The sequence below is a fragment of the Parasteatoda tepidariorum genome, chromosome 9 (genome assembly GCF_982258835.1).
Source record: "Parasteatoda tepidariorum strain Cologne lab strain chromosome 9, Ptep-v5.0, whole genome shotgun sequence".
In the NCBI taxonomy this organism is placed as follows: Eukaryota; Metazoa; Arthropoda; class Arachnida; order Araneae; family Theridiidae; genus Parasteatoda; species Parasteatoda tepidariorum.
Window position 1 is genome coordinate 90,981,120 of NC_141763.1, and position 107,230 is coordinate 91,088,349.

General features: G+C 33.4%; 1 protein-coding gene across 1 annotated transcript; it reads left to right on the forward strand.

Annotated features, from left to right (window-relative positions):
• The first annotated feature begins 15,598 nt into the window (after window positions 1-15,598).
• On the forward strand, window positions 15,599-104,983 carry LOC107436988 (uncharacterized). The gene is made up of 34 exons (XM_087152336.1): window positions 15,599-15,815; window positions 17,041-17,191; window positions 20,070-20,158; window positions 21,591-21,901; window positions 24,084-24,134; window positions 27,614-27,782; window positions 29,511-29,736; window positions 31,056-31,315; window positions 34,163-34,325; window positions 37,032-37,197; window positions 38,600-38,793; window positions 40,480-40,749; window positions 44,669-44,814; window positions 46,666-46,828; window positions 48,071-48,222; window positions 49,761-49,883; window positions 51,420-51,542; window positions 53,755-53,863; window positions 59,134-59,213; window positions 63,741-63,871; window positions 66,107-66,233; window positions 68,811-69,207; window positions 70,932-71,176; window positions 72,083-72,307; window positions 75,934-76,035; window positions 76,113-76,228; window positions 83,471-83,636; window positions 85,346-85,624; window positions 89,289-89,415; window positions 92,549-92,820; window positions 95,182-95,302; window positions 97,011-97,255; window positions 100,264-100,435; window positions 101,476-104,983. The coding sequence occupies exons 3-34, from the start codon at window positions 20,090-20,092 to the stop codon at window positions 102,951-102,953; spliced, it is 6,978 nt and encodes a 2,325-aa protein (XP_087008462.1). The 5' UTR covers window positions 15,599-15,815; window positions 17,041-17,191; window positions 20,070-20,089; the 3' UTR covers window positions 102,954-104,983.
• Window positions 104,984-107,230: the final 2,247 nt, after the last annotated feature.

Genomic DNA, 107,230 nt, shown 5'->3' on the forward strand with positions numbered 1-107,230 from the left:
AAATATTATTGGAAGTAAATACGGTTCGCGAAAGATAAAAAACTAGAAAAACTTTTTCAACTGTTGAGTTGTAACTTCTTCGTGATTGTTAATGAATCGCTTCAAAGGTATTTCTAATTTTATTTAATAGCCCTATCGTCGGTATTCTACAAATCAATAGTCATCAGATGAGCCTCACACTAAAAAAGCTTCTGTACAGTTCAATGTTCCGTCCTATAGTCGCATACACCTCCACTGTTTTGTCTGCGATGCCATTAATTCATCGGGAAAAAACTTAACATTTGGCAAAACAAAATGCTGCATAAAATCACCACTGATGGCAGAAGGTTTTTCAGAGATCCCAAAATCCCCACTCTTACAGAATATAATTTACAAACCGTGAAATCATAGATAAAGCTATCAAAAGTGGGCGTTACCTGACGTCTATACTTAACCATTTGCTGATTATCTCAATTGCTCCTCAATTTGCGTACTCCATTGCCATAGCCTTCACATTAAAAATTTCAGATAAAGGCAGCAGCGCAGACAAAGGTTAAAAATGAGACTGAGCAATAATGGAGAAATGTTCGGCAATAAATCTTTAATTTGTCCTAAAACTTATTGAATATTTGTTCCAAAATTTTCTTTTCACTTTTTGGTGCTCTGAACCCAATCCTTGTATCAACTATAAAGTAGAGATATATATCTTAAGATGTTGCATTTTTATGTTGTTTTCAAACAAAATAGAATAAATTATTTATCAGTGGTTACCAACTGTCTGCCCGCGAACTAAAATATATTAGTTTTAATTTTTTGCGGACAATTTTCGTAAAAATTTATATTTATATTTCTGTGAAATTTGACATACCAACGGTGCAAGAAAAAATATTTCTCAGGTTTTGCATCCAAGAAAATATTTATTCAAACACAAAATTAATCATCTGCGTTGCTTAAAAATCTACTTCTTATTTTAATTTGTAATTCAACATGATAAAAATTTGACACTACGAGTATTATTTAATGTTCCTTCAAACATTAAAGAGTCCTATGTAAAATTTTGACTGGTGTTTCAATTGCGGCCCCCGGCCTCATGTATGTTGGAATTTAAACCCCTGTTATGTAAAGCAGGGAATGAGTATACAAATACAAAGTAGTAAAATAGTGAGTTTAAGAAAGGCAAGGTAATAAGAAGATCTCATTGTTTTCTCATAACTTTTACCAACTAAGAACTGGCAAAAGTCTTATTCAAATTAGAAGAGTAATCTAATAAACGAAGAGTAATCTAATAAACAGGCATAATTTAAAATTTTATTCAAAAATTTAATTCTTAAAATAAACTGGTAGATTTAAAAAAATGATTTTAAAAATTTAAAAGGTTATAATGATCAAATTGAAGATGCAAGATAGAAAACATGCTTTTTAAATGATAGTTTATGTAATTTTAATTTGGAACTAAATTATTTTTGGCTAATATTATTGATGTGAAAATTATTTTAAGAAATAAATCAATAATATTTAACCACATATTGCTATGAGGCTAAAAGTACTTTAACGATAAAATTGGTTGTAAGTTCTGGAGAATGGAAACGCTTATATTCTAACTTAAAATAAACAATTTTGCAAGGTTTATCTTAGAATTGCGCACAGAGGCCTTTATCCCATTTATCTTGAATTTAAAGTGAAAACGATGGGGTTAGCAGGGCTGAGCATGAATTCGAACACCAGGGCCTAGATGGTTAGTGAGCAGGTGGGGCAAGGTGTGAGGTAACGCCCATTTCAGCGGCTTTATTTTTGATTTTATATTTTTAGGGACCCTGGCCATGTCTTTATTTGGGGACCCATATGAGTAGTTTTAGATGGGAGGATTTAATTTGAATATTTTTAAAAATTATTTTATTTTAAGAAAGAAAGGCAAACTCCTTATTAGAAAAGCTTTAACATATTATTTGTGTAGAAAGTTTAAGGTAGCAATATTTTTCACGTTTTTTGAAAGGCAAAGTCTTCTGATAAACCTACTTGCACCACTGGCGCAAGTAGGTTTATCTGAGACTCCAATAAACACAGAGAGACCCCCAAAGCCCCACTCCAACAGAATATAATTTACAAACCATGAAATCCAAGATAAAGACATCAAAGTGGGCGTTACCTTACATCTCTGCCTCACCCATTCTCTGATCATCAGTTAGCGTACCCCATTTCATATCATAGACATCAAAAATTTCAGATGGGCGGGATAAAGACAGCATCGCGTCTCCAGGTTTAAAATAAGACTGAGCAATAATGGAGAAATGTTCGGCAATAAATCTTTGTCTTAAAACCTTATTAAACATCTGTTCCGAAATTTTATTTTTTGTTGTACTATGTCCAATCGTTGTCACCATGGCTGAAAATCCCTTATATACCAAGACGGACAGGTACCAAAGACATTTCCTTCAAGCTTTTTTTTTTTCGAGAAAAATAAAATATCTGTTACAATCAAGATTTCTTTTATAATTTCAGCATGTATATAAAACTGCTTCTTTTTCAATATAAAGAGTGCCGCCCTTCAAGACAGTTTAAAAGGTCATTCAAACAGACCAACAACTCCAGATCCAACATCCGACCAACGGAAAAAGCTAGAAGCTCCAGCTGCGAGACTCCTTTTACTCCTCACAGAACTTGAAAAATTTATTCAAAATGAAGAAGTCTTCAATTTATTGATCGAACTCATAAAATCTAGAGCTCCTGAAACTGCATCTGCAAACTCAACATAGACTTTTTACCAAGGGCCAATAAGATGCCAGTATCCATGAAGCCACACCCCCTCAATATATTTTTGTAAGATCACAGCTCGCTGTGATTTTTTATTTTTTCTTCTATTTTCAGATCCACCAGTGACTGAATAAACATTTTCGAACCACCTAATTTTCGATGAATCGGTTAAAGCCGCTGTGTACCGAGATTGTTGCCATTTCTACCATTCCGCTATTTCTACCATTCCAATGTTGTTGTTGTTGACATATGCCTGTTTAGGCAGAGGGGGTGCAATTTTTTCTGTTTTCCTGTGGCGCCATCTATGGCCAAGAGTTCGACTTCTGCCACACCGCACGTCGCACCCGTTTATAGGGCGGGCCCATTCATACATCCATTCATTCATCCACAGTTCGTAATTTTGTCCTGAATCAGAGAACGATAGATCTCCAATCCAGTACCCCCAGAGGTTTTGATTTGTTTTGGGAACATGGAGGACTTCTGCGACTCGACAGATTTAACGTGCATCAGTCACTTTACTACACGGGGAGTCTTCCGTCGGCGCTGTTCGAACCTGTGAACTCTCAAACGTGGGCCCAGCGCAGAGAGATGAAATGATGAGTAATTGAAGTGATTAACCCGGTTTTTTTCTTGCTTTCAATTATTTTTGACGGTATTATTTTTCGGTGGTGTAGAAGGTTTGTACCATCGAGACTGGTCCCGAGTATTGCTTGTTTGCTTTCATTTATTTCTTTTCTTAATTCCTCATTTTCGGTTTGCAACTTATTTACACTCTGTTGGAGTGCTTCCAATTTCGTTTGTTTCAAAAATAGCATTAAACAACAATTAAAATAATTTCTTCTTTTCAGATCCTGCTTATGTATTTATCGGTCATGAAGTTCCTGTTGACCTTGCATCCCAAGAAGAACTTGATATTTCAGAGAAAATAGTTCTTTTACCTTACAGTGAGGTGAGATCTAAAAGTAGGCTTAGAGGACTCGAGTTTCAAATGGTGAAGCCAGGAAAGTTCGAGTTTTACGTGAGTTTACTTAGAAACTTAATAACTTTTTTTTTACTCGAAGGGAACAAAATGCTTAACTAATAAATAAATAACCCCGAGAAACTAAAGCGGTAAAATATTACCTCATTAAAAGCTTCGTTCGCTAAAAAAAATACACAAATAGGAAATAAACAGTCAGAATGTTTTCATTGTTATGCTGTTAATTTACGTCGCACTAGAGCTGCACAATGGGCTATTGGCGACGGTCTGGGAAGCATCCGAAGACATGCCATCACAATTTTGATCCTCTGCGGAGGGGATGGCACCCCCGCTTCGGTAGCCCGACGACCTGCGCGCGAAGTCGAGCACTTTACGGTAGCACAGTTTAACGAGGACCAATACCGCACACCCTCGGTCCCTACGCAGACTGATCCAAGTGGTTACCCACCCGCACACTGACCGTAGCCAGTGATGCTTGACTTCGGTGATCTGCTGGGAACCGTGTCTTAACGATCAGTCCACTGCGGGACCAGAATGTTTTCAGAGCTTCAAGAAATAGACAGCCATTTTCAAGAGTTGCCAGACGTGAATGAAAAGAAACAAAAGGGATTTCAAATAAAACGAAAAGTTGAAAGATTGAATTGAGAAGCAAAACAAGAAAAACAACAGTGGTTAAGAAAGAAAAAAGATCAAAAATAGACGAAAAATAAAAACTCACAGTGACCAAGCGTAGTAAATCAGAGTAAAATGCATTTACACACGCAATGGACGGGTGAGGAACTATGACATTAGTTCCTCACCACAATCGACATAATTCAAAAATAAGTACATAATTTCTGAGCTCAAATTTATTGTATTTCATAAAACTAGTGGGCTGCGCCACCTGCTCGCTAACGCTCGTCAACCCCCGAAAATTGCTTCGCAATCTTATATGGTTTGCTTCGCAAACCAAGCTCGCTTCGCTCGCTACTAACTTAGGTTCTTTGCAAATGCACAAAATTCTAAGAATTCAAAACAATCATTCAAATCCATATAAAAACTTTTTTTAAAAAAATTACATCTTTTTTAGTAAATACTAAGTCATTAAATAAATTTGAATACAAATAAATGACATGTAATTCGTTAAACCTATTAGAAATGTGCTATAGTGTAATTCGTGATATAAATCAAAAATCGTCAAATAAATTCGTAATATATAAATTCGTGAAAAAAAGCGTTTTCGACAAAATACTAAAATAGAGATCTATCGAAAAAGACTACTCGCTTCTGCCTAGCTTAATAGTATGAGATTGCCGCAGCTGATGCTCTCTGGTTATTTCAGTTTCCGCTTTTAAAAGCGTTATATGTTGAGCTACCTCATCTAGATTTGGCATGTGACATTTTTAGCGGCAATAATTGGTCGATTCGCCATGTAAGAGAAATAGTAAAGTAAACAAAACAAAGCAAACGTTACCACCGGCCGAAAAGAAATACAGCCAAAATTTAGGAGCCACGTAAGAGAATTATATTAGATATTGATGATATTAAGTAGTTCTGGGGAGTTGTAAGTAAAAATTTTTTTTAGTTATTTAGAGATGTATTGTTAACAATGGTGACATGGTTGCTAGATTTAAATAGAACTCGCTTTTTTGGCAGTCCCGATTTGGCCTCTTTTTACTTGTTTATTGCTGGCACTGTTGCAGGCTATGAACCATCATACTCTAGTGTTAGCATATCGTTAGAGCAGCGAGATAAAGTTCTAATCAAATAATAATTTAGGTTTAAATTTTGAAGTTGATTTATTGTTGACAAGGTAAGAAGTGTTTTATAACGATTCGTTTATTTCAAACGACAATTCTTTTTTTAGACCCAAATAATAAAAAATCTGGTAACAATAACAAGCATACAAGAAATACTTAAGACTCAATGATCATGTTGTCAGCCTAAGAACAACAAAATACACCGGAAAGAATAACCCGGAAGTATAGTCAGTAAAAATCTTGCAGTGCGCCCTAGTGCAGAAAACACCAACCATATTGAGATCATAAATTTGTTTTAAACAATATATTAGCTAAATTCTTTCACCGTCTAGCTGCTGCCGCGCAGCTTTGATGATGAAGGGTACTTACGTATTAACGCAACCAGGCCAAAATTCGCGAAAATCGCCAAATTTGGCGACCCTACTTACGGCAACCCTACGTGTTATACGTGGTTTTAGAAGGGTTTAATTGCTATTTTATATTTTAAAACAAAATAATATAAAAAACTGTAATTGTTATGAGAAATAATGCACTATGTGATGTCGAAATAATATGTAATCAAAAAGGTTATTAAAATATATGCTTATAATTTTGTTTATAAAATACTTTGTTTTATAAAAAAAAAATTGATTTCAATTTTTCTATTTTTTTCTTCTAATTGCCAAATTTGGCGATTTATACGAATTTTGGCCTGGTAGCGTTAATAAGTAAGTACCTGATGAAGTACTTTTGTTTCATTGTTAACTGTTTTCAAGAGATGTCAACGTTATGCATTGAATTTTGGCAATAAATAAAATCTTTCCGATAGCCATCATATCGTACAAAGTATTAGTTTAGGACCGATGCTGAAGATATGCTAGGGATAGTAATTGTAGCATAGGTTTTCATGCTTAATTTAAATCCCATGTGAAGAAATTGCAAATGATGGAGAATAATGCCATAGTGCCAGATTTGAATGTAAAATTTTCTGATTTTATTTTATTTTACAACCTTTGTGGAACAACCTACCCACTTTTTTGGGTTTACGACTACTGATGTTCAACTCCGTAGTCTTGTAATTTTGAACCCGATTCAGAAGACAAGGGAACTCCTGGATCAAGTATGGGGAGAAATTTGCCTACATGGAGGACTTTTTGATGGGTCGTCATTTCAGTTACATGGAGAGGAAAACCACGAAACCCTACCACGGTTAGCCAGATGGCAAAGGACTCTAACCCATGATTCGCCTACCACTGAGGATAGTTTACGTTGGCAGTGTGGTCTGTGCGATCCTTGTGTGGAATTCATATCAATCAGCCATCGCTGGGATTCGAACCCGGTTCACCTCATTGGAAGGCGAACACTTTTTCTCCTGAGCCATGACGACTCTAAATTTGCTGATTGCAGAATACATATGTAGATCTTAAGACGCAATGTCAACAAAAGACTTCCTCTGAGCCACCACGGCTCAGAGGATAAAGCGTTCACCTTCCAATGATGTGAACCGGGTTCGAATCCCAGCAATGGTAGGTCGATACGAATTCCGCACCTAGTTTGCATCCACCACAGTGCTGACGCCAAAATATCCTCAGTGGAAGAATGATCATGGGTTAAATTCCCCTTGCCGCCAGCCTTACTATGGGAGGTTTTCGTGCAAATTTTCCCCCAGTACTCGATCTAGGAGTTCCCTTGTCTTCCGGATTGGGTTTACAATTACAAGGTTACAGAACATTGAACATTGGTAGCCGTAAACCCAAAATTGAGTCTGCTGTTCAACGATGATTATAAAAGACTTCTCCTGTATTTTAATTCTACTGTGTCAGCGAGGATGTGCAAAACCTGCTATCTTTTACTAACTCTAGCTTTTACTATTTTTTGTCTGTTCGGAACGCTATGTGGAACCTCTTATAATTCCGAAATCATTTGTGCTAGTGTTCTGAAATTTGGACATCGATTACAATCAATAAAGCGTGAGCATTTTCAGTTCCTGATACGGAAAATTGCAATTTTATTTTGCCCGCTCTAGAGAGATGTTTGAAAATTATTTCTTCGTTTGAAATTAGCCATTGTTATTGTTGCTACCTAGCTCAATGATTTCAATCTATTTTGTTTAAACTGGGAAAATATAAAACGATTAAATTTAAATGCCAAAAGAATGAAATATTCTTTTTATAGATCTTGCAACCTATTAAAGAAAAGACTGGTTGCAGCCACGGCTGCAATCCTTGGACAGTTTACCAGTGCCCTGAAGATGAAGTCATTTGTTCCAGGACTGTTCAATGCATCAAGCAGAATCCTTTAACGGATTGCAAATCTGATTTCCATCAAGAGTTGAAAAAGCGATACAAAATACGATACTCCAAAAAAATCGAATCGAAAGATCCCGGTTTTAACTTCGATTCGTCTGATTTCAAAAAAGAATTAGATTTATATCCTGGAGAAATAATTGGATTCAAAACTCTCGATGATACTTCAATTGGTTATCGGAAATCAACAGATGAGGATATAAGTAGTGGTTTGCAAGACGTACTTTTAGATGGAAACAAGGAATTGGGAGTCCTGCATTATTTGAGAATGATAACTGTAGAGCCGGCGAATGTATCTTTGAAATTCTCATTTAATACGGTGAGTATTGTATTAATTTCTATAAATGCTATCAATTGGTTTTTATGTTAAATAAATTTGCATATTGCCAAAAAATAATAAATACTCATACCCTCTAACATTGAGGTTATTTAACAGTAGAAAAACTGAAACTTAGTATATACCTATATTGTCCAAAAGCAGTCAAAATGACTGGATTTTGAACAAATAACTCACGTGTAAAAAAATTTGTTAAAGTTAATTTTTTATAAATTTTTATATCATTTACAGCTTTATAACAAGTTATTAGTAAATATTAACGATAAAAAAAATTATATGTTGCACAAAAAGTCACAAAATTCTAAGAAATCGTGTTTTTCCAATTGAAATTAAAAAGCAGCCAGAAAGCAGTAACACTAGAAAACCTTGGGTTAAAATTCTTTTTCCAGGGTCAGATAAAGCAAATTAAAAAAAGAAATGAAGTATTGAATATATTGTGGTGGAAAAAAATTCTTCTAACGTATTAAAATATCAAGCTCTTCTTCTGAAATAGGATTTTTTTTTCGGAAATTATGTTGTAGTTGCGAGGTTAGTATAAACACTACTCCAGACTTTGGAGTAGTGTTTAAACGGAGTTTAATACTTTGAAGTAGTAGGGCTACATAGGAAGACTGACTGATTTGAAAACTAAAAATCTAGTGATAGTGGAATGACAGAGTTTAATGTGAAAGGTGTAAAATTTTCATGTTGAAATTTCGGGACTTTGTTGCAAAAGATGCCGACAAAAGGCGCAGTACAATGTTCTTGAAAAAAATGCAAATGCCGTAGGACTCTAATCTAATCTGTGATAATTCAGTACCACAAGCACACAATGTTCAATATATTATATAATTTTAAGCTCTTAATCTGGTACAACAGCCTCATTTCACATTTTAATGCTAGAACTGATAAGTTCTATCCGCTGAGTCATCGCGGCTCATGGGATTCAGTGTTTGTTGCAATAAGCCTAAAAAGCATTTGCGAAACTAAAAATACTGGAGACTTATCTACCTAGTGTGGCACTTTGCAAAATGGCTGCTGCCGATTGGAATGTATCTGATTATTAACGTCAGATTCCTCAACCTGTTTATGAAGTTATTTTAATACTGAATTAAATATACTGACTGATAAATTTTTTTCAGACTGGTAATCATTCATTTACCGTAGCATTATCAGATGCGAAGGGAGTTTATTCAGAGTCAAAAGCTGTATTAGTCCAAATACCAATCTCAAACATTTTGGTGAATCTTGCTAATGTCGACAACACTGTTGGTGATAATGTTCAGATTCACGTTACTGGCTCGGGTAGTGACTTCAAATTGATTTTGGCATATTCTGATGAAGAAACGGAAGAAGATTTTGAAGGTATGCCATTACAATGGTTTACATTGCTATTCGATTCTAAAAACGAATGTTAATAAATATTCCACGCAGTACTCAATACTGTGTGCGTGGTTTTCAGGTAATATTTAATTTAATTTTGCCGGAAATGCCAAGAGCCAATAAGGCACTCCAGGGATCTTTTACATGCCGCATAATCATACGACACGACCGCTGAGGATTTTCTGCATCCCGAAAATCCGGTGTCTGGGCAGGGGCTCGAACACGCAGACTTGGGCTCAGAAGGCCGACGACAAACCAACTGCGCCACCTAGCCACATTTGTGCCAAATAAGGTGTAAATAAACACGCTGAATAGCTTTTGATCTGATGATCGGATTTTCGTGTACTAAGACTCAATCCTCTTGATGGTTTAAAGTCCAAACATTAAATATGCTAATTTAATGCTAATTAAATTACGATATAAGAAACGAAAACGCACTTTCTCTGATTTAACATACCGTTTTTTCAATGGATTATGGGGAGTAACCAATAAATGGTCTCCATAGTTTACGCAAGAGAGCTTGCGAAAGTTTGATAATGTTGATTTTACTTGTTGCGTATTTCGTCATCTCAAGAAAGTCGAATATTTAAAATTTAGTTTCTGAAGTACTACTCTATCAATTTCGTTCAAATTTTGTATTTTGTCATTTAAAATTAATAACTTTGAAATCACAAAAAAATTTATATCTTGCAATTCAATTTTCTTTTAATATTATTAAATAAAGTAATAAAAAATAACACATAATTATAAAAAAAATATTCTTTAAACGATATTATCTTCAGATAAACTAATTTCATAATAATTGTGTGCAAAATGTTTCCGATTTGCTTTATTGTGATATAGTGAAATATGTAAAAAATGAAATTTATATTAAGCTGCCCGAATTTTGGAGCTCTCTCCAGACAATATTTTCCAGATTGCGGCTAACCATATAATTTGAGGATCCAGAATAGGAATCCATCGCAAAAAAAAAACATGTTTATTTAAAGACAGTAGGTTTTTGAGTTTGATATCATAACTTAAAATATCATCGGCTCTAATTTGCTGGCATATTTAAGGTTAGAACCTTAATTCATTTAGATTCAGTCCCACTCTGATGAAGAAACGGAAGAAGATTTTGAAGGTATGCCATTACAATGGTTTGTTTATAATACAGTTCGATTCGAATTCTTATAATTCCGTTTTTAAGTACATTGCTATTCGATTCTAAAAACGAATGTTAATAAATATTCCACGCAGTACTCAATACTGTGTGCGTGGTTTTCAGGTAACTAGGCAAAAGCTACAAAACTCTAATAGTGCTATGACCTTTTGAAAGTCACTCTTAAAATACCAAAAACAATAACTTAGAATAATAACTAAAAACAATAACTTACTGCCGTGCAATTGAAAAAAAAGTGACTTGACTTTTCTCCTTTTATTGCTAATGCTATGAACGCTAAAATAGAATTTCACACAAACAAATAAAATTTATTTTTGAACATTTTTCTTTTTTAGTATGTATCTTACCATATAAAGATGCTAAATGCATAAAGATTTTAATTTTTAACTTTTTGTCACTTGCGTTTATTTTTTAATTGCACCGCAGTAAGCAATCTTTGTTTGTGACAATACAAGCATTGCTGAGCCTAACAAACTGTGAACTATTTGTTGTGCAATTGAGAGAAATCAAAATTTAATATCAATAATTAAAGAGTTGTTGCAATATTTTTTAAACCAATGTTGCGATATACTATAAATTACTTTTACATTGGGCAATATTTTCATTACCAAACTGAAAAAAATATTTTTTTCCCTCTATATTAAATAATTAAATAATCGTAGGCACAGCCACTATTTTGAGTGTTCAACTCTTTGTTACATACTGTTCTGCTCCGACAGATACAACACGTATAAGACTTAAGGCCTGGTTTCTTAGGACAGGACGCCGTCAGCTGGAAATCAGCGCTAACCTCTGATTGGTCCATTTGTGAGTTTGATAGTATACGTCATCGAACGCTCATCTTGAACGACAATTGCCGTCCAACTCAACTGCAGTTGGATTACAGCGTGACGTTAACCACAGAAGCAATGGCGGACAACATCCAACAGCACATTGAAATCAGCCAAGATTTTGATTTTGACATTAAACATAGGTTCTTCATTAAACATAGCACTCTTCATTTAGCTCAGCTATTTTTTCTTGGACAAAGTCATTATTTGTTCTCTAAAACACTGGTCGACAATAACAAAATCAATACAAATTCAAAATAAATATTTGTTTACGTTATTAACGCATGCGCAATGAGAGATAATGTCTGCGTTGGACCGACTGCTCACGCTGAGCTAACAAAAAAGTATTTTTTTGGCGTCAGTTCTACGTCAACTTTCCGCTGACGCCCAGATAAGGCGCTAGTTCTAAAGGTCTGGTTTCTTAGGACAAGCGCCTTATCTGGGCGTCAGCGGGACGTCAACGTCACGCTGACGCCAACAAAATACTGGTTTGTTAGCTCAAGGCCTGGTTTCTTAGAACTAACGCCTTATCTGGGCGTCAGCGGAAAGTTGACGTAGATCTGACGCCAAAAAAATACTTTTTTGTTAGCTCAGCGTGAGCAGTCGGTCCAACGCAGACATTATCTCTCATTGCGCATGCGTTAATAACGTAAACAAATATTTATTTTGAATTTGTATTGATTTTGTTATTGTCGACCAGTGTTTTAGAGAACAAATAATGACTTTGTCCAAGAAAAAATAGCTGAGCTAAATGAAGAGTGCTATGTTTAATGAAGAACCTATGTTTAATGTCAAAATCAAAATCTTGGCTGATTTCAATGTGCAACAGGATGTTGTCCGCCATTGCTTCTGTGGGTAACGTCACGTTGTAATCAAACTTCAGTTGAGTTGGACGGTAATTGTAGTTCAAGATGAGCGTTCGATGACGTATACTATCAAACTCACAAATGGACCAATCAGAGGTTAGCGCTGATTTCCAGCTGACGGCGTCCTGTCCTAAGAAACCAGGCCTTAAGAAACCAGGCCTTGAGCTAACAAACCAGTACTTTGTTGGCGTCAGCGGGACGTTGACGTCCCGCTGACGCCCAGATAAGGCGCTTGTTCTAAGAAACCAGACCTTTAGAAACTTGAAATTACGAGGGTTACAGGGAATACGATGGAATAAAAAAATTTAACATTCGATTTTTAGTTCGAGAATTATTAATTGTTAAATTTGTTGCAAAAAAATACCATCCTACCAGAATTCGAATTTGATTTTCCAGATGAAATACCAGATGAAGGCATATTCAGAACTATAGCATGTAAATCACCAGGTAAACATGTGCTCACTGCTGTAGTGTCAAACGAATGGAATGCGGAAAACGCCTCCCATGAGTTTAGTTGTTTTCATCCCGTGAAAAGAGATTGGTCTTTTTCTTCTGATTCACCGAGAACACACCCACCAGGTAAGTTTATGACAAAAGGGAAGGTTTCAATTGAAGAGTTAATTGGATGAATGCAATCATAGGAAATGCTTTTAAAACAGTTACAAGTATCACTTAATTTCAAGCAGCTGTAGCTGAGAAACTCGTTATTACGCAATAGTGATCACTATTAAACTTGACCAATTATCCCTGGAAACAGTCTAATTGAAATGCCTTAATTAATAATACAATCTATTTTTTTACCACGTTTATATAAACTTGCCTTCGTGTATGTCTGTCCGGGTGGAATTTTGCAATTGATTTTAAACTAACTTCCCGACTAGCCACAAACTTCAAATTTGGCTCATAGTTCAGAATTGAATGACAATGCATGAAAATGAAGAGAAAAAAGACATACAAAGTAAAATAAAATTAAAATTTAAAAAAAAAATCATTTTCGAGATTGTCTTTTGTTGTCGATTCCATTATTCCAAATTAGTATTACATGTCAGGTGAAAATACTTTTATTGTCGGAGTATTGTTATTGGCTGAAAAATCACGTGGTAGGATCCAGTTTTTCCTCATTCATTTCCAGATCGTTTTGGTTGTCATCAGCATAAAACTAATGAAAGTCGTAAAGGTATTGTTTTTCTATAAAGATTTTCGTATCCCTATTTTAAAATGAAAGTTCTATTATTTTAGTAGTGGTCTTGTAGTAGTCTTAACTACTCTTGACTAAGAAAAATAGTCTAAATAAAAATAAATATTTTTAAAAACCACGTTTTTTGTAGTAAAGAATAATAATTAAAAAGTAATAATTTTTAAAAAATATAAAATAAAAATTTAAAAAATTATAATTTAAAATAAAAAAATTCAAAATAAAAAACAATATTTTTAAAAACCACGTTTTTGTAGTGGAGAATAATAATTAAAAAAAAAAATTGAAAAACGAAAAACGTGGGGCGAGTGAAATACATAACAGAACATATACACATATATATACACATTTTCTATACACATTTACACATGCACAGCTACATACATATGCATATACACAAGCATATTCCACATCTACATTCAGATACAATTACAATTACAGATATACATACACATATTCTCAAGAGCACACATACACACACTAATATAACATTACTGTTATGTATTTCATACGCCCAACGTTTTTCGTTTATCAAATTTTTTTTTAATTTTTTTTCTCCACTACAAAAACGTGGTTTTTAAAAATATTGTTTTTTATTTTGAATTTTCAGATTTAGTGTTTTTTTTCTTAAATTTTGTATTTGTTTGTCTTGTTCTTTTTGTTTTTTGTTGCCTATTTGCTATTTCTTCTTCTTTTTTCTAATTGTGTTTTCTTCCAGCCTTAACCATTAACCGATAAATGCTCCATTAAGGACAAAGGAGCGAGGTTAAATGTTGGTGTGTGAAACTCGTTAAGTACAATCCCCTCTTTTCTAACTTTAAGCAAAAGTAATTTTTATAAAACCATGTATTTTTCTTTCTTATAAAAACTCAAAACATAAATTATTGTTTAGTCTAGAATAATAATCATTTTCAGTTTCTGTAAAAAACGGAACATAAATTCTATAACAGCAGTTATTTTTAGTTCCTGTAAAGATCCAGAACAAAATATGTCATTGTTAAGTCTGTCTCAAAAGTTATTTTTATTTCCTGTAAAGCACAAAACAATGTACAAGTTACCATTAAGTGTGTAACAGAAGTTATTTACCCTCAATTATAAAAACTCGGAAGAGAGCATAAGTTATTGTTATGTATATCACATAGCAAAAATTGTCTACATAAAGCACACAAATATTTACACTAGTACAAATATTTACCCTAGTTCAAATACTTAAACTAGTTCAAGATTTGTGCCTTATGAGGTGCAAATAAACACGCTGAATAACGTTTGATCTGATGATCGGATTTTCATGTACTAAGACCCAATCCTCTTAATGGTTTGAAGTCCAAACATTAAATATGCTAATTGAATTACGATATCAGAAACGAAAACGCAATTCTCTGATTTAACATACCCTTTTTCCAATGGATTATGGGGAGTAACCAGTAAATGATCTCTATATTTTACGCAAGAGAGCTGGCGAAAGTTTGAAAATGTTGATTTTACTTGTTGCGTATTTCGCCATGTCAAGAAGGTTTCTGAGCTTGATCTCCTAACTTAAAATATTGTCGGCTCTAATTTGCTGGAATATTTAATTCATTTATATTCAATCCCACTACGGGGAAATATAATCATCAGATAAAGAGTTATTCAGGGTGTTCACTTTTTTTATTTTGCACACTGTATAATATTTTCCCTTACTGAAAAATTTACCTTATAATACAAAAGGTGTAAAACTAAGTAGTTGTTGTTGTTGTTTTTTAACGGTATTTTTTTTTTGGCCGGGATAGCCTGATTGGTAGGGCACTGGGCACATATCCAACAGTTCGTGGGTTCGATCTCAGCCGACTCTCCGAGTAGTAAAATGGTGACTGATGCACGTTAAATCTGTCGAGTCGCAAAGTCATCCATGTTCCTATAACAAACCAATACCTCTGCGGGTACTGATCCGGTTGTTTCCTTGTCTTCTGAATTGGTTACAAATTACAAGACTACGGTGTTGAACATTAGTAGTCGTAAACCCAAAATTGGGTCAGTTGTTCGAAGACGCATATAAATGTATTGTGTGTTTGAATGAAGAAGTTTTGATTTTTCCCCTCCAAATGCTAATGATATACTTTATTTTCAAAGGTAAAATTTCCTTCAATTTGAAGTTTGATGGCAAGAACTTGCCTTCCTCAGCAAAATACGTCGTAAATTATGGAGATGAAAGCGATGAAGAATCTGATGCGATAAGAGATGGATCTGATAAATGGACTAAAACTCTCTCACACACATATTCATCTGATGGAAATTATTCTGTGTCTCTAAATATCTCCAATCCCGTTAGTTGTGAAGTTTTTGAACTGACAGTAAGTATTATTCTTGACAGTCTGGATATTACTGGAGCCAGTGAACTTTAAATTTTTCCGTCTGTGTCATTCCATTAAATTCACATTCATCTTGGCTTGTCCACGCGTCATTCGGAACAACAATAACATTGCATACATCTTAATGATAGTGTCAGTTTACTACTTTCCTGATCTACTGCTAAACATTTTAATAAATTTCAACTTTTCTAATCCACCTTTATATCAATATAGTAGGGGAGAGTGGGGTCAATTGTAACAGGGTACGATTGTAACAGAGCAAAAATTTCGAGTGTCGGGTTCTAGATTTGGTTCCTAGGTGGCGCACAAGGTGTATTTAATAAATCTACATGTACACCCCTGATGGCAACCATTTTTATGTACTTTTGAAAGAGTTACGTCACAAAAGATATTTTCACGCCACGCAAGTACTTTTTTTGGTATTAGAATATTATATTGTAACTAAGTAATTTCGTTTAAACAAATAAAAATTAGTAATGTAATAAAAATTAATATGTAAGTGGACACCTTAATTAGCATTTCAATAAAAAAAGATTAGTTTTGCTAATTAACTAGCATTGTTTTTAACAAATGAAGGTGAAATGGCGTCTTGGGGACAATTGTAACAATAAGTAAAGGGACGATTGTAACAGCTGAAAATAAATAATCTTATGTTTAAAAACCTTTACCATTAGTGGTTTAAAAACCTCTATAAGAACCACCAATAGTTTCCTATATCATTTATATTATGTTGCATATGCATTATTTTATTTGTCACCTTTCACAGCATAAATTAAAATTTTTAACCCCTTAAAGTTATAAGTTTAACCCTTTAGGTCTCTGCTCATTATTATTTTTACTCCTAAAATATCACTACTATTTTGATCAATAAAAAAATATATCACAACTATGATAATATGTATAATTAACTATGTTTTAGTTGAATTTATGAACTGTTACAATTGACCCCGAAAGTGGGGACAATTGTAACAAGTGCACGACTGTCAAAAATTGTTAATAACTAATATAATAACATTTAAAATCAGGTATTTATTTTTTTCTAGTAGAGGATAGTCTACTTTACTCGTCTGTCAATTAATACTAATAATATATTGGATTTTTTGTTAGTTAAAAATCGTTAAGTAAAAAATGTTACAATTGACCCCACTCTCCCCTATTTAACTCACAATACGAACAATATTTATCACATGTTCCGATTTTCTTTCAGGTATCCATTTTTAAGAAATTGGGAAACTTGTCAGTAACAACATATTTCGTAAAAGATGGTACATATCCCGAGGACAGGATTCAATTGAAAGGCAAAAACAAGTCAGATGCGCCTAAACACTCCACACTGTACTTTGAATGCGATATTTCCGGTAAGTATTTCTGCTTTGAGTGGAATTAAAAGTTTTTAATTTTTACAGATTAATCAAATATATTGCCTTGAATATGCTAAATTATAAAAAAGAGGTAACCGCAACAACCAATTCTCTGACGAGATTATTGCACAAATATGTAAATAAAAAATGCTTTTATCGAAAACGCGATAAGACTCTTGTTTACTAAATGAATAAATGGAGATAGTCAAAACCTAACAAACACTTTTTTGAAATAGCATTTGCATATTATCAAGCTGAAATAATGATCTGGCCACTTAATGAAAGTGTGTCGTGGTGTCGTCATGGTGTAGTCAGGGACCCTCAGTTTCTGTCACATCATGGAAACATATTTCTAAAATGTTTGTGAACGTTTTGTACAATGCTAAACTCTCAACTCTTTAACAATATTTTGGGGAATGCTCATTTTTCTTTCACCTTAACTTTATTCAAAAAAGAGTAATCTGTGTTTTAAGCCATTGAAACTTCACGCAACCTGAGTTATAGCTAAAATCCGAGTAACTGATAAGAATCTGTGTATGAGGTTAATTGGATGCAGTGTTTGGGGATAATGTAAACCAGTGCATAAAGGTAATGTGAAGCAGTGCAGGCGACTAATATGAGTCAGCGTATGGGGCTAATATGAATCAGCATGCGGGGATAATACGAACTAGTGTATGGAAATAATGTGAAATCAGTGCATGAAGATAATGTAAATCAGTGTAATGGGATAAGGCTAATATGAAACACTATATGGGTTGATGGAAAACAGCGTTTTCGGTTTATATGAAACATTATAGCAGGGCTTGATCTAGGCATAAAACTATTAGGGCCCCCCCCCTAATCGTTACTTTAAATAAAATTTTCATGTTGTGAAGTGTTTTTAAATTATTATAACATGAATTACTATATTATTAAATTTGAGCTTATACAGGGTGTCCCAAAAGGTCGTTTACAAACTTAACATGCTGGTCTGTCATATCATGGTGAACAAGATTTACATAGGAACTTGTGTCCGAAAATTAAAACTGAGACCGCTAGAGGGCGATAAGTGCAGGTTTGGATGAGGAGAAAAAAAATGATATCGATAGCGGTGTTAATATGATTTTTATTATAAAACATCATTACATCACAGCAAATGCTCAAAAATCCTTCCATTCGCCACAATACACGTTTAACAGCGTCGGCGCATGGATTCACGAACCCGTTCAAATTGGCCAGGAGTGTCATGGACACTTGCTGCCGCTTCCGCGATCCTGGTGATAAGATCTATGTCCGATGTTACAGGTGTCTCGTACACTATGGACTTCATGTGTCCCCATATGTAGAAATCCAGGGGAGTCAGGTCGGGGAATCACGGTGGCCATTGGACTGGTCCGCCTCTACCGATCCAGCGATTAGGATAAATCCTATCGAGGTATTCTCGAACAGCGTAGCTAAAGTGGGCAGGCGCTTCATCATGCTGAAACCAGATGTTTCGGCGTGTAGCGGCTGGAACGTCACCCATCAGATCCGGCAAAACTCTTTCTAAAAAAATGCGATAGGTATTTCTTTCGAGGAGTTCAGGTAGAAGGTAAGGGCCAATCAACATGTCACCGATAATACCAGCCCAAACGTTTACGCTGAAACGTTGTTCATGTGCGCGTGTACATCTTGGGATTTCATGCGCCCATACGTGCATGTTGTGCAGGTTCACGACACCATCCCGTGTAAAGCAGGATTCATCAGAAAACAAAATCCATGATGGAAAATCTGGCTGTGCAACCCGCTGTTGCAAATACCAGCGTGAGAATGCAATGCGTTTGGGATAATCGTCAGCGCACAATGCGTGTACTTTTTGGAAGTGATAAGGGTGTTGCATGTCATCGTGCAGTATGCGTATTATGGTGGAACGAGCTACACCCAAGACATGTTCGCCTTCTCGGCGACTTCTTTGCGGGTTGATGGCATACTCCTGTAGCACGGTTTCCTCTACGACAGATGTGCGTGTAGCACGTTCTCGACCGATGTGTCTACGTGCTACGAAGGCACCTGATTCACATAATCTGCGGTGCAATCGTTCAAACAAAACATGACATGGCTGACGTCTGTTTGGAAAGCGTTCAAGGTACGTCCGTGCCGCGGCTCGTCCATTTCCATCAGTTGCGCCGTATACGTAATGCATGTCGGTCATTTCTGCGTTACTAAACTCATTCATCCTTCTCCTTCAACGTCCACGCATGAAATGATTGTTTATCCCACTCTCCCGTTTTCGTGCAATTATCGCCCTCTAGCAGTCGCAGTTTTAATTTTCGGACACAAGTTCCTATGTAAATCTTGTTCATCATGATATGACAGACCAGCATGTTAAGTTTGTAAACGACCTTTTGGGACACCCTGTATTTATTTCAATTTTTGATAACTCGTAATTCTAATAAGCAATTCTTAAGGAAAAAAAACACAAAAAGAAATTATTTGTAACATTTATGGGTTCTTGAAAATGAGGCTGCCTTAGGCCTGGGCCTTGTGATAAATCGGACTGTGATTATATAGGGTTAATGTGAAATAAGTATATGTGACACATAATGGATGGGGATAATAGAAAGCAATATATTGGTATAAGGAGTTGTTGTTAAACAGTATATGTAGGGGAAGACTCTCCCCAACTTAATATACCGGACCAACACACTGTGACAAGTAAAAGCATAGCCTATAATTATATTTTGTAACTCTGAGGTCACGTCTAGTATTAGCCCGATTTTATCTAAAGTTTTTATCATCTTTCATCCTCAGCTTAAAGAAGATCTCTCTGATTTGTTTTTATTGAACTGCTTGACACATGACTTTGCATCATTTGAAACTGGATTTTATATTACTTTTTTGGTTTATTTTATATTAGGTCATGTGACTAGTTTTGAAATGAGATCAGAAGATGGAAGCTTTGAACTAAGCTCAAAAGAAAATGTTTTGTCTCACGATTTTCCTGAGGTAGGTCCTCGTAAATTTCATTTTCTAGACTAATTATTGGATATCCATCATGAAAAAAACTGACAGAAAACCTTACCCGAAAATAAGAAAAACCTGGTAGTAAAACTATATTTCATTTGTAGCTCATTTTCGGGAGGATTAAAATATCCGTCACTATCATAACTTATTAATCAATATAAAATACTAGTGGGCTGCGCCCCCTGCTCGCTAACGCTCGCCAACCCCCGAAAATTGCTACGCAATGTTATATGGTTTGCTCCGCAAACCAAGCTCGCTTCGCTCGCTACTAACTTAGGTACATTGCAAATGCACAAAATTCTAAGAATTCAAAACAATCATTCAAATCCATATAACAACTTTTTTTTCTAAAAAAAATTACATCTTATTAGTAAGTATTGAGTCCTTAAAATAAATTTGAATTCAAATAAATGACAGGTAATTCGTTAAATCTATTAGAAATGTGCTATAGTATAAAATCTTAAGATAAAATTTCTAAAACTGGTATCTCTTTAAAAAGATTAAAATTTCGGCTATAATAAAAGTCCATTAAAAATTTAAATAAGTGAATTGCAATGGAAAAACCTGCATAAACAAATAAATTCTAGTAAAACAAATAAATTCGTGATATAAATCAAAAATTGTCAAATAAATTCGTAATACATAAATTCGTGGAAAAAAAACGCTTTCGACAAAAAACCAAAATAGAGATCTATCGACAAAGACTTCTGCCTAGCTTATGCTCTCCCTGGTTATTTCAGTTTCCGTTTTTAAAAGCGCTATATGTTGAGCCATCTTAGCTAGATTTGGCATGTGACATTTTTAGCGGTAATCATTGGTCTATTTTCTAGCGTTGCCATTCGGGGAGTTGTAATGAGGCTTTTTTTTATCGCCGTGTAAGAGAAATATATATATAGATATACAGAATTATTTTATAACAGGAAAAAAACTAGATTCCAGTTAAGCAAGTAAATAAAAGCAAATGCAAGTAGGAAAAGTGTTGATTGTAGCCTCACTTGTCTTATTTCTTCTAGTTTTAAGAAAAATTATGTCTATTGTCTGGAGGAATTATCGTGATAGTCAGACAGTAATAATCACACAGCTAGCGTATACAGACACTACTAGCGCTTATAGATCTGAGGACAGATGGTAATATTGTCCAGCTTTCACGAGAACTCTTTCCTACTGAAAGTTTTAGGCTGTCTGCTGCTAGAGAAACAATAGTAAAAGCATTTGTAATGAGGAAGAATTCACGAAATGGCATGACTCAAGCAAATTAAACCAGAGGAAAAAGGCTCCATTACCATATTAACCGCTTGCACGTGTGTCTAGAGTCTGGAGGAATTCTCGTGATAGTCAGACAGAAATAATCACACAGCTTTGCGCTATGTTCTACAACTGTATGAAATATGTTTTTATTCTTGTTTTTCTACAGGTAGGAGAATGGAATGTATCTTTTGTGGCGAAGGATTCTGATGTAAATGAACAAAGTAATCAGATTTCAAAGCAGTTGCGGATACTGTCAGAGGTTTCTAACTACGTCTACAACGCAAGTGCAACCGAAGGGGAAATCGACGAATCCATTGAATTTACTATCTCTCTCTCAGAATTCGATGATTACTCATGTGTTGTATTTGATGCTGCTGATAATTCCCGATTACGGGCATTTGGAAATGAAGAAGTATGCACACTACACTATGATAAAGAGGACTTTAAATTCATTGAAAAACCAACCGATTTTGCCAGGTAAGATACAAATGAAATATAGTTATGTTTATGCGATACGAAAATGACAATTTGTGTGTCGCCGTGAAAAAAAGCTTATGTAATATTGATTAAGGAAAAAAATAGTATGTTAAAATCTTTTGAAAGCGAACATTATAACAAAATAGGATATTTTAAATAATTTAAAAATGCTATGAGCTTAACATACACCATCAAAAGGGATGAAAGACGAAATTTTTTAAAAATTTTAATTACAAATAATCTAGACAATGCAATAAATTACCTTTTTAAAATATTTAGGCAATACGATTACAATTAATTTTAAGTTTCAAAACAATTTGTATGTTTTACAGCCATTAAAATTATTATGAAATTTAATACTTTGACGGAGATATGACACCGGTGTCCCTTGTATATATTTTTGATTCTCTAATTGGGTACTTGCACTTCAAGATAAAGATCACATATACCCACACATGTGACCTACGACGTAAGCGCAAGCTGATCGTTTATAAGCAAACAAAATGGCGTGTTAAAGTTGAGCGAATTGTCTCCACACAAGTTAGATTGTTAATTAATGTGGGATTAATTAAATACAGCTTCGTATCGTTCATCGAGTTTGTTGAAAAATAATTATTTCTCGTCTACATCTTTTACTTAACTTAGATTTATTATTTGTTTATGTAATTTATTGTAACCGTGATATATTTTTATTTCGTGTACCTGGCAACTTCGATGCATATTATGTTTGGTTATGTTCTACATAGTTTCAAGCCTGTCTTTGCGTTAAATATTAAATATCTAGTGAATTAATTGAAATCTTCGTGAAAGAATATATAATGCATTAAAGACTTACGTATACTTAAGAGAATTGAGTCTTGTTGGACTTGGCTTACTCGTAATAGAATGGAAAGAACAGTTACATGAATAACGAAAACAAATGCCACGTTTTAATAACCAATCAGGATTGAGATACCCGCACTACGTCACTTACATGTATCCCATTATATACAAAAATATAGTTTGGTACTTTCTTAATTATAAAAAACAGCCTAATACTTGCTAAAACAAATCTTTTAGATAATGGGAATTATATTTCTGCTAAAATATAAGATCCAAAAAAAAAAAGTTTTTTTTATTCGAGTTCAAAAATTTATCTATGATTGATTTCTTAACACTAGATTGTCCAATGAAGTCCTTTTGACTGCTTTTTAATTTCAATTAGAATAGCATTGATGTATATAATGACACAATTTCTTAGAATTCTGTGACTTTTTATACAACATACAATTTTTTTTATTGTTGATATTTACTAATAACTTGTTATATAACTGTAAATAATATAAAAAATATTGAAAATTAATTTTAGCTATTCTTTTACAATCCAGTCATTTTGACTGCTTTTGAGCAATATAGGTATATACTAAATTTCAGTCTTTCTAGTGTAAAATTAAAGAAATTTCATTCATGAATAACTGTTTCTCTTAGATATAAATAACAGCAAATTTGAAAATTAATTGTTGGGAAGTGAGCCGTGTTAGGAAGATTTTGCCTTTAATGCAGAAAAAAGCACCGGTGTTTTATTCTGTACTTCATAACCATAAATTATAAAATTGTTAAATATAATATTTTTCACTTATTTTGACTTAATATAAAGTAATATAAAAAGTATGAAAAATATGTTTAGTAAAATTCTGCGTCAAAGGGTTAATAGCACTGTTTTATTCAAAGGGTTAAGACATTTTACCCAACGTTCATGCAATCTTTAATAAACTTAAAAAGTGGCAGCAAAAATATTAATATATATTTTGTATGGTTCTATATCCCTAATCCTTACAATATTTAAATAATACCGAAAAATTAGATAACTACATGTGAAATCTCCGGTTGTAACTTTTAAATTTTAAGAACTTAGCTGATAAAAAAAACTTACTACTCGAATTTTAAGTGCGAATTCTGAGTTTTTCGAGGATTGCTCTATGAAATTTAGCAACTAATGAAATTATAAACTTACATTCAATCTTTCAATTTTCGCTACCTAAAAAATTTTAGTCTGTAAATGTAATTTTTGCTGTGTTATAGGTGTTTAACCTTAGGATTTCCTGCTCTTACATTTATTAATTTATTTTTCTGCTAATCGCATTGTAGTTTAATTTTCCAATCCACAGTTTCAATTTACATTAATATTTACTTTTTTTTGCAGGAGGAAAAGAGAAATCAAAGATGCGATGTGGAAAGATGAATCTACTATAAGGTAAAATGCAAATTAAGTACCTTTTTTTACAAATTTTATATTTATTTATCAATGGCCTAATGTAATTTAAGTGCAATGCGCAAAAGAGAGAAAAAAAGGATCATCCTGAATAACTTTTGATCTAATTATCGGATTTTAATGTTCTAGAACTCAATATCAATGGTTCGAGAGGGCCAATTAGTTAGTGCAAACAAGTTCCACCCCTGTCTATTGTGTTTTTCGATTGCCTTTTCAGCGGTTATTGCTACAAAATTCTGCATGGTTTTAAAAAATCCAATTTTTAATACGATATTACGATGCGTGAATTTCGAATTTGAGTAATCACTTTTCACAATGTATATTTGCTAAATTAATTATTGATAAAAGGAAAAAAGTTTTAGAAGTATGTCTCTTTTAATAAAAAAGTATTTTTTTGAATGACTTCCAGTAATTAAAAGTATTTAATTTTCTGCAAATATACCATTTTGATGTAAAAATTTAGTGCTAGAACTCTATAGTTTATATAAAAATTATTATATTTGCTACCAATTTGACTAAATGGATCATGGTATATGACAATTAAACATTTAGTAAAATTTTAGTCATATTATTGAACATTTTTTGTTCTTATTTAGGCAACTAGTTTCATAGTTTTTGGAAACTATTTCCATGCTATAGGCTATTAAAAGCAACTATTTTGTTGTGGCAACCCTGATCACTTTCAAAACATGAAGAGGAGATTTTTTGGTGATGATAGAAGTTTATTACTAAAATTATGCTCGTAGCTTTCTTCTTATGACAAAAATTAAATTATTTTCTCATTTTCTACTTTTTGATTTTGTACCTTTTATATAAAGTCGGAATGCATAAAAAATTTATCGTCTGTTAATAAATTTAGCTTGAACTGTTAAAAAATTACATATTATTTTCATCAAAGCTCTTGTAAGGATGTAAGCAATCTCTTACCAAGTCGGAAAGTGTTTGAAATTCAGATTACTGATAAATTTCACTTCACGATCTAAATTATGCTTATATAGGTCAAAAAATAAGTGAAACAACCATCTAAGATTGTTTAGTTCCTTTAAGAACACTTTAACTACTTGGAAAGTAGTCGAAATTCAGTTTGAAGACAATTTCCTTTTTGGTGATATGATTCAAAAATTTTCATGTAGTAATTATTAAACGATAAAAACTTGCGATGTCATCTTGTGTGAGGCTAGGAATATCATCTAGGAAATGTAGGCCCTCTAGCTAATCGGACAGCAGTTGAACTTTTGATTCACTATAAATTTATTGTCGAAATAATATGACAATATATTTTTCTGGTGACAAAGCTAACGGAAAACTTGTCATAAGATTTGAATCTCTAGATCAAGTTTAAACACTCTAGTTCTTCGGAAAGTGGACGAAATTTTTCCAGCAAGCAGTTAACCTTGCGATAATATGGTTACTAATTCGGATTGTTTTGGAAAGAAATGAAACTTAAATTGTCGTAAAATTGGGGAGGGGGGCTAACATGAACACTCTTGTTAATCAGAAATTTTTCGGTGAAACAAAAACATTTGAAACAGAAAATTTGACAGGTGAAAAGTTTCCTTTAGCAACAATTTCATGATAAGCTTTGTTGATAATGGCCGTGAAATTATTGAAAATAGTATAGTAATTCATCATAGAGCTGCAGTTTAAACTTGAATGTTTGAGTATTCTATCCAGTCTTAAAGTAATCAGAAAATTTTGATTAATGGAAAATTTTCTTTGACACCATCGCGATAAGTTCTGCTGATAGCTGCCAAAAAGTAATTGAATCTTGCATTGGCATCGGGCATGGAGTTCAGTACTGTCTTGAGTGCTCTAGCTAGTCGGAAAATAATCTGAATTCTGATTGAAAGATTGTATCTCAAATATATCAAGATTCAGTTAAGTTAACAAAAAATAATATAATAAAAGGTATATTTATATTATGATAAACATATTTAATACTTATATATAAGTGATAAAAAAATATGTTACTAGAAATAATGGAGGAAAAAAAACTTTTACCAATTAGTTTTTTGTAAAGTTATTAATAATTCCTTCTCTTAATTAAAATGCTATTCATTTTAGTTTCATTTTCAACACATCTTTGACTTTAACATGTCCCGCAGTGGACTGATCGTTTAGACACGGTTCCCAGCAGATCACCGAAGTCAAGTATCACTGGCTGCGGTCAGTGTGCGGGTGGGTGACCACTTGGATCCGTCTGCGTAGGGACCGAGGGTGTGCGGTATTGGTCCTCGTTAAACTGTTCTACCGTAAAGTGCTCGACTTCGCGTGCAGGTAGTTGGGCTACCGAAGAGGGGGTGCCATCCCCTCTGCAGAGGATCAAAATTGTGGTGGCATGTCTTCGGATCATCCTCAAGGAGGTTTCCCAGACCGTCGCCAATAGCCCATTGTGCAGCTCTAGTGCGACGTAAATGAACTACAACAACAACATCACTTGATACTAAAAAAGTTAATTAAAAGATCAATAAAAATCACTGTGAAAGCTAAAAGCTCCCATCATGGAGGAAGAAGAAGAGATTGCGGAGAAGCGTCGCGAAGTGTGGTAACCTAACTGTTTCGGACAATTTTGAAGCTATTGTTGTAACTCTTTAACTAAGAGTTAGATATCAGGATCTCTAAGTTAAAACTGGTGCCTTTTTCATAGTTGATACACTTTCCATTGAACCTATTTAGAAGTACCTTCTAAATTACAAATTTGAATTAATAATGAAATTCTGTTTCTTTTCCATCAAGGTGTGTAATATTTGGTTTATCCTTATTGTTTTTTTAATCCTATTAGTTTTTCGTTATTGATCACTATTGTAAATTTGTTTTTACTTAATTAGTTTTTCCAATTCTAATTATTCTTTTGTTAATACTGATTATTATAGCAGTATGTGTAATATTTGTTTTTATCTAAGATAGTTTCATCAGATCTCATTATTCTTTATTAACACTAGAAAGACTGAAACTTAGTATATACCTATATTGCCTAAAAGCAGTCAAAATGATTAGATTGTGAAAGAATAACTAATGTGTAAAGAAATTTATTTGAATTAATTTTTAATATTTTTTATATTATTTACAGTCATGTAACAAGCTATTAGTAAACATTAAAAATAAAAAAAATTATATGTTGTACAAAAAATCTCAAAATTCTAAGAAATTGTGTCATTATATACATCATTGTTTTTCTAATTGGAATTAAAAAGCAGTCAAAATTACTTCCTTGGCAAATCTAGACGTATATAATATTTATTATTCCTTAATTAGTTTTGCCAAATCTTATTATCTTTTACATTTGTGTGTTATTTTTTTATCCTATTTAGATTTTAAGATTTGCAATGTGTTTAATATTACTTATATCATAATTGGTTTTATAAAATTTAATTATTTTTTTACTGCTAATGATTTCATGTATTTTATTTTACTCAGATTAGCAATGTGTGCGATATTTATTATATCTCATTTTATTTCAGCATATTGAATAACTACATGTATGGTGGAAAATTTCAACCCTCTGTCGACGTATTTAATTCTGTCAGTCGACTGAAAAAGAACTTGACGATATTTATATCCTACGGAGATTATGATACACCCGTTCTTTGGATTGATGAAAATTCGACAGACAGTGATCGACCCATTGAAGTAATTGCTCTCTCATCTTTTCTGCTTCGAACATGCTTTGTTGTTTAATTGTATTATTCTGTGACGATTAACGCAAGTCCAGATTAAAAATCAATCATTTCGATTCGAAAAAAGTTTTACGGGCATCAGTCGAAAATCTTATAATTAATGATCTGATAATTATGTATCAAACTATCCCCAAATTCTACACAGTTTTGGGAATGTTTTAACCCGGTCGGAATCGAGATCACGTAAAAGCCATCATGCGATTTTACCTTTGCGGTCTGTCGTATCAAATAGATATGAAACGATAGCATACATAAAACGAACCTTTCTGACACCAGCGGCCCAAGATAACACGGGTGTGATCTCAATTCAGTTCTCTTGTATTACATCTTGTATTAGACAATTTAAATAAAAAGTTGGAAACCAAAAACAAGCAAAACGAAATTTTAAAGATATGTATGTCAGAAAAAACAATACTTCATCTGGTGACACTCTGTGCGTTAACATACTGGAGCCTTTCTATTGTCAGTGGTAAGACCAAAAACTGACCGTGCCCTGAGGGCAAATAATGGATAAACTAAATAAGAAACAATCTAAAAATCAAATATTGAAACAAACGATAAAAATTCAATAATACAAAAAGAAAAGAAAAAAGAGTCAAAAGTACACTTATTACAACGTATCTTCATTTTGAATGATAAGTAAGCTAATTTGGATAATTAGTTTTTTTAATATTAAGAGTTTTTGTTCGCACTAGCCCTACGACAAAGGGCTTGGTGGTTGTTTAAGATCTGAAGACAATTAACGCTTCGAAATTTCATCAGGTAATGAAGTTGATATCAGTCCTGTTTTACTATATTAGTGTTTTAATAATTATTTAATTATCAATAATTATAATTTAGTTAATAATTAATGGCTTAATATTTAAAACTTAATTAGTAACTTAACTATTTGAATAACCGTTTTGTTACTTCAGTTTCGGCAAAAATCATCAGAATTTTGCCGAACATATTGCCATATACAAGGTGTTCCAAATTTCGACTAATAAATTTAGAGAGGCTGATAAACAACTTCAAGTGGATGAAAACTTACCATATGATATAGAATCGCGATTCCCGTTGCGAGGATGAAAATCTCAAAATACGCACTCAGCTTCTGCAGCAGCTGCTCCATGAATTGCTGCCAAGAGAGTGAACTGCAGCGCGTCGAGAATCCCCTGCACATAGTGCTTTTCCAAAGTAAAATCACTCCGATGTAACATAATCAAGGGGATTGGATCTCGTTTCATGGCCTTCACATTAACCGAATCTCAATCTGTAATACTTTTTCATACGAGGATGTTTTAGAACACAAGTTAATGCGACTCTCGCTTGTGTACAAACCGGTTAATCTCATAGCGTGATTTTTGTTGCGCCAGACGCAAATTTTATCTATAAGAGCATCTGGGAATCGCTTTTACGTCATTGAACTCCACTATGAACAGCTTTTGTTATAATTTTTCATAGAAATCTTTTCTTGTACGTAGCAACTTTGTAGTATTTTTTTTCAGTTGTTTTTCACAGCAATGTTGAAACCTACGTGTTTTTCTTGGCAATTTTTACTCTTTTAACGTAGTCTAATTTATAGTAAATTTTCAAACTCTTGATATCGTTCATCTCCTTTCCGAATTCGTTGGTCGAACTTTGGGACACCCTGTTTTGTTATTGTCATTATATTTCCTCTCATAATTTTTTTTCTCATTAGTGCAAGCGTGGCATAGACTGCAGGTACGAGACTACTGCTATATTTCGAAACAACCAATCCTACCTAGCCTACCATGAGTGGTCGATTTTCAAATTAGATGGAACTGGAAGTGAAGAAGAAATAGACATATCTTACTTAAAAACCCACAACTGTTCGGCCATCAGAATCCTTAAGAGATCTTTAGAATTAGGCCTCTACAAACTGAAATATACTTTGACCATATATGGTACGTTTTATTTGCATATGTACTATATATTTTTCACCAAAACAGTTATACTAAATTACTATGATCATAAGAAGTACACGCAAGAGTAAAATTAACTGACAGCTCTCCTGACCAAACTATTGTGACCATATCTTCCAGTGTGCAAGTAACTTCTATTGTTTGAAGTATACGCAGAAAGTATATATTAAGTATATGCAAAAAGTTCTATATTTGAGGTATACGCAAAAGTATGTAAGTAACTTCTATATTTTGCGGTATACGTTTTTTCATAGACTTTGTATTGAAGACAACCTTTAGGATAGACCATCAAAACCTCTCCCAGCGACCGGGAAAACCTCCGTACCAAATGCAGAAAGGGGCAAATAAGAAAAGAAAAATTAAATATATTAACAAAACAAATAAGTTGATTCAAATGTATTGAAAATATTTGTGAGTGGCTCTTATTAAAAGAGTTCTTTTTGACGATCTCTGAAAAAGATTGACAAACCTCATGTTACAGTCAGAGAGCGCTAAAGACGAGGATATCAATGATTTAGTTTTAGAGTTGAAAGTTAAATTAGTAAAAAACAGTTATTTTAGAAAAAAAACTAAGCATCTCAAACAAGCAAACCTCATATTTTTTTAAAAGTAAACTAATTTTCATGATATGGAATTAAATGCAAGCTTAAACAAAAAACATAATTGCTTATTTATTTAATTCATAATTTGCAAATTTGTTTTTACACATAATTATTTCAGTAGGCGACATTTTTATTGGCATTACTGCACCAAGAAAATATCCCTGAGTAAAATTAAAATTGCTTGCGAAAAATCATGCACTTTTTATTCATGCACTTTTATGCAAATCATGCACTTTCTATTGGGAGTAAACCTCTAAGTACGACGTCAATAGGAGTAAACCTCTAAGAACTACCAATCTCCATTAACGACCATTTTACTGTGGTCGCCCGATATGTTTTTCACTCTATTAAATCAGCATTCACTAATGTGTTAACTATGATTTTTTGGTACGGCACGGTTTGTCTATAATGAGAACTCCTCCAAACATTCATCTGGACCTGTGGCGGTGACCATGGTAACGAGGTATAACTATGCGGGGTCATTGTTTTGGAGTGGTTTCGACTCGAGTCGGTGAGAGTAAGGGAATCTCTTCGGTCTATTGTGTTAGTCCTAGAGTGAAGCTACCCTCCCTAAAATGCGCCATTCTTGTTTCCATAGCACCAGACGGCTACACAATTTGTGGCGGGAGGAGTTCTTAGCTTAATTTCATCATAATTTATCATATTTTTTATCATTTTTTTTTCTAATTTTATGTCAAGCCGAAGATGAAAATGTGACTCACGAAGAGGATCTGCACACCGTCAAAGAAATTGATGCATATGAAGATTACCGAACATATGTGCAGAACAGGTCGATTCTCACGAGGCGGAGTGTCTACTCCTACTTGAGAATTATTGAAACGCCCCTGCTTCCCATGCTGGTGCGTGGTGGTGCCACTCATATTCGTCGAGGATACGGTCAAACTGTTCATCTGGAGCCGACCATTTACACTGAAGATCCTGATAATCCCGATGAAAGGGTTCGTAAATGCCTTTAAGCTGATTCATATTAACAGTAAAATTGCATCTCTAAATAACATAAAAACGAAATGGTATAAACCGTTTCCATTTATCGTCGCGTGATATGATCCAGTTTTTTCCCGTGGAAATTCACATTTCTTTAGTTGTCACCAGTTGTATTATAATCATCTTTGAATAGCTGACCTAATTTTGAGTTTACGACTACCAATGTTCAGATCCATAGCCTTGAAATATTGAACTGAATCCAGAAGACAAGGGGACATCTAGATTAAATATTGGGAAAAATTCGTCTTCGCGGTGAACTTTTTGATGGGACTAACCCGCATTTACTTTGCATGGAGGAGAAAACCACCCACGGTTAGCCTAACGGCAAGGGAATACAGGGAATACTGATAATCCGTCTACCACTGAGGATATTTTACATCGAGATCTATGGTCAGTGCTAGCTGGGAGCGGAATTCGTATCAAAAAGACATCTCTGGAATTCAAACTCAGTCACCTCATTGGGTGGTGAAAGCTCTATCCCTTGAGCCGCCACAGCTCAACATAAATTATGTAAAAGCTATAAAAATATTATTTCTCTATAAAGTATTTCTGTATCCCTAATTTAAAGATGTTTAGCTGCTTTCAGAAGACTCTGTCCCAGGCTCCCTATCTGTGGTCAATATTTCTGCTTCGATGGCATGTTTCAAAAACGTTACTAAAAAGTTTTACTGTTCTTTTAACATTTTCGATTTGAATTTACTACTCCAAAGTAAAAGATTAAAACTGAATGGGATGTTCCCCAGTTAAAAAGTAATGTTATATTTCCATTTTAACTTGACAAATTAGCGAATTTAATAAAATGTCAATTAGAATCTTCAACCTCTCAATTCTTCAATTATAGTTTTAATACGCCAAGTTTCTACTTGTCCCAGTAGACTGATAGTAAGACACGGTTTCCAGTAGATAAATGAAGTTAAGCATCACTGGCAGCTATCAGTGAGCGGGTGAGTAACTACTTTGATCAGCCTGTGAAGTGACAAAAGGTGTGCGGTATTGTCATCGTTAAACTGTGCTGCTATAAAATACTTGACTACACGAGCAGGTCGTTAAGCTACGAAAACGCGGCACCGTCTGTAGAGGATTAAAATTGTGATGTCAAGTCTTCAAATCATCCTCCGAGAGGTTTTTCAGACCGTCTCCAATAGCCCACTGCGAGCCGTGGTGGCTCAGGGGATAGAGCGTTCGCTTTCCAATGAGGTGAACCAGGCACGAATCCCAGCAATGGCTGGTCCATACGAATTCCTCAACCAGCACGCACTGACCACAGTGCTGGCGCAAAATGTACTCAATGGTAGACGGATCATGGGTTAGAGTCCCTTGTCTTCTGGATTGGGTTCGAAATTACAAGGCTGCGGAGTTGAACATTAGTAGTCATAAACCCAAAAATGGATCAACTGTTCAACGACGGTTATAAAAGAGCTGCGCAACTCTAGTAAGACAGTTTTACATGCTACTGTATCTTACTGACATATTTTTGCACCTACACTCGGCGGCTCGACCCTACACGCTTCGCTCCCTAATCTCCACAATTGCTTAGATATTTTTTTTTTAATTTCTTGACAATAAAGAGGTTGTTACACTCAAATTATAAAGTGTTCAATTGAAAGAAGCTAAGATGTTTTATTGTATTAATGTTGATTCTATTTGGAGAAAAAAATTCAAACACAATCATTTTGCTCAGTTACTATGACAGCTTTATCTACTATATTTTTTTAATTTAAGTTTAATTTCTAGTTACCACATAATCTCCTTAAAAGTGTTTTGCCCAAAAGATTATTTAGTAATAATGCAAAAAGTAAATTCGCGCTGTTTAATGGTTTTGCTTTCATTACAGCTGTCGATTAGGCACTATTTTACCGAAACTTTAAGGTAAATATATATATAAAGTAATATAGAGAGAAAGAGAGTAAATCTAACTTATTTACTATATAATAATTGTAAAACGGCTTGTAAGTTTAGATACCGTTTTAAATATGATTATCATTATAAAAAAGTTGCGTTAATATCTCAAGAAAATATTATCTTTTTAATTTTGGAAATTCAGATTTTACTCTTTTGTATAAAGGGAGGAAAAGTGATTCATCTTTAATTTTTCTTCTTGTCCGCAATCTTGCGATTGGATATTTGCAGCTCGTGAAGAATATCGTTAAAACCAGATGGTTGTGAGTAATCACGTGGTTGTGCATGTGGTGTTAACGTTACAGCAACTAGGCTTGGTTTATTATCAAGCTAAAACAATTTTCGTATCAAATTTCATTTAATACCTGCGAACTGAAAATCGTTTTAAATGTTAATTTTTTTCTTTTGATTTCGAAGGTTTTGATTTCAACACTGTTTTTACGTTAACTGCAATATTTACTTTATTCGCTTATTAGCAAATCTTCGTTAAGAAATTTTTTTTTCTGAGGTTAAACCTGGTTGGCAATTATGTTCCCGTAGTTTTTCTTATATATTTCAACATTTCGCGTGTCAGTAAGGCTTTGTACAAAGCCTATTAGATCATGCATAAGAGGATGTTTCATTTTTCGAGAATCTGTGTTTTTTTCCCTCTATTTTGCTCATGTTTATGTTAATTTTCAGATGAATAAAAATGAAATATATTTTTAATGAAAATATAATATAATATTGATAAAAAGGAGAAAATTTGTCTTCTTTTAGCCTTCAATGATGGTTCTGGGGTAGCTAAAGCTGTTAGTGACATTAAAGCGGCGGGAATTTTGTTGCCAACACAATAGAAATAACAAATTATATTTCTTTATTGTACAACTTAATACTAATTAATATATGTATTTTTTGGCTAGAACTTTAATGTCACGTGGTTTTGTTTACGTTATGATAAAAAAGAGAGCCTTACAGAGTTGGGAGCTCATGAGTATGATACAAGCAATCCTTCAAGTCCTATAACAGACAGATCTACTGTTAAGGAAAAAGATAATAAAGGAGGCTGTTTTGGTAAAGGCCCAGGTAATTACTTTAGCTAACCTTCCTCCCACCAGCACGTTAATGTGCGTTTTTGTTATGTTTAATAGTACCCACTTTATGGTATACAAGTGTGTTAAATAGCTACACAGTTTTATTATGTTTAATGTTGTACAATTTTACCGTGTTGAATGGCAACCACTTAACGTTCAACTCACAGTTTTATATCCCGGGGTATAATTCTAACTTTTGTATAGGTCGAATCCCTTTACAAGATGGCAAGTCTTTTGTGTTATTTTAACTGTACTTCTCTTAATCATTTTAGTGATTTCGATGTTTTTACTTTGAGTGATATATTCATTTTTAATCTTTTAAAAATTTTTATGTCTCATTATATCGACTTTGAGAGTGCGCTTGATCTTTTACAAATTTATATGTTGAATTTTTTAGACCCTTTTGGTCAATTGCATAATTTTAGCCTTTAACTTCTTGTTTTTTTTCCTTTTATCAATCATTTCATAATATCTTTTTATTATTTTTCCTGTATTTTAAACTTTAAATTTTTAAACCACCAGTTTTCGGTCACGAGGTTTGACTAAAAATATTTTTCATGTAGCTTGCACAAATTCCATTATATTTTGACAGCTCTCACATGGTAAATTCTGGGTTTCATATGGTAGATATCGTTAATTTTATTAAATTTCAAATATTTATAAGGGTCCGTTGGCCAATTTATAAGCTTTAATTAAAAAAAAAATTCTTGAATTTTTCATATATTTTATTGTAAACATCAGTCTAGATGTTTAACTTCACCTGTTAGTTAATAGTTGGAATAATCACAACTAATATTATACATGTAAAACGTTTAATTCTTGAGGTGAACTTGTCAATTTTGTATCCTCCGGGCTGTTGCCAAAATAGTACTATGTTTTTTTCCTGTTTTTAAATAAATGACACGGAGGAGCTTCGCCGGGCCTCTCGGCCAGTGCATGTGCCAGATACTCTCTGTCCACCTCCGGCTGTGCGGGAGACTGTCACGGCGACAAGTTGAAAATTTTTCCCGCATACCCATATTTGGAGGGGTCGGGGACCTAATTAACCTTACAAGATGGCAAATTCCGCGCATGTCGGGTGTATAGGTCTACCGCTAAAAAAAAGGGAAATAAGAAAGTTCTTAAAATTAAAAGGAAAGAAAGAAATACACGAAACATTTATTAACTTCACAGAATTTTCTCAAATTAAAAATATTGTGTTGCATTTTTTATAAATTATTCCGAATAAATTATCTTCATTTTTCTCATTCTTAATTTTTTTTCAACGTAATTTAAAGTATTGTAAAGTATATGTAATGAAAATATGATGAGTGAAAGTGCAAATTTAATTTTAAGTAGGTAGTTTCTTCATTTACGTCGCACTAGAGCTGCACAGAGAGACTATTGGCGACGGTTTGGGGAAGTAACCCTGAGGATGATCCGAAGATATGCCAGATTGATCTTCTGCAGAAGGGATGGCTCCCCCTCTTTAGTAGCTCGACGACCTCAACGTGAAGTCGAGCACTTTATGGTAGAACAGTTTAACGAGAACCAATACTGCACACCCTCGGTCCCAACACAGGCTGATCAAAGTGGTCACCCACCCCCCATCCGCTTATTGACAGCAGCCAGTGCTGCGTGACTTTGGTGTTTTACTGGGGACCGTGTCTTTACGATCAGCCAAAATAAATTGTATATAACGTATTTACAATTGTTTTTGTAAGGGAATAAATTGATAGTCATATGAATCTATCTCATTGTTTTTAATGCATTGACATTAATATAATGCATCGACTTTATTACCCGTAACCTCCTAATTTTCGTATGATTTTGGGAATTTGAAAATTTCACTTATACGGTCAGGATAAACGGTATATTTAATAGCTTTCACTTTTTATCGTACAGTTTTATTGTGATTAATAGCATCCGCTATGTATCATGCAGTTTTGTTATACAGCTTTATTATATTTATTATACCCGATTAATATTTAACAATTTGTCGTAGGATTATTATTAAAAATATTTTTCATAGTTTTTCATTATTTTATATTAATTTAGGTCAAAAGAAGTGAAAAATATTATATTTATATAATAAAATATAGTTAGGAATTACAGTCAGTAATGTGTCTTATTTCGCATTAAAAGTAAAATCTTCCAAACGCGGCTCAATTCAAAATAATAATTTTTTCAAATTAACACCCGTTTGCAGTTATTTACATCAAAGAGAAACAGTTTCTCATCCTTGAAATTTCTTTAATTTACAAAATCAATTATTCGTAAATTTTTGATATGACTGAAAAATATTTTCAAACTACTTTTTTTTTTAAATTTCATATTTTTGTACAAATATATTTCCAATAATCTAACAGATTTCTTTAGCAACTATTCAACTGTTTTTTTATAATTTTAAAACACCAAAATATATTTTCACTTGCACTTAGAGAAACAGAAAAAAATACATGAAAAAGACACCGGTGTTTAATTTGCGTCAAAGGATTAATATATCTGTTTTATTGTGTTTAATTGACTCCTTTTTTTATACAGTTTTATTGTGTTTAATAGCACTACTTTTTGTTTTATAGTGTTTATTGTGCTCAATAGTATCCATTGTTTATCAAACAGTTTTATCTGTTGCTTGTTATAGAGTTCTATTTTGTTAAATAGTATCCACTGTTTGTTATTGAAATGGATCATTACTAATAATGCATTTTCATTACAGGGTTAATGAAAGTTGCATCTTCAGATTTTGAACTCGACACAGCTTCTTTCTGGTCACATGATGCAGTTTATGAACTGATTGCAGTTATAAAGAAAAATCACAAAATCACCGAAGGACATCTTTTTGTTGAAGTTGTGAAAGGAAAACCACCAAGTTTGCAAGTGATGTAAGTTTTTCTTCTCATTTTAGCTTAATAAAACGTTTTACCCTCTTCTATTTCGTTTTCAGAAAACAAAAAATACTACTGTGCCTTCTTTCAATTGTCTTCTTTCAATTCTTCTATTTGATTGCATGACAAGCCCAGAGGTGGCCTCCACGTGAACTTGTGCAGTTATGTAAAAATACAGTTCCACTAATAATAAAATCAACAGCAGAAGCAAAGTCTTCTAGTCTTGCACCATTATTGACCATAGTTTCCAACAAATTTCGTTATATTATGGTCCCTACCAACTTTGGCATCAAAATCTCCAGTTACTAGTTTAATGTCAGTTGATGAATATCTGCAGACTACATTTTCTAGGATATCACTAAAAAACATCTTTCCCAGCTTCGGACTTCACCGTAGGTACATGAGCACAGATAATACAAATATTCTGCGATTTTTCACTCAATCTTAATTTACATATTCGCTCATTCATGGGTATAAAATCTTCTGTCTCTCTCGCCGACGCAACGAAACCTGAACCAAACTACTGTTTAAAGTCATGGAAGCTGTGATAAAAACTATAAAGTTTCCTTTGCAAGATACTATGTCCCTGTCCTCTTGCACCACTAACAGGAATACGCCTATCAAGTTCTTCAGAGTTCCATCTCTATATAAGGTGCGAAAATCCCATATTCCAATTCTCAAGCCCTTAAACTTTTCCAAGTCGTCTACAAATATTCTGTCTGGATTTAGCTTCTTGAAATTTTTGAACTAAAAATATTTTCCTGAGTTAGGTACTTCGCCTCATGTCCAACTCCCAGGCGGGAGAAAACCGGGGGCTACTCATTGTCTGGTGCCTCACCAATGACCTCTCTGGCTTGAGCAGCTCTACCAGTAGCTAAGCTGCTACCAACAAAGCTCAATAGGTCGTGGACAAACGCAAACCCACCCAAGACGGCAAGTTAAGAAATGGACATCATTTCACCTTACTTTCTCCCAACAACATTAATCCTTTACGTTTAAAAAACAAGCGCGTAACCGATCATCGGCCAAGTTATCTTCCTCTTCCCAAAACGAAAACGTTTGCAATTCTTTGTTAACTTACCACACACTTCTAAAGAACACGTCTTTTTTGTGACCACATATCGATCCTTCTTGACCACTGACCACTTTTAGTACCGTCAATAACAACAAAAGGTATGAACTTGTTTCATTTTTTAGTATTTTTATACTGCTATTATGTGTATTTGTGCTTCTAATGACAAGTCCGCTATACCGACAATTCCATTTGCTAATTTAAATTTTACTGTTCTCAGAATGTTTCGAGTTTAGATGGTTTTGTAATCAAAAACGTCATTTGATAGTTGACTTTAAAAACTATTAAATTATGACTAATGTGAAATCTGTTTTCTGTTAAATGCAGGTGCGAAAAAAGAGTAGCATGTATTCCAGATGTTCATGGAGTTTACATCAATCCCAGTTCTTATATACCATTAAGAGTAGAGTGCATCGAAGATTGTGGAGACACGAAAATAAACTATGAATGGAACATATATGCTACTGACTTGAAAGCTACCGAAAAATCCCCACTGGAAAACGTGGAACAACACATGAGAGGTAAACTAAATGAAAAGCTTTAAAAAAATCTTCTACACTGTTTTAAAAAAATTGTATGCATTTTTAACTCGTTTTGCTGCAATGGAATATGCGAACCAGTGATTATTGATTTACATAAATCGTCAAATAATGCCGCATCTTTAATTTTGTGTTTTGCTAATATATATTCACTTTGATCTATAACAAAGTGCGAGAGCATAAAAATATTAATTTCACAATAAAAATACTATTTCTATACTCGGTTTAACGTAGTTTCAGGAAGTGTTTTTTATCACAAGGAATTTTTTTTTGTAATTTCGTAAATTCTGTTGTAGTTTGAGGATATATAAGGTACCTTCTTTTAATCACGAAAACAGGCATGCGCTCCAACTACTACGGAATTTCCGTGGTTTTAGAAAGTAACAAAAGTAACGATAACAAATTTTATAGTACAATACAATTCTGTTATTTTTCTAATAGATCAAGATTGTAACTAAAAATTGATAATAACTTATGTTTTATTTTTAGCAGGTATTTGCTTATATTTTCTTTCATTTATAAGCAGAGCAAGATTTCATTTTTAAAAAAAAAATCAGTGGCAAGGGTTGCTTGTGCAGTAAAATGATAAAAGCAAAACCAGAGCACATACTAGCATTTTTTACAGCGATATCGTAAAATATTTTGTGATACAGAAAAAGCGACATACACATCACTGTGCGACATATTGCAATAGATCGATTACTGAATTGGAAAATTACGTTGCTTTTCAAAAGCTTAGTACCAATTGAACACGTCAAAAAATTATTACTCAAAATCGAAATTCTGGTGTTGTAACAAAGTACTGAATATTCGGAATTTGAAAAAAATCCCATGAAATCGGCCGAAAAAGCGATTAGTAAAGATGAAAAAAGAACAATGATCAGAAAATAACATGGATTTACGCTGGAATCGTTGCGAACAGAGTGCGTCAAAAACTGATTACTAAATTTCAAAAGCACATGTCGAAATAAGATCGGATAAAAAGACTAGAATTTCGAAAACCATGTGTAAAAGTAACAAAAATAACTATCAAAAGAATAGTCAAAAAATGCGGTTGATTTACGTTGTTAATCACCTTTAATTGGGCTTATCATAAAGTGATAATTCTAATTCAAAAGACAAAAAAAAATCCAGATCATAACAGGTTACTGCTGTTACCCGTAACTAGCATTTGATAATTTTTAACGAGCAATTTGCCCCTTACTAGTCGAAGAAATCACTCCCTGTTTATATGTCACATATTTTTTTTTCTGTAAAGTTAATTGCAAGCTACGATACGCAATTTCTTTTTTGAAAAAAGCAAAAAAGTTAGTATAAAAACATGTTTTTTTTAAAAATTATAAGGGAATTATTTTTCATTTTAAGGTCCTTTTGATGCTTTATAGTGATTTGTTTTTTTTGCATATTTAAGAGCTTTTCTTAAGAATTTTCTACTCATCAGCATCCTAGCCCTGCTTATAAGCTATTAATACGATAGTTAAGATTAGAAAATATCCACTTAGTTTAAGTGTATAGATCTGAATACTTTTTTTTCATTAAAATTTGCATGCAACACTAAATTGTCTCGGGTATAATAAATTAAAGCTTAGAAGAACAAAATCTCTCGATAAATTCGGTAGTGCTGAAAGCAACCATGTTAAATAAATATATCTCTTCATTTAATTGTAGTGGACTATGACAGAGTTGGAGTGAATCAAACTTTGTTTTTGGAGCATTCCGATGTTCCAGCATTCTTGGTTCGGGCAAAGGGTACACTCATGAACGAAACAGTTTCAGAAGGAATTTCTTCCATATTGCTCGTCATAAACCATCCACCCAGCAAAGGAAAATGCAAAATAAGTGAAAAATCCGGCTTTGCGCTGATTGATCTCTTCCATGTCAAGTTTTCAGATTGGACGGATGAAGACGGACACGAAATAGCAGACTACAGCGTATACTGTAAGTTACTGTAATGTTTCAATTTATCTTTTAATATCAGCAAGCGTGCCTGCCTGCGAAGAAAATGGTAGCGGGTTCGAATCCCATTAAGAGCATCTATGTTTCTCTCTGTGTGGTGTGTGAATGTGGCCCACCCTATAAACGGGTATCTGTGGCGTGTGTAATGCTGCTCGTCTGTGTGACTTAGGTTCACAGGTGCACCTCGCATAGCGTTAAATGAACAGCACTTCAGTCATCTTCTGCAGCAAAGCGCGAGAATTCAGCACCTGCCGTTAAAAAAATATTTTGATATCAAAATCATATTTTTGAAAGAATGTTTTTTCCTACGAAAATGCACTATGCACTAAAAGTTGATTGTATACTGGCTAGTAATGGAAATTTCAACCACAGCAAGGAATATTGATAGTTCATTATTATCGCTTGGCAAATATTTCCGCTTCAATTAAGGGATCAAGAGAGCTTTTTCTAACAAAATTTTCGTTTTTTTTTATTATTTATTTATTTTTTTGAAATGAATTTGTTATAACCTTGTTCAATTATGAGCAATTCCATGCCAAGTATAAGACAATACTCTTAAGAAATACCAACTTCCTCCGCTTTGTAAGAAAAAAAAGCTTCTAATGGTAGACGAAGTTCAATTTTTGTTTAGTTCAGTAAATTTGATTTTAAATTATTTTTTCAATGCAACATTTTAAACCTATACAAGCACCTTTCTTGTGATCTCGTTTGAATCTCAAAAGATCTGCACTCGATTGAACTCTCGTTTGAACTTTATTTATGATGCGCCTTATCCTTACATATGCCTAACCAGTCTAAACGAATCTAACTCAAACTCATCTGAACAAATTAATAGTCCGTCAAAACAAAATACTAAAAAGAATTAAAAAAGCCAGTTGGTTCATAAGAAATACACCATGACCTCAAAATAGAATGCGATAGACAAACACATTGCCTAGATAAACATAAAATTTTATGAAAAAGACACCTCATGCTCTTGCAGCAAATTTCGATGAAATCTCCCTACTAGAAAGTTTAACTAAAGACAAGAGCATCAGACCAATTGCAACATACTATTGCAGTGATAAATCATATTCCCGTCATCAATAGCATACACATAACCTCATCCTCCTCATACAAGCTGTATCTTTGCTCAAGTTGAACCTCTAACTTAAGTAGAACTATAATTTATATTATTTAGTACATTATGGTTTTTATCGGTTTAATGCATACAACTAGACATTCATAATTTAATGATCTTATAGAATACTCCTTTTACCTCATTTGCATTCCTGCCATTTCATCGAATCACCTCAACGATCAAGTTCATGATGAGTGGGTAAAAGGCATACAACTATACATTCATAATTTAATGATCTTATAGAATACTCCTTTTACCTCATTTGCATTCCTGCCATTTCATCGAATCACCTCAATGATCCAGTTCAGGATGAGTGGGTAAAAGGCATACAACTACACGTTCATAATTTAATGATCTTATAGAATACTCCTTTTACCTCATTTGCATTCCTGCCATTTCATCGAATCACCTCAACGATCCAGTTCATGATGAGTGGGTAAAAGGCATACAACCACACATTCATAATTTAATGATCTTATAGAATACTCCTTTTACCTCATTTGCATTCCTGCCATTTCATCGAATCACCTCAATGATCAAGTTCAGGATGAGTGGGTAAAAGGCATACAACTACACGTTCATAATTTAATGATCTTATAGAATACTCCTTTTACCTCATTTGCATTCCTGCCATTTCATCGAATCACCTCAACGATCCAGTTCATGATGAGTGGGTAAAAGGCATACAACCACACATTCATAATTTAATGATCTTATAGAATACTCCTTTTACCTCATTTGCATTCCTGCCATTTCATCGAATCACCTCAATGATCCAGTTCAGGATGAGTGGGTAAAAGGCATACAACTACACGTTCATAATTTAATGATCTTATAGAATACTCCTTTTACCTCATTTGCATTCCTGCCATTTCATCGAATCACCTCAACGATCCAGTTCATGATGAGTGGGTAAAAGGCATACAACCACACATTCATAATTTAATGATCTTATAGAATACTCCTTTTACCTCATTTGCATTCCTGCCATTTCATCGAATCACCTCAATGATCAAGTTCAGGATGAGTGGGTAAAAGGCATACAACTACACGTTCATAATTTAATGATCTTATAGAATACTCCTTTTACCTCATTTGCATTCCTGCCATTTCATCGAATCACCTCAACGATCCAGTTCATGATGAGTGGGTAAAAGGCATACAACCACACATTCATAATTTAATGATCTTATAGAATACTCCTTTTACCTCATTTGCATTCCTGCCATTTCATCGAATCACCTCAATGATCAAGTTCATGATGAGTGGGTAAAAGGCATACAACTACACGTTCATAATTTAATGATCTTATAGAATACTCCTTTTACCTCATTTGCATTCCTGCCATTTCATCGAATCACCTCAACCATCAAGTTCATGATGAGTGGGTAAAAGGCATACAACTTCACATTCATAATTTAATAATCATCTCATAAATTAATAATCATGATATAGGTGAGAAAAAAAATTTATTTTTAAAATATTACAATTCTCTACTTTCAAAAAGTGACTTAAATTTATGATAACCGTTATTGAGCTGACAACAATATTCCCCCTGTCTTTTTTTCTTTTCTTTTTTTTTTTGTAGGGAGGGCAATCTATTTTCCCTGATAAGTCCCCTTATGATTTGTTGGAAATTTTCATTTGAAGTAAGTTGGTTCAATAGCTCTTCGTCAAGCTCAACTGGTGGGTCAGTACGAGGTGCTTTCCTTGAGGTCAACATTTCTATAGTTAAGCTGGGCATACCAATCACGAGTGGTTTTTTCAGCTATGGCGCCTTCTCAATACACAACTCAAATGTCATGAGTAACCGCCTTAGAAACTTGATTAAAAACAAAAAGGTTCATTTTTATCTACTTGACATTTCATTCAATAAAATTATCTAAAAATTAACGTAAATTAACCCAAACTAAGAAAAACATGGACTCCAGTATAAAAAAATATCTTCTCCGATTTTTATTGTTTTATTTTATTACCGTTTATAATCGTAACTTAATTCTGTGTCAATTCCGTAACTCAATATATATATATATATATATATATATATATATATATATATATATATATATATATATATATATATATATATATATATATATATATATACAAGAAAACACGAAGAAAGTTAAGAAAAACAACAAGTTTCATTTATTGCGCATAAGCTGCAAGTAAACAAAACTCATTAGATAAGTTCAAAAAGAAGATAAAACAAAGGAAAATTATAGACATATGCAAAAGGGGGGGGGGGAATAATAAAAAAAAAATAACAAGCAACTGATTTTAAAAAAAAATAATAAGAGAAAAGCATGAAATTTTTTAAAAAAAACCGGATAATAAAAGATATAATCTTTTTATCAGCCCACACGATTATATCTGTAAAAAAGAGTGCTGTCTGATATTGTATCAATATAGCCAAAACAAAATATATTAATACAATAGTGTGAGGAGCACTCAAAAAAAATTTTTCACAAAAATTACAACAAATAAAATAGAACACAATAAGTAAAAATAGCACGTAAAAACAGAAAATAAAATAAAAGAAAAAGAAAAAAAAGTGTAAAACAAAACAAAAACTATGAAGCGAGTAGCGAAATCAGATGTACTTTCTTATTATATTGATACAATATCAGAAAGCACTCTTTTTTGTGGATATAATCGTGTGGGCTGATGAAAAGATTATATCTTTTATTTTCCGGCTTTTTTTAAAAAATTTCATATATATATATATATATATATATATATATATATATATATATATTGTCTTTTAATTATTTTATTTAGTGAAGTATGATGATGTATATATGCGTCTCTCTTATGGTAAGAAGGAAAAAGTAGAAGTTGTTTTACCTTATGGTACACATGAAATTTGGTGCACAGTTGAAGATTCCATTGGTGCTGTGACGTGGTACGGCATTTCGAATTTTACGGTAAGGTTCTCATATTCAATTAAAAAAAATAATAGTATAGTTAAAAGCTTAATACAACTTCAAAACTGTTTATTATGTGGCATCAACTTATTTATTACACTTCAGGCTCCGCGTCAATGATTTTCATCTAGGTAGAAAAATGTCGCCAAAATGGCGATTTTTAAAAAAGTCCAATAGCTTTTAAGATAGTTACGTTATTTCTCTGTTCTAAAGACCAGATAATTCTTCACGGCAAGATTACATATATATAGTTTAAAATCGTCGCAATGCTGCATTTTTAATGCACTTAAACTATGGCTGTTTTATTTTCCTTAGCGTCAGAACATCGAAAAACAGCTTTAAGGAAACAAACTTTGCTGGAGAACTTAATTTAAACCCATGTTCAAAATGGTTTTGAATGAGAAGTAAGTACATTACAGATAAGGGAATAATTAAGAAATATTTATTCATGTTTACATGAGCCACTTTGGCATTCCCAAGCATATTTTTTGAATTTGCTCGATGAACTCGTTAATTTTGTTCGTTAATTTTGTTTTTTTACAGTGAATATTTAATTTAAGAAGTGCGAAATTATCAAATACCTGCAATTTTTCAATTGCTTTAAGTTCTTTTATTTCTTCTAAGAAATTAAAGATATCGAAAATACGTTTTCTTCCTTGGAAATAAGCATCGATGTTTCACGAGTGTGCGTTCGCACGTGAAAGTGTGAGAAAAGTTATTAATAATCGGTTTTTCTTAATGTCTAGTTTAAATATCAGTTATACTTAATTTTAAATATGTAATTTCTGTTAACGCTCAGCTGCAGCCACAGGGTCATTTTCATTGAATTCATTGACGGACCGGCAAAGATTTGTACCCGTCGAATTCGAAAAATAAGTTGTGTTAGCGCAGTGTTTCTAAACTAACGTTAAAAGTAGTTGCCTGTAATCGCTACAAACTACTTTTATTTTTCATCGCACTATTCTTTTTAAAAAAATGAAGCACACGAAACAAACTACAAAAAAAGCAGCGACTACAGTAGTTTCACTTCCACCCACTGACTGTACGTTTTTTATAAACTTGTACTTTCAGGCAAAATATTAAACTAAATTAAGCTAAAAAAAAATAATGTGATCGCCGTAAGATGATCACAGGATGCCCATTGGTAAAATGGTTGTAGTCTAATTTTTTTCCAGTCTACGTTCTTTGGCTTTTTCAGCCTCGGTAAGTTTTGGTATTGCTTTTTTTTTTCTTGCTTCCACTCTAACCTTCCGGAGAGTGTCAATCAATTTGGGACCCTCTTTATTTGTGATATTCACCTGAATTAGTATTGAAAACGATCCAGTTTGAACTGTAGGTTAGAATTTCTGATTCTTAATTAAAACAATAAAAACAAAAATACCGTTCAAATGATGAAATTCTCTTTTTATTCACAACTCAAGAAGTATTTATGGAATCTCTCTGGTCCCATATCTCAAAAATAAACCCGTCAACTTAATGCATAGCGAAATTAAAAGTGAAAAAAAGAATTCTAAAAAAGTTATGAAACAGAAGCGGTCGCCATAGCAACGCATGCAATGACGACGCATGAGCAATGTTTACTATTACCCTTGAACACAGTTGAAAAGTGTGATGACGTTTAAATTAGGTGCGCACGCCGTCAAACCCAAAACAACACCCATTTTACCAATGAGGAAAATATCATTCGGAAAAAAATATGTTGTTTTCGGAACAAGACTAATTTCTTGTTTGCGGAGCACCCACGCCCGAATTAAATCAAGTATTTGTATAAATGCACAGTAAAATTTGTAATCAATTTTAAAATGTGTGATTTCTCTGTCAATTTCTGTGCAATTTCTTAATTTATTTCAGACGTCACTGCCAACAGAAGAACAACTGGACGAGTACGAAAAGAGTCGCTTCAATGACAAATGCATTGCGGAAGGAAGAATGACTTTAGTCTCTCAAATCGTCATTGCAAAGAATTCAGTTGTTATGGAACACAGACGACGGCAGAATAAGAGCGATGTATTTGGTATTGAAATACGAGATTATATTTAGTTTCTCTTTTTTTAATTTATTACCTTTGCAAATTTAGTTTGCAGGACATGTAAGCAATGGAGAGTATAGTTTCATCCAGACACAAATTCTGGAATTATTCTGGGTTCGGGAAATAACGTTTGCGTAAACAACTAAAGAAAACATTTATTTACACCAAACACAACAGATTTCACACGCTCAGCGTGGTCTTGTTCTCGTTGAAGATCATTCCGATCTCACAGTATAAATGTGAAGTGAATATCAGTTCTCTTCACAAGAAATAATGATTGATACAGCAGCAACGCCACAGGGTACTTATAAAGTGCACACGCATCACTTAATTCTAAGCCTATGCTCCTAAGCTTATAAAGTGCGGATAAAGTAACATTTTTAATGAATTTTTTTGGGTAAATAAGCTTTTGAAAAATCGTGTACTTTACTCATCGTGTAGCTGTTTAGAAATATCAAACCCCATACCATTAACATCATGTTATTTAAAGATTTAGCAGCCTTCACGAAGGTCTCAAATAAAAAATTTTAAAAGTACCCAAACTCTTTTTTTTTCTTATGAGAAAATCTCTTAAATGTCAAGTTTAGCATACCAGAGAACAGTTTGCAATGACAAACCATGTAGTAATTATTCACAGCAAGGCTTATTTTCAAAGCTCTTTCGTTCAGGAAAAAAAACCACACGTAGTTTCTAAATCTGGATGACAAAAATCGAAATGCGAAAGTGATCGTAGTTCAAAATGTGCCATTTCAGTTTTTAACTAAGACTAAGCATAACAAGCATGAACAAAAACTAAGCATAAACATTACAGGGCAAAACTCCCGTACTTAAGGCTCGAGGTGGGTTCGTCTCCAGAGTTCTAAACGATAAAATGAGTTACAAATCTGCATATCGGTATTTCAAGTCACATTCTCCAATCTGCAGTATATCCCCGCATGGTAGTTTTTGCTATAAGTTTCTAACATTCCCGAACTCATTATCAAAATTTAATTTTTGTTATCTCATCGTACTTTCTGTAAATTTGTAATTAAACCAAAATAAATAAAACTTAGAAACTTGTAATTACAAATTTCTAAGTTTTATTTATTTTTGCGCGGCAAAAGAAATATGTAACATTAAGATGAATACCTAACTCAGTGGTAGCGTATTTAATAATAGAGTACAAAAATATAGGATTTATTTTAATAAGTATCATAAAATAAACACAAATGTATTTCTTTCTGTTAGATGGTGTTAGTGAACGAGAAATAGGCACACATTGGCAGGAACATCTAGAATTGGAGGGTATTGATAGCAGTTACTACACTCCGCAAGCGAAAGAAGAGATTCGTGAAATGCTGACAGAAAACTTGGAAAAGGAAATGAACCATGAAGCTATCGTAAGCTCTTCTGTGTAACACTTCTCTTTCAATTACTTACTTTTAAGGCATTTCGTTAATAAAAAAAAAACTGTAAGCCAAAACTGTTTTACATCTTCAGATCATAGCGATATTAATCACTATTACTTTACACGGATGGCTAGTAGAGTATTATTCTCAGATTAAGATGTTTTTTTCTAATGCTTCATACGAATAGTGTAATGAAAATAAACATATAAAGTTTCTTCTTTCTAATCTTTGATGGTAAGATTGATTATAAGGATGGCATTTCTCTACTGTTTCAAATGAGTGATTAAAGGAATGTTACACTACGAATTGTCAGATTTTAACGATACTATTTTCTATGGTTTTCACATGAAAGGCTGTTTCGGATGTATTTTTTACGTTGTATAAAATGAGTTTAAATTCAATTCAATGTGATAAGAGTTAATAAATACAAGCAAAAACAGTACTTCTTCTTTTAATACATAAAAACTCATACTATTTCTAATCTATTAACCCTACTGACACTTGATTGGTCTTATTCAATTCAATGTGGAAAAATACTTATGTACAATATTTCGCTTGTCTAGGTTGTAATGTATGGCGCGCATTTTAGTACAAGTCAAACTTTGTACTGTATATTTAATACTATTATAGCTTCTAAAGTATGTAAATCCCATCATCTCGTACTTTATCTCATTTAATTCAGTGTACAAAAATATACCAGGAACAATACTTTGTTTAGAAAAAAAAATATTTAAGTTCCTTCCCCGATTTTCCCTCCTCAAACGTGAGAGGTTTTCGTAGTTTTTACTTCATGTAACGCAAGTGCGGGTTGATTGCCAGTCCAAAATTTCCTCCACAAAGGCTAATTAGTCCGAATTTTTGATCCAAGATTTCCTTTGTCTTCTGTGTTGGGCTCAAAGTTACAAGGATACGGAGGTGAACATTGATAGCCGTAAATCCAAAGATGGGTCAGAAATTCAATTCCGGTTTTAAAATATAATAAAACCGAATGTGAGAATGAGAATCTGCTCAATTTTTAACCAATCACCGATCGGAGGGTTCTTAACAGTTTGCTAGTGGTTAATAGTTAATACTTTACTAGTAGTAGTTAATAGTTCGCTAGTGGATAGCTTTTGAGCTATCTGTACTTACAAAAATCCTATTTGGGTAACAAACTGCAATACAGCAATAGATTTTAACAAAATGAAATAATGGTCTGTCCCGCAATGGACTCATCCTACGACATGGTTTCCAGCAGATCACCGAAGTCAAGCATTACCGTCTGGTCCATGAGCGGATGGGTGACCACTTAGATCAGACAACGAAAGAACTGAGGATGCGCAGTAGCGGCTCTCGTTAAACTGTTCAACCGACTCACGTGCAGGTCGTAAGTCTACCAAATCGGTGGAGCCATCCTCTCTGCAGAGGATAAAAATTGTGATGTCATGTCTTCGAATCATGCTGAGAGATCATCGCCAATAGCCAATTGTGCAGCTTTATTGTAACATAATTAAAGTACTACTACTATAACTTATATCTTTTTTTTTCAGGAAAAATCTCGAGAATTGAGTAAAATTTTGAGAGTACCGATGGAAGCATTACCTGATGTTGAAATATTTGGAGGAGCTTTGAGTTCTGTTGCTGAAAATGGTCCAACAGATCTCCATGGCAAAGTAAGTACTGATTTTACTTCTGTTATCATTTTAATAATTTATACGGAGCTCAGATGGATATGACGTAATATGAATGGATATGACATTGAAAAGAACTTATTTACCATCTTGGGACCCGCGCCCTAAGGAATGGTAGAAAATGCGATTTTTACTTGGAAATATGCAGCTTAGAAGAAACTAAACTCACAAGTGCGATAAAAAAAATTAAACTTAAATTATTTGGTAATTTTTTTTAGTTATTTTTTATTATTAGATAAAAAAAATTTACATTTTATAAATTATACACATAATATTTTGTCCTGTGCCAACCAGGTGGCCGAGTGGTTAGCGTACCTGACTGTGGAGCCGATGGTTGCGGATTCGAATCCCGCTCCGGTCATGGATGTTTCTCTCTCTCCCTTTCTGTGTTCCATGTCCTTTCTTCTGTGTGAATGTAACCCGATCTATAAACTGGTTTGTGGTTGTATGACGTGGGCGACGCTACTCCACTGCCGTGGCTTAACCATAGGTGCTCACTGGGTAATGATAAGAGAGTATCAATTCTGGCATTTCTGAGGTAAATGGGAAATAGACCCAAGTGCCCGCCATTAACCAATATATATATATATATATATATATATTGTCCTGTAGTGGACTGATTGTTAAGACACGGTTCCCAGTAGATCGCGCATCACTGAATGCGGTTAGCGTGTGTGTGAAACGCTCATTTCAAACTGCGTCTGTTTTTGTAAACACTCATTTCGAGCTTTTAGGCAATTACATTTTTCTCTACTCTATTCTAAAAAAAGACTGGATTTTCGATCATTCCATTACGAAGAAATCAATCTGCATACATAATTATTTATTTTTTTCATTTCATTAAAATATATTCTTTCACAGGAATCAAGTGAAATGATTTTTTATAAGAAAAATGTTTTATTTTTGTAAATGTTTTATTCGTCTTTATTGTGAAAAAATGAATCTACAAACATAATAAATTTCCTCTTATTTCTCATAAAAATGTTCTTTTACTGGAATTAGGCATTTTTTTTTAAAAAAAAAATAAAGTTTTTGTTTTGTTAAAAGAATGTTCTGTTTTTTAAAAAAAATTTCTATTATAGGAAGAAGAAAAAATTTCTTTTATACGAAAAAATTTTCCATTTCTATGAGAAAATTTTTATTCTATTAAAAAATATTCAATTTTTTTTTTAAATTCCTATTTTTACAATAAAAAATATGCTTTTTTTTAAAAAAAAATATTCTCTTATAAGAAAAATAACCGATTTTCATAAGAAAGATGCACTATTTGTATAGAAAGACTGTACTGATATTTATATATGTTCCATTTCTAATTTTAAAAAAAATTTCTGTTTTTATAAAAAAACGAAATAGGAGCCATTTTTAAATGAAAATGTTCATTGATAAGAAAAATGTCCGATTTTCATAAGAAAGATGTTCTTGTTTTTATAAGAAAATAATTCTCTTAAAAATAAAAAAATTTCTATTTTTTTAATATCATTGTTAGCGCGTTGAAATGTTGTTATATTTATATTCTAGATGAAAATAATGAAAGGTATGGAGAACATGTATGAAATAATCAACCAAACTGAAGTACCCCATCCTGAAGCTAAAAAGATCGCCATCGGTCAGCTTGGGAGCTTAGCAGACACCGTCGCTGGAGTAAGTTAACTTAATGCAAAAATATTCAAATTATAAGCTATTATCATTGTTTTTAGTGATACAGTTACCTTCAAAATTATCAACCTGATAAGCGCCATCTAGTCGTTTATAAGCAAAATGGAGTGTTAAAATTGAGCTAAGTTTCTTAAGTTAGAATGTTAATTAACGTATCACACATCGAATTTATTGAAATATAATTCCTTCTCTTCTACGTCTTTTACTCAGCTTAGATTCATTATTTTTTTTTTTAACAAACTAATATAACTTTATTGGGAACAGAAACAAACACATAAATGCAACGAATATATATATTCGTCGTCAAGAGGAAAATCCTGTCCAGGCGACAAAGAAAAGTAATACAATAAATTTAAATTAGAAATTTTAAAAAAAAAGGGGGGGGATATTGCAATCATAAATTATTTTGCTCATCATAAGACATCATATATTGTTGAACATTGTAATAATAGAAACAAATACATGAAACTATATAAAAAAAATAACAAAGGTAACATAAGAAATTCATTTGGATTGGAACGAGACTGGTATAAAAAATTCAAATGCTTCCTTTAAAGTGAAAAATAGAGATCTAAATCGTCAATGTTCATCATAAATTGAAATAAAGCACACTTAAAAGAAGAATATATTTGGATGTTTTGCAACTGGAATGGTAATTTATTATATAATTTAGGTGCTAAGTGAAAAAACTGTTTTCGCGAAATTTCTTTTATAAAGTGGGGAATCTCATATATTTCAATTGGTCTCCTTTCAGACACATTAGTTTTTAATTTGCATATTAATTTATTGTTGTGTAAATAAAGTAAAATACGAAAAAATACATTATGGTGAAATGGTAATAGGTTAATTCTTTTATATATATTGGTAATAGTTATACTTGAATTATGTATTTAGAGAATTAATAATCATGAAGCATTTATTCTGAACTGAGATTAAAAGAAGTAAATTAGTTTTATATTCACCGCCATATATTATTGCACCATAATTAATTAAAGAATAAAACCAGGAGTAATAGAGTGCTTTCACAAATTTAAAATGAATTTTATTCTTAAGATGATAAAATTTAACTAAAATAAGACGCAATTTTTTAACTAAATTGTTAATATGTGTTTTCCATTTTAAATTAGAATCGATATATAGTCCTAAATATTTGATATTATTTGCAGATTGTAGAATATGGCATTGTATATATATATAGCAGCAGAATATAGCAATGTCATGTATTTTTTGTTTATGCATTTTATTGTAACGGTAATACATTTTTGTTTTGTGCACCTGGCAACTTCGATTCATAATTAATTTATGCTCTACATGGCTTTGTTTCTGTCTTTGTGTTAAGTAAGAAAGATATAATAAAAGAATTGAACTCTTTGTGAAAGTATCTTTGTGTGAGAATATAGAATGCACCATTTAAGAGATTTGATGCTTGACTGACTCAAAATGGAATGGAAAGAACAGTTGCTAACGTGAACAAATGCCACGTTTCAACAACCAATTAGGTTCGAAATACCCACATTACGTCACTTGCTAGTATCCCATTAGTGTGTGTGTTTCTATCCCAGATTAATGTTTCTCTCTTAATATTGTCTCTTAAAAATAACTGATTCTACTTAACTGATAACTAAAATAAAATAATAAAAAAATGATAAATATTTATAAAAAGTTAATTTTTGATTGTGCGTGAAAAGTTTTCGATTCGCTTAAAAATTAACATTAAGTGGTCGGAACTTAGGACCGCTCTCCAGGCCAAACTATTCGGACCGCAATGTCCAGATTGCGGCTACCCCTTATGTTATGGGGGTCGGAAATCTGAATCCGTTGTGGGGGGGAGGTATGTTTATTCAAGTGCTTTTTTGTGTCTGATTTCATATCTTGAAATATCGTCTGCACTAATATATTAGCATATTTCAGGCCACCCATCTCGAATCATTAAAAATGAGTCCTAGAACGTAAAGATCCGATCATTAGATTAAAAGTTATTAAGGGTGATCTTTTTTTTTTTTTTGCACACTGTACAGTTTTAGTAACATCATTTACATTAAATTTTAGTTCTTAAAACTTCGAAATTCTTACATCATAATGAAAATATATTAATTTAAAAGTAATCAATTTAGTACATTTCGCGTAATACCCTTTTCAACTTAAATTATTATTTGTTTAATTGTTCTTTTGTTAATTTCTGTTTATTTACTTGCAGTCTCTTGCTGATTCGAATATTGGTGGTAATTTTTTGCCATTTGAACTAAACCAAGCAGAAGAAGACTTGAACCACAATGCAACGGAACCTAACTATTTTATTTATTACGGTAATGTTACCTGTTTTTTTTTAACCAACTAGTCAGAACTAAAATTTATTACTTTTAAATTTTCAAACTTGCAATTAAAAATAAAGATTTGCTTCCATTGTTAATTTCCAGACTTGTTATTAAGCATAAATTCTTTTTTTTTTTTCAGGATAAAAATTGCAGTGAGCTAAGCAAAGGTTTTAATAAATATTGCTTCATTTGTTTACTAATTAAAAATGTTTCATAAGAAATTTCGTCATATGGTCATGCAATACCATGTAATTTTAGATCATATTACGATACAGAAAAAAAAAACATTTTTTCCCCAAAAAAATTCAACTGCAATTAATTTTCATTCAAAAACTTAAATAATTTTATTCCTGACATGTTTTAACATCAAATTATTTTAAATATCCCGCAAAGTTTTTGATAAAAAAAATAATAAAAATATCCGTTATTTTAGCAAAATATATATAATAGTAGAAATATTTTCAACTAGTGTAATATGGTTTTAGTAAAACATTACTTAATATATAAGAATGTTTGCTTAGAAAATACTAAATCGACTTCCTATTTTTTTGTTTCCTTTGTCTATAATTTTACCAGGTCTATAATTTAATCTTTGTCTATAATTTAACCAGGTGGAATTTTCAACCCCTTGTGGTCATATACCTACTCTCAGTCACCACAGCAAAGTGCCATACTGATCTCATACGTAGTGTTTGCTCTTTTAGAACCATTGTCACAAATATAGTTAGTCTACTACAAGAACTCCCCCCGCCACAAATTCTGAGACGGTCTTATTCTATGGAAACATTTCAAACATAGCGCATTTCAGGGAGGGTAGCTTCTTTTTACTCTAAGCCTAACACAGTGGCTCCTTGGGGTATTCATCCACTTTTCCTTCGAGGTTAATATCTTCCTTACCTGTACTATGCATGATTCTTTATCGCCTTACGAGATCATCGCCAACAAAACCAATTATTTTTATTTTTTGAAATGCCGGATGCTATTTAGGTAAAGTATGAAATAATCGTCCTGATGAGGATATTATGTAAATGATGTGCATGTTACTGTGAATGACCGAAATCGCTGGTTGTTGACTTTCACCGGTGAATGTTGAGAATCAAATTAGTCGCTTTGGTGAATGTCCGAAATATTTATTACATCCGATTTGTTATTAATTTATTCGTGGATATAATTACATTTATTCGATATTTTAATACTTACTGACGATAGATTGGAACAAACATCAGTGTTTGGAGTATCGGGCAAATATATATCGGGTAATGGCACTTGACCTTAAATAAACATCAGTGTAGGGTATACCGGGCAGTGGCACTTGACCTTAAATAAACATCAGTGTAGGGTATACCGGGCAGTGGCACTTGACCTTAAATAAACATCAGTGTAGGGTATACCGGGTAATGGCACTTGACTTTAAAAAAACATCAGTGTAGGGTATACCGGACAGTGGCACTTGACCTTAAATAAACATCAGTGTAGGGTATACCGGGCAGTGGCACTTGACCTTAAGTAAACATCAGTGTAGGGTATACCGGGCAGTGGCACTTGACCTTAAAAAAACATCAGTGTTGGGTATACCGGGCAAATGTATACCGGGAAATGGCACTTAACCAGACCTAGTATGACTAGACCTTTGGTAAATGTCCGAAATATATACTAGGTCTAGTGCCACTTTTGCTATAGCTTAAATATTCAAAAAAAAATTAAACAAAGCGTTTGAATCAATTTTAAACTGATAACGAAATTATTGATTTAAAATTAAAAAAAATAATAATAAAACTGCGCCAGATAGGAGTGATTGAAATAGCTGCTTAATACAGCGCATGTGCGGAAAAAACATTTTAAAAAAAAATTATCCAGGTGCATCTAAAAGTGGATGAATACAGTGTTTGCCAGATTGGGCTACAAGTAGCGGATTGGGCTACTTTTAAAAGTCCCCGCTACTGAAAAATCGAATTTGGGCTACTCGCTACTTTTTGGGCTACTTATCATTTTTTGAACGCTACAAATCTTAAAAACACGCTACTTTTTTTTCTTACAGAAATATTTCTTTTTTTTTTTTTTTTTTTTTTTAAAGAGGACATTTTTATTTCTTGTTGGTGAACACGTATAAGCTTTAGTTTTGGATTGTTAATTTGTTTTGCTGCGCGGAGTCTTTCCATATCTATGTTTATCTTATATCAAGGCGAGTATGATGGGAAAAAATCTTTAACTCTAACCATTATTAATCGTTTATCTTCTGAAAAAATCACGTGACCTATAATCTGAGTTAAAACGTTATACATATACGTTAACAACGCACGTACGTATCACGTACGTTTATATATATATATATATATATATATATATATATATATATATATATATATATATATATATATATATATAACGTATTTTTTGGGCTACAAAATATTCGAATCCGCTACTTTTTAATCTAAACTTCTGGCAACACTGGATGAATATCCCAAGACACCAACACGGTTGACCGAAGAAATATATTCCCTTTCTCTCGCTGATCCGGGCCAAAACCTGTCCTAAATAATGACCCCACACCCTTACTTGAAATAGTTATACCTCGTTATTATAGTCTCTGCCGCGGGTCCAGACGAAAGGCTAGGGGAGTTCTTACTTTAGACAAACTACGCGTAATCGTGCGATTCGTCCATCACGATCCACGATAAGCAAGCCTTTCTGACTTCAAGTCGGTACTCTCGTATTAGTATGTGTAAGTGCTTTTCAGCCCGCATAATCTTGAAGCGTGGTAGCCTTGGCAAGAGTTTATTTCTTCTTCGACCGGTCCTGAACGGGTTAAACCAGTGGTTTCCAACTGGCGGCCCGGGGGTCGCATCCGGCCCGCAAAGCCTTTTTTGTGGGCCACGAACTAAAATATATTAGCTGTAATTTTTTGCTGACAATTTTCATAAAAAATCTGTATGGGTTTAAAATACTTTTCTCGTTAATAAAAACCTAATTTCTTCATTTCTGTGAAATTTATCATACCAACGGTGCAAAAAGAATTATTTTTCAGGCTTTGCATCCAAGAAAATATTTATTCAAATACAAAAATAATCGTATATGTTGCTCTTTTTTATTTCGTTTTTTTTTTTTTTTTTTTTTTTTTTTGTATTTTGTGAATATAATTTAGCATGTTGTGTATCAGAAATTGTCTCGAAGAAATTCTCCGATTTAACTTTTTGAAATCACTCATTTTGGACGAAAATATTTACACACACATAAGCTAATTTTAAATTTTAAATGTAAATATCTATTCTCTGGTGGTTGCAGCAGACAAACTTCAATTTTGTCATTGAAGATTTTGTGTGCTACTATGTAAGTTTTAATACCAACCTTTTTAAAGTTTTATATCTTAACAATTAGACATCTGTTGCACATTAATTGTTCAATACATTGGTGCAAATTAAAGTTTTTGTAACCCGAATTTTTTTATATGCAAGTAAATATTTTTGAAAATCCACTTCTTATTTTAATTTGTAATTCAATACTTTTGTTTTGTACAACTTGGTGAAAATCTGACAGTAATATTTAATGTTCCTTCAAACATAAAAGAGTCCTACATAAAATTTTGATAAAGTTACGGCCCGCCATTTGATTTGTGTTTTTAATTGTGGCCCCCGACCTCATGTAAGTTGGAAACCCCTGGGTTAAACTATACTGTTCAGTTAAGTAGACAAGCTCTGTCCCCCCCCCCCCCCAAATGTTTTATAAATTATGTTTAATGCAATAACGTTTCTCCCTTCTTAAAAGTAAAGTTGTATTTTCCTCCAGTATCCATATTATGTTCACCCAACAAAAGCGAATTCCGACCAGACTAAAAAATTTAATACCACAGCAAAGATATAAAATTCAAAAAGTTTAACTTCTAAAATTCAAATATTATTTAAAATTTATAAAAAATTTTCCCAAAAAATTGATTTTGACTTAAATAAAAAGAATTTGGTGACATATTAAAACGCAATAAGAGAAACAAAATAAACGAAAAGTGTTTCTGAAAATCTGTGCTATAGATTCATAAAAAGAAACTAATTTAGAAAGATAATAAAATAAATGCGTTTTTTTTAGATAATAAAACAAATCTATAAGAATAAAAAGTAAATTTTTCTACAAGTACATAGCAGATGTTTGTTAGCAGATGACGTAAGAATGTTTAGGATATAAAATGCAAATTTGAGAGTGAAATCGGTTGCCATTTTGAGTACAAAATTCCATCTGAAGCTAGTTAGCAATTCAATGAAGATTGCAAACTCAAATTTGCCGACCTTTAAGCGTGGAAAGTCTTTTAAAATTTTTAAAATTCGTTAATAGATTTCCCAACCAATTAAAATTCATTAATAGATTTCCCAACACTGTTTTTATTTTAACTCTGAATTTCGATTAGCACATTTAAATTTAAAAATTTCTTAATGCAGTATTATTTTCTCTTTTTCACATTTATCAGTTTTTATATTTTCTTTGAAAAGTTCTTATTATTTCACATAATACTTGAACTTTTTAGTCAGTTTCCCTTTTTGTGATTCTAAAAATAACATTTTCGAACGAACCAATGCGAAAAATTCAATCTCTTATAACTGACTTGAAATAGATTTTTTTAAAAACTATTTTAAGCCATATTTTAACACTTAAAAATCTGTATTTAATACATATAGTTTCATAAAATGACCTTTCAATTTTTTATTCTGTTTCGTTTGAGAAATTTAGACTTAATATTAGAAAAAACAGATCTTTTCTTTTTTTTTCTTCAGTTTTTTCTTCATTTTAGGAATTCTAATTTCAAATCATGCATTTAAACTTTTTTAATTCATTGCGTAAAGTCAATTGCTACATAATTCATACAAATACTCTTAAGAATTTGGTTCAGTAAAACTATTCAACTACTAGCACGGTGAAGTACTTTGTACAACTAAAAATTCTTTTCACAACACTATAAAAATATTTAATTTATTTTCTTCGTATATACACGGAAACAGCTGGCGAAGAATTCTGCTAAACAACATTACAAGTTAAAAAAACATTTTGGCTAAAAAAAGAACGAATTCTAAAAAGAAACAAAATTAAAATAAAAATGCTGTTGCCAGCCATAAAAATTTTTAAAAAATAACTTAGCATAAATCAAAAGGGCAACTAGATCATACAAGCGCAGCTAGATCAAAAAGTGCAACCTAAGCGCTTGAAATAACACACGGCTTTCACAGATATTTTGAGTTTAAAATTAGCATTTATTATTATTATTTATTTATTTATTTTAGTTGAAGGAAATCGCAAAGAAGTTGAAGATCGTTTAAGAAACAGAGCTGTAGACGAGGCGAAGGGAAATCAGCTTAACGATGTAAGTTCAATAGATACTAATTATGTACATCCTATAAAAATACGTTCTATTTGAATTGTAAATAATCTAATCACACATTAAAATGAAGCGTGATAAAGTTTTCGAATGACTTTAGAAACGCATACTGAAATAACTCAAAAATGACCGATGAAGACCAAGGGTAAAAAACGATTTATATCCATTCTTCAAGTAAAATGATGATTGGATCAAAATCTGTTGCATTTTGAGGAATTATAAGTTTTGACAAATCAATAACGCGGAAAATCGATTCTCCCTTGAATTATTACATTTTAACACGTTGGCTACCGCACGCGTTCACAGTGAAATCTCCTTCAGGCCACGAGTACCGCTGTACGAAGCGTATTCTGCTAAGTATTCCTACCGATATTTTAATAATACTAGTCTCTGGTGGTCACAAGAATAATATCTCGCCCCGTTCGTTTTCATGGTATCACGTCTGTTTATTTGTGTCCGTTGCTTTGCATCTGTTTCTCATCTCGCCACTTTACACGATCAGTTTAAATCGTTGCCGATAAAAGAGGAGTATAATTTAAAATCTTTACCCTAATTCGTTGAAAGTTCGAAAAAGAAAAATGGAAAACTTATTTCTTAGTCAAATAGCAGTGAACAAGAAAGATTTTATGATGGTCACAATAATTTTCTTTATAAATCATTTTTGGTTCACTTTTATAACAATTCAATAGTTTTGTTACTTCCTGTGAAATATCTTTTCAAATACATACGAATATCTTTCGCAAATAGTCAAATAAGTGTCACCCCAATACTGGTGACGCGACCCGATCAGAAATTTTGCTGTCACCCGCATATATGGGTGACGCGGCAGTCAACGTGTTAAAGATGAGCAACTTTGGAGGGAACATCGTTACTGTCCACCTCTCATAGACAAGGTGAACAACGAAAAGCACCAAAGTCAACATTTTTGATGGTTTTCCATTGATGGACCAACATCATCGTGATGGTAACCATCAATAATTCCATCATGAACCATTATGTTTTTCAATAGTAACCAACATAAGTAAACATCACCCCAATGTAGGAATTCTGACTGATTTATGATGGTCCAACATAAGAATATCAACTTGAGTTGATGATTTGTTTATGTTGAACCATCACGAATTTATATCGTAGTATCTTAGAAATCAAATGTTGGAACGATCATGAAGAGCCATCCTCCTAATGTAGGAATTCTGACTGATTTATGATGGTCCAACATTAGAATATCAACTTGAGTTGTTGATTTGTTTATGTTGATCCATCACGAATTTATATCGTAGTATCTTAGAAATCAAATGTTGGAACGATCATGAACAGCCATCCTCCTAAAGTAGGAATTCTGACTGATTTATGATGGTCCAACATTAGAATATCAACTTGAGTTGATGATTTGTTTATGTTGAACCATCACGAATTTATATCGTAGTATCTTAGAAATCAAATGTTGGAACGATCATGAACATCCATCCTCCTAATGTAGGAATTCTGACTGATTTATGATGGTCCAACATTAGAATATCAACTTGAGTTGATGATTTGTTTATGTTGAACCATCACGAATTTACATCGTAGTATCTTAGAAATCAAATGTTGGAACGATCATGAACAGCCATCCTCCTAAAGTAGGAATTCTGACTGATTTATGATGGTCCAACATTAGAATATCAACTTGAGTTGATGATTTGTTTATGTTGAACCATCACGAATTTACATCGTAGTATCTCAGAAATCAAATGTTGGAACGATCATGAACAGCCATCCTCCTAAAGTAGGAATTCTGACTGATTTATGATGGTCCAACATTAGAATATCAACTTGAGTTGATGATTTGTTTATGTTGAACCATCACGAATTTACATCGTAGTATCTCAGAAATCAAATGTTGGAACGATCATGAACAGCCATCCTCCTAAAGTAGGAATTCTGACTGATTTATGATGGTCCAACATTAGAATATCAACTTGAGTTGATGATTTGTTTATGTTGAACCATCACGAATTTATATCGTAGTATCTTAGAAATCAAATGTTGGAACGATCATGAACAGCCATCCTCCTAAAGTAGGAATTCTGACTGATTTATGATGGTCCAACATTAGAATATCAACTTGAGTTGATGATTTGTTTATGTTGAACCATCACGAATTTATATCGTAGTATCTTAGAAATCAAATGTTGGAACGATCATGAACAGCCATCCTCCTAATGTAGGAATTCTGACTGATTTATGATGGTCCAACATTAGAATATCAACTTGAGTTGATGATTTGTTTATGTTGAACCATCACGAATTTATATCGTAGTATCTTAGAAATCAAATGTTGGAACGATCATGAACAGCCATCCTCCTAAAGTAGGAATTCTGACTGATTTATGATGGTCCAACATTAGAATATCAACTTGAGTTGATGATTTGTTTATGTTGAACCATCACGAATTTATATCGTAGTATCTTAGAAATCAAATGTTGGAACGATCATGAACAGCCATCCTCCTAAAGTAGGAATTCTGACTGATTTATGATGGTCCAACATTAGAATATCAACTTGAGTTGATGATTTGTTTATGTTGAACCATCACGAATTTATATCGTAGTATCTTAGAAATCAAATGTTGGAACGATCATGAACAGCCATCCTCCTAATGTAGGAATTCTGACTGATTTATGATGGTCCAACATAAAAAAATAAAATAAAAACATTGTTTTGATGGTATATTCCTGAGATCCAACAAGAATTCTCATTGAATCAGTTGGAACCATCACGGATTATCATGTATTGTTAGTCCATGAGAGTCAAACTTCTCTTGATGGTCAACGATCATAGTGTTAAAGTAGCATTTTCCATCATCGAATGGTGTAAGTTTTTTAGCATATCAAACACCATGAAAATGTTGGATGATGGTGACCATCAAATGATGTTGGACTACCATGAATCGCACTGAGAGACGTGATAGTGAAGACAGCGAGAAGTTGGAGAGGAATTTCGAACAAAAAAAAACGGTTCTTGTTCATCCCGATTTTCTATTTTTTTTCCTCAACATCAGAAGTTGTAAAGTTTGTTTTGAAATTTTTGGGGGATATATAAAAACGGTTGTGATATTCATGTACATTTTTTTACGATTTCAATCGTTTGCTAGCTCCTGCACAATCTGAAAACTTTAAATCCGTGTATTCATTCTTTGTCGACATCGAAAATTACCACTTTCAAACATAAACTTTTTTTTTTATTTTTAGTAACTAGTAACCACAGTATTTTATGAATTTTAGAAATTTTATATTCAAATATCATTCAAATTTGTTGTAACCTGATCAGGTACTAGGTTGAACCATATTATGATATTTGTTAACCATGACAACGTGATGCTGTTGTTCAACGTGAACGAAAAGGTAGTTCAAATTAACACCTTATAAAGGTTCTGACAAATTTGTATTTTATTAACCTTATGCACTCTAATGTCACCTCTGAGGTAGACATCGAAAACAACCATTCTCAAACTGAAACATTTTATATTTTTAGTAACTAGTAACCACAGTATTTTATGAATTTTAGAAATTTTATATTCAAATATCATTCAAATTTGTTGTAACCTGATCAGGTACTAGGTTGAACCATATTATGATATTTGTTAACCATGACAACGTGATGCTGTTGTTCAACGTGAACGAAAAGGTAGTTCAAATTAACACCTTATAAAGGTTCTGACAAATTTGTATTTTATTAACCTTATGCACTCTAATGTCACCTCTGAGGTAGACATCGAAAACAACCATTCTCAAACTGAAACATTTTATATTTTTAGTAACTAGTAACCACAGTATTTTATGAATTTTAGAAATTTTATATTCAAATATCATTCAAATTTGTTGTAACCTGATCAGGTACTAGGTTGAACCATATTATGATATTTGTTAACCATGACAACGTGATGCTGTTGTTCAACGTGAACGAAAAGGTAGTTCAAATTAACACCTTATAAAGGTTCTGACAAATTTGTATTTTATTAACCTTATGCACTCTAATGTCACCTCTGAGGTAGACATCGAAAACAACCATTCTCAAACTGAAACATTTTATATTTTTAGTAACTAGTAACCACAGTATTTTATGAATTTTAGAAATTTTATATTCAAATATCATTCAAATTTGTTGTAACCTGATCAGGTACTAGGTTGAACCATATTATGATATTTGTTAACCATGACAACGTGATGCTGTTGTTCAACGTGAACGAAAAGGTAGTTCAAATTAACACCTTATAAAGGTTCTGACAAATTTGTATTTTATTAACCTTATGCACTCTAATGTCACCTCTGAGGTAGACATCGAAAACAACCATTCTCAAACTGAAACATTTTATATTTTTAGTAACTAGTAACCACAGTATTTTGTGATTTTAGATAGAGTATTATGTAAATATATATATTATAGTACAAAAATATAGTATTATGTAATTATTAAAAACAAATTTTCATTACTTTAATAGTTGTTGAAAGAGATTTCATTATTTCCAGGCAAAAGAAATGGTTGCTAAAATAAAAACCATGATCTCCGAAATACAGGAATATTGCATGGAGGAAATAATGGCTGGACCTGATCCGTTTTATACAACAACACGGAACGGATTTCAGATGACATTCTACAAGTAGCTAATTCTACCCATGGTTGCTTATAATTTAGTTACTCACAGCTCTCTTTTTAGCTACTTTATTCTCGTGTATTTCATTTAAAAAATAATAATAATAAAAACTGAAAATGTAAAGTATTCTCGTAACAATCCATACTAACCCGGAAGATAATATTCCCTAGTTTCGAGACCAACAGCATGATGATAGCGATGCGCACAATGCCACCTTTATTTGTTAGGGAGGCTGTATCCATCAGTATAAAGCTGGTTGGGCTTCAAGCCGCCCTTATGACTTAAATCCTAACCCATATCACTGAACCGCAATGGCTCAGGGGATAGAGCATTCGCCTTTCAATGAGGTGAACCGGGTTCGAATCTCTGGGATGACTGGTCGGTACGAATCTGCATCCGGCTTGCACCGACCACAGTGCTGACGTGAAATATTCTCAGTGGTAGACGGATCATGGGTTAATGTCCCTTTGCCGTCAGGCTAACCGTGGGAGGTTCTCGTGGTCTTCCTCTCCATGTAAAGCAAATGCGGGTTAGTTCCATCACGAAGATTTCCACGAAGGTAAATTTCTCCCAATACTTGATCTAGGAGTTCCCTTGTCTTCTGGATTGGGTTCAAAATGACAAGGCTACGGAGTTGACCATTAGTCGTAAACCCAAAACATTGAATCGGCTGTTCAACGACAGTTATAAAATAGCCCATATCATTGACAGATCCTTTGACCACTCAACCATCGCGGATCACTGTAATAAAAATAATTGAAGAAAAATTTAATTTCAATTTTTTTTTTGTAACTGAAATCCCTATCAGCAAAACAACTTTGGCTCTCATTGGACCAACATTCACAAATCTTGACTTAATAAGGGTTCAAAGCTCCCATATTTTTCCGATATGAGCCCTTTATAGAATTGTCCGATTCACCCCTTATTTTACTGCCACTTTATAGCCAATTCTTACCAATCTCTGATTCACAGGCTTACAAAATGCCTGAAATACTTACGAGATAGTTTGTCAATTACTAACCCATTTGTCGATGCCTTGATTCACCCGTTTATTAAACCTCTAGAACACTTACGGGTTAGTTCGTCAATTAATAATCCATTGATCGGTGAAGGGATTCACCCATTCGCTAAGAGACCTGTCGATTACTTACTCATTTGCTGTTGCATTGATTCCCCGTACGCTAATTTACTAAACTACCTGTGCACTAGTTTGTCAATTACAAACCCATTTCCAATGAAATCGACCCCAATTCACTAACTACTCACACCCACTAACTATTCCACATCCAGTGTAATGGTTAGAGGGAAACTTCAAATTACTTATACTTTGACTTGCTCACTTCCTACTCATTCTTTTATTCACAAAATACACCAAGAATCATTCGTAATAATGATTGCCATTGATCTTGACTCCAGTTCGAAACGAAGTAGTATAAAAAGTAATAAATGTAGTTTTAAAAAAAAGTGAACACGATTGATTAAACTGTTTTAACCCTTTGCGGTCGTATGTCTACTCTCAACCACCACACCAAATATGTTAGCCACAGCTTAATGTCAAACTACATCGATTGCGTCACTGTAAAGATTGTTCTGTATGTTCAAGCAGAAAATTTAAGGACGCCAAACTAATTATTTTGGCGACACATGCTCGGGAAAACCAGGGCTTCATATTAGTAGTTGTAGTTAATTTACGTCGCACTAGAGCTGCACAACGGGCTATTGGCGACGGTCTGGGAAACATCCCTGAGGATAATCCGAAGACAAGCCATCACAATTTTGATCCTCTACAGAGGGGATGGCACCCCTGCTTCGGTAGCCCAACAACCTGCACGCGAAGTCGAGCACTTTACGGTAGAACAGTTTAATGAGGACCAATACCGCAGACCCTCTGTCCCTACCCAGTCTGATCCAAGACTTCATATTGGAGACTGCTTTGAAAGCAGTTGTGTGGTATACACGGTGAAGAACTATAAAATATAATTTTTACATAAAATTAAAACATATTATTGTGTTGTATATATCTAAAGTTTAAAAAAGAATTCTTGCATATTATGCATTACTGTTCGTTCAACGAAAATTAATTCAGATCAGCATGACACCCATGTTTAAACTTAATTCGAATTATTACTTACAATGTCACATTTCACTTTATTTAAAAAAAAGTGCGTTCAATTTTTGAAAAAAAATTAATTTCTAGGACTATGGCAGAGTAGAGCTAACATGTTTTCGAATAATTTTCAGAGACTTTGCTTCGAATTTATCGAACGAAAATATACAGCAAGGGGACTCTTCAATCACTTTACCTAATATATGCAAAACTCTTGACCAAAATGATTGTGATGATAATCAACTCATAGTCGGAATACAAGTAAGAGATTTTTTTTCAATTTTTAATACTTGAAATCATTATAAATATAAGCTTTGTGCTAAGTATCAATTCGAAACAAAATTAAATCATTTACTTGTTGAAAAAGTATTTTAACTGCATATCTCAGTTAAAATGATACTGTATGCAACATGAAACTTGTTCCTTCGAGAAAAAGAGTATAGGCCCTTCTGTTACAATTTTTTTTTTCTTTCGTATGCCTGTTTAGGCAGTTGGAGTGCGATTGTTCCTGTTTTTCAGTGGCGCCATCTATGGCCAGGAATCAGAGCTTTCGTATTCAGAGCTTTCGTTTTAAAATTTTACTACTCCTTATCTCTCATGTTTTGCTTGTTTATTGTTTTCTGTATTATTTATGTTTCCTGCTTGTTATTCCGGTACGTACAGTGCGCCAAATAAAAAGACCACCCTCAATAACTTTTGATCAACTGATCGGATCTTCACGTTTTAGAACTCAATCTTAATGGTTCAAGGGAGTGACGTAAAATATGTAAATTATGTAGAGCAGACAATATTTTAAGTTACGAAATCAGACACAAAAACGTAATTTCTCCGAATAAACATACCTTTTTTGACAAATTCGGAATTTTGAACCCCAAAGAGTAGGGGGTCGCCAGAATCTGGGACATCAGGTCCCCATAGTTTGGCCAGGGGAGCGGTCCAACGTTTGGGTCGATTAATGTTGCTTATTTTGCTATATCTTGAGATCTGAGAAAGTGATTTGAAAATTTTTTGTTCACAATTGTAACATTCGTTTATTTAATTATTATTCCGTCCGAAAAATAAATTTTAGTATATATTTATTATTTCTATTATTTCATTTAATAATGCTCAGAAAAATTGAAAGCAAGTTAATTGTAAGGTATAAAATGTTTTACAAAATTTTAAAATTTGTCATTTTGAATGGCAGAATACAAAGTTTGAGCCGAATCGGTTGAATAGTTCCTGAGAAATCGAGATGTAAAGAAGTCGAATATTATCAAAAGTTACTCAGGGTGGTCCGTTTTTTTTTTTTTCCTTTTCTTTTTTTTTAGCGCACTGTAGTGACATGATATGAAGTACTATTGATAAAATAAAGAAACCCTTAATTAAGTTTTATTCAAACAAGACAATATTTTTAATTTGTTTCTATATTGAAGAAATGAAGGATAAATGAACTAAGTGGCATTTTTGTGAATTTGAGTAACTTAACTTTAAAAATGTATGCGTTGATAATTGAAATAAATATTATGCTTCGCCGTTAAGTCTTTACCACATGCTTCGAATCGGCGCTGTCTATAAAATCCTAATAGTTATTTAAACTGTTCACATCATATAGTTCACTGGGTTAACAGTTTAATGGCCTGCCAAAAAAAAGGAAAGAGGGTTCACTGGGTTAACAGTTTAATGTCTTGCCAGAAAAAAAAAGGAAAAAGGGTTCACTGTTCCCGTTTAAATATCGTGCCAAAATCTTTCTAAATTTTTTACTGATCTTTTATTCTCAAATGTATTTGGAACTTTGTTTCACTCAAAACACTCAAATATTATGATTAGTATATCTTCATTCACCCTCTGAAGAATCAAAAATTCATTGGTTCGACAAGATGAATCAATGTTTGGATAGAAAACCGTATAAATCTCAGCACAAGTGGCACTCACTGTTATAAAGTCACAATTTGACTTACAGGTTACTATTTCCAATTTATTTTTATGCCCAAGCTCAAAAACACTCTCTCTTATAATGTTTCTGGTAGTGTTTACAATAAGACTCATATTATTTGCCATTTAGTGTTTCAATAAAGGGTTTACCAAGGATACGTGTCTACTCTTTGTTGCTAAATATACTTGGAACTTTATTGTTCACAATATTGACGTTTAAATATTGAAATTTTCTAAATTTGTCACTGACTTTTTGCTTCCAAATGTATTTGGAATCTTCTTTCACTCAAACATTATCACTTAGTTTGCCTTTATCCACCCTCTAAAGAATCAAAAATTTATTGATTCGAAAAAATGAATCAATGTTGCGTGGATAGAAAACTGTATAAAGCTCAGCGCTCAGTTGGCGCTCACTGGTAAAAATTCACCATTTGATTCCCAGATTACTATTTCCGTTTTGTTTTTACGCCTAAGCTTTAAACACAGGCAGTCTTATATTGCAATTGGAAGTGTTCACTATAAGACTTGTGATTGTGAGTAATACCATTTAGTGTGTAAATCCATATAACCTCAGCTGAAGGCATAAAAAACTAAAAACAACACTCAAGACAATGTAACGTTTACGTCGTTATATTACTTTTTTGAAATGGATTATTTTTTAGAATTTGTGAAATACAGAAAAATCTTATGAATGGTAAAATTACATACAAATTTAAATACAAATTAAAATAATAAAACTTGTTAGAATATCAAGCTCATCCACACATCGTCTCTTAAACTTTGAATGTTGTTATTACATGTTGTTAGACTCATATCCCCATCCATAGTCAAATAAAACTGGAAAACTCCCCAGGAGAAATCTAATTTTTTTTAAATGTCACTTAAAACATTTTATCACTAAGCTGCTTGAATATTCTATTGCAGGCTGTTCGTTGGACCCAACCTCTAGAATCGCACAGTGAAAACTCAGCCATTTTGAATGAAAAATCCAACGTCATTCAGATCGACATCACATCTCGAGAAGGGAATTCAACTATACCAGTCAACAATACCGGAGATCCTTTCATCATTTGTATCCCCGTTTCGAAAGACAACGATCCAAACAATGGCATGGAATTCATCGTACCACGGTTTTCCAGCAACGAGGATATATTCGTATACCACACGGTGTTTGTGGATTCCTCTGGAGTAGGAGTCACCGTCAATCTAAAACCAGATAACAACAGTGAATCGTTAATTGTTATATACAAATACGGTGATTACCCGTCTTTGCACGACTATGATGGACTTACAAGACTTGACGATATTCCGATTGTAGATGGTAATTTAATTTTTATGATCACATTTTCATAATATAGATAAAAATTTATCCAAAGCCATTAGGATCCTTAAGAGTTAGTTTAAATTTCAACTTAATTATAATACACTAATGGAAAAAATTTCTAACACAAAAAGGAAATATTGTAGAGCAATGAAATTTTGGCAATGCGTTTGTCTGAGTGACATATTTAATTGATCAAAGTTTCTAGATCACAGATTAAGAGAAAAATCCTTTCAAATGTGAAATACTGGTACATTAATAACTGGTGTAACCACCCGAATTTTTAATGCAAGCCTGCATGGTGTTATACAGATGCCGTATGTAATTTTGTGGGATGGAGTTTCATGCCTGTTGCACTTGGTCAGTCAATACGGGGTTAGCTAATGCTAGTTGTGGAGGACGCTGAAGTTGTCGTCCAACGATGTCCCATACGTGCTCGATTGGTGAAAGATCTGGTGATCTAGCATGAACAAGCATCTGGTGATCTAGGATGAACGTAATATGAAAAAAAGAAAAACCTTCTCTTTTGAAGGAGGAAAATCACTGTCTCAAAACAGAATTTGTAAAGCCGGCCAGATGGCGGAGCAAATAGCAAAGCTATTGATTGCGGTTTTGAATCCCGCTCGGAGCATAGATGCCTCTCTATCTGTAGTTGTTCTCTGTTGTGACCCATCCTATGAACTGTCTGTGGCAGTTTAGCAAGGGTAAAGTTGCTCACCGTCGTGACTCATGTCACCCACCGAGGAGCACCACTTCCGGTATCTTCGGTGGTGAAAAAAATTAAACAAACAGTAGAAACTAAAACAGCAAACTAGAAAAAAAATCGTAAAGAAATAGTTTTCAGTCTAAAAGTTTACTGAATTAAGTAAAAAGAATTAAAGATCAGCATAGTTCTTTTGCTGTAACGACTGAGAATAGTAGACATACGATCGCAAAGGGTTGATATCAGCCAATTTAAATATCGGGCACCTGTCATGCACTACCCTAAAAATTGACCTCGACTACACCTCTCTTAACCCTACAACCGACAAAAATCAATTTCTGTTTAAATGTGCTGTTGATATCATTTTTGCCCTAATTTATGCAAGGGCACAAGAAATTCTACCCAAAAAGCAAATAGACTAATAGGAACACAAAAAGGGGAAAGAAAATCACTGTAGTTTGTCTAAAGGAAGAACTCCCCTATCCATGAAGTCTAAGGTCGTCTGCTTCTATGGAAACAAGAAATTACGCATTTCAAAAGGGGGAGTTTTTTTTCTCTCCTGATTACCATTCTCTTGCCGACCCGAGCAAAGCTTGTCTTAAATAATAGCCCAGCACCCCCACTTAAAATAGTTAAACCTCGTAACCATAGTCACCGCTATTACTCCAGGTGAATAGCAAGGGCAATTGTTTACATAGACAAACTGTAAATAACTTCGGGGTCACACGAAGGTCGTAGAAACCTCCTAGAGGACTGAACTCAACAAGTTCAGCTTAAAAACTTCTACTTGATAGATATCAGAAGCGCAGATTCCACAGACTGCTGAATACTCAGTTATTTCAAATCAGGTGAAAGTGCTAAATCTCTTTATTTAGTATTCCGTATGTACATACTGCTTAGCGGAGTTATTACAGAACAGGTTCTGTTTTCTACAAATCTTGAGCATAATGTACTACATAAATAAGCGTGCTGGATGCTACTTTCTAAATCTATCTAATGTTAGCAATTTCATTTGTTTTAGGTATACATTCCCTATTTATTGGATCAGACGTAATCAAAGAGAGTGGAAAAAACTTAACAGTTGGAATCGGTCAAATATCTAATACAACTGATGTGAAGGTTGTTTTTGAAAATCCAGAAGAACATAACCTAACGGAAGCAAACATGACAAATCAATTTTCCTCTAATTACTCCATCAAAGTTGCTACAACTGGGTGTTACTATTTTAGCGATTTGGAAGAAAGATGGAGTACAAATGGATGCCAAGTATAAAACAATTAACTGTCGGGTGTTCTAAAAAGAACTAACTGTTTGAAAAAACAATTAAAGAAAATCAGAAGGAGATGTAAATGTATTGTTTGCTACTTAAGAAACCAAATCATCTCCCGAATATTCAGAATTAGTTACCATAATTTTAGGGGATATTTCCGTACCGTGATCTGTCACGCCAACTACAATCCCCAAGATGCCAAATAGATATTAAAGTTGCGAATTTCTTTTTAAAAAAAAACATTTATGTATTTGCTAGGGTGGCTAGTAGTTATACCTTTCGAGTTGGTCCCTTTTTGTGATGTTTTTTTTTTTTTTTTTTTTAGTTTCTCGCAGGCAGCTGCCCGAAAGTTGCTAAGACTGGGCAATTAATCTGCCACAAAAATCACAATATTGAAATCTTCCCACAGATGCTGAAGACTAGCTGGAAAAAAACCTGATTTTTTTTTAATAATTACCATTCGCAGCAACAACGTGACCTTACATGAAAATAAAATTTACCGGCGTTCCGAAAATATTTCAGACAGAATGGTCTAACATACAGCAGAAAACATGGTTTTAGGGAGCATTCTTACTGCATGTCATTCGCACCTAAATGCGATTCACGCATGCTTAAACTGTTCTTAAATCTCTAAACTTTCATATACGCGTCTATGGTAATCGATTGCAGTGTGAATGGCCGCTTGTGGTTTTCATTCAGTAGCGCCATCTGTTAACAAGCTTTGATAATTGTATTTATATTTATAAATTCGTTGTGAAAATCTAGTTTCCTACAAACAATACATTAGTAGCCCTTTTTTAATTGTTTTTTCAAATCGTTGACCGTTTCAGGGATACTCTTTTAATATTTACTAAATTAGAAATATATTTTGAGTGTTTGTTTAATTTTTTTTCTCATTTTAGGTTGTCAGTAGCCTTTCTACTGTAACTTGCTGTGCGTGCAACCATCTGACTTCCTTTGGAAGTGGATTTTTCATTGCACCAAATAAGATTGATTTCAGTTATGTATTTTCACACGCTGGTTTTTCAAACAATGTCACAATATATGCCACGATTATAGTTATTTTCTCTTCGTTTATTTTGTTCTTGATATTTGCCAGATGGAAAGACAGAAAAGATTTGGAAAAGGTAATCGTATGTTCCTCATCGTTTTGATATCATTGATATTTTAAACAAAAATACTTGATAATTAGCATTAAAAATTTATCCGTCACTGTACCTTAAAAATATATACTCTTAAATAAGAAAATACATGATTTTAAAGAGTAAATGCTTCTGCACTGAAATCAATTGAAGGGACAAATGTTGTTTTGCAATAAATAAAAAAAGCAAAGCAAATAAAACCAAACTTGTCCAATACAGCAGCTGACCAATCATAGAAAAACATGCCTAATTTAAATATCGCCTATATCAGCTACACATTCTTCGCTTCGACATCGTCCTTAGGCAACCCATACGTCACCAACTGACATCGCAGACCACAGCAATCATTGAATATTCTACAATTTGAGGTATTCGTCCAAAAACTGAAACCTGTTTTGAAGGGCGTTATCGTCCCTAAAGATGAAATTTGGTCAATATGCTCTACAGAAAAATCTTACATGTGAAGCAAAGATACTCCGTTTGTAACGTTGCATCGGTTAACGCTTTAAACGACCATTTTTTTAGTAATATTAAGTTAAAATATTTTTTGGATTCAGATTGATTTAGAAACATTTTAAACTTTTCTTGTGGAAAAGTGAGTTGGATTTTTAAAATTTCAACAACTGTGAAGAATCGGCCGTAAACTTATATGCTTACACAAAACCGAATTTATAAATTCTGTGTTTTATAGTTACGAATAAACTCGATGAGAAATAGCCGATTGAACTACAGCATAACGCACCTGAAAAAATTGGTTCAAGAACTAGCCTCTCTTCCTGACCCCACACTAACTTTCACTGTTACCCATATTTATGAAAATCAGTCCTTTATTATTATTATTATTATTATTATAATTATCATTATCATATTTGCTGAAGCTATCAGCAGGTAAGTGATTAAGAAAATTAATGAATTTGGTTTTTCTTAAATGAAAGTATTTGGTAAAAATTAATCGATTATGTAGATTTACCACGCCCTTATAAACCATTAAATTACAAGATGAGGCCATTAAAATTGAAAACTAACCTAATAACCCCTGATAATATTATCCGAATTCCGTTCCTATTTCTTATCTTTCGAAGAGACCTCTATCACTCTATGTCTATACCTCTATAATGTACTTCAGAACAACTTTAAAGTCCTCGTTTAGAAAGGTTTTTAATTATTACTTTCTTAATGTCTTATTCTTAGCTATTAGTTTGCGAGATCAATCTAATGATTCCTGAACATATTGTTCAAATTGCATACACCCATAAAATACACTTCGAAGTAACCTCTACTTGTTGAAATGCGTTTCTCTACTGAGCTGTAAAATTCCTCGAAACAACTTTTAAAGTTCTCGTGTCAGTCATCAATTTCGGTGTCGACAATATATTTATGTCTTCGACATCTTTAAATCGACTGCCTTATTCGGATTTCCTAGTGGCCATTTCCGAAGACTTAGATCTTATAGGGTCCTAAATCGACTGCCTTATCCGGATTTCCTAGTGGCCATTTCCGAAGACTTAGATTGTATAGAGTCCTAAATCGACTGCCTTATCCGGATTTCCCAGTGGCCATTTCCGAAGACTTAGATCTTATAGGGTCCTAAATCGACTGCCTTATCCGGATTTCCTAGTGGCCATTTCCGAAGACTTAGATTGTATAGAGTCCTAAATCGACTGCCTTATCCGGATTTCCCAGTGGCCATTTCCGAAGACTTAGATCTTATAGGGTCCTAAATCGACTGCCTTATCCGGATTTCCTAGTGTCCATTTCCAAAGACTTAGATTTCATAGGGTCCTAAATCGACTGCCTTATCCGGCTTTCCTAGTGGCTATTTCCGAAGACTTAGATCTTATAGGGTCCTAAATCGACTGCCTTATCCGGATTTCCTAGTGGCCATTTCCGAAGACTTAGATTGTATAGAGTCCTAAATCGACTGCCTTATCCCGATTTCCCAGTGGCCATTTCCGAAGACTTAGATCTTATAGGGTCCTAAATCGACTGCCTTATCCGGATTTCCTAGTGGCCATTTCCGAAGACTTAGATTGTATAGAGTCCTAAATCGACTGCCTTATCCGGATTTCCTAGTGGCCATTTCCGAAGACTTAGATCTTATAGGGTCCTAAATCGACTGCCTTATCCGGATTTCCTAGTGGCCATTTCCGAAGACTTAGATTGTATAGAGTCCTAAATCGACTGCCTTATCCGGATTTCCCAGTGGCCATTTCCGAAGACTTAGATCTTATAGGGTCCTAAATCGACTGCCTTATCCGGATTTCCTAGTGGCCATTTCCGAAGACTTAGATTGTATAGAGTCCTAAATCGACTGCCTTATCCGGATTTCCTAGTGTCCATTTCCAAAGACTTAGATTTCATAGGGTCCTAAATCGACTGCCTTATCCGGCTTTCCTAGTGGCTATTTCCGAAGACTTAGATCTTATAGGGTCCTAAATCGACTGCCTTATCCAGATTTCCTAGTGGCCATTTCCGAAGACTTAGATTTTATAGGGTCCTAAATCGACTGCCTTATCCGACTTTCCTAGTGGCCATTTTCGAAGACTTAGATTTCATAGGGTCCTAAGGTTTTTTTTCGTTCTGAAGTAGCTGAAGAAGCTCCCCTGGACAGCATTTTGGGCTGCTTGCAATTCACCCCCGATGACCTAAATACAGATCTTATAAATGATTCTGGACTTTTTACATGTTTATAATCTTATAGAACTAGTCTAGCTGTTGTTAGACATGGGATATCAAACAACAGCAAAAACATTTAAATCTTGTTCGTTTTTCCAAGAGATTTTTCGGAAGAGTAAAGTTATCTTTACAGCCTGTTGAAACCAAAAAATTAGTTAACAAAATGTAAAGAAATCGAAGTCATGCAGGAAATCACAACGTCATATTTGAAGAGTATTCTATACCAGGACTTCAAAAGTCGAGTCCAAAATTTTAGTCATTGAGTGCAGACTTCTGCAAGAATTATAGAAGTATTGCCTCCACACAGTTAAATGGCAAAGCGAGACGGCTCAATGCTTCACCTGGTGTAAAACTGTATATATAACGCTCCTATTTCGAGGTAAATGGAAAAAGATAATTACGGAGTGCTAATTTACAATCCAGCAGCCTTTAACGACTCGGTCTCTTTGGAGATTTTCCCCTTAGCTGTAGTTGTTTCTAATTATTTCTATCAAGCTTTTATTTCTTTTAAAATTTGTTATCTAAACTGTAAAAAGGTCATCAAGTTTTTTGTTTATTTAACAAAATGTCAAACCCAAGGGCGAGACGTTAAAAGTCTTTAGATTGGAAAATCGAGCCCGGGGTGAACCTCGTCCTACTCTGGAACATTTATTCAGGGTGTCTATAATTCAATGTAAATCAATGATGCACTTCAATTGTTCAATTAAATATCTTCTCTCTTGTACCATTTTCAAAATTGAAAAACTAACTTCACAGTTTTTCCTCAGGTGGCGCTGTGATCTGTAGCCTTTTGTCACACATAGCAACTTTACTAAACTTGGGCACGCGTGTTTTCTTTTATTTATTAAGTCATAAAAGTTAAGAATTATATTAAATAAAAAGTATTGCATGAGATTTCCTAATAAAAAGAATAAATTTTCGAATTTTTTTTCCAGCTAGGTGCTACTCCATTATCTGACAATGAAGTTGGGGATAAATACATATATGAAATTCTTGTGTACACAGGCAATCAAAGAAATTCAGGGACAAAATCTAATGTCAGTAGTGAATTCGTAAGAAAAACAATAAACAGTCTGTGTCTATGATATTTAAATCTAATAAAAATTTATTTTAGGTATTCTTCTTGGTGTCTGGAGATGATGATGAAACATCAGTTCGGCATCTCTCTGATGATAAAAGACCTGTTCTTCAAAAAGGATCCATTGACGTTTTTGTAATGGCGACACCAAGGTAATTAAAAATTCACGAACGTTTTAAATGTATTATTTGCATTACATAAAATGCTTAAGCGTGTTTGTGGATGTGGTCACAAAACCAATGAAATTTCTTTCCTCATGTTGGCAACGAAAAGCTATACAAACTGAGTTATACGCTGAGCAGAAATGAAAGGTTTAGGCGGACAGATCATAGAAACAAACTGTGCTAGATTTTTGCTTTGATTATGCTTATTAGCTTACTCAAGACCTTTGAACGGATTTTTCCTATTTGGATCAGTTCTGAATTAGCATGACCATTTAAAAAATAATGTAAGACAAATGTCGAGAACGGGATTGCTAAATTGTCATGGTTTAAACTAGTGTTGCCAATAAAAAATATAGAATATAACATTAGTCTTATACTAACTTGAAACATACCACTGTTTGAAACAAACTTTATAAAAATCAGTTGTTGCGTTGGTAATTGATAATAAAGAGATTTTGCAGGGAGTTTATCTTATATTAACCGTAATGTTAACCATATTTTCTACCCCTCAGTGACAGTTTTGCGCATGCCTATGAAGCTCAAATAGCGTTTACGTTAACGTTCGGGGGAACATAACTATTTGCAAAAGCCATCTAATTATTCTTTAGAAACCCATCATGGAGTGAGTTTTAAGATTTGCTTTATATGGCACTGCTTAAAATGACATTTAACTTCCTTTATCGTCAAAACTCTTATGAAAATGTTAAGAGTTAGTTATATTAAGAGTTAAAAAAACGGAATCATATAAAGGAGTCGACAGCAATAAAAGAAATGAAGGGAAATAAATAAATTTTGAAGAAAAAAAAAGCCTGTGGGATTCTAAGACTATACTGTGGCAATGTTTAAATTACTTCTTATTTATGTATTTGATAATACAGTCTAGGCTCTTTAGTACGACACTTTATTATAGCGACCCTTTCATTATAAAGACTTCTGCATAAAGTCCCGTTTGTTATTCCATTAACGCAATGTTGTTTTAATGTCCATTAGAACGCCTACACTAAATTGTTCATTCCAATATAGCGACCGATATGTATCATTTGAGTTATAAAAAGTTTCGAAAATATTAGCTGAACCATATTATTTGCCTTAATTACCTTGATGTATGTTATTTATCGAAAATAGTCTCGAGCCAGTATATTATTTTTTTAATATATCTTCACGCATGAGGTATTGTTTTTAAGTATATCATACAAAAAAAAAAGTTCCGTTATCTCTATTTTTCTGTTTGTTAATAATTCATATTAAAGTTCAGCATTGCTTTTTTAATGATCAAGTATTTTTTGAAACATGATATAGTTTACCGGTAGTTTTGTATACTCACCAAATAAGAACTTTCATACACTACAAGTTTTATAACTATCATATTAAGGAGGGATAACTAGATCCCCACCTTGTAACAACGTCTTCTTTGGAGTCCCAAATAATCTCTTCTAAAAGAATTGAACATCCATTTTTCCTCCTCAAAGTTAATTAATTACAATATGTAATCCAACAAGGCATCTCTGGTGAGTCTTTTCCGGCCTCTGGTAGTCCTATTTCTCCTTAATTGAGTGTTTGAAATCCGATGTTCCATTGATCTAGGCTTAGAGTGCCAGATCGCCATTTTAACATGTCATCCACTGCAAGTGGAATATATCGCAAAATTTGACTTCTCAAATTTATACTGTTTCCTTTTCAATTCTAATTTAAATAATTTCTTTGCAATTGCCCATGCGATTACCTTTCTAAATTTATTTTGTTTTTATTTCCCGGTGGTCTGGTACTTTTTCTATAGTTATATTTTTAAAATATGTAACTTGGGTATAGGCTTTCGCTATGTTATAGATCGTCACTTTTTAAACGCTGTCTTAGTACACTAAAATCAATATATTTTCGCTAATATTTTTATCCAAATTTTTAATATGTTTTTCTCCCAAATGTTTGCGAATAAGTGATATCTATCTTTTAATTTTATTCCCACCCTGTGATTTTATATAAATTTTTAAAGTAACATCACTTTCCCATTGCATTTGGTGTTCTATTCTCCATAACAAAATCAAAACAAACCATATGAAGAAAAATACAGTTAAGTTCTTCTCATCACGCCTGACCAATCTTTTCTTAAATATTATTTTATCTAATGGTTACTTTTCTTCATAGTTTAATGTTGACATATATCAATACCAAAGTCAGTGTTTACAATCTCATTTAATATTGTTTTTGGTTAATTCAATGCTTTTTCTACTTATTTAACACATGTTAGGGCTTTATTATCTCTTATGCATAATTTCATACAGGCTTGTTATTAAAATGTTCATTTACAGTGTCTCCGTTTATTATCTTTTCTACTTAGCTTAGTACAATGTTATCATTAATTATTCGACATTTAGGGTTTTTTACCTTTATTTTGCTTAGCGTTACTTGCTTGATCTTTAATATTTGTTCATATGTAAGCTCTCCCTGTTCCAGTTTCCACATACGCTTGTAAAATATTGAGGTGTTTATATCCACATTGCTTAGGGCCTTTAATTATCTCAATCACTGTACGGGTAGCTCTGTAATTATTGTTTACGTTAATATATCTTTCCAAGAGCACAATCCCTGGTCAAATCATATACTGCTATCGCTAACATTCTTAATAATAGCTTAAACTCATTTGTGTTAACATAGCAACTGCCTATTTTACCACTAGATATTAAGATTTTCAAATTCATTATCCCTGACTTAGTGCCAGTCAAATTTAACCTATTTCATTTTTAATGTATATTTATGCCATAAATCATATGTTATGGAATAAGGATTTGCATTTATTAGTTTAATCTTATAGTCATCTTATTTTCTGTATACTTCACACAACTCAACCTCAAAATAAATTGTTTTTTTTTCCACACTTGTTGGGATTAATTTTCTAAAGTTCCATTGTATTAAATTTCTCTTTCTAGCATAAATTTCAATTCTTACAATTCAGATTTTGTCTGATTGTCACCATCAGTTGCTCAAAATCCTGCTTTAGTATCATTCTTATTATCCCACATTTGTTGGGGTCATTTGTTAATTTCTCCTATACAATGTTTCTTGCTGTTACTTTCTATCACCAACACCTTCCACAACTCATCGCCAAATTTTAGATAAGCCTTGGTTTCCCACATAGGTTGAGGATAGTGCAAAATTTTAACCTTATGTCTGTTTTATCACAGTAGATCAACTTCACATACAATTTTATGCCCATCGTCAAAATTGCCTAAATAAAAATAATATTTTCCACACATAATTTGCGGATGCAATAAAATTTTATATTTAAGTCTACTTTTACTCTGTTATGTTAGTTTTTCAGGACTTTAACTTTTTACAATCAAACTAATTCTTTTTTCTTCTCCCACATAGGTTGGTACAAATTTAATTTATTCTGTTTTTTTATTTATTTTTTTTTTTTAAGATTTTCAATATTTTTTTAAACCTTTGCCATGTTCTAGCCAACTATCTTCTGAAAATCAACACAATTTTTTCTCCCACATACGTAGGGGTAACTATCAAATATCAGTCTAATGGATTTGGATCATCAATTCCATTATCATCACCACATTGTTCCTATCATAAGAATTGGAGGTTCTAATCATCAAAAATCTTTTACATTTCTTTTCCCCCTTCAATTTCAGTTTTAAGTCTTTTTGAAGTTACCAAACAATTCCAACATCAACTATGATCTGTTTATAACAGTTTCTTCTCCCACATAGATTAGGGCATTCACAAGCTTTCTTAATTTTGTTCGGATTGCTCTAAATAATATCCGCTGTTCTGAATTTAATTCAAACAATCTTTTTATTTCAACTGATGGTGGCATCAGCAATCATTATTAGCAACATTGGAGCATCGGATTTCTCTCACTCATTTGATAATTCATCATTTTCAAAGAGGTCTATTGGGGGCTCGGAAAAGACTCACAGTTGCCTTTTCTTTCCATTATTATATTTTTTCCTTAATTTATCCCCTTTTAATTTCTGTTTCCTCTTGCTTCTTTCCTTGAATTTATTATGATGAGTTCGAATAGTGGAAGTGATAAGACCCTCAAACAGACTCACGGAAGCAAATTTGGTTTATCCAGGCCACCTCGAGACATATCTCTTGAACGCAGCAGCAGCTACCTACCATCTTCACACAGATCATTCGAATCTCCTTTTAAGCGTACTGTCCGCCTAAGTCCAACCTTCTCTAGTGAGCCTCGACATCCATCCCGAAAGCCTCAATTGATTAGAGTACCGAGTCCATGTATGCTACAGAAATCACCACCTATCAACACATCAACCTGTGATGGAACTCTCAACAACAACAATTTGGAATCCACCAGTGTAACATTATCCCCATCTAACTCAATCGTCATTGAGAAAAAGGATGTCTCAGAAAGGCCGGTCTTAGACTCCTCTGATGAATTGGACAATCTGCTTGCCATCCTAGCCACAAACATCGACTACAAATCGGGTGGAAAATTTAAACTTCCTATCTCCCAGAGACAAGCTTGTAAAGAGGCCTTGCTTAAAATCAAAGACTTTCACAAACATCAAAACCCAAAATCCACGAGCCAAGATGACAAACTCACATCCATTGAACATCATATCAACGTGGTGTCTGAAAAATTAGATATAATCAAGGAACATGTTGCCGAACCATCGAAAGATTATACTTACAGTGAGATGCTCCAAAAAGCCAAACCTCCCACACCTATCATCATAAAACCTAATGAGAATCAGACAACAGACGGTTTACTTGAAGATATCCAAAAACACGTTGCCAAGCCATTGGTCAAGAAAATCTACAAAAATAAAAATTTCATCGAGGTCAAATTCCATAGCAACGAACATAAGAATTGTCTTAAAGAAAAACTTCTCAATTCTGGTATCAATCTCAGCGATAAACAAACAAAACTTAGATCTCTTATTCTGCTGAATGTTCCAATTGCTTACTCCCCCGATGAAATTCTCGATTTTGTGAAAACTAACGGTGATTTCGTTAACGACAGAGACAGAGTGGAAGTCAACAAAACCTCCATACCACACAAAAGAGATCCTCTCAAGCACCATGTCACATTCAAATGTTCACATCTCCTGGCAAACAGACTATTACAGCTCAACTACATCTTTGTCGGTTTCACGAGATGCTTTATTAAAAAGAGATTAGTCCTTATCAGATGCCGGAATTGTCAAGAACCTGGTCATCACCAAAACAACTGTAGCGCCAACTCCTCTTATTGTGAAAACTGTGGTGAAGAACATCCGATTGTCATTCAAATCAAATACAATGTGTCAACTGCCTATACTACAATCAAGATCACCCAGAGGCTAATTTCAACACCAACCACAAAGCATCCGACGCTTTATGCCCAACATATCTACTTAGACTAAAAGAACTTAGATTCAATCTTCCCAGATCATAATTGACTCTGTAAATTCCAATTTAAATGATGGAAAAAAGTTTTTAACACTTTCCTTTCCCAGGTTAAACTATTTGTTTAATTCTCCACTAAAAACTTCTCCACTAAAAACTTCTATCTAAAAATTTGGTTCAACATCGAATTTAACAATTCGTTCCATAGGTTCGCTTGCTCTTTATTTATGTATTTAAGCATTCTTTTTCAAAATTTTCTACTGAAGAAAGAAAAAATAACTAATAATAATAATTTTAGATTTAATTTCCTTTTTCTCTTTCTTTTTCTTTAATTTTCTTTTTACTGTCTTTCTTTTTTTTTTCTTTTGACACTTCCTTCTTTTTCAAAAGAAAAAAAATTAACTTATTTTCTCTTACTCCTTCATTAAAAAAGAAAAATAAATAAATGATAATTATTATAATTTCTCTATCTTAGTAAAATATTTCTTTCCATCCTTTTTTAAACTAATAGACTTTCTTATTTTGGACTCAATTTTAGGCTTTTGATAAATTTCGTATTCGAAAAATTATATGTAAAAAAAAAAAAATACTTTCTTTTTTTTATTTTTCAAAAAAAAAAAAAAAAAAGAATAATAGTTCTCTATTATAGTCTAGAATTTTTCTTTTCTTTTCTAAATTTCCCTTTTGTTTTTTTTTTTTTTTTAAGTGTTTGAATGCTTTTTAGTTTCATAATTTTTATTCTTACTTTAAAAATTTCGACGTTGTTTTCAGATTCATTTTCTGTTCTCTGTATAAGTCATTTATTCCTGTTGTAATTTTATGTGTTTTATGTATGTTTTGTCTGTAGAATGTTTGTTCTACTCTCGTGTGCCCTGAATAGGGCGGGTCGAGGTATTAATAAACAATACTCACCAAATAACGTTATAACGTCCGTTTTCAGTAGAGCACCGAAATCAAGCATCACTGGTTGTGGTCAGTAAGTGGGTGGTTGACCACTTTAATCAGATTAAGTGAATGAGGGTGCACGGTATAGGTCCTCGTTAAACTGTTCTACCTTAAAGTGCTCGACTTCGCACACAGGTCGTGGGGCTACTAAAGTGGAGAAGTCATCCCCTCTGAAGAGGATCAAAATTGTGATAGCATGTCTTCGGATCAACCTCAGGGATGTTTCCCAGATCTTCGCCAATAGCCCATTGTGCAGATCTAGTGCGACGGAAATAAAGTACCTACCTATCCTTTAACAGTGACCTTTCTAACTCAACGTTCTACATCCTCGAACCTCGTTCCTTAAAACTTATAGTCTGGTATGCGGCCTCATCGGACATCACAAAATAAAATTTCAATATAATAGAAAATTGACAAGTTTAACTCAAAACCTAAGGACACTCCATCTTGCATTGAACGAAGGCTTGTTCAGGAGAGGAAAATGAGTTTTACAAAAATGAATTACCTAGTTTTTCGGGTACTGTACTGGACTGATCGTAAAGAGATGATTCTCAGTAGAACACCGAAGTCAAGCATCACTAGTTGCGGTCAGTAAGTGGCGTGACCATTTTGATCAGCTTACGTGGTATCGGTCCTCATTAAACTGTAATACCGTATAGTGCTCGTCGGGCTACCGAAGCAGAGGAGCCATCCCCTCTGCAGAGGATCAAAATTGTGATGGCATATCTTCGGATCATCCTCCGGAATGTCCTCCAGACCGCCGCCAATAACCCATTGTACACTTCTAGTGCGCCGTAAATAAAATACCTACCTATCTTTACCCCATCGTTTTATGGTGGGTCGACTGTATTTGAATTTAAAGATGAAGAGATATTGAAGGAAATATGAGATTGCTCTTTTTAAGAATGCTTATTTTTTTTGCAGATCCCTGGGACAGTTAAACTATCTGAGAATATGGCATGATAACACTGGGACAGGAAAATGGTCATCGTGGTTCTGTCGATACATTATATTCAGAGATGTCCAGACTGGACTAAAGTATGAATTTATAATTAACAAATGGCTTGCTGTTGAGTACGATGATGGAATGGTAATCTTAATCGTTTTTAAATTCTTTGCCTCGTATATCAAAGTAATATTCAGAGCGCAAAGTAAAAGATGGAACACCCTGAATAGAAATTGCTCCTAATGGTCGGATTTTCACGCATCAGGACTCAATCGTTGCAGTGCCTGACCTCAAATATGCATAGTTGATTTCTGTATACGAGACTTTAAGTTATGAAATCAGACAAAAAAAATGTACTTTCTCTGAATAAACATACTTTTTTCCGATGAATTCCGATTTTTGACCCTCAAATTATGAGGGGTGAAGCCGCTATCTGAGAAATATTTCATTCATCTTTTCAAGGTATAGCTCGTTCACCAGGAGTTGGCACTTGTCTCCGCCTTCATCACGTGGTATGCGACGATGCTATTTCGCAGTTTTTGGGAGAAGGCTGCGAGCAATTCTGAATAAGTGTGCTATTTGGCGATCGTATGGCAAAAATATTTATTTCGTAAACTTCATCTACATTTTTTTAACATTAAATATTTCTCATTTTCGATGATATTTCGTTCCATTTTTATGATATTTCTCTCTTTTGTGTGAATAGTTTGTCATTTTTGAGACATTTTGCTCGGAAAATAGCAGTTTTTAAATTTAAAATATATTTATTTAGCTAGAGAAGCGAAAGGTATAATAGCAGATGATAAAGCGAAGTAAGTGACTGAAAAAGAGGTCGCCGTTTGTGTTTGTCGCGCATGAAGGGTTGTCTCAGTTTCAAGCTCGGAGATACTTCTCTTCTTACTTGCGCGCTGAAATGAACTCTGCGTCCGAGGAGGTGGAGCCAGGTGCCAACTACTGGTGAACGAACTATACCAATAGTTTGTTCAGGAGAACGACCAAAAGTTTGAACTTCTCAATCATAATTTTACTTTTTGTCTATTTCACCATACCTCGAAAAAATTTTAAACAAATCGAAAAACCTTTGCTCACATGTATAAAAATTCTTTTATCCGAGGATAATTTCATGCAAAGAATAGCATTTAATTATTATTATTAATATTATTTTTCTTACATTTTATAAGATAAAAGGGAAAAGTTTGAATTATAAGGTATACAATTTTTTAACTTCATTTTAAAAAATGCAATTTCACTTGATAAGCTACAATATTAGAATACAGGTATTCAAAAAATCAAGTTTTTAATATACGTTCTATTTGACCGTTTGTACTGAAATTTTGTATTTTGACAACCATTTGAATTTACATTCATTAAAATGACGTAAGTTTTATGAATTGAAAACGAAAAATATTAAGAAAAGGAAAAATATCGTAGCACATTCCTGTACAACTGAAAAGAGGAGGAGAGGAAAGGGAGAATGGCCAAAGGCATGGAATCGGTCTTCTCCCCAGATGGCGTATTCGAGCGTTGCAATCGCCTATATTTCTTAAGCGAATAAAAAAAAATTTGCTCACAATTAAAAAACTTATTTAATCAAATCCTCTAAAAGATATATGTAAATTACTATTTGTTATCGTTTAATATATAATTTATAATGGTCTGAAAAGTTTTGAGTTGAAAGGTGCACAAATAGTTGCAACATTTTTATCTATGCAATTTTGAATAACGAAATAAAAACTTTGAAGTAAATCGGTCGAATAGCTCTTGAGCAGCGAACATGTAAAAATATGACATTTTGAAACTTTTTAACTTGTAACGCTTGGTGTAATTGCTTTATAATTTTTTGCTTTTCTCAGATTGATCGTTTGATACCAGTTTCTGGCAAAGAACAAGTGACGGAGTTTTCCAGTCTATTTTCAACAGCGTCTCAGCGAAACTTGGCCGATAATCACCTGTGGTTATCAATATTTCTGAGGCCGACCCGCAGTCGATTCACGAGGGTGCAGCGAGTGTGTTGTTGCACTGCTGTATTATGCTTGTCCATGCTGACGAATGCCATGTACTATGAGAGGACCTCTGCCAAACCTGATCAAGGTGGATTCAAATTCGGTCCGTTATCCTTGAGTCCCGAACAGGTAATATTCCTACGGGTGGTGTTTCCCACACTAGCCCTGCAAACTCTTGACTGCCTATAAATCCGGGTTACTGCTTTTGGTGTGTTTTGAAGCCTTTTCGTGGCTCATAACGCGATCGTTGTGTTTTAAGATTAGTATTTCCTATGTACGTGCATTAAATTATTCCTACGGATGGTGTTTTCCACACTAGAGAGCGCTGCAAACTCATGACAGCTTATACTTCCGGGTTACTGTCTTTGGTGTGTTTTGAAGCCTTTTCGTGGCTCATAACGTGATCATTGTGTTTTAAGATTTTCTTGAGTTGTATTTCCTATGTACGTGTACTAAATTAATCCTTGAGTCCCGAACAGGTAATATTCCTACGGATGGTGTTTCCCACACTAGAGAGGGCTGCAATCTCTTGACTGCCTATACTTCCGGGTTATTTCTTTTGGTGTGTTTTGAAGCCTTTTCGTAGCTCACAACGTGATCACTGGGTTTTGAAACTATCTTGAGTAGTATTTCTTGTATAAGTGCATTTGTTACCTGATTTATTATTTGCTTTTAAAAGAAGAGTCGTCATTTCAAGACGTAAGAATTGTCATTTGAAAAAAGAATCGTTATAAAACACTTCTTACCTTGTTAACGATATACCAGCTTCGAAATTTAAATCTCAATGTGATAATTTGTAAAATGAACTGCTCGAACAATATGATAGCACTAACGTATGATGGTGCAGGGCTTGTACCAAGAACAAGAGGCTAAATCGGGACGACCAAAAAACGAGTTCTTTCTATATCTAGCAACCGTGTCACCATTTTTAACAATACATCTCTAAATAACTAAAACAAATTTTCACTTTAAACTCACCAGAATTACTTAATATCTTATGAAATACAGCAGATTTGAGCTCAGGAATTATATAATTTACCTGTTAAAAATTACCTAAACAAAATTACCTGTTTGAAAATATCGCCTCACAGAATGAGCTATTTTAAGCAGCTGTATACTTTCTAAACGGAAGTAGAGCAGGTCAAGAGCTCGAGATTGTTGTTGTTTACATCTATATTGGAAACACCATCCATACAGTCGAACCTCATAACTTAATTTGAAATATCTCTTTACATGGAAAACTTGTTTCATCCCGTGAATCAACAATCAATTATTGCATTTTACATGTTTAACAGGAAAATGTCAAGATGATTATCGCATAACATGAAAAGAGACTGGACACAAGATAAGAAGCTTGATGTGAATAAAGTGTCAATCATTTATTTTGAGCGATGTTATTTACATTTTCCGCCATTGTTAGAAGTTGCAAATGGGCAAATGAATGAAATAGTTGAAACAAAGTATTCAATTAAAATATCTAAATGAAGTATTTATTTTCATTTACAGAGTGTATCACTACTTGTGTGAAACTTGAAAAACATACAAAGACGTTTAAAAAAAAAAAGGCAGAGTCCGTTTAACGGAGAACTGACCGATTTCAAAATTTAAAATCTCGGAAGCAAAGGATGATGGACGAATGAAATAAACGGTGTTGCGAAAGCAGTAGAAACTCTATGCAGAAATATTGGGGTTTAATTTCAAAGTCTGCTGACAGATGGAGGTACAAGTCATCGATGACCAGAGCGATCAGTTCTTGCGTTAAAATGCGAAAGTAGTTAACCGTACAGGATTAAGTCGTGTATTGAATAATGTTAGTTTCTGAAATTGATAGATTATATCAATAAGGCCGTGGTGGCTCGGGGAATAGAGCGCTCGCCTCCCAATAAGGTGAACTGGTTTCGAATCCCAGCGAATTCCGCACCCGACTACAATGCTGATGAAAATTATCGTCAGTGGTTGACGGATCATGGGTTAGAGTCCCCTTGCCATCGGGTTAACCGTAGGTTGCTTCCATGGTTTTCCTCTCCATGTAATGCAAATGCCGGTTAGTTCCATCAAAAAGTCCTACACGAAGTCAGATTTCTCTTTATACTTGTTCCAGGAGTTCCTAGATTGGATTTAAAATAACAAGGCTACGGAGTTGGTGGCCGGAAGCACAAAATTGGGTCAGTTGTACGACCTTGGTTATAAAAAGTAATATCATTAATATCGCAGATTAGATTACAATTCTAAGCATTTGTATTATTTAAGAACTCTGTACAGCCTACAGTGCCATCCCTTGGCAACTTTTATAACTAATTTCAAAATTTCCGCTAAACATTTTCACAGTTTTCATAATAGACATAGCATTTGTTTAATTCCCCTATCATCCTTTGTTTCCGAGATTTTTAATTTTGAAACCAGTCAGTCCTTTGCTGAACACACTGTAGTTATTGTAGGGTCCAAAATTCCTGCGTAAATAGGAAAGGTCTCTGGCTATTAGGTTTTTTAAATTTATTAGCCGGTAAAATAGTCAGATTTATCCAGTCGGAACTTCATGAACGTTCTTGCACGATTTTTTCATCTCTGTTTCGCGCTGTCTAACATAGTAGGTAGCCGCATAGCAACGAGTCACGTAAAGGTTTTTTTACACTTACAATTTTCACTTAGAATATTAATACCATAGATTCAAAGAAATGCTGCCAACGTGTGACAACAAGGTGATGATTTCCTGTACCCGGACTAACTTATACATTTTATAGCTGTTACTCTGAAATATTACTCCATGCATAAAATTGAATGTTTTTTTATTTTGTTCTGAACTCACGAGTTTTACAGAAAGTTATATAGTAGTGTGAATGTGTAAAAAAATTTTAATGAATTTTTTCTTTTTTTGATTAATGTAGCACACATCTTGCGTATTTTCTTACCTGCCATGTTTAACCAAATAGGAAAAAATATTCATTTGAACGAAATATTTTTATAGTAGTGAACTAAACGTAAAGACACTCTTCCCGCTAAAACACCGAAGTCAAGCAGCACTGGCTACTGTCAGTGAGCGAGTGGGTGAACACTTTGATCTGCTTTGTTTTCGTGCAGGTCGTCGGGATACTAAAGTGAGCGTGCCAACCCCACTACAATGGATAAAAATTTTGATGACAGGTCTTTGGATCATTCTCAGGGATATTTCCCAGACCGTCGCCATTAGCCCATTGTACAGCTCTAGGGCGACGTAAATAAAACTACTACAACTACTACTTGTGCCGGCCTAGCTGTTATATTTGTCAGAATTCCTGACAACGAAGCCAATGGTTACGAGTTCGAATTCCACTTAGCGCCTGGATGTTTCTCACTGTGTTGTATAATGTGTGAATGTGGCTGACCCTATGAACAGGTATCTGTGGCAGTGCATGCCATTAAAAAAACTGCTATTGCTTGTATTTCTACCCCTTTTTTAAAATATCTTTACAATTCAAGGAAGTACTTGAAAATCGAAACAACTAAGAATTTTACATTTTTTTAGAAGTATGCACCCGCACTACAGGATAATATCCGTCAGATATTTCTGCTGTAATTTATTATGTAATTTTTAAGATAAAAAAATCATTCAGTCAGCCATCCATGCTTAAAATGTTATCTTTATTTTCCTTATTCCTTTACAGATCACAATAAATGTTAAAATGTTATCTTTATTTTCCTTATTCCTTCACAGATCGCAGTAGAATGTTAAAATGTTATCTTCATTTTCCTTATTCCTTCACAGATCACAGTAGAATGTTAAAATGTTATCTTCATTTTTTTTATTCCTTCACAGATCGCAGTAGGAGTTCTCAGCAATCTAATGATATTTCCTCCAACATTCCTAATGATATTCTTTTTCCGGAAATCTAGACCCAAGAATTTGCGACCATCTCGAATAGAAGAGGCAGTAAAACAGCAAAGTAGGCGAAATTTAAATGTAAAATGTTCCATCTCCAATTTTTGTTAGTTTTGAAATGTTTTTTATTTTGAAAATGTGTAGAGAATAGCAAAATAACTTATGCACAATGTGCGAAATAAAAAGGCGAACACGCTGAATAACTTCTTATCTAACGATCGGATTTTCACGTAGTTAGACTCAATCATAATGGTTAAAAGGGCCTGGACTTAAATACACAAATGAGCACAGATGATATTTTAAGTTACGAATTCAGACACAAAAATGTTCTTTTAATAAATATAACTTTTTTTTGGCGGATTTGGATTCCTGATCCTCAAAATAAGGGAGGTAGCCGAGACCTGAAAAATATGACTCTCTTAGGTTAGGGGTGCGATTGAATAAGTTTCGATCTATCACGTTTTGCTTAGTTCACCATATCTGGAGAACTTTTTAAACAAATAGAAATCATTTATTCAAAAAATAATTCCATACAAATATAAATTTTAATTATATTTTGCTATTTTTTATTATTTATTTAATAATAGTCAAACAAAACATGAATGGTAAAAGATTCAAACTTTTATACCATTTTAAAGTATGTAATTTTAAACGACAAAATTTAAAAAAAACTCGAACAAAACCAGCAGAATATTTTCAGGTTGCGAAATTTTAAAATGCCGTATATTTAAAAATTTGATTTCTCAAAAACTATTCGGCTGATTTTGTTGAAATGTTGCATTTTGCCACTTAAAGTTACATTATATAAAATGATGTAACAATTTGTAAAGTTACATTCCATAAAATAATGTAACAATTTGTAGAGTTACATTCTATAAAATGATGTAACAGCTTTTAATTCAAACATTTTTCAACTATTATTATGTAAAATAATATATTAGTAAAAAAAATTTTTTACAAGGAATTACTATGCTTGGATGAACGAATTTCATAATTGTGTGCAAAAAGCTTTGTATGTGGTTAAAATTTTCTCGAGGTATGGCGAAATACGAAAAATTAAATCACTAGTTTCAGCTGCTTTCCTTTCCAAATTAGAGGAACCAAATTTTCTAGATAGCGGCTATCTTCCCCTACATCCCTACACGCATTTTAAGGAATAAAAGTTCAATTTCAACGGAAAGTTTATTCGGAAAAATTACGTTTTTGTTTCTAATTACTTAAAAAAAAACTATCGTCTGCGCTGGCTAGTTACGACATTTAAGGTAAGGTAAGGTATAAGATTGATTCCTAGTATGTGAAAAGCTATCATTAGATCAAAAGTTATTCAGGGTAGGGTTTTTTTTTCCATTATAATTTTTATTATTTATGTGCATGCACAATATTCAAAACATTTGGAATTCTGAAAAAAATCTGATATAAATGAGACTTTAAATAATGCCCGAGGTTATTATTTAACCCATCAAAGAGTTATTTGTAGGTTTAAACCAGCGGTTGCCAAATGGTGGCACGCGGACCACTGGTGGTTCTTGGAAGAATTATAAACCAACAAGGATCTTCGCTTTGATAATATCAGTCAAATTTCCACATTCCCCACACACGTAAAGTTGTGGATTCAAACTGATTGAAAATTAACGTTTTAATTGCTAACTTACTACATTTGTCGATCAGCTTTCTCACTTTTCAAAAATGTGCAACATATGAACTTGTCAATATGAACGAACCACTCAAACCACCATAAGTACGAAATTGGAACATTACAGCCTAGTAGGCAATATAGTATTAAAATCATTTCAATCATTTCCACCTCTGCTCGAAAAAGGCAAGCTCCATCATCTATAATTGTTATGGCAGTTTTTCATTCAAAATTTTGGAGAAGGATCAAACATGAATCTAAATAATTACTCTGTAACTAAGTTTTTATTTCTATAAAAAATACATAATTATTATATATAAATACTCAACGTATAACTAACTATTCAGAACTACTTATATTATTTCTTAAGATAGCCTAGCAAATTGAATAGTAAATAAATTGATGCCTGATGATGATATATGGTGGTCCTAAAATATATGTCAAAAATGTAAAGGTATGTAGAGGGGACCTAAATAAGCATGTTTCGTATAGGATTGTGTGTGAGGTAATGCCGCCTTGAGCCGGTAGGGAATCGAATTTTCTTATGTCTTTACTTGTCTTTTCAGTTTCCTTTGATTCATATTGCTTTACAAGCTAGTGCTTTAATGTGCCATTACCGCACACACATTCCTATCCGAAATATGCTTATTTATGTCCCCTCTATCTACCTATACATTTTTGACATATATTTTAGGACCACCCTGTATATATATATATATATATATATATATATATATATATATTAGTAGTAGTAGTATTTGAGTTTTCTTTCTAGTCTTTGGTCGTCACGTCATTTGAAAATATACAGCACTTTCATTAGAAACTTAATGGGATACCTGCAAGTGACGTAGTGTGGGTATCTCGATCGTGATTGGTTGTTGAAATATGATATTTGTTTATGTTAGCAGCTGTTCATATTCTATTTCGAGTTAGTCAAGCAGCAATCCTCTTAAGTGGCACATTCCAAATTGCTTCACAAAGAATCTTTCACAAGGATTTAAATTCTTCCACTATAAATTTACACCGAGCATAAAGACAGGCACGAGGCCATGTGGAAAATGAACAAACTAATTATGCATCGAAGTTGCCAGGTATGCAAAACAAAAATATATCACGGTTACTATAAAATACATAAACAAATAATAAATCTAAGTTAAGTAAAATAATTGTATTTCAACTAATTCGATGTGCTCTGTATTTAATTCACTTATAGTTAATTAACATTCTAACTCATGTAGGGAAACTTAGCTGAACTTTAATACGCCATTTTGCTGATAAAGATTAGCTGGCTCTGACTTAATGAGTCACATGGGTGGGTATCGGTTGTCTTCTTACTAGAGTACCCAACTAGTACAAATTTTAAATATTTCTGAAACACATAAATTTCGTTTTGGAGTCGAGATTTTAAAAGCACTCTATTCAGTTAAAGAACGTTTCTTAGGCTTAAGAATATTTTCATTTTTTCGATGGTCCGTGAGAATCGAAAGACAGCTTCTTTAAACGATTGTTAAATGACCAATTCATAATTCTGAATCGAGTAAACTTATTTTTAAAATTCCTTCAGGGAGTGAGTGGAAAAAGAAGCCACCAGCGAATAAAGAAAGGAAGAACAGGAAAAGCGATGCTGAAGCCCAAACGTGCCATCGTAAGAAAAGATTCTCCTTGCCTTGGTGGTGCGTGTATTTTGGTTGGTTCATGGTGGCGATGTCCATTGGTGCCTCACTTTTCTTTATGTGGGCGTATGGAATTGAATTTGGTGATGAGAAGACATCTAAATGGCTGACATCTTTGGTTGTTTCTTTTTTCTCTTCGCTTCTTGTCACACAACCCATTAAGGTAATTTTAAAACCGGAGTTCTTATGGTCCTTGGATAAAACTTAAGAAATGATGACTTTACTGCACTACTTTTTTTGTGTGGGACTACTTCATTAATATTAATTTAACTCTTTCATAGCGTAGGACGAGATAACTCGTCTTTTTGAAATATTCAATGTGTGCTAGAGACGACTTAACTCGTCCTTTACATAAAGTTTTTCAATATAGCAGCGTTTCCGGCGACATAGTTGCAAACATTAAGTATAGATTGTAATTTTTATTTTATTATCTTTATGCCGGTAAACACAAAGTGAGAATTCTTATTGATTGCAATTGGCTATGTTATTACTTTTTAAAGAGAAATAAGCAAGTTTTGAAGAAATTCCGTTTCAATTTTAGCCCGGAAGGTTAGACAAAGGCTCGGTAAAAGTGTGAAAGTAACTCTAGTTACTCAGCAGTAGCCTTGGTGGGCTTTCACTGATTCATCAGAATTGGCAAGATTCTTAGAGATAAGATAATAACATGTCTAGGCATATAGTCTAATATATTGACGGCACAAATATTAATGTAGAGCCGTGGTGGCTCAGGGGATAGAGCGTTCGCCTTTCAATGAGGTGAACCAGCTTCGAATCACAACGATGGCTGGTCAATGCAAATTCCGCACTCGGCTCTCACCGATCACATAAAATATTCTCATTAGTAGACGGATTATGGGTTAGAGTTCTCTTGCCGCCAGGCTAACCTTGGGAGGTTTTCGTGGTTTTCCTCTCCGTGTAACGCAAATACGAGTTAGTTCCATCAAGAAGTCCTCCACGAAGGCAAGTTTCTTCTAATACTTGATCCAAGAGTTTCCTTGTCTTCTGAATTGGGTTCAAAATTACAAGGCTACACAGTTGAACATTAGTAGTCGCAAACCCAAAATTGGATCGGCTGTCCAACGACAGTTATGAAATAAAATATTAATATAGAAAAAATAATGGTAATATAGATGCATGACAGGTGGTTCCTCCTCTCGTATCATCTTGTTTGTTGCTTCCCTGTAGCAGAAGTCTGATATAGGTACATATGAATGGTTGTAAAATAACTTAAAGTTATTATCAGTAATAATTTTAATTTTTGAAACATTTTTAAATTAAAATGGCAGTTAAAAAATAGACTTTTAAAAATAAACGGAAGGAATATAAATTGAAAAGGCGGGACATTATACTAGCGTGTAGGGCTAGAATAAAACAATTAAAGTCCCGCAGTGGACTGATCGTTAAGACACGATTCCCAGTAGAGCACCGAAGTCAAGCATCACTGGCTGTGGTCAGTGTGCTGCTGGGTGACCACTTGGATCAACCTACGATGGACCCGAGGGTGCGCGGTGTCGGTCCTCGTTAAATCGTTCTACCGTGAAGAGCTTGACTTCGCTCTCAGTACGTTGGGCTACCAAAGCGGAGGAAACATCCCCTCTGCAGAGGATTAAAATTGGAATTCCCAGACAGTCGCCGATAGCCCATTGTGCAGATCTAGTGCGACGTAAACAAACAACAATTAAAGTTGCCTCAAAACTTAAAAACAATTTAAGGATGCTGATTCTCTAATGGGAGCAATTTGTACGATACCAACATGGATTCGCAGATATACCATTGGTAATAGTTTTAGTGGTTCCTGCACAAAAATAATTTTTATAAAACTCAGATTTTTAAGCTACGCAAAAATGTCCATTTTGGTTTTTTATCTACAAAAAAAGGGGGGAAATAGTCTAAATATGGAAAATCGTTAAGTGTACCAAAGTACAAGGATTCTTTTGTGAAAAACAGTAGAGTATTATGTAGTGATGAGGGGTAGTAAAGAGATGTTATATAGTTCTCCCACATCAAATGCTTTTATGCGATCAAATCAAGGGTCTTTAACACTGAAAGTAGATAAAAATCGTACTTGACGCGCTATGTCGATCATTTTGTTCTTTACTATGTTTCATAGCATATAACATAATTTTTAAATTTGAAATTTTTATTCAATTCATTTTTAGATAAATAATATTTATTCTATATGTTAACTTATACAAAAATTTGGAAAATTCACAAAAATTTTAGGAAATTTATTTAAATGTTTAATAATTAAGAGCATAAAGGACACCTTTCTTTTGTAAGGAAATTAAGGACAACTCTGAGACCTGATGGTGACAATGAGACAAAGAAACGTGACATCTGGTCACGTTAGTTATTATTCTTTTCAATGTCACAATGAATTTTAATTGAAACGCGCAATTTTTGAAAATACTTTAAGAGTGTCTGTGCATTTTCTATGAACAAAAAAGTCATTTTTTGTTGAATGACATTTTTTATAAATATCTCATTGAATCCTAAACTATTCTTTGTCTAAAACCTACCTTAGATAATTCTGATGACAATAGTGATGTCTTGTATATGTCGCTCTGCTAATTACGAAGATGATGATGCTGATGATGATGAGGAAGACCCGTATCTAAAAAGCGATGAAGAATACTTGCACGAAGGTATATTGTTTGTCATTTAACGATGAGCTTGCTCTTAGCGCATATTATAAATTCCCCCCAGAAAGAGATATCTCGTCTTCAGAGAGAAATTAAGTATTCCGTAATGTCCGCAATCAATGCCTATTTTAAAAATCCTTGCACAAAATGAAGACGCATAAATGACAAGTATTTGTGTTGGAAAATGTAAAAGTACACATATCATAGGAATAACAAATGAATACTTCAGCGAGAACAAAAACGGGATTGAGATCTGTTGAATTACTAGAGAAATCAGTATCAATTTAACTGCCTGTTAAAACTTGCAGGATTTGATTGTCTTTAAACTCCTATCCATTTCTTGCCTCAGAGTTCCTCACTAACGATTCGGCAGATTTCAATAGAGCTTCTTTTTCCTTGATTAACTATTATATTGCTAATACGTGTATTTTTCACTTCCCTTTAGGTGAGAACTCAAAAAATATATGTAAAAGGTGGTCATTGCGCACACTCTACACATAATAAACACTTATTACATAAATACAATAACAATATTAAATGAACCCCTTTAGGACCGTTATAATATATACGTGTTCATGTTTTTCTCTCTTTACCGTCTACGGTATGAAATGTATGAAGTATATATGAAAAGATCCGACAATCCAAGATCTTACAGTTTGGTACTCTCTCGCATTACAAGTCTTATTAGTATTTATACTTTCGAAGCATGTGGGTCCGCTTCTTCCTCCTTTCGTTCTGAAAGGGTTAAAAACGTCATATGCAGTGTCTCTTAAATATGCAGTTTGTTCTGTTGCAAATTTTCTCATTTCAGGTTAATCACTTAATGATGTTAAACACACCGAGCAAGGGCACCATGACTTTTATTAAACCTTTCAGGACCATGATGACGTATTTGTTACCATAAAATTCTCCCTTCGTGGTCCGTCCCGCAGTGGACTGATCGTTAAGACACGGTTCCCAGCAGATCACCGAAGTCAAGCATCACTGGCTACGGTCAGTGTGCGGGTGGGTGACCACTTGGATCAGCCTGCGTAGGGACCGAGGGTGTGCGGTATGGGTCCTCGTTAAACTGTTCTATCGTAAAGTGCTCGACTTCGCGTGCAGGTCGTCGGGCTACCGAAGCGGGATTGCCATCCCCTCTGCAGAGGATCAAAATTGTGATGGCATGTCTTCGGATCATCCTCAGGGATGTTTCCCAGACCGACGCCAATAGCCCATTGTACAGCTCTAGTGTGACGTAAATGAACAACAACAACAACAACCCTTCGTGGTCCACGACGGTATCATATACGAGACGAGCCTCTCAGACTGCAGTGGCCAATGATCACACGAACACGTGATCTTATTACGTGTGATCGCGTGAACTCTTTACAACACCAAAACTTCCATTAACTCCTTCTGATCCAAGATAGATAACATATTCGTGATCGAACAATTCTCCCTCTGTAATACATGGTATCATGGAGCAGACAAACCTTTCAAACTCCAGCGGCCCATGATCACACGGACGTGATCTTAATTTGTAGCCGAGCATGCACTTCTTTCTCCTTTTCCCGAACAGGTTGAAATACTTTATAAAATGTATCATAAATTTAAGAAGATTAACGAAATGTTGTTTTCAAAATTTAACGAGGAATATGAATTACGTAATTTATTTATTTTTGAATAATCAAATGATAAGGTTTTCTTCGGTCTGCATCTATAATTGCAGGTCAAAAAAAGAAGCGACTGACCTACCAACCCATGGATACTACTGCTCTAGAGGAAGCGAGGAAGGAACGAGAAAAAGAAGTTAAAATGCATAGTATGATACGGGAGATTTTAACTTACTTTTTCTTCCTGTGGGTCATCACTATTCTCAGCTATGGAAATAGAGATCCCAGTAATTTCTATCTCAGAGAGGCTTTAATTAATGGATTCATCAAGCCTGGTGATATTTATACAGATTTCAACTTTGTAAGTGAGAGAAAATTATTGTTTATAGTTACCTGTTTGTTTTAACTTGACTATAATTTGCCCCGCTCTGAAAAGAAATTTTTTATCTCTCGGTAGCAAATTTTTTTATTCTAAGATAGTTTTTCGAAGGCTCTGTCGTTATATGAAATTATGCTTTTTTGCGAATAATATGCTGTTTTTATAACTGCAGTTACTCATGACTATTAGATCTGATTTATAGCCGATCTATAAGTTCACGCTCTCTATACTTATTCTGAAAATGGTGCAAAACGTCAGTATGATGAAAAGCCACAGTTTTGTGAAAATTAAAAACGCTTGTTCTAATTTTTATATTTAAAAACTTACTCCAATGCTGAATTACCTAGCCTCATAAAAATTTGCAAAATATGAGAATAAGGCAGTGACTTTAATACTTTTAATCTAGGTTTTAAAAAAAAAATCCCAAAATGGCGATTTTTAAAATTTTTTTAAATATTTAAGTCATTTGTCCGTTTTAAAGCCCAAATAATTCTTTACAGCAAAATGATACATATAATTTAAAATAGTTTTACTAGTTTAAATTATATAGTTTTTGCTTCGAGTGTAAGGCCTTCAAAACTGAACCTTTTTTTTTCCTTGGCGTCAGATCTTCGAAAAACCAGGTTAATATTTTGATTCATCAATTCATTTTGAGGTTACAACGCCTCATCTCATTTAAGGTTGTTCTAAGCACTTTCATCAAAGAACATTTTAAAAACGGTACACTTTGATAGTTTTCGGAGCAACGCTTTAATTAATGTCTACTATATTGAGAAAAAGAATTGCTTGAACTTCAAAACAAGAACCTATTTGCTTAAAAAAATTCCACTTCGGAGAAATTTTTTTCGCTTAGATAAAAAATATTAAAATCAATGAATAACTCTGAGGAACAAATTTTCTGTTGCATTTATACAAATACTTGATTTTGCCTAATCCGGGTGTAATTAGTTTTACTCCTAATTTTTTTAAACGACATTTTTAGCCTGTACAAGTTTAAAAACGTTATATATAACAAGGGATCGCTTGAATATTGCTACAAGCGTCATGGGGAGTTAGGTCTTACTATCAGGATTAAAATTGCATAGGAATTCATGCTCGGAAATGTTGGTATGCGGAATTTTCAGCGGAAATGACAAAAACCTTTTGTATGAGTCCTTGTGGTTTATAAGTTGATTAATGTTTTTTGTTCCAAAATTTTTCTCTTTTCGCTGTATCTTAAAGTATATATTAAACAATAGCATTCTGCTATAGGACATTCTTTTTTAATATACTGCATTAACAATCTATAAAACTATGAAATTATTATTTTTACTATATATTACAAATATTAAATTTAAAATTGATTTTTAATACAATATTGCAACATTTTTTAAGTGAAGTGCTTAGGGAAAAAAACACATTAAAAACCATTGCAATTAAGCTGTTCGAGTGCAAATGCTACTTTTTTTTCATACTGCAGTTGTAAATTGCTCAGGGTTTTATTATTTTTTAATTAAAAGGCGCAGCTGTACATTTCCAAGGCTGATCTGATAAATCCTAAACAGATTGTGTGAATTACATACCTATTTAATATTTTTCGAGAGTAACCTCCACCTGATGTAACGCACTATAAAAAATTTCTAAATTCTTGATTCTGAACAACTTACTCCGTATAAAATTTTCTTCAATCCATAAAACTTATTAAGCCCTCATTAAATCTGACATTGAGGATTTTTTTTCTTTCTTCCTTCGCTAAACCTTGAACCTTAAATAAAATTTTATTTTTTGGAATGGAAAAACCGACTGCAAAAGATTCATTTCAACAACCTCTGAAAGACAAAAATTTAATCCAGGAAAAAGGTTTAAGAATATTGAACACATTAAATTATTAAAAAAATGATCAAAAATGTGCGCTTCTTTTTTGCCCTATTAAATAATGTCTATTTTACACTTTGACGACATTTTTTTTTAATATTTAATATTATTTTTATTAAATTGTAGAATTTGACATCACAAAATTTCATTTGAAGTTAAACTTTTAATATTTTCTTTTATAACTAATCGAAAATATTAATGCATCGATGAAAAAATGTGAAAGACTTCTTTACAAAGTGGATAGAGATAGAAAGCTGAGAATTGATTTATCATAAAATGGCGTCCTGGAAAGAAATATCAACAACTAAATAGTTCCATGGGTTATGTTCAACTTCAAATAAACGTGTGTTGTCAACTAGCAATGATAAACGTGAAGTGATAATACCAGGGCCAACGCGATATTTTTGTTCCGTTTCATTGTTATATGGAAATAATATTCGTGGTACTTAAAAAGTCCCGTCGAAACACAGAAGGTTTAAGAAAATTTCAGTGTTAGAATTAAACGTTCCACAATAGGATGTTAAAAGCTGTTTCTAAAATCTTTTAATTTATTTTATAAGTACAGAAGTATTGTCACAATTAGACCTCACGGCTGAAGGCAACTTTTCAGAAAGAGAGTTATTTTTCGATGATAAAGATATAAAATATGGATTGTGGAACAAAATTTAAAATTTTATTAACATAAAACAGAATTTAGCAGTTGAGAAAACCTTTAAATAACATTTGATATACCATAAAAACTAATCACTTGCTATATCCTCCATTCACAACAAGAACCAAAATACTATAAAGATGTCCCATCTGGCTGTTTTAAAATTTTTACATACCGGTCAGCTTCCTCAATTTGCTAGCCTTCCTTTTCTGCTGTCACTGACTGATAGTATTGTCCACGCTTTACTTTTATTAGTAATCAACAATGAAACCTTCAAATTCCTTAAAAGTGTATTATAGAAAATGAAAGGTAACTTCGAAACATTTTAAATTTGAATGTAATTCATATAATATTTTTTAGATCAGACCTAGAAAATTAATAGCCGCACTTTATATTTTTCAAACTGTGCGAAGATGTTATAAAATGCTTAGTATAAAAATTTAAATGGCGGACAGTTTATTTCTACAAAACGCATATGTCATAGGTCAACACAGAAAGACGTTTTTGGAACTGGACATATAATGCACTTCTTCCAGAACTGTTTGCCGCCAACTGGTACAATGGTAGAAGTCCTCTTGGGTTACGTCTGTTTTTAGATGATCGCAATAATTTGAAAATAGGATATGCTGTTCTTAGACAAGTCAGAATTCATCCAAGTAAGTCATTCATTTCGCTTTAAATGCATGCACAAAGGAATTTGAAAAAGGCAGGACGTTCGGTGCCCTGTTTTTAGAAAACTGCAGGTTTTAATTTTACTAAATATTTCAGGCAAATCCTACATTTTTACATTAAATTTTATTGGAAACTTTGCATTTCAGATAAGAAATTATTTATCTTACCACAAACAGAGCCCTCCATAGGTACTTTATTTACGTCGATCTAGAGATGCGCAATGGGCTATTGGCAATGGTCTGGGAAACAGGGATCCGAAGACATGCCATCACAATCATAGGGCATGACTCCCCTGCTCCGGTAGATCGACAACCTGTGAGCGAATTAGAGCACTTTATGGTAGAACAGTTTAACGGGGTGTCCAAGCGGTGGTGATATTTGAAAAAAATTTTTAAGTTATTAAGAAAATTCTTCTTTTTATAAATAATTTAGAATCAAAATTATGGAATTAAAAAATAAGATTTATTTAAATACTGTAAAATGATAATTTAAGTAAAGCACTTGAAAGCACAATTCCTCACTTCTACGTTCCGCTGATATTGTGCTTATAAAATGTTGACGATGACACAAAATTTGAAGATAAAAAAATAGAAAAAATTATGTTTTATTTTCAATAAAATATTACGCTAAAAAATTTTTTTTTCGTTTTCTGGAAAGTAGTTTGAAAAAGTTTTTTCAATAATATAAGCGGAAATTCAGGAATATGTGTAATTCATTTTTTAAATCCCACAGCAGAAAAATATTTAAAAAGCTTCGCAAAGTCCATAGCGATGATTTTGCCAACAAGAAATAGTAAAACTTTCTCAGTATTAAAACAACCAAACATTTACTGCCCATTAACACTAACGTAATGAAACAGTCGGTTAGAAACTCGAATTAAATCCAATTGCAAACATAAACTTATAGATTAAATTGACATAAAGTTCACTAAAACGTTGCACTTATCAGTTCGTTGCATAAAAAATGTCAGAGATTTGTTTATGTCATGTTTTAAAATTAAATCTCTTTTTTGATAACCTTCTAGGAAGTTGCAATGTACACTGGCTGATGCAAAGCATAACACCAGAGTGTGCGGGATATGGTGGAATGGTGCATGAAGATGGTACACTATATACTAAAGGCTGGATCGAGGTGAATTCCACAGAAACACTTGTACCACCGGAATACAAATATTTGACAGCATCACAACTGAAGGGCTATCCGTTTTGGGGACAGATTGACTGGTACGGCGGAGGTGGGTATGTTGTACCATTAATAGCCAAGCGTGACAGTGACATTGATTCACTTAGACAACGATTGTACAAAATAGAAAGAGATGGATGGATTGACAAATATACTCGAGCCATTTTCGTAGAATTCGGAGTTTACAATGCACAAATAAATCTATTTTGTGCCGTTACAATCTTGGCAGAATTCCTGCCTGGTGGAGGAGTAGTTCCGTATTATCACATCGACCCCCTTCGCCTCCTGAATTACCATACAGGGTTCGGGTTGATCCAGTTGGCCGTAGAAATTCTCTTTGTAATTTTTACAGTTTTTTTCACTTATAAAGAAGTGAGCAGTATGATTCAACAAGGTCTGGCTTACTTCAAACAGTACTGGAACAATGCTGAGGTAGTAAGCATTGTAGTGTCCTACACTGGAATAGCCAATCACATTTACAAGTTGTTTGCAACAGCAGAAATTCTGCGGATCTTCACAGAGACGGATGGAACTGGATATATCAAACTGCAAGAAGCTGTACTTCTGAATGAGCTATTCTGCTACCAAATAGGCCTAGTGATGTCCATTTCAACTTTGAAATTCTTAAAGCTCTTGCGATTTAACAAGCGCATTGGAATACTAAGCAGTGCCCTTAGGATTTGCGGACAAGAATTGCAAAGCTATGCTGTCTGCCTGATGATCGTGTTTATGGCATTTGTGATCTTATTCTGGCTCCTTTTGGGAAGATTTGTCCGCGAGTTTTCGACCTTTGTTTACTCTTTTGAATCTTCAATTAGTATGATGTTGAAGAAATTCAACTACGAAGATATGTACGCCGCTCAACCGGTATTCACACCCATTGCCTTCTTCACCTTCTCCTTGGCAACATCATTGGTGCTTATTAACATCTTACTGAGCATTATCATAAGGTCCTTCGAGGATGTGAAGCACGATGTCAATCTTCAGAGTGATGAATACGAAGTCCTGGATTTCTTCATCAATAGGATCAAGATGATGCTCGGAATAGGAACGGCGAAAGTTCGGCCTATGCCCAACTTGCATGGCGAGAAGATTAAACCATTAGACTCGATCTCTACTTTCCCTGCAAAAGTAGACAGGCTTGTGGACTTTATCAATGACTTTTATTTTGACAGTCAAATGGATTTCAACAGCAAGGAGTTTTTGAAAAAGATGAATGCAGATACTACGATGATCAACAAAGGTGGGAAAAGAAACGCCCGACCGGTATTGAAAAGTAAAATTCCAAAAAGTGTCTCCGAGCAGTTTGACGACTTTTAGCTCTTTAAACTTCTACTTATGCTAGAAGCACTTTTAGTGTTTAGAAAATGGCATTCATCTATGAGGGTTGTTTTTTAAATAAGAGCCGTTTGAAAATAAAAAGCAAACGAAAGAAAATATTTATGAAGCAAAGTTATTTTCAGACTCTACATACATTTCTCTTTTTTCAGTATAGTAGCCAAGTTTGTTTAAACACTTATCATACCTTACAACTATATTTAGAATACCCTCTTTGTATTAACTAGCTGCCTGTTCCATTAGTCAAGAGGTCAGGACCGTTCTCACGTCTTCGTCACCGTTGTACTAGTTGCCGCCACATTAATGTTTGAAACACAGGAAAAGATGAAAATCACTTAGCGCAAGGACTGGGTTGTATTGAGGGGTGGTCCAAAACTTCCCAGCCAAAAAGAGTCAAAAAAGCTCTGAGATGTGAGAGTCGCTGTCATAGAGTAGCAAAATTTCCAGTCAGAAACTTCACAAATCTGTCGGTGAATGTATGCAGCAGACATATTTTTTACCGACTAAAAACACATCACTGACCGTACCTCATACGCAGCGGGCGATTTGTTAAACTTGAACATTTTAAAGACACAGAACTGACCATGCAGGTTACCTACACAGCTGTTTCTAAGGAATGCCAGGACACGACGAAAGCACTCCTCACCTTTTAGTGTACACAGCAAAACGGCCCTTACTTAAAAAACAGTCCTTGTATATTTAATGATGATGATGTAAATGCTTCACTTCCATTGCTTTCTTCTCCACAGGTACTTAATATCCTCATTGTAAAATTGTTTGAGGGTGGACTTTTGTTGTCAATATGATAAAGACAACAGATGTAAGAAAGGTACAAAGTTAGTTCTATGCTTAACTTTTATTAAAATGTACTAGCTTTATCTCAATAATAAGATTTATAGACTTAATCACACCAGGCCAGATTTAAAGACTCATTTACCATCAGTGAATTCTACAATTTAATTATAAAAAATAAAAAATAGAATACTTTGTAATGAGTTCTTTAAAAATAGCATATTATTAGAAAAACAATGTCCTCGAAAGCGAACCCAATAGATCAATCATTCCTTTGACGCAAAATTTTTATTAAACATATTTTTCATACTTTTTTCAATTAATTTAGGTCAAAGTAAGTGAACAATACTATATTATTTAGCATTTTAATAATTTATGAGTATGAAATACAGCATGAAACACTCGTGTTTCGTTTTGTGTCAAAAGTAATTTCCAAACACTGCTCACTTCCAAACAATAACTTTTCAAATTTGCAATTATTCAGATCTCAGAATAACAATTGATCAATGAAATTTCTTCACTTTACACAATCAATTATTGATAAATTTTTGAATATGAAGGGGAAAAAAAAGATTTCTTTCATGCCACTTTTCTGGGATTATTTTAGTGCAAATATAGTTCCGATAATCTAACATATTTTTAATAACTATTAAGACTGTTCTTTATTATTAAAAATATACCAAAATATATTTTCGCTTGAGAGAGGGCAAAAAAAATATATCAAATGGACACCGGTGTCCCATCTGCGTCAAAGGGTTAACAAATTAACCATAATTAATATAATATACAGAAAATTAAATGTGTAGATCATTCTATATTATAAGCAATTCTGCATGTTTAGCATCTTAGCAATTTCGGTAGAGCTCTATTAATAGTGATTGTTTAATATACATTTAATCAATTTACAGTGTAACTAATATAATAAGCGAATTTGAATAGCTAATTTTATTTAAAATATGTTTCAATAGTTCAATAAAGTAAATATGCAATTTGTATTCTCACATTATTTAAGTAACCAGTTCATAGCTGCCGGCTTGTATAGTCGTTGGACGAAAATTTAAGTAGTGTGTAAAATATTATAAGCTTCAACATATTTGAAGCAAACCCTTCAAATCATTAGAATTGGTACCTGAAACATGGCAATCTGGTTATTAGAAGTAAAGTTATTTGAAGCAAATAATTTTTTAAAAAAATACGTTAGGTCTGTACATCTTTATTTTCATTTCAGTTCATTTTTTTCCAGCATTTTGAACTAGAACAAAACTATATTTAAATTCATAAAAAAGAAGTTTCGAACACTATAATTTTTTGGAATGCAATCGATTAGTTGCAACAGGATTTTAAACTTCCTACTTCACTGGCAATAGGAGAAAAGCCTAACCATTATGCCACGAATCTACATAAGTTGGAAAGTTCTGTTAACTTGTAAATGAACTGAAATTTTATGGGGCATATTTTATCCCAGGAGCAAAAGCGGTAACAAATTTTTACCCTAACAGAGGATTTTAGCCAGGCTCTTTAATTTAAGATTAATTACGTAAAAATAGAAATTTTACAGACGTGTACTTCTTTGGTTCAATCAAAGAATGACACTGATCTAAGCAAATTAAAAAAATAACATTTAAAATAATAATAGGTCAAAATGGTAAGGCAGCTAAAGCCAAATTTGTCTTATATAAAAAAATTTAGAAACACAAATCAAGCAACAACAAAAAAAAAGTAAGAAAAAAAAAAGAATTTCTAAAGATATGCATGTCAGCAAAAAAAGCACTTCATCAGGGGATGCCTTTCTGAGATTTCTGTCTTCAGTGGTGATCGCAGAAAGGCTGTGTTTTAGCAGACAGGGCATTACCTGATGAAGTGCTTTTTTTGCTAACATACATATCTTTAGAAATTCTTTTTTTTTTTCTTTTTTTTTTTGATTTGTGTTTCTAACTTTACCAACATGAAATACATAATGTATTTACAGATTAAAACTTTTGATTTCATTGAAAGGGAGCTAAAAAAGTACAAACAAATGAAACATAATTCAGTAACATAATTAATTCACTTTAATTAGCAGATTTCAATAAATAAAAAAAATTTGTGAGTATGTTACAGCAGTAAAATCTGTTTAAGAAGTCACTCATATAGAAAATTTTTCTGTTTAAATATGTAGAAAAACAAAGAAAAATTTAATTAAAGTCTTTAGAAAATTTAATTCATTGTAGTAAAAACCAGTGAATAATTAGAAAAATTTAGAAACTATATCTTTTTCAGATAGGAACTTCCTGTCTTTAATATAAAAAAAAATAAAAAGAATTTAGGTAAATTAGTTTTAGTACATACTTTCTTCCTGGCAGTAGAATCCTTGCAGCATGGCAGTGAGCGCTGCAGATTATCATAGCATCTGCAGATTATTCAACATCCCTGATCAGATGATTTTTACAATTATGTTGTGTTGTTTTTTTCTAATGCCCCTTACCAACATCAGCTAACCTACTTGGTGAAACCAAGCAAATTTAAGGCAGAGGGTGCATTTCTTGTTTTTCAGTGGCGCCATCCATGGCCAAGAATAAGACTTAAGCCACAGCCTGTTTTTAGGGCCGATCCATTCATACATTCACAGATGGTAATTTTGATCTGAACCAGAAAGTGATCTATTTTCAATTTAGTACCTTCAAAGGTATTGATTTATTATGAGAACATGGAGGACTTTTAAAAAAAATCGGCAGATTTAATGTGCACCACTCACCATTTACTACACAGGGAGTCTTCAGCTGGCGGGGATTGAACAACTCACAACCTCTTGTGCATAGGCCCAACGCCCTACCAATTAGGCTATCCTGGCCCAGAGTTTTGTAGCTGAGTTGAGGGTCTCAGAAAAATTTAGTTTTTGGAAGATCGTGATTGACTTTAACAAACATTATTTAATAACATTCAAGTTTGGAAGTACAGTCAAACCCGCTACAGTGAACCTTCAAGGGACCGAAATTTTGGTTCACTATAACCGGGAGTTCACTATATCCGTTCCGCAGGCAATTTAACCAATGGTTCCCAAACTCCTCCCTTTTATTACACATTATTTAAATAAATGACTGAAAAATATTATTTAGTAGCGAAAAATGTGTTATTTTTCATTACTCTTCGTCTTGCTTACAAAAAAAAAAAAAAAATTTAGTAATCTTTAGCTGATGTGCAATCCTGGCAGAAAATTCATATTGATCCCACTGACACCTTACAGGTGCAATATCTGCTTGGTTTGTTTAGGGATGGGAAAGTGAGATAAAAGAAGCTTATCGCTAAATTCCCCTCTATAGATGGTTTTAAAAATCGGTATATGTTTAAAGTAAAAATTTCAAAATTATTACAAAAAAATGAAGAAAAAAATCAGTTGAAGACAGAAAAAAGTTCATTATATCCAACTTCCTCACTTTTTTGGTTTACTATATCCACAAAAAATAACATTATACGTGTATAGCAAGGCA

Excerpts from the sequence above, each read along its gene's own strand:
- LOC107436988 (XM_087152336.1), top strand. The coding sequence starts at position 20,090 with ATGAGATCAGAAGATGGAAGCTTTGAACTAAGCTCAAAAGAAAATGTT. Across the intron at positions 51,543-53,754 it reads TAGCAGACACCGTCGCTGGA|TCTCTTGCTGATTCGAATAT; the intron begins GTAAGTTAACTT and ends ATTTACTTGCAG. Across the intron at positions 100,436-101,475 it reads ACAAGTCAGAATTCATCCAA|GAAGTTGCAATGTACACTGG; the intron begins GTAAGTCATTCA and ends ATAACCTTCTAG.